Here is a 144,179-nt window from a genome sequence, read left to right on the forward strand (position 1 = left end):
ATTTTGTTATGTCCTTTTTTTTAATTCAGTTTGAGCATGAACATAAAGTCGGCACTAAGGACTTGTCTCTTTTTGCAACTTAAGAATCTTGTGTATCGATTTTCTTGTAAAATTATTTTATTCCTTGTTTGGTTTTTCATAATACACCAACAATATTACAAAGTTATGAGTTTTCGAATAAAAAATGATATAACACAAAGTTGCAATTAATTGTATTGTTTTGCATAATGAGCAACTCAGATCATTAACATAAATATTTAGTGCCGTTTTAGATTAAACAAAAAACAAACGTATAATACAGAGAGAGAGAGAAACTCAATCTTAGGTATTCTTTGGAATATAACAATATGATGAGAGTATTGCATTACAGAATATAAAACAAAAATAAAGACAACAAACAAAATATTATTATTATATTATTGAACTTATACACTTATTATAATGAATAATGTAAATAAATTGAATAAAACTAAAAGCATTTTTTTATAATAATTTCGTTAAGATATTTTTGTTGAGAAGATGTTATGCTTATTTTCTGTTCCTGTTCTAAGTACATAAAGTATTAACATTAAAAAAATCAATCGGGTACCTGCTTATTTGGAAAAAGTCAAACAGCCAACGGCAAATAGCTGCAATGTGGCTGAAATTTCCCCCAAAATTATCCGCGTTTTTTTAAAATCTACGTACTTAAGGTGGCGCTACAGTTCTGTGTAAACTAGAGCCTCACTTAAGAAACTTCTCCATCTAGCTCGCTCCCTAGCTAGATGTCTCCAGTTTCGCGTTCGAATATTGGGTGAGGTCACTTTCCACTTGCGCGAGCCACCTGATCCTCGGTCTTCCTCTACTGCGCTGTTCTGTGGATGTGGATTCGAAGACCTTCCGGGCCGAAGCATTGGTTTCCATGAGATCTACGTGACCCAGCCATCTTAGTCGTTGGACTTTTACCCTTCTGGCTACGTCTAAGTCGCTGTACAGCCCGTACAGCGCGTCGTTCCTTCTTCTCCTCCACTCCCCTTAGATGCATACAGGACCGTAGATCACACGAAGAACTTTTCTCTCGAACCGACCCAAGGTGCTTTCATCCTCTTTTGTCAAAGTCCATGCTTCTTCACCGTATAGCAGGACGGGGATGATAATTGTCTTATATAGCAACACTTTAGTCCCTCGAGAGAGGACTTTACAACTCAATTGCTTTCTTAGTCCAAAGAAACAGCGGTTAGCAAGAGTTATTCTGCGTTTGATCTCAGTGCTGGTGTTGTTTACAGCGGAGCCTAGGTAGACGAAGTCCTTGACTACCTCAAAGTAACGTCTGTCGATGGTGACGTTTTGACCAAGACGTCGGTGTTGTAGGCCTTTCTTGACGACAGTATGTACTTTGTTTTACCCTCATTAACCGTTAAACCCATTTTGCCGCCTCTGCTTTAATACTCACATGCTGAGTTCTTCCGATTATGTCAATGTCTTCAGCATATGCTAGTAATTGGACAGACTTTTGAAAGATAGTGCCTCTAGTGTTGAGGTGTGAGCTCGGCACTATTCTTTCAAGCACGATGTTAAATAAATCGCATGACAGCGCATCACCTTGTCTAAAACCTTTTTCGATATCGAAAGGTTTTGTTAAGTTGTTTCCAACCTTTATGGAGCAGCGTGAATTCTCCATTTAAATTCATCCAGATAAGTTGGTGCATGCTCCTAACAAACTTATCTCCAGCTGCTTTAAAGATCTCGGCAATCAAGCCATCCGCTCCAGCGGCTTTATAAGACTTCAGCTTAGATATAACAATCTTAACGTCGTCTAAGTCGGGAGGACGGGATTGTTGTGCTTCCGTCGTCTATGTTGAATGGATCATCCTGCTGACAGCGGAATTCGGTTCGTCGTCGCCGTTATACAGTCTGCAGAAGTGGTCCTTCCAAATACTCAGCATTGACTGCGGTTCCACTATGATGTTATAACTTTCGTCTTTGTAGCCTTCGGTTCTAGGCTTATTTACCTGTGAATTTCGTTTCACCTTCATTCCTGCTTCTAAACCTCTCAACATCTTCGAACGCACGCTTCTCATGCCCTCTCTTTTTACTTCTGAGAAGTCGGTGTTCCTCTCGCCTCTTCTGCTCATGAGCAGCTCTCGTCTTTTATGCAGCGCCGTTTTGCGTGCCTGTTGTTTGACTGCATTTACCTGACAACATTCCTCATCAAACCAGGGGTTCCTGGCGACTTCTCTGATTGCATCTTGGCAATGTTGCCACTGGTTTTCGATACATTGTGTTGGCGGCAGAGAAGTTCGAGAGAGGTTACGTGTAACTCGGACGGAAAAGGATTTGGCGATCTCTTGCGATTGTCGCCGTTGTACCTTCTCCCATCATCTCCCGTTTTTGCCTTGGGTCTGGAAACCCGAAGTGCTCAGAAAGTTCGTACATCTATGATGCTGGAAGCGTGCCTGGCGTCGATCGCAATACGGTCAGTCTGGTTGACGGTAGATTCATCTGGAGAACTCCAAGTTCTTTTGTGGATGTTGAGGTGTGGAAAACGCTTACTGGCTACCATGACGTTTCGCCAAGCAGCAAAATCTATGAGCCTGAATCCGTTGTCGTGCAGGCTGTTTTCCCCGATTATTCCACCAGGACAATTTTGATATCGTAGCTAGGACACTGCTCATATATTTGGCTAAGAGCTCGAAGAACAAATTATATTTGGTGTTGTCATCTTTCTCTTCTGTGGGGGGGTGCGCGCATATCAGGCTAATGTTGCCGAATTAAGCCTTGATGCGTATGGTCAAGAGGCGCTCGTTGATGCACCTATAGCTCAACACTTCCTTCCTAAGTCTGGCTCCAATGACAAAGCAGCATCCAAATAAGAGGTGCTGGTTTGCGCGGTAGCAGTCACCATAGTAAATATCGCAGTTTTTCATCCTCTTTTTGCCCGGCCCATCCCATTGTATTTCTTGGATGGAGGTGATGTCTGCTTTATAGCAGTCTAGGGCCTCCGCTTATTCTTCGGCCGCATGGGGACTGTTAAGGGACCTAACATTAGCTTGTCCGTCCGTATCCGAGGGTTGTTGGTGCTTTGCAACTATGATGTTTTTGCGTGATCAGGAAATAACCCCGACGGCACAACCCCCAACCTGATAGGCCAGATCTTAAGTATAACTCCAAGGACGAGGAGCCGGATAAAACCGCTCATTATTGGCCTGGGCTCCGAATAAGTCGAAGAAGCCCTATAAGGTGTTCACTAAGTAGTTCAACCTTACTGGAACTGTAGACGCCACCGTTGATTCCATCTCGGGAAAACGCAAACTTGAATTAAGCTTCTAACGGACATTTATTCCCATTTCAATAGAAAGCTTTACGGTTTAAGGAACAGTGGAAACAATCCCTTGCGTCTTTCTTTGAAATTCCACTCATTTTAAAGCGAAGGTCATTTCCAAGTTCTCATTTTAATAAATAACAACAAATTACCCACTATATAAATAATTCACCATTTATTTATTTACACAAATTAATAAAATAAGATGAACACTCTTTTTTTTTAAGGTTCGCCCTTTGATAGAAGAGCTCGCTTCAGTTTATATTTTTTGTTTTATTTTTATTTAGTTTAAAAAAAGTTCCTAGAATAAAAATTACCATAATAGAAAATACCCACGTAAAAAAATATACGCTCTTTTTAAAAAATTCTTACGTATAATTAAGCGGTGGATTGCTGTTGCTCGAACTATCACCAGAACTTAGAGTCTCTGGTGTTTCTTCTTTAGCTTGAATCCGAGTGAAACTGGGATCTTTCTTTTCTTTTTCCTTCTTCTCACGATCTTTATCCTTATTATGCTTATGTTTGTGCTTGTGTTTATGTTTCTTTTTGTCCTTCTTTTTCTTCTTCGTCTAAAAGGTACACGATTTTTAATAGAACAGAAAAAAATCAATTATTTTTTGTTTACCTTTGATGAATTATCAGATTTTGATTTGCTATCATCTTCGTGCTTGAACATTCCTGGTTCAAAGCCAACCGGTCCTGGTGTGGGCAGAGCACCTGGCAGCGATGTTGAATTGTCTGAATAGTATTCTGTTTTGAGTCGTTTTGCTTCGCTACTACTTAAAGCTTCATTGTCTACGGCTACAGATGACGATTTGCCATCAACTTCTACTTCAGCTTCAAATGGTTCCACTTTGACATCATCTTGTTCTTCGACTTTGATAGGTGGCTCATCGAATGCTTCGGATGCTGATCTTTTGATGGGGCCTGCTATCTCAGGTGGATCTCGGGGAGAATCACTTTCAAAAGGCTTGAAATCCTGATTAATGGAACGAGCTTTTGGAGCAGATTCTTTGACAAACTCCTTAAACATGCCTGAAACATCGGACGATTGCAAACTTATTGGTTTCTTGATGCCATACAAAGCGTAATACAAATCGACCATGTCACAACGAAGCTTTGTATCGTGGGATAAGTTGTTGCTGTAGGAGAAAGTGAAGGACATAAGTTTGACATGGGGTGACTTTCTAGCGAAACTTACTTCATATTTTTCCAAATCCTCTCGACCAATTCCGGTTTATCCAGACGACTTCGTTGCATTTTTGTGAATGGTGGATTTTCAATGAGAAGACGTGCCAACGCGTGTCTTGCCGCAGGATCCGGATCTGATTCCAAAAGGTTCACCAAATGATCTAAATCCTCCCAACGACCGTCGACTTTTACAAAATCAACCAGACATTCCATTGCTGCTACACGAACATCAATATATTGACCATAGGCAGCATAGCACCGATAGATTTTTGGCAGCGATGGCAGGTGTCCACATTTCTGGAGTTTCCTAATTACTTTGAGACAAGATACTGAAACGGTGTACTTGTAGGAGGGAAGATGTTTTTCCAGATTCAACAGTCGAGTGACTTCTTCCAATACAACTCTGTAAAATGGAGGTTCCATAAGATTTCAAATCATAAATTATTCTTTGATTTTCAAACCATACTTTGCATCGGCTGATAAATTTTCTGAAGTGATTGGTGCACCTTGTAGAACAACAGACACGACTGGAGTAATTGAATTACCCAATGCGTCAACTAAAGCCGCTCGATAATAGTTGTCAGAGTAATGATTACGGGTGTTGTCGTTATATTTAAATAAGTCCAAGAGAAAACGAATGACTTCCGGTGGGCAAATTCCGTGCGATGTACGAAGACCTGCAGAGCAAAAGATAGGTTTTGAATTTTTAAGAAGGTCAAGAGGTTGAGACGTTCTTCATCACTTAAAGCTACAACAACTAACCAGACATCGCAACTGGAATTGTCTTTTGCAAGAAATAATGCTGGAAGTTAGAAAAGTTATTCTGTTTTATGATATGCGGGGCACTAAACGATCCAAAAAACTTTCGAAATATGTTCAACATTGCTGGCGGACCATTCCATGATGTGACCATAGCATTGGCAACCTTCGAAAAAAAAGCAAATACAAATTGAAAACCACAGATTTTAGAAAGTAACTTCAATCACCTTAGTTAAACAGTGTGCAGCCTCACAGCGCACCTTGTAGAAACACCTCTCATTCTCGATAGTATCGGTGAGGGCTCGTCTCGTTGCAGAGGTGGGATATTTTTCAAGTGCCGCAATCGCTTCGAATTGAGCCATGACGTCCCTTTCGTGCCTCAATTGAAATTGCCATTGGAAATCGGGTTGTTCGATATTCAAATCTCGCAGTAAAATCATTTCCGGATCAAGTCTAATCCATAGAACTGGAGAATCATCCATAGTAGATAAGTCCATATCTACTTCTTCACCTGTGCAAAGAGGGATCTTCTTTTTCTTGTTACGCCGACTTTTCGAATGGCAGGTGATGTCCGATCTCACTACGGTGTTCTCAATCTGTAGGATGTGTTTGAATGTACCATCCAACTCCTGTAACTGCACCAGCAGTGGTCCGTTGTATTTCTTAACACCCTTTTGATTGACCGAATCCTGGCGGACTTCCAATTCAATTGTGTTCCTCTTTCGATTGAATACCGAGGTTAGGGAGAATTTGGCATGACCTGCCGTCCGAACCCACTGATCCATAAATACAGACATATCCTTTCCAGTTACGGTGAAGATGGCTTTGATGAAGATGTTTGTGGAGATCAAGAGATGATGCCAGAGACCATTGCCGATTTTGGTGCCAGCTGCATTTGTTGCCAGAGCCAGTTGTTTATTGAACACCTGGAGGAGCAGTTCCTGCCCGATACGATCTTCCAACATGCGTATCACCAAGTGAGCTTTACGTCGCATCGCTTCGATGTACTTTGGCGATACGGTGTGTAAGTTGATTGGGAAGTAATGAGGAACCTCTTGGGACTTATTGGCGACATTGGCAGGATTAGTTGTTAGCACTGGCAATGGAGCCGGCGGTTGACTACAATCGAGAATGATTCCTCCATATTGCTCTTCGTACCGAACTACCGAGGCCATTTCCTTCTGAACCCACTCCCGGTATTCGTTGTTACCAAAGCATTTTTTCGAATACAATCCACAGAGGTATTCTGCAATGCCCTTTGCCAACCAGGTGTCCGACCACCGCTGAGTGGTTATGAAGCACCCGAAGAACTGTTCAGCAATAGCCTTGGTCATAGCCGTTCGAGTTGCATATGTTTGATCGATTATTGCAATTGAATGAAGCAAATGGGTGGACACAACGCTCAAGGTGGCGTATGCGGCTATATTGACATCAGTCTCGTCTACAAACACTTGTTTGTAGCACGAGAATGGATATCGAGTGGAGAGAGTTTCTTCGAAGAACTCAAACGCCTCGTGCATGTACCGCACAGAGTTTTTCAATAGCGGCATCAATTGGGGCAGACAGAAGTGGGTGACTTCGTGCATGTGTGGGTCAACGTAAATTTCAAAAGGTCCAATAGCCAGAGCTATGTTTGGAGCACTTACCGGAGTCGTAAGGGAATAGTGAAATGTTTTTCTCCTTAAATCCGGAGTCATTACTACCTCCACCAGTTCTCCACAGGATACCGCGGTCAGTAGCTTATCCACGGTAAATTCTAGCTTCCAAGTGCATGGATCAGCGAAACTATCGACACAAGGAAACCACAGTCGTGTGGAGTTCTCATGGCCATAAGTGAACATGTGAGCAGAGTTGGGTGCAGGTGGCTGGCCTTCGATTTCAGGAGGTATAACAAAGTGTATGCCTCCCTTGGGGTTCTCTATCGAGAACTCAATTCCAATGCGAAGACCCCGACCTTCTTGGATCATGTGGAAGCCCTCTGGTGGGACTTCGATTATAAGTTCTCCGGCGTTGATATCTGGATTGGTTTTTTGAGCAGCGGTTAAATGGTGTTTCGAAAAAGTCTCCAACGAGCGTCTAGAGGAAGATGGAATTTTAAATGTATCACCATTTACGTGTTGGAAAACTTACGTTTTTGTGTCTGTCTGACAGACATTCATGAAAGGGTCGAAGTAGACGAATTTGGCTTCGCAAACATCGTTCAATACCACACGATAGATTCGGCATTGCTGGGCATTCAAACGAATTATGTGGAGGTCTTCCTTGGCCGGGACGATCGTTAATTCAACAAATCCCTATAAAACAAATGATTGTTTGTCTTTTTTCAAATTAAATTATTAAATTAAACTCACAATAATACTTCTACGCTCGAAACTTATCCCGGTGAGGCTAACAATTTGATGAGCTGTGTTGATAGAAAGGAAAAACATAAGATTAAGGGCTTAAAATAATTTTTGTTTCTACTTATAATTTGAAAGGCCGTGTGATTTCGGGTTTTGCAGGTTTTTCAGTTTTCATTTTAGCGAATTTTATTTATTTTTTAAAGATTTATTGACGAGAAAATAGAAAAGTTTTCTTCATTTTGCTTGTTTAATGTTTACTAGCAGAAAATGCATTTTCCACGTTTGACGTTTTTGACAAGTTAGGGTTCTACAGTAGAGGTCGGAAAAAGTGAATTCTTTTGTGATTTTCTGATGGGCCGAACACAGTGGTCGCGTCGCGAAGAGTAGTGCCTCATGATTCATTAAATGCTATAAGACGGATTTTAAGAGACGGATTGTTTTATTCTTATCTCAAAATATTAATAAAGACCTATAACACAAAACTATAACTGCTTTTCAATAAATCGGTTAAATCAAATATTTATAAGATAGGTTAGGTTCGGTTAGGTTAAAGTGGCTGCGGATTCAGAATCCACACACATAAGCAGCATTCACATGAGCGCGACCAACGTACGACGAATGACTTACAAAATGTGAGTTTATATACGTTTGAAGACATATTTCCACATAAATTACTAACAAAACGATAGCAACATAGTATCTATTTGATTTATAATGCATACTTTTACTTTTCAATATCATATATTAATAAATGTAAGAAAACAAATTTATTCATAGCGAAAAAAATTGAAGTTGATACGAACTGTCAAACTTTATTCGCGTTCCACACTATCCACACTCCCAACGAATAAAATAATCGCGCGTACTTAACTTAAAAAATCATTCTTGTTTTGGTCTCGGTGGTCAAAGTTGAACTTTACTCGCGACGAATTAAAAACTCTCATGTGAAAGAAATGTCAAAATCGACGAATATTCGTTCATTCGTTGGTCGTTGGTCGTGCTCATGTGAATAATGCTTTAGGCCAAAAGAAAAGGCCCATTGTGATACCACATGAATCTAGAGAATTACTTCTTACTAGTCGAACCATTTTGAGCTTTTTTAAAGCGAAGAAGACATTTGAAAGCCTTTTTAGCTAGTTCACTGGGATTATCAAAAGAGTAGTCTCCCAGATGAAGTTAGCGTCTTAGTGAAAATGCAGGGCAAGTGCAGAGGAGGTGAGAGATTGTTTCCTCTAGTTCCTTGTCCATACAGCTCCTGCAGAAGTCATTTGAGGCTACACCAAGTCGTATTGCGTGTCTGCCTATAAGACAGTGTCCCGTAAGGACACCTATTAGGGAGTTAATATGAAGTCAGTTTTGAGATAACAAGTCTTTAAAGCGCTTTAGTCTAGTGAAGGCCATATTATTGTGCCACCTAGAGTTTGCTATCGCAAAAGCTGTTTCTTTTAGCAGAAGTTTACATGTAGCTATCGATATACCTATCTTCTTCCTTTCAGGTGAAATAGGTATGACGGTTCCATTTTTAGCGAGTTCATCTGCTCTACAATTTCCTGTGATGTCTATGTGGCCCGGCACCTAACATAGGTAAATGTTAAAATGCTGCGCCATCTCCATAAGAGACGATCGACAATCGAGGACCGTTTGAGATTTGATTGAGACACTGTGAAGAGATTTAATAGCAGCCTGACTGTCAGAGAAGATGCGGATATCAGAAGTTGATATCACGTTTTCTCTTAGTCAGGAGAAAACCTCTTTGATCGCTAAAATTTCCACTTGGAGGACGCTATAATGATTAGGGAGGCGCAATGAGATGCTGAGATTAAGCTTTTCTGAGTACACACCACTACCAACTCCCTCAATTGCTTTTGTTATCCAGGAGTTTTTTGTCTTCCCATTCATCTCTGGATGAAATGGATACCTGGAAGTTCTTACCAAATTATGGTTTAGGAATAGTGCAGTCTATGTACTTTGGTATAGAACCAAAGAGGTTCAAAATGATGGAGTGCCCCACATTGTTGTTGTTCCATTGAGATAAGGCGTTGAGTCTTATAGCTGTACTCGCTGCTATTTGTTTGCTGAATATGGCGAGGGGTTTCAGATGGAGAAGAGTGCACAACGCTTCTGAGGGTGTGGTTCTTTATGCTCCGCTTATGCAGAGACATGCAGTGCGTTGGACTCTGCTGAGTTTCTCTCAGTATTTGACTTTCTCTAATGCAGTCCACCATACATAAGTATTGGTCGGATGACCGATGTGTATAGCCTGTAGGTTATGCGATCTTGTGTTTTCGTGTAAAAAGGACGAGATCTGTTTTTTGAGGATTAATACTAAGTCCGCAGTGATCAGCCCATCTAGCGAGCATATTGAGTGCGTTTTGGAGGGGGTCTCTCAGTGTATTAGGATGTTCTCCTGTGACAGCGATAACAACATCATCGGCATACGTAACCACTCTGTAGCCTTCCCTCTCAAGGGATATTAGTAGTTCGTTAACCACTATGTTCCTCAGGAGAGGGGACAGAACACTGTGGAGTGCCTCTACCAACAGACCTTTTCGTACAAAAATCGCCCATCTTAGAGTTGATGATCCTGCTATTTAGCATTAGATTAATCAACTCACAGATTGAGTATTCGACGTTTAGGGTCGTCATAGCAGAAGTGATAGCGGATGTGTCAACGTTGTTGAAAGCGCCCTCAATATCCAGGAAATATATTCCAATTGCTCTAGGGAGTATTCGGTAGTTCTTACCAGCGTGTGCAAGGCTGTTTCTTCTGATTTTTCTTTGCAGTAAGCAAGCTGAGACATCGATAGTCTCTTATCAATGCTATTACGTACATGGACATCAATCAATCGTTCCAGAGTTTTGAGAATGAATGATAGGCTAATAGGTCTCAGAGCAAACATTTGCCCGCCTTGAAAACTACCTTTACATCTCTCCATCGCTGAGGTATATAGACCAGATTCAGGCAACTTTTGAAGATCATCTCAATGATGGGCAAAGTTATATCAATGGTAAGTTGTAGCTCAGCTGGTACGATTTGATCTGGACCTGGAGATTTTTTAAGGTTTGAAACTATTCAGAGCCCATGTCAATTTTTCTTTTGTAACCAGACCTTGAGGAATAGTAAAGTTAATACCCGACCCAGGACGGTTTGTTATATTAACGGATTTGGAGCTACCCGTTTTGCGTTTCTTCGCAAGAGTTAGTCCATGTACCATCTGAGTTTTAAAGACAACTAGGCGGCATGGTTGGATTTGTCGAGAGAATCTTCCTTATCCTTGATGCCTCCGAGGATTCTTCTATTGAGCTACAGAAGGATCTCCATGAGGATTTTTAGGCTATTCTCAATTATTGTTTATACTTTTTGAGGGATTCTTTATAGGAGTAAAAATCTTTGGGATGTCTAGTCTTTTTTGCTAGATTGAAATGCCTTCTATAACCTTTCCTGAGTATTTCTAGTTCAGCAGCCCACCAATGTGGTTTATTCTTTCTCCGCATTGTAGTGAGTAGGGGTACGCAGTTTCCATGGCTTTATTGAGGGCTGCTGTAAGCTCATCGACTTTTTGATCAAGCTCAAGAGAGCACAAGGGCGTATCATAAAGTTCTGGTTTAATCAGACTTTTCAGAGTCGCCCTATATTTTGGCCAATCTGTTTTCCTATAATTCCGGGATTGCATCGGTTTTGGGGAATCTTCAATAAGTGTGAATTGGATGTATCTATGATCGGAAAACGAGTGTTCCTTTGATACTCTCCAATTCAGTATTTTATTTGAGAGATGTTACGAGACAAGAGTCATATCTAATACCTCTTGTCGATTTTTAGTAACGAAGATTGGTTCACTACCTACATTACTTACTTATAATATATTTATAACATAGTCGGGACTTTTCTCTGACAGGAAACTGTCATTTTAATTAAACAAAAGTCAAATACAAATCGAACTTAAAATTTAATGATTCGATCAATTTTGATTTGTGTTTCAATTTTATACAATTCCAATGACGAATTTCTATAAAAAAAATATCCGGTGAATTAAGGATCACGTTACACCTTGGCATTTTTTTGACAGGACGTTTATAGCGACCATTGAACATTTCTGCCGTTGAATCAAATTTCCTAATTGAAGTCCACTAGAAATTTTTTTCTGACAAATCTTTTATCTGTGTGATATCGAAACACAATTTTGGATATAAAAGAAAATGGGGCATTATCATAGATGTTTGCTTAGCTCTTGCTAAGTTGTCCAGAGTTTAGGCTATTCATAAATAAATTTAAACCTAAGTTTAGGACTTAATCTATGGTTTAACTATAAACATAGCAATTGGTGTGTTTAAGTTGTTATTATTACATCCAAATGTCATATTTAATTTTTGTTTGTGAATTGAAAAGCTGAAATTATATCAAATATCAAATAAAAATGTCGATTGATACCGCAATTGAAAAGATATGGATTTCTTAGAGGGTTTTAAGTAATTTGGTGTACTGCAAAAGAAAAAGAAAAATATACAAAACACATTTTCAATTAATTTGAATTAAGCGACAAGAATTTTTAAGAATGATATCGTTTGGATAAAGAAACAGTCACATTTTTTTAATATTATTATATTATTCATCCCATTTTAGGAATGACAGCACAAAACAACAAGTTTTGAAATATAACTGTATTTTTTTGCTTTGACCTGTCATTTGAAGTATAATTGTAGTAGAATAAAACCTTAAACTGGGGTTTTACTAAATACATCAGGAAAATAGACAATGATATTCCTTAAGATATATGTATGTAGATCAAGAAATCAGGACTTTAGTAATTCTCTATGAACACATCCAAATGAATTTTCGCTCGGTAAATTGAAAAATACATTTTTAGCTCAAAATACAAATAATAAGCAATTTTCTATAAGTGGGGGATTATCATTGAAACCAATCATTGGAATTTTTTTGACAGGTTAATTATTGCTTTCACTGTAAATTTATGGCATTTAATAAATATTTTCTGATTCAAGCATTTGAGGTTAGAGTTGATTATTGAGTTAAACTAATAGGTGGGAATACAATGAACATGGAACGCTTTCAGTGGAACGATTTTGTTCTGAAATATGAAAACAGCCATCAGCTGTTCATTGAAAGTTCTGGCTTATTTAATGTATTTTTTCTAGTAGAAAAAAGCTACAACTGATCAGATTCGTTTTGACACCAAAAATTACAAATTTTAATGCAATGTTTAGTGATAAAAATAAATGATATCTATAATTGGTTCCCTATGATTGTTTTTTTTTGTATAAAAGAACATCGTGAAAAGAAATCTTTTCATCAATTATATCTTAAAAAAAAACTCGAAAATTATTTTGAATGAAAATAAAACTATCAAAATGTCAATATCGTTTTAAGTTTAAAAAAAATTATTTTGATTTTAAAATTAAATAAGAATGGCTGAAGATGAAAATATTCCCCTTCCAAAAACTTTTGAAGAACTCTTTAAAATTTATTCAAATTATAAAACAAATCCACTTGACGGTGATAATGAAGTCTATGATGAAATTTTACTGTCGCAAATTGATTTTTGGTTAGCAAAATCAAATCTTTTAAGGATAGTTTTTTCTACAACCGATACGGGAATGACATGGATGAAATTTAAGTTGTTAATTAAAATTTATAATTTTTAATAAAATCCATTGCTATAGCTATTTTTTTTTATTTCAGAAAGTGGCGATTAGATTTTGAAGAATTTGAAAAATTTTTAAAAGAAATTTGTGATGCAAAGGAAGTAGATTTTGAAGAAATCAAAACCAAAATGACGGAAACTGGTCCACCAGGTCCTGATATTGAGCAGCAAGTGGCTGTCAAGTAAAATTGACAATGAAATAAATTAACACCCTAAAGAGGCTGTCCAAAAAATCTGTTTCTCTTTTATTGTTATAAGTAGGGTTTTCATGTAATTAATAAATTTATCTTGGAATAACAATCTGGCCAAATGTGTACAAGAAATTTTCACTACATAGTAAAAAAATAAAAAGGTAGACCCGATAAACTCAGAAATGGGACAGCATTAAATGGATGAACAAATCGATACCAAAAATTAAAAATGAAATAGAAATTAGTTTTACTGACAGCTGATTCTATTATGAAACGAATCGTTCCACTGATTTGTGTTTCAATTTTACACAATTCCCATGACAGATTTCTGTCAACAAAAATGTACAGTGCATTTTCATTCACGTGTAAAAAAACAGCTCATGATGTTCAAATGGTATCAAGAGGACACAATCGTCCACAGGTTTTTCTCAAAACCCACCTCTGTCTATTAACTCCTACTCTCACATTCCCGTGGTGAATATTGGGTGCCTAGTACCTCAACTGGAGATTGGGTTCCAACCCCAGTGGAAAGTTGTTGGGGTCATCAAAAGAGAGAGGGGGGAGAGGTGTTTCCACTAAGGCACCTTATCCAGACGGCAACGGTGGAATTCCCGAGATGGAATCATCGGTGGCATCTACAGTTCCAGTAAGGTTCAACTACTTAGTGAACACCTTATAGGGCTTCTACGACTTATCCGGAGCCCAGGCCTATAAAATGTGGTTTTATCCGGCTCCCCGTCCTTGGAGTTATACTAAGGATCTGGCCCTCCAGGTTGGGGGTTGTGACGTCGGGGTGACTTTCTGGCAACGTAAGAACCTCATAGTTGCGAAGCACCAACAAGCCTCGAATACGGACGGATTTACTTTTGACAACGTACGCAAACGAATTAAGGACAACGAATTTCGGATATGCACGTGGAATGTTAGGTCCCTTAACAGTCCACATGCGGCCGAAGAATTAGCGGAGGCCCTAGACTGCTATAAAGCAGACATCACCGCCATCCAGAAATACGATGGGAAGGGCCGGGCCGAGGATGAAAAATTGCGATATTTACTATGGTGACTGGAAGGCAGGAAGCCTTGAGCTAAAGGTGCATCAACGAGCAACTAATGACCATACGCATCAAGGCAAATTTCGGCAACATTAGCCTGATATGCGCGCACGCCCCCACAGGAGAGAAAAATGACAACACCAAAGATATGTTCTTCGAGCTCTTAGACAAAACATATGAGTATTGTCCTAGCTACGATATTAAAATTGTCCTGGGCGATTTTAATGCCAAGCTAGGAAGGGAAGACATCGTTGGTGGAATAATTGGGAAAAACAGCCTGCACGACAACACTTGCTACAACGGATTCAGGCTCATAGATTATAGTGCGGGGCGAAACATCATGGTAGCCAGTACGCGTTTTCCACACCTCAACATCCACAAAGGAACTTGGAGTTCTCCGGATCAATCTACCGTGAACAAGATTGAACATATTGCGATCGACGCCAGACACGCTTCCAGCATCATGGATGTACGAACTTTCCGAGGAACTAACATCGACCAGACTCAAGGCAAAACAGGGAGGTGCAACGCCGAACGCCGAACGGCTACAATCGCAAGAGATCGCCAAGTCCGTCCTTCCGATTTAGACGAAGTAAAGATTGCCATATCTTAGTTGGAAGTTAATAAAGCCGCTGGAACGGATGGCTTGAATGCCGAGATCTTTAAAGCATCTAGAGATAAGTTGGTTAGGAGCATGCACCACCACCAACTTATCTGTAAGATATGGTCGGAAGAAAGCATTCCTGATGAATGGAATCTCAGTACTGTTTGCCCGATCCTGAACAAAGTAGACCCTCTAAACAGCAGATCCTGGAAAAAAACACCAAATCGACACCCACCATCTTTTCATCGATTTCAAGGCCGCATATGACAGCAACTACAGGGAAGAGCTGCCAAACTCGTCCAATTGTAAAAGATGACCATGGAGAATTCACGCTTCTCCATAAAGGTTGGAAACCACAACAATAACAGAATCTTTCGATGTCAAAAAAGGTTTTAGTCAAGGTGATTTGCTGTCATGCGATTTTTTTAACATCGTGCTTGAAATAATAATGCAGAGCTCACACGTCAACACTAGAGGCACTATCTTTCAAAAGTCTGTCCAATTACTAGCATATGCTGATAAGGATGACATTGACATAATCGGAAGAACTCAAACATGGGTTAAATGGGTTTACCTAGGCTCCTCTGTAAACGCAGAAAACAACATCAGCGCTGAGATCAAACGCAGAATAACTCTTGCTAACCACTGTTTCTTTGGACTAAGAAAGCAATTGAGAGGTAAAGTCCTCTTTCGAGGGATCAAAGTGTCGCTATATAAAACCCTTATCATCCCCGCCCTGCTATTCGGTACTATGACAAAAGAGGATGAAAGCACCTTGGGTCGGTTCGATAGAAAAGTTTTTTCGTGTGATCTACGATCCCGTATGCATCGAAGGGGATTGGAGAAGAAGATGGAACGACGAGCTGTACAGCGACGTAGACCTAGCCAGAAGGGTAAAAGTCCAACGACTAAGATAGTTTGGTCACGTAGAGCACATGGAAGCCAATGTTTCGGCCTGGAAAGTCTTCGAATCCACACACACAGGACAGCGCAGTAGAGGAAGACCGCGGATCAGGTGGCGCGCACAAGTGGAAAGTGACCTCACCCAAATTGGAGCTATATGGAGAAGTTTGTTGACTGTATCGCCACCTTAAGTAAGACTAAGCAATCTTCCTGCGGAAAATTATAACTTTAAGCAAAGTGGACATTTATCACGTTCCAAGAATTCCCCTAATGTGTTGTTTCATGTTCGAACTGCTGGATATGTGTACTTCTCAACATTGTAAACAGCTTTTATGAAAAATCAACATTGACGAATTTGACGCAAAATCAGATATCCGTTCTTTACTGATTTCATACTAAATTTAGAGCACTTTATACAAGGGTGGATTGAAAAGTTTCGGGCCTGACCAAGAAAAACAACGTTTTAAAGAATTTCTTTTTTATTTCTCAACATAATCTCCTCCAAGGCATTTCTCATAGCGGTGTTCTAGTCTAGTAATGCCATCTCTATAGACTGATTCATCAAGATCCTCAAAATACCCATTTACAGCTTCGATTACTTCTTCATTGTCCGCAAATCTCTTACCACCAAGCCATTTTTTGAGGTAAGGAAACAGATAATAGTCACTCGGGGCTAGGTCTGGAGAGTAGGGAGGATGCGGCATCAATTCAAACTTTAGATCGTTGATCAAATTGGCGGTAGAAATGTTTTTTCCAATCAATTTTTAGTCGGCTGTTAGCAAACGCGGCACCCATCTTGCAGCTTTTGCATATGCAAATGTTGGTGCAAAATATTTTACACACGTTCATTTGACATCTTACAGGTCTTAGCTATCTCATGCACTTTCAATCTGCGGTCTTCCAGCACTATTTGATGGACTTTTTCGATCATATCTGGAGTTGTGACCTCAACAGGGCGTCCTGAGCGAGGCTCATCAGAGGTGCTCAAACGACCCTTTTTAAACTCGGAAACCCACAGCTTAATGGTTGAATATGATGGGCAGGATGTCCCCAGTGTTGAGTCCATCTCTTCTTTGATTTCCTTCGGCTTTAACCCCTTCAAATAGAAGTATTTGATGACAGCACGATTTTCCAACTTTTCCATTTAAAAAAAAAAACACAGATGCGCCTTGATCAGTGTGATCTCAAAACTAAACTAACATGGCGATCGGGCGGAAACTATAGCTACAAGCTATCTAAAGATGGTACTATAGAACGCAACCTCAAGGTAGGCCTAGTGGCGCCATCTCTTGGTCAGGCCAGAAACTTTTCAATCCACCCTCGTAAAACCTTTGTTCTTTACTTATATTTTTATTTGTGAGTAAAAACTAGACAGATTTATGCAGTTGCAAAGTTGTCAACATGTGTCGATAAAAACAAAACATAATATTTTTAAAAATTTATTTTAGTTAAATTTTCAGCTAATACAAATTTTTGCTCTCCACTTCTTAGAATAAATCGTAAAAATTGGTGTCTCAATAAGGCTTATCTCCTAAAGGATATTTTTTAACACCAATGTGCACAAAATTACTCTTCAAAATTCGATGTAATGTACCTACAAACTATACATACGTCGGTCATAGGTATTTTATATATAAATGGTAATATGAATAATATAAATAACAATTTAAATTTAAACTGGTAAACTAAGTACAGCACAAGGAACAAAGTGCATGTGCACCACTTGTCGGTAATATTATGAAGACTCGTTCTTTCCGGGAGTTATTTCTTCCTTCTGTTCTCGCGGATGACGTGACTGCTGTTGATGTTGTCTTTCGCTGGATATGGGCCTCAAATATGTCACGGCTCCTCCTTCACCACCACTTGGAGCACCACGTTGTGAATGACGATGAGGGATGTCAATTTGTTCGCCTGTATATTCAGGATGGTCCTTGATGTATTGCTCATATGGAACTGGGACTGGTACGGGAACAGCTTGCACTGGGTATCCGGCGTCGATAAGAGCCTGGAACTCAGCCTGAGTGATTGGCTTACCATCTGGAGGCGGCAGTTCTAATTGTTTTGTGTTGCTTTGTGTCTTTACTTTTTGGGATGGCTGCAATCCGGTGCTTTGTGACACATAGATGCTCGACTGTGACGGAGCCGCCGATGACGGGACCACGTATTGTTGATAATCTTGAGCCTGGGCTTGTTGCTGTTGTTGTTGGTGTTGCTGCTGTTGTTGCTGCTGTTGTTGTTGTTGACTGGATTCTCCATAATAAAACTGAACTGGACCCAGGTTTTGTTTTCCCTGAGGCTTAGACTTGTGACTGTGAAGCTTAACTCGATATTGTCCATTGGACGTAGATGATTTGCTTGGTTTTGAAGGTTGAGGGGATGATTCAATGGCATATTGGGGTTGAGATGTAGAAAAGGCTGTTGGGACATATTTTTTGTGCTGTTGATGATCATGACTTACAGTTGGAGCAGTCGGCGACGGTTGGAATCCACTATACTGGACGACCGATGGAGAGTAGTATTGACTAGCCTGACCCACTGTTGTAGGTGGTGAAGCTGTTGTTGAATATGACTTTGGCTGCAAGAAAGGGGAGCGACTCGCGAGGAGAGCTGGTGGACTGGAGTGACGGTATCCGGATGGTCTATTAGACTCAAGCAGCTTTTCGATTTCTTTCTCTAGAGATGACTCCGCCAATGGATGGTTGGGAAGTGTTCTGTAGCTGATTGCCGAAGGCCCGTGGTAAAAGTTCACTTGACTTGGAGTTTGCTGTTGGGCATGAGCTCTGATTTGCTGTTGTTGATGTGGAAAGTATTGTGGTCCTTGATTAGGGCCAGCTCGTGGAGCCTGGCTATATCCTGAGTAATCGGGAGTTTCTTCAGGCTTAGAACGATAATTAACAAGACCTTGTCGCTCCGCTGGTCTTCCTTGTGGCCCTGCTTGAGAATACGAAGCTCGGGCTTGAGCTTCTTGCAATGCTCTGGCTTGAAGCTCCTCCTCGATCAACTTCAACAAGTGTTCCTCCTGAAGTGACTGGTATTGCGCCTGTTGCTGTTGTTCTTGCTGCTGTGGCTGAGGTATGTATTCAGATGGTCGGAATTGTCCGTGGGCAGGTGTGAATCTAACTTGTGCTTGTGCTTGCGATTGCAATTGCTGTTGAGCGTATTGTTCTTCAGCTGCATATTGTTGTAGCTGAGCCGCAGTTGAAGGCTTCTTAACGAGCGTTTGTGATTTACCCTCTGCAACAGCCTTGGCTTGATGACCGCGACTTGTATCTTGCAGATAGGCAAAGTGCTGAATCTATAATAGAAAAAAATAATGTTAAATCAAAAAGCAAACACAATAGATACAAATACGTGGGAAGAAAGTACCTGAAAAAAGGCTAAAGAAACAAAATAATTATACACTCCATACACCATCATACCTAATGTCTTAAAGTTACATATGGATGGAGTCTTTCTTCAGCCATTCTGACAAATGAACTGTATGGGAATTTCTTTCCATCGATTCACACACAAAACATAAAATGTGTGGCAATATAATTGCAGTCCAAAAGTATTACAATGTGACTCCATTTCCACCTTATGACAGTCATGGCCTGATGGATGTGAGTTTATGCCATTCGCAAAAATATTTCACAATCAAGGCAGGGAAAAGGAAAAGGTGCTGCCTTCATGTTTGTAATTAATTACTGAAACGATGTGAAACGAAAATAAATTGTCACAGTTCTTTTGCAACCGAGATGATGGAAGAAAAGTCTTTTGTAAAACAATTTACTTATAGACAGACTTAATAAACTTAACTATCAAAAGGTTTTCGTGCTATGAATGTGGTCTTAAATTTTCGTTTGAATATGGTAAACGAAGAGACTTATTCATAACTATCAAAACACACTTAGCAATAGGAATTCATAGACGATAAATGGTTATGTAAACGGCTATTAAATAATTTATAGCTCATCAAAATTAATTAGATTATGCGTTTTGGTCGTTTGATAATGATAAAATAATAAAGACAAAAGGTGATTTGTATGCGAGACTTGTTAAAATATTTGTATCAAGAGAATTTCGAAATTAACCGCAATTGATATAATTGATTCGTTTTGGTAACGTATAATGCGTTTTAATGGTTTAAAGTAAAGTTTTTATTGATCCTGTGCTTAACTGAAAATTGGTATTATTATTATACCGAACAACAATTTACAACAAAAAAAAAAACACCTGTAGCTAAATGAATGCAACGAATTCCTAAATTTTGCTGACACAATTTTATTTGATGTGATGTAAGATAAGTTAGGCTGCAGTAATTTGCACTTAATTGGCAAAAATAGTATACCTCTCTCTTAATTACAAGAATTAAAGATTGTAAGAAAATAAACATTATTTATAAAAAAAAACAGTAGTTAGATGGACACTGGGGTGTTATTTATTTCTTAGAAAAAAAAAACATTTTTTTGATAGTGTAAAAGTTGTTGGAAGGTCACTTATCTTTGCTTCTAAGCTATATCCATGCTTTTTTCACCTAAAAATATTATTTGCTTTTTAGATAATAACTCAATAACTTATTTTGCACATTGTACCAGAATTAAAATATGGATTTAAAATAATTAAATTGAAGTATTTTTGAAATAAATACCTAAAAAAATGTGGGACAGAATGTCACCTCAAAAATCTTAAGAACAAAATAATATTAACCTCAGAAGAATGTCGATTTTGTCATTTTTTTGTGAGAAAAATTCAATTAATCTGCATCGTTCTAGAAAATTGTTTTTTTCACTTGTTTTTTTAGACTTCAGGAATTTTATTTTTATATTATATTTATTTTTGTGAAAAGTAAAATGATTATGTTTTTAAGAATACGCATTTATCATTATTTTAAAAGAAAAAAAAAATACTAAAAAGTATCTAAAACTGTAAAAAAAGTTTTTTTATTTTGAAATAACTTGACAACGAAAAAAAAGGTTCACTTTGGTAAAGATTTATGAAATGAAAGATTTTTTAAACAAGAAATAAAATGGTTTAAGACCTTAAATATCACGATACCCACAAGTAGCTTAAACTTCAATTATTGATTTTTTGGTAGGTAGGTAGAAATGGCGATCTCAAGGCAACCTAGCCTGAGATCCAATTAGCGCTGTAGTGCGCCGTTTTCATACCAAAAACTCGTTTGACCTTTGATTGAAAGGGATAGATTGATAGAGAAGCATCATAGCGATTATGTTAGAGCCATTTTGTCGCATTGAGAAAAAAGATTAGGTCTCTAATCTTTGTCTCAGATAGCTCATCGAGTTCGTGAAAGAATGCTTTTCCAAAGCATTTCATTCTGGTGTTTGCTAGAGCAGGATATTTGCAAAGGAAATGGATTATGGTTTCAATTTCTCTTTGGTCACTACAGCTACGGCAAAAGGTGTTGTAAGAGGTACCCAACTTCTCTGCATGAACTCCTATAGGCCAATGTCCGGTACAAACCGCAATAATCCTAGCTATGTCTTGCCTTGGCCTGCATAGAAGATCGTTTGTACGGGTTTTGTTATAGGTGGTCCATATCTTCCTAGATAAAATGCAGTTGGGTAAATTGCTCCACCTTCGGTTTGTTTCAGTTTGGTAGATAGAAAAGACTTTACCCTTCATAGCACCAAGAGGAATGTTAACCATTTCCGCAAGTGATCTATGAAGGGCCGATCCTTGCCTGGCTAGCTCGTCAGCCTGTTCATTTCCCACGATACCACTATGGCCCGGAACCCAGATCAGGGTGACACTGAGGTTAACATTCAGGTTCGCAAACTCATCGCGACATTGCTGGACCAATTTAGATGAGGATATGACCGATTTAATGGCTTTGACAGCTGCCTGACTGTCTGTAAAGATAGCCGCATTTCGGTTTTGGTTTGGGTTTTGTTTGAGTATCTTACATGCCTCCCTTATTGCCAGCAGTTCAGCCCGAAAAACGCTAGCAAAGTCAGGAAGCCTAAAGGATTTGGCTACATTTAAGGACTCAGAAAAGATCCCAGAACCAACTCCACACTCCATCTTTGAGCCGTCAGTAAAGATGGTTGTGTCGAAACCTATTGACACTATTTATTTCTTACTTTTTGCAATTCTTAAGAAAACAATTTACCAGCTTCTAGCTTTAACGGTCACCAATAAGTACAGTCCCTGTAGATTATTTCAATATTTTGTTGAACCTTCTTTTGCTTTAATAAGAGCTTTAATTCTACGCGGCTTACTGTCAATGCATGATTTGTCTGTTTCCTGTATTTGTGGGTTGCGATTCCACACGTGAATTACTCTTTCAATAAGTGACCGCATCTTTAGCTACTTCCTTCTTCATCAGCACAGTTTTTATGGACCGGGATGTGTGGCATTGAGCTCCATCTTGCATACAAATGTAACCATACATCCTTTCTTGACGTTAAAAACATAGCGTATACTCTAATAAATTATAAAAATTCTGAAGGGCGTCTAATAATATGGCCAGGGACTGTAGGTGATATGGTGATACGTCTCTTGAAAGTTTAAGATATGTATTATACACACCTTAACTTTAGAGCAAATAACGCAAACCAAATGAAAACAGCGTTTTTGTTTTATAATATTTTACTAAAAGTTAAACTTCAAAGCTTCAAGTCAAGTAAAAAAGTAGTTTGACACTGATAACTTTCCATCCCGTCTGTCTATTTGTCTTGCTTAAAAGTTTGTAGGTTTTCGTGTTGGGTTAAAAAAGTTTCCAGTTGAATTATTCTTAAAAATTCAAAAATTACCAACAATATTTTTTATATAAAGAAATAATTTAGTTTGAAAATCTAGTTTTGTTAAATAGATTTTCAGTCGAAAACAAATTTTTAACAATTCTTAAATTTTTACAAATTGGATGAATATAATTAATTTGAGAGATATCAAGAACCGAACATCAATTTTCACCAAATTTGCGTACTATTTCTTGTAGTTTTTATTTTTTTTTTAATGAAAAAAACGGACTGTTTTTTTTAAATAACTACTGATTAACGAAAACAATATTTTTAATTTTTGAAAAGCTATTTGAGTCGAAATTCAATGTTTACCAAATTTGATAATGTCTTTTTTTTAGTTTTTATTTTCTATAAAAAAAACTGTCACATAGATTTTTTTTCAAAATCATACCAGATGTTAAAAACGTTATTTTTCGTTTACCACATTTTTTTGGAGATAAAATCATTTTTTATTCGTAAAATTTTCGAGGTGAATTTTTTTTTTCTTAAGTTTTTTTCTACTTCTTTGGTATCACGTTACAATATATTATATTTAATTTAATTCAAGTCTCAAGCGTTTTTGATTCATAAGATATTTAGGGTTAACCAACATTTCTAAATTTGTTTAACCCTAGAAAGATAATCTACGTCTGCGGGACGTATGGCGCGGGGAAAAATTGTTATATCTTTTCAATTATAAGCCGTATATCATTAGTTTTTTATATTTGCTCAGGACTAGGTTAGAGCTTGCATGGTGCATCTTAAAATTCACGCTGAAGATGCATTAGGGCCAGTAATGACTATATTATACGTCTGGGAGACGTATGATTATCTTTTATGAAACTTTTGTGCACTGAACAAAAGTATATGGGGAAAAAACTTTTTTTCTCAAAAATTACTAAAACTATTTTTTATAGTTAGCTTACCCCTCAATGAACTAATTTACCAAATTTTAAGACTCAAAGTCAACTCAAAGGTTTCTTTAAAAAATAAAGAATTTTGTTCGTTCTGTTTTCAAAGGTGGTTCAGATTTTTTATAAATTTTGCTCAAATTTTACTTCTTTTGTACTTAATTATTGATTCATTTTACTTAAAATAACCCAAATAAAATAAATTAAAATACAAAATAATGATAAAAAATCAATTGTCATTTTTAAACGCTCTTAATAAGTGCCATACGTCTCTAAGACGTATGATTATCTTTCACGCACTAAAAAATATGATTATCTTTCTAGGGTTAAACTGCTATGGTATAAAAACCACCCACGCAATTTCTCTAAGAGCCCTTTCAGCATCTTTCTGCATTATTATCTACATAACAAAATTTATTTGAAGTTGATATCTCTTCTGGTTCTTGAGCTATGGTCGACGAAAAAAACTTCGCGAACGTACGTACACACGCAAACACACACATCTAGGACCTTGAAACGTCGAGAAATGTAAAAATTTTCAATTCGACAAATCGGACCTATTACAATAACTTCCTAAGTGAAGTTAATAACCACCTTAGCTGTAATACCAGCCCTTAAACGTTTTGGCCATCGACTTAAAAGTTTAAATTGAATAGTTCCTATGAGAAGTCTTTTAGGTACGCTCTGCAATACTGCCCTTAAAAAAATAATTTTAAGGAATAATATACGGACTCCCGCAAAACAAACTTAAGCCTCTCTAAGGAGCTAGTTATTGCTATCATTAATATCGATCCGGAAAAATGTTTGAATGGATATGTGACTATATTTTCCTTTGATTAGGTACAAATACTGAATGATTAGAAATTTACTCGAAGAATTAAAAATATGTATTTATTTATCTCTAAAAATGTATTTTTCTATTTCCCGGACGGAAATTCATTTTCCTGAACAGCTTTTATGTTCAAATTGAAACGAATCGTTCCACTGATTTGTGTTCCAATTTCACACAATTCCATTGACAGTTTTCTGTCAATAAACAATGTTCAGTGGATTTCAATCAGGAAATTATTTTCAATGACAGACTTTTTTTGATAGTTATAAGCGACCTGCCAAACAAATTCCAATGATGAAAACCAATGATAGCTATAACTGGCGCCTTAAGTCTACAAAATGACCCTAAAGGCACTTCTTGTTGATTTGCCTTTATTTGTTTCATAATAATCCTGTAGTAGAATCCTTCTATCTTTATTGAAAAGGGTATTTCTTAACACTTTTACCAAACTGTCTACCACATCTTTATGATACAATTTAACAACCGTGTTCACATATATCTCAAAAATGGTGGTATGGAACACTCTGGAGTGAGACTTTCAATCAAAACTTTACAGAAGCGTGGTAATGGTTTAGTTTGACCCTTAGTAGTTGTAAGTTTGATATAAAGATGTACAATTAAAGGTCTTTGACTCTTTGTACAATAACTTTTTAAAGTCGAGGTGTTCAAAAATGTAGAATGTAAAATCTGTAGATCGAAAGCCCTTTATATATAGATGCCCCTAATCAGCAATAAAATTAATCTGGTGACTATATCCAATTATTTGCAGATTATCTCTCATTTCCAAAGGGGTTTTATTAGTACTGCTTTCATGTGGACAGCAAGCAAACGAGTACTTTTTCGGCTTTTATTCTTAAAGACATAGCAAACTGGCGGAAATCCAGTTCCCGAAAGTTATACCGGTTTCCAATGATTTTCAAAACTATATAATACATCGCCAGAATTCATTATTTACCTTAACCCATTTGGACCCAAATACAAAGAAACAGTCAATTTTGTTTTATTAATGTGCCTATTGGAGGCTAAACGAATATTTCATGAAACAAAAATGGTGGTTTTGTATTAATATATGTAAAAAAAACTCCGTCCTCAAATGGGGCCAATGGGCTTAAGTGTGGTATTTCTTGAAACATCCCTTTTCGATGCATAATGTTTTCAAACATCTTTTGCATTGCAACTGATTACTCAACTTTTGGGAGAAGTGTCCATGTCCATCTTGAACAATTTTTAGTACCACTGAAGAAGGCTTACGGAGTCTTCCATCGATTTCGGAGGCTAGTTTCCTTAAATATACACGGATAATACTGCGAAGAAATTGGAGTTGATCTAGTTTCTCATCAGCGGTCAGTAAATGTAAACTCCAAACATTAGCTGCTGCCAAATTGAGCATATAGGTGAATAAAACCCACCACTACTTTTTACCACGTATATCTGTTCTATATACTGCAACTGACTGATAAGCTTGATCGACGCCACCCATTTCTTTAATGTAGTTTTGAAAGGCAAAAGGGATTTCAATGTCTGTCTTCCTTCCTTCTGTAGTGCACCATCTTTTTATCTTGCCAAGTGGATGAGCAAAGTGGTAGTTTGTTCCCATAGTAAAAATACTGTAGAAACGATATTTTATTTGCTGTATCAAGCCGATAGTCAAATTCTGCTAGTTTTTTTTCTTCATGACCCTGATGGAAAGCAGTGAGCTTCTTTTCGTTCTGTTTTTCCTCACAGTGCCTGTTGCACGATAGCCAGCATCACACAGATCTCGCAGCAAGGTGTGGCTGGTAAGGAAATTGTCAAAGAAAACAATATGCGGAATTCGGAATAGCATTCACTTTGTTCAAGAGGCCTTTTACAATACGTGTTTCTAAAGGCTTATTACTTTGTACCGCTTTTCCACAATACATATCGAAAGCGAAACAATAACCGTCAGAACTTACAATCACCCAGTTTTTGTAACCGATTCGCACTTGTCTCTTATAAACTGCTTCGATAAGTCATCGTCCATAATATTTTATCATAGATTAATCTATAGATACATTTTCATGAAAAACACCCCACTGGAGAAATTTTTTGATAAGCAAATCAGCAAGTGGATGTCGTTTGAACAGCTTATCGGTGGACCGAGAACCATGAATCTGTTCTTTGACATAACTGTAGAGAAACTGGGGACATGTATGCAAGTCTTAATCCAAGGACCAGTATAACCTTTCTCGCGGAAGTGAGTGATAACCTTTCAATAGTAGAATGCCAAAAAACAATTTCAGGTCATTTGTAATTATTTGAAATTCGTGATTATTTTTCTGTGCAGCATATAACTTTGTGTTCAAAACGATCATGTCAAAGATTTCCGTGTCAAATATTTTTTCAAATTGTGTTTGATCCTTCAGCTCGTTTTTCAAAAAATCTATTCGGGTCTGTGCATTATTTGTTGTTGAGGTAGAAGGCATAACATCGTACAAACCGTCGCATTTGAGCCACCACGGTTCCAAGGCCTCGACCCTTCTATACCTCGTCCGCGTCATCATCACTGCTATCCCATTCTTCATCTAATTTATCATTATTATTTCGAATACCTCCACGTTTCCAGGGATATCCAAAGGAGGAATATTTTCCAAACCATTGTCTTCGTCGCCCTCCTAATTGTCCGTTAGAACTCTTGGTTCTGGTTATCTTCTTCATTGAAAATGTTTTCAATTGCTTCTTCCAGTCGTCCATTCTCATTTACAACTTCTAATGGTCGCTTAGCCATTGTACTTATCTCAAAAAAATCTGCAAATATTATGCGTGTTGTATTACTAATAAGCCCATTGGATCATTTGAGGACACCACAGAAAAATACGGGCCTAAATGCGTTGTAATATGCATGTTTTGAGTAACTTACTTACTTACTTAAGGTGGCGCTACAGTCCGGGGCGGACCTGGGCCTCAACCAACAAGCGTCTCCAGTTTCGCACGCCAAGTTGGTTGAGGTCCTCTCCCACCTGGGTGCGCCACCTGAGTCGCGGTCTTCCTCTACTGCGCTGTCTCTCGGGATTGGATTCGAAGACATTCCGGGCTGGAGCGTTGATGTCCATCCGCTCTACAAGACCTAGCCATCTAAGCCGTTGGACTTTAATTCTGCTAACTAGGTCAGTGTCGCTGTACAGCCCGTACAGTTCGTCGTTATATCTTCTCTTCCATTCTCCATCTATGCGTACGGGACCAAAAATCACCCGAAAAATTTTTCTCTCGAAGCATCCTAAGATGCTCTCATCTTTCTTTTACAGGGTCCAGGCCTCAGCGCCATAAATGAGAACCGGGATGATAAGTGTTTTATAGATGGTGATTTTACATGCTCGAGAGAGGACTTTACTTCTCAATTGCCTTTTAAGTCCAAAGAAGCAGCGATTTGGAAGAGTTATTCTTCGTTTGATTTCAGCTTTGGTGTCGTTGTCTGCATTAATAGCGGTGCCAAGGTAGACAAAGTCCTTAACTACCTCAAAGTTATAGCTGTCTATGGTGACGTTTTGTCCAAGACGTCGTCGTTCAGTGTCCTTTTTTGATGACAGCATATACTTGGTCTTGCCCTCATTGACCACTAAACCCATCTTCTTCGCTTCCGTCGCAATGCTCAAAAACGCTGCACTGACATCACGCTTTGATCTTCCAAATATGTCAATATCATCTGCGTATTCAAGTAATTGGATGGACCTTTGGAAGATTGTGCCTCTAGTGTTGACGGTTGAGTTTTGCACAATTCTTTCCAGAACGATGTTGAAGAAGTCGCATGACAGTGCATCGCCTTGTCTTAAACCTTTTTTGACATCAAATGCATCGGTAAGATCTTTTCCGACCTTGATAGAGCAGCGTGCATTCTCCATCGTCATTCTGCACAAACGGATAAGTTTGACAGGGATGTCAAAACTAGACATTGCTCGGTAGAGCTCTTTTCTATAGATGCTGTCATACGCGGCTTTAAAATCGATAAAGAGATGGTGGGTATCGATTTGAAGCTCCTGGGTTTTTTCCAAGATCTGCCGTAGTGTGAATATTTGGTCGATAGTGGACTTTCCTGGTCTGAAGCCACACTGATAAGGACCAATCAGGTTGTTGACGAATGGCTTCAGACATTCACATGATACGGCAGAGAGGATCTTATAAGCAATGTTAAGGAGACTGATGCCTCTGTAGTTGGCGGAGTTTAGAGGGTCTCCTTTCTTATGTATCGGGCACACTATGCTGAGATTCCACTCATCGGGCATGCTTTCTTCCGACCATATTTTGCAGATGAGTTGGTGCATGCTCCGTACCAAGTCATCGCCTGCTGCTTTGAATAGTTCGGCAGCGATGCCGTCAGCTCAAGCAGCTTTGTTTGACTTAAGTTTAGATATAGCTATCTTCACTTCGTCAAAGTCGGGTAGGCGGAATTGTTGATCTGCGTCGCCGATGTTGAGTAGTTCTATCTCCCTTACAGCGGAATTCGGTTCGTCGTCGCCGTTATATAATTTGGAGAAGTGATCTTTCCATGTTCTCAGCATCGACTGTGGTTCTTCTATGATGTTCCCTTGATCGTCTTTACAGGCTGGTACCTTTTGGTAAAATTTACGAACCTCATTCCTGTTGTGACATCTCTCTATCTCCTCGATCGCGCGCTTCTCATGCTCTCTTTTTTCCGTCTAAGAAGCCGGTGTTCCTCTCTCCTCTTCTGCTCGTAGAGCTCGCGAGCAGCTCTATTCCTTTTGTGCAGCACCGTTTTGTATGCCTCTTGTTTCGCTGCGTGCGCTTGCCGGCATTCGTCGTCAAACCAGGGGTTTCGCTGTGGTGGCCGTGTAAAACCACTTCAGAGGCGGCATCTCTGATGGCTGCAAGGCAATATTGCCACTGGTTTTCAATGGTTAATGCAGGAAGCATAGGACTCCTTAAGAGGTTATTAGAGACTCGATCGGAAAAGGACATGGCGGTCTCTTGCGATTGTAGCCGTCTAACGTCGAATCTTCTCACAGTACTTCCTTGTTTTGGCTTGGATCGGGATATCCGTAGCCGTACCTTGGCTACAACGAGGTAGTGGTCCGAGTCAATGTTGGGCCCTCGGAAAGCTCGGATATCCTGTATACTGGAGAAGTGTCGTTCGTCGATCGCAATGAAGTCAATCTGGTTGACAGTTTATTAATCAGGAGATTTGCATGTCCATTTGTGGATATCAAGATGTGTGAACTGCGTACTAGCTACCAGAACGTCTAGCCCCACAGCGAAATCGACCAGCCTGAATCCGTTGTCGGAGGTGGTGTTGTGCAGGCTATATCTCCCGATTATGCCACTAAAGATGTCTTCTCTTCCTAGCTTGGCATTTAAATCTTCTAAGACAATTTTAATGTCATAGCCAAGGCACTGCTCATATGTCTTGTCCAAGAGCTCGAAGAATATGTCTTTGGTGTCTTCATCTTTCTCCTCTGTTGGGGCATGCGCGCATATTAGGCTTACTTTGGTGAATTTAGCCTTGTTTTGAGTAACAAGGTGTTGAAATGTTGTAACCGTGTTTATGGTACGACTACGTATAAAATAAAAACTAGAAAAATAGTTAAGGATATTTTCTTTCAATATTTTGAAGACAAATGGAAGCCACCTAACCCTAGGTCAAATAAAAGGACTGTCGCCGCGCCTCAATATGCAAATGTCAATAGTAAAATAAAACGTGAATGTTTACCTACAGATGTTCAAGCCAATACAAGATTTAATATGCAGTAGAAACTAACTTTGTTAAATCATTTGACGAAATCTGTTAATCACCTTGAAAAAAAAAATAAGTATACGCCACAGTGTCATTTGCATGAATGTTTTTATTTTAGATAAATAAACATCTTTAATTGGTTCCTGCCTCAATAACTTCTTCTCACGGTTTAAATTATACTCATGAAAATGCATTAAAAATCAATTTTAAAGATATAAATCTTTACCGATGAATCTATCTGTATATGTCAATAATTTTGCATCTTTCATAGATAAATATGTCTACGGCGGCGCTCGCCACCTCCGCTTAAGTATGTTTATGAATAAACTTTTTTGTTTGTCATAACAGAAAAACGAGTTAATGAGAATCATCGAATGCGAATATGAAAACCACAAAGAAGAAAATGCTTCAAAAAAAAAACATCCGCCAGCAAATTTAAAGTCAGAGTTGCGATGCCAATGGACCGAGAAAAATTCCTCCGCTCTTATACCATTATCGCATCGAACCCCTCAGGTAAGCTTTTGTAATCGAAGAAGAAACGTGAACTTCAAGTCACGACAGAGACCTCTTGAATAATCTATATACAATGTATTTTGTATACATAATATTTACATATATATATGTATGTATTTATTTTCCTTCATGCTTGTGACTTATATATTTTTTAGGAAAACACCACATAAGATTGGCATTGCATTAACCTTTTATCTTTTATTCACTTTCACAATAAAATAAAAACAAAAGACTAGATACATTTTGTGGAGTTGATTTCGTCGCATCATCAACATAATTTGTTCTTCATAATTAGCCACTTTGTAGTACCTACACCTACAGAGTTGTCGTTGTGATGAAATTGGAAAAAATATTCATAGAGGTGTGAAATTCACAACTTGTGAAAATGGGAAATTAAATAAATTTGGTGGCATGACAGATCGTGAGGAGGACCAAGGCCTAGTTGAGAATTACATCTTTCAACTGGTGTCATTTTGTCGGCAGGGAAGAAAAGGGCAACTGTAATTTTCAGTTATAAGTAAATGACTTGGATTGACAACTTCATGAAAAGAGGTAATTTCCACAAACTTGTCATGTCGAAAAATAGTGTAGTCGTTTTAGTAGGACTTGATTTTTAGATCCTCTGCGGCTTTTTTAAATTCTTGGTTAGACATGAAAGAAAGAGACAAAGAAGAACCACCATCTCTTACCTCTTGACTTTGCTCCAGTTGCGGTCCTAACGCTTGTAACTGCTGAACGTGTGGCCTACTTGTCGGTTGATAGTTGCGCAATTGCTGATCATGCGGCGACAATGGACGAATTAGAAAATGGTTTGGTTTTGGTCCATAAATAGTCTCTTGAGGTTGTTCGGGGTCATCTTGTTTTTCATTCGAATATGAAGCAGTATCCCTCGAACCAATCTGTCGTTTATCCTTAGTTTCTGATACTTCAACTTTTATGTTTCCTTCTTTAGGAGCCACCTTAGATTTTTCTTCCGTTTTATCAAGGCCATGTGCACTAAGGATACCTGACACAAAAAAGTAAACAAATCAAAAATATTAAAATTAATGAAGATACATAAATAAAGTTCAAACGAGAAAAAACTGCTTTAGGCTATGTGTCATCTGTTTCTTCATACTTTGCTAAGGGCAACCATTTAATTTGTATTCCATCACGACCCTAATAATAGGGTTATGATTAAATTTATGTTATTTATGTTTTTTTTTTAATTCACAATCCAATTTATTGCTATTTCGCAAATTTACAAGCTTGTTTTTTTAAAGACTTGGAAATATCATAAATCGATGAATATACAAATGAAATAACCAATGGAATAGGCATTGCTTTGTTAGTAAATATTTGCAAAATTAAATATTTCTCAACACTACACAAGATCAGAAAAGACAAAACCTTAAATAGAAAAAAATGATAAGCAATGGCTTTTCCAAAAAGAGGTTTTACTTTGATATTTTATAAAACAAGCATTTGAATATTTATTTCATTGAAAACACTGCGAAGTGAGACTTTAAAGTTGTTACCATTTTTGAAGTGAATTTTGAAAAATTCAATGCTTTGCTTAAGGAAAGATTACAAAACGTCTTAATGCACTTCGTTGTAATCCCTTCTTGATTCTGTGGTGTTCTTAGGAACATAAAGGGTTTTGGAAACGTTGTCAAAATTTTTACTCACATAAAAACATTATAAATATATTTTATAACAATCAAGACAACTGGTGACATTAACCGGTATCTGTCTTACCGAAATGTTATTGGAGGAAGTTACAGGGACACACAATTTTTGAAACCTGAATGCCAAATTAAACTAAAATAAGCTACTTTGGATCATTTTTGAATCCTTAATAAGTCAGTGTCCAAAAAGAAATAAAAGTGATAGTTATAGACCGTTCATAACTAGGAAACCTAAAATTAAAAATTTTAAAATTGGCTAAAGAAGTTTATTCATTTTTTTGACACGAGAGGAGCGTTAATATTTTTTTTCATTAAAATATACAGGGTGTCCATTAATTGATGGTCCAAAGTAAATATGTTAATAGACCAGATCATGACCTTTGAGAATTTTGTAGGGAGCGGGTCGAAATGGTGTATTTTAAAATACTGTATGGTCAAAATTCTGTATGATACTGTACGATACTGTATGGTCATAATGCTCTATAATTAATATTCTGTGTTTCAAAATACTGTACATTTAAAATACTGTGTCTCAAAATGCTGTATTGTCAAAATACTGTATTTCATAATACCGTATAATACTGGAAGTTTTTACAGATCAATTAGTTTCTTGCAATTGTTGATTATGATAGAAACAATTCATGTACAAATGTGAGACGGATGCAAATAACAAAGAAGAAAATGATAAAGAGAAAATAAAAAGAATATACCATTTATATTATTTTTATTTTTATTATTTTAAAGACTTATAAACTACCATAGGTACATCTGTTATTGTTGAAGGGAGTATATTAGAACATTATGCTGATGAAAAATTATAATGATGTTTTCTTAAAAAAAGTATTTTGTTTTCAAAATTCGGTATTTCAAAATGCTGTAAATAAGGCTAAAATATAAAAAGTTTGATAATGTAAAAAATTGCGCACTTTTTTACATTGTCAAAATGATTTTTATTTTTTAGCCTTATTTACAGTATTTTGAAATACAGATTTTTGATATAAAGATTTTTGAAATACAGAATTAAGAGGTACAGCATTTTGATCATGCAGTATTTTGTACATACAGTATTTTTAAATACAGTATGTACAAAATATAAATATATAGATTTTTGAAATACAGAATTTTGAAATACAGCATATTGATCGTGCAGTATTTTGAACATACAGTATTTTAAAATACAGTATTTTTAAATACAGTATTTTTAAATACAGTATTTTTAAATACAGTATTTTGAGATACCCGTGGCATGATGGTTAGTGCGTTGGACTGTCATGCCAGAGGTCTTGGGTTCGATCCCTGCCTATGCCATCTAAAGTCTTTTCACGAGTACTGCCTCTTGCGAGGAATTGACAGATTCTCCAAGAGTAACTCTTGTCATGAAAAAGTGCTCTCTCAAATTAGCCGTTCGGAATCGGCATATAAAATGTAGATCCCCTCCATTCCTGACAACATTACTCGCACACATGAATGGTTGAGAGTTGTAAGTCACTATGCCCTGGTTCTTCATGGACTGTTGTGCCACCCAATTTAATTATTTATTTATTTTGAGATACAGTATTTTAAATACAGTATTTTGATCCTTAAAGTATTTTGACTCCAACCCAATTTTGTAGCTTGTTTATCCCGAATAATAATCCTTTTCTAGTAAAGACTGTTTTACTACTTTAAAATTGAAGCGCAAAGTTATCTTTAATTTCAATTGCTCAGTGTTCACTAATTTTTAGCAAAAAAGGCACATTACTGCCTACAATTTTTTGTTGAAAAAATAAGTTTCCCGAAATTTGATTATTTTAATAAACAAATATTCATACCTAGACAGTGTAAGCAAAAAAACGACTAAGATTAGGTATTTTTCAAAACTTCATTAATATTAGGGATGAAAAAGTTACAAAATTCAAAAAAGACATGAGCTGTTCTATGATCATATTTAGTTTGAATCATCCTTTACGGGGCACCCTGTATATTTAGGACATTTAATCTCAAAGAACTTCGATTTTAATGGCACAGCATTAGAGTTTCAGAATCACGTTTTATGTACTTTTCAAAATACAATCGAGTCAAACAACAAAAATTGCTGCCGTATAAGTGAGAAAAAATGTAAATTAATGATAAGTTTTTGTTTTAAATTTGAAGCTTGTGCCTCTTTTTTTTAAAAGGTCTCTTCTGTTGAAAATTACAAAAATATAATGCAGTAATCTATTTTTGTATCTTGATCACCCTACCTCAGATAACTTTGGTTGACTCGTGACCTGAAAAACTAGACTATTATAGAGCTCAGCCATGCAGTCACAGAAGTACCAAATGAGAGGTCAAAATGCGTTTTTAGAAGACCATATCTGAAGTTAGTTAAGTAATCTCAATCAATGTTCATTTGACTAATGAAATATGAAACTGGTCCCCTTTAACCCACGAATTTTTGGATTAAAAATATAACCAAATTTGTAAATGCTTCCCTTGGTCATATAAATAAAAAAAGAGGCTGGGATGCGACCCACACTGATAACTTCCCATCAAGTTTGTCGATTTGTCTTGCTTAAAAGTTTTTCTATATGTACTCGTATCAATTTTTTATAACATAAAATTAGTTTTAAGCCAATATTTCAAGTTTTTGAAAAGATATTTGAGTCGAAAGTCATATTTACTAACTTTTGTTAATTTTTTTTTTTTTTGGTTTTTAATTTTTTTTACAAAAACTGTCAATTCGATTTTTTTCAAAATTTTACTGAATGTTAACAATAATATTTTTTTATAAGATAAAAGTAGTTTAAAGCCAATATCTACAATTTTTGAAAAGATATTTTTTTGTAGGTTTTTATTTTTTGTAAAAAAAACTGTCAATTCAATTTTTTTCAAAATTTGCCCTAATGGTGAAAAAAATATTTCTTATAAGTAAAAATTAGTAAGAAGCTATTATCTCAAAGTTTTTAAAATATATTCGAGTCAAAAAATCAATTTTTAACAACTTTTAATAATTTTGTTGTTTAGGTTTTTATTTTTTGTAAGAAAAACTGTCAATTCGGTTTTTCTCAAAATTCGACCGAATGTTCAAAACAATATTTCTTATAAGTTAAAATTAGTTGAAAGCCAAAATCTCAAATATTGTAAAGGTATTTGAGCCGAAAATTAATTTTTAACAACTTTTGTTAGTTTTTTTTTTTAGGTTTTTAATTTTTTGTAAAAAAAAACTGTCAATTTGAATTTTCTCAAAATTTTTCAGAATGTAGAAAACAATATTTCTTGTAAGATAAAATAAGTTAGCATCCAAAATCTCTTGTTTTTGAAAAGATATTTGAATCGAAATTCAGTTTTTACAAACTTTGAGTAATGTTTTTTTTAGGGTTTTTTATTTTTTTTTTTAAATAAAACTGTCAATTCGATTTTTCTAAAAATCTTACCAGATGTTAAAAACGTCATTTTTGTTGCACAAAATTGTTTTGAAGATAAAATCATTTTGTTTTCGGAAAATTTTCGGGGTGACACATTTTTTTTCAGTTGTTTTTATAAAAAAAAAACGGTTGGTTGGAAATTTTTCAAAAAAATGTATTTGTAAATTCAAGTCTCTAGCGTTTTTTGTTCGTATGATATTAAGGGTTAACAAACATTTTCACAATTTTTTAAACTGCTATGGTAAAAAACCACCCATGCAATTGTCTTGAGAGCCCTTTCTGCATCTTTCAGCCTTATTATCTGTATAAACAAATTTATTTTAAGTCGATTTCTCTACTGGTTCTTGAGCTATGGACGACGAAAAAAATGTCGCGAATATACGGACACACGCAAGCACAGACATCTTTCTAAAAATCTTTTATTTCGACTCTAGGGACCTTGACACATCGATAAATGTCAAAATTATCAATTTGACAAATTACAATAACTTTCTATGGGAAGTTAAAAAAATCTTTCCTAAACGATGTTACCAATAACTTTGAAGAGACGTGTAACTAAAGGGTGATTTTTTTGAGGTTAGGATTTTCATGCATTAGTATTTGACAGATCACGCGGGATTTCAGACATGGTGTCAAAGAGAAAGATGCTCAGTATGCTTTGACATTTTATCATGAATAGACTTACTAACGAGCAACGCTTGCAAATCATTGAATTTTATTACCAAAATCAGTGTTCGGTTCGAAATGTGTTTCGCGCTTTACGTCCGATTTATGGTCTACATAATCGACCAAGTGAGCAAACAATTAATGCGATTGTGACCAAGTTTCGCACTCAGTTTACTTTATTGGACATTAAACCAACCACACGAATGCGTACAGTGCGTACAGAAGAGAATATTGCGTCTGTTTCTGAGAGTGTTGCTGAAGACCGTGAAATGTCGATTCGTCGCCGTTCGCAGCAATTGGGTTTGTTTTATTCGACCACATGGAAGATTTTACGCAAAGATCTTGGTGTAAAACCGTATAAAATACAGCTCGTGCAAGAACTGAAGCCGAACGATCTGCCACAACGTCGAATTTTCAGTGAATGGGCCCTAGAAAAGTTGGCAGCCGCTTTTTTATCGACAAATTTTGTTCAGCGATGAGGCTCATTTCTGGTTGAATGGCTACGTAAATAAGAAAAATTGCCGCATTTGGATTGAAGAGGAACCAGAAGCCGTTCAAGAACTGCCCATGCATCCCGAAAAATGCACTGTTTGGTGTGGTTTGTACGCTGGTGGAATCATTGGACCGTATTTTTTCAAAGATGCTGTTGGACGCAACGTTACGGTGAATGGCGATCGCTATCGTTCAATGCTAACAAACTTTTTGTTGTTTAAAATGGAAGAACTGAACTTGGTTGACATGTGGTTTCAACAAGATGGCGCTACATGCCACACAGCTCCCGATTCTATGGCCATTTTGAGGGAAAACTTCGGAGAACAATTCATCTCAAGGAATGGACCGGTAAGTTGGCCACCAAGATCATGCGATTTGACGCCTTTAGACTATTTTTTGTGGGGCTACGTCAAGTTTAAAGTCTACACAAATAAGCCAGCAACTATTCCAGCTTTGGAAGACAACATTTCCGAAGAAATTCGGGCTATTCCGGCCGAAATGCTCGAAAAAGTTACCCAAAATTGGACTTTCCGAATGGACCACCTAAGACGCAGCCGCGGTCAACATTTAAATGAAATTATCTTCAAAAAGTAAATGTCATGGACCAATCTAACGTTTCAAATAAAGAATCGATGAGATTTTGCAAATTTTATGCGTTTTTTTAAAAAAAGTTCTCAAGCTCTTATAAAATCACAGTTTATTTTCTTTTCGACTTTTAATTAAAAGACTGGAAATGTCCTTGAACGAAAACACTACCACTTCAATATTTGTAAGTGAGTGCATTAATTTCGTTCCTATTGGATTTATACTCGTATGGAAGGATTTTTTGAAAATAAACAAAGATTTGAAAAACTAATATTTAATGGGTCAATATTTACAGCTTATTAAATTTTCTAATTCTTTTGTAAAATTGTCTAGCCTATTATTTTACTACGAATGTCCTTTAATTTTAAATAAAAATAAGGTATACCGTTACGTTAAAATTTGAAACAAAATCCTTTTCACTTGAATTTGAAATGTTCTTAATGACAAGATATGTATTTTTTTGAATTGTGAACTCACCAATTAGTAGCCAGCAAACTAGTAACGTAGTTTTAAAGCTGCCCATTTTATTCCGCACTCTTATTATAAATGTTAGATGTTTTACCACGATTTAAATTAAAATGCAATTATTGGATATTTTATTTCTTATTGTTTAAAATTATTTAACACATTTTATAGGGTTTGATAATCCTTAACGAAGATGTGTGATGTATCCTTTACTTTTACGTATATCCTTGGGTGTATATTTTTTGTTCTAATCCACACTAATTAATAATTTAAATTAATAAGCAAGATAAAAAAAAAGTTCTTCACTCAATAATTTATTATGATGTTACAACAATTAAAAATTTCAACAATTCACGGTACGACGACAATCTAAATGGAATAAATTTTCCGGACATAAGACAACATGCCAAAAGAGACGACGGATACTCTATAAGCGGCTCCAAACACGATTCTGTGGTATGAATCTATGTTGCACTGGCATTTATAAAAACTCCACTTCGATGAGACCTTTTGGTTAGATTGAGCTTGTGTTTTTCCTGGCTTCTTTTTTCTTCTTTTATTTTATACCTATACTATTTTTCCATCTATTTCTCATACTGAAAGAGAAAGGCCATCATCCATTTGGCATGGCTCTGGCTCTGGCTCTAGCTTTGGCTCTATGGTGCAGTGTTGTTGCTTGCTTCTGCTGATGTAGCTGTAGCTGTAGTTGAAGCTGAAACTGAAGCTGATGAAGTTCCATCTATCTCTCTATCCAACTAACAGCCAGCAGTTGATCCACGGAAGTGAGGAGGTGGTGGGCATATGGGCATTGTCTTTGATGGTCTTGTGATGTTTTTATTTTAAATTTCCATTATTTTTTGTCGATGGTTTTCGTCTAATATAAATCTACAGTCGAGTCACAAAGCCAAGTAGCTACCGCACCGCAAGCTCACAGCTCATACATAATAGGTGCCTATAATCCGACCACCGACCGAAGACGATAGATTTTCCAATGAAGATTCCGTAAATGAAGATTAATGTGACCAGGTCGAGAAGTGCCTCGAATTTCGGCTTCGCAATAACGTAGCTAACTGGACATAATTTTTGGCCTTTTTGAACATATATTCTCTTAGACTCGATGTACCTACACAATATGCTCTGAGTTTACTTCTTAGCTTTTAGATACATGCAGAGTCCATGATTAGAGCTTTAGTATATCATAGTTGTCATGGCTATTTGATGAAGCCACATATCTATATAATAGGTGTTTAATTGGGAATATATGGCAAAGGAGAAGTAGAAACAACACGAACTCTTGTACGTGTTTTATTGTCTGATCTTGTTATTTCTTGAAGAAATACTAAAATCTTCTTATATTTAGTTGTTGTAAAAAGACGAATACTAAGCGCCAGGGACGGCGGTGGCGACAACGACGATGACGCTGCCAATGGACGACACGTAATTCATCGCGTGTTGGTATGTTCCCTATAAGCTCGGAGTCTTATTCAAGTTGTAAATTACCATGTCGAATAATAATACTGTGTGACTTCGAATTTGTGTAACCCCATAGTGCATGTGACAGGTTAGTTTTAGGCTAGGATAGGATAGGAGATCTGAATTGCTATGATTCGATGGTGGAAAAAGAATTTATTTGGCAATTGACAGGCAGTTAAACTAGTCGACCTTAACATTTAGGTTTAACACTTAACTAGGTCTTTGTATATGGAATGCTCTTTGCATCATACTACTCGTTTGAAGTTTGTGGTCCCTGTATATAGTTTATATTGCAATTGATGGATGGAGGCTTAGATATTTTTAGATCAACATTGAACTGGTTTTAAAGCTCTATCTTAAAAAGTATGTAACGGTATTTTCTAAAATAGTGAAAAAACTATTCGAAAAAAATAGCGGTACGTAATCTTTTTATCAACATAAAAAAGGGCTTTTTTAAACAATACATTTTTTCGTAAAAACTAAAGCCATATTTTTGATACAAATTTCTGATGATTGTTATACAACCTAGGTAAAAGGTTTACAGATCTTCTAAACGAATTAATGGCTAATTGATTTATTTTATCCACATCTTATCCACCAATCAACCAAGACATGTGTTAAATGGAGTTTAAAACTTGTTTAAATCTTAAATTTGTATATTTTGTGTTACACAAAACGGTTTTAATATATTCCATCGATATTAACAATTTTTATAAAATTTAAATAATTCATTTCCCTCAAGTAGTAGAGTAAAATTTAATTTTATTCATTAAAGTTGTTCGTAAACTTATTGAAAGATGCAGTTTAGAAGATTTTAGACAAACTTCACATTCTGCCCAAGCCTCCCATTTATGATTTCCGGCTAACAATGAAATAAAAATCTTCAACTTAATGTCAAAACCTTAATTATAAAATTTCTTATAATACTCTCCAATTTATTCACTTTCTAAACAAACTTTCATAATACTGATTTACAATTTTTACTTTCGACATATACACTTAGTCCAAAAAGTCTCCGTACAGCAGCATAATTTGTGTGTTTTTTTGAAAATAAGTACTACGAATAAATTTTTCCACCTTCACCTTTTTACCAAATTAAAAAAAAAAAGAGGTTGGGATGCGACCCACTCTGATAACTTTCCATCCCGTCTGTCGATTTGTCTTGTTTAAAAGTTTGTCTATATGAACTCATATCAATTTTTACCAAATTTGCGCACTATTTTTGATTTTATTTTTTATGAAAAAACGGACCGCTGGATTTTTATATAAAAATTACTGAATATTGAAAACAATATTTTCTCTGAAATAAAATAACTTTGAAGACAATATTTCAAATTTTTGAAAAGCTATTTGAGTCGAAAATCAATTTTTACCAACTTTTGTTAAATTTTTTTAGGTTTTTAATTTTTTTTACAAAAACTGTCAATTCGATTTTTTTAAAAAATTTTATTGAATGTTGACAACAATATTTTTTAAAAGATAAAAGTTGTTGCAAATTTTTCCACCGTAATACCGACCAGACGGACTGAATATAATTTGCGATCGTTTTAAACAATATTGGATTTCCGAATCCAATATTATCGAAGATCGAACGCGAAATTAAATTCCTTTTTTTTTTTTAAATGATTTAAAATTAAACAAAATCGAAATTGCACACCGCCGATGTGCGGCGAGAGTTATTATGACACTTTACGAGAAATGTCAGTCGATATAACAAACAGGTGAAAGAATTCACCACAGGTAGCAATAAAAGTATTGCCAGCACGGTGATTAATAAAATTGAAATGAAATTTATATCAAAATGATATCGAAATACGAAGAGGTGAATTTCTCCAAGTAGTATTGATTATAGTGGGAGCCAGGAAACTTTTTACTGGAAGTTTACCAAAAGCAGTAGTTGAAAAATTTGTCTTCGAATAAACTCACGAAATAAAAGAAAGGTTTTATTTTCCCGAAAGGAAATTTAAATTATGTTTTATTGCCTGGAAAACCTTGGCCAAAGCCGGGATTAAAAACCAGGATCTTTTATAAAAGAGAAAGATACAAATTGAATTATTGAGATGGACAGAAGGTCAATTCTCGATAAATGTTTTGCAAAAAAATAATAATAAAAACCGATAAAAGAAATCACTCGAAGAAAATTATTTCGATAAGAAAAAAAAAATTAAAAAAAGCGGTAAACGCGTCCCGTAATATCAGGAAATTAATACTTCGACCCGAAGGTCAAAAGGACGAATTTGACTCCACGGCAGAACAAAACAAAATCTTTAACTCAATAGAAACTTAAAGAAAAAATAAAAACTATAGTAGGAAAATTACTTTATGTAGGTCTTTTCAAAAAAAATTCCTTCACACAATTTTTCTATCGTGAAAAGGCTTTGGGCGCAATTCAAATAGTGGCCATCATCACGACGAGCTTGACCCATCCTGCTACTTGCCCTCAGGCAATCCTCTCGGACCTTTTGTGTGGTGATCGATCTGGCTCGGTCTCGCAACTTCCTCCATCCATAAGATTGGCGTGTGCGACCGAGAAGCCAGATATCTTTCATCGCAACGCGATTTCTTTAAAGAGGTGATGCGATCACCCAGTAGATCAATGAGTGAGTTCAGCTCTTCACTTTCGAACACATTCCAGTCAAGACTTTCTGGAAAAATCGTGTGGAATTCCTCGCATTACCGAGTACCTACACGCGCTAGATTTTGGTAGAGAAAAAACTACTTATGTCGTATTGAAGGAAGTCGGTAGCCAAGCCTATAATTAAAATAAAAGTTGTCAAGATATTCTTGGAGTGATTTTTTTTTATCAGTAATACTTTATGATGGGCCCTCGGCCATACTAAGTTAATGTTGGTGTGACTTTACTACACACATTGTTCTACATGGGTATCGTCTTCGTGCCTTGATGAACTTGTTCAACCAATATGTGGGTCAACCGTCGCACGGTTCGTTGGTGTGGAATCCTTTCGCACAGTTTGGTGGGACCTGTTAAATTTACTTTCCCAAAATGCTAGGAAAGTAGGTCACTGGCTGATGGTTCAGGTTTCTACTAAACTCTTCTAGAATTTTGGGGCCGCAGTAAGAATTCGTTAAGGGTGGTTAGCAACAAGGGAGGTGAAACTTGTTGTGGTAATATTTACCGCCACAAAGTAAATTAAAGCCAATATCTCAAAGTTTTAAAAGATATTTAATTCGAAAATCAATTTTTACCAACTTTTATTAACTTTTTTTTAGGTTTTTGTTTTTAATAAAAAAATGTCAATTTGGTTTTTTAAAATGTTGAAAACAATATTTCTTATTAGATAAAATAAGTTAGAAGCCTAAATTTCAAGTTTTTGAAAATACATTTGAATCGATATTTAATTTTTACCAACTTCGAGTACTGTTTTTTCTTAGATTTTTATTTTTTATAAAAAAAACTGTCAATTCGATTTTTCTCAAAATTTTATCAGATGTTAAAAACATTATTCTTCGTTGTACTAAATTGTTTTGGAGATGAAATCATATTTAAGTCGTAAAATTTTAGAGGTGACACTTTTTTTCAGTTTTTTTGATTTATAAAAAAACCGTTACATGGATTTTTTTCAAAAATAAACTTCTTTGTTATAACGTTACAATTAATTATATAATATTGAATTCAAGTCTCTAACGTTTTTGGTTCGTAAGATATTTAGGGTTAACCAAAATGTTCACCTTTTTTTCAAACTGCTATGGTAAAAAAACCAGCCACGTAATTTTCTTGAGAGCCCTTTCTGCATCTTTCTGCCTTATTATCTGTGTAACAAAATTTATTTGAAATCAATATCTCTTCTGGTTCTTGAGCTATGGAAGACGAAAAAAACGTCGCGAACGTACGTAGACACGCACGCACAGACATCTTTCTAAAAATCTTTTATTTCGACTCTAGGCACCTTGAAACGTCGAGAAATGTCAAAATTTTCAATTTGACAAATCAGACCCATTACAATAACTTTCTATGGGAAGTTGAGTTTTTCAATAAATATTTAATTATGAAACCAAGTAGATTCCTTTAGTATTGAACAAACACATATAAATATAAACGGAACATAAATTATCTGAAATTAAAATTTAGGCTTCACGAACGGATCCTTTCGATCTTTTTTCGCCGAAAAATCGTTGATGATATCGTTGAAGTCCAGTTCTCAGAGCAAATCGCTTTAAACGCACAGGAGAGAAAACTTCGATTGACTGTTTTGTCCCATCCTATTTTTTATAATTTCCATTTTTGTGAATCAGCGCTCTCTAGTACAATTTGTTACCATCAAAACCAAATACATTCACAATGCAATTTTAAGGTTTGGGAATGTAGCTCTAAAATTTCGATTTTCGATAATTTGGTTGTAAAATAGTTTCGGCGATTGATCTGTTCCATAGTCCTTTTCCTTTTTGTATGAGTCAATCAAAGACACAAATTGAACCAAATCATTACCAAGACTAGGCTCTAAATCATCCGGATACACTTTCACCAATGCCCCTACTGCAGAGTGCTAATTTTCAGCATCCATCTTATCGATGTGATTCAGGAATCTCGAACGTACAGCTTCATAGGCATGCAATCTTTCATTTAGAGCAACGGATAGCTGTTCAATCACTGGGATGAAGGCGGATAGTTTATATTTTTCTTTGGGTGACAAATTTGCGTCTTGTGCTTTCCCGTAATCGAGCGAATTCAACATCACATTTCTCGTTCTAGTGCTGGTCCCTGATTGTACACATTCATCAGTATGGTATACTTTTTTGGCTGCTTTCTCGTATTTATTTATCATTTCGTTTATGGACTCCACGAATGATTTCAATGAATCTAGTGCACGCATTGCCGATTAAAGAATCTTTTCGGGTCTTGCAACTTCTTGCTTGTAGCGTTGAATTGCTTTAAGATGTCGTTCCAACATGTTGCAAACAAAGCGGTTTCGAGACCACTCATCTTCTGTGGAAGGTGCGTTGCTTCATTCCTCATGATGACTTTTTACTCTTTATTGGAAGATAAAAAAATACATATCAAAGGAAAATATGTTTACTAGTATTTACTAGTTCGAATTTGAAACAAAATGTTCCGAAGTCTCTATTGTGGAGGCTCCCCACTTGTGGAGACGCCATGTCCGTAGCAAACGATCTAAATAAGCCAATTACCTTCATTCTCATATATTTTGCGTAAGAATCTAGGTAAACACCCTTGTAAGTTCAAGCTGACTCAAATATTCAAGCCGATGGACCATTTGAAGCGATTTCCGATTGGACGAAGTCCTTTTTGGAAAATCATTACTATGAATTTTATGAGTCTGAGCTAACATATCTTAAAATCGATGTGCATGATTATTTTTGGTATGATTTAAGTAAGAAACATGATAAAAGCTATGTATGCACATAATTATGATTAATGTCTTCATTTAAACTTGATATCTAGAATACCTTCGGCTTTTCCTCCTGGAAAAAAATAACAATAGTTAACATTTGAAACATTATGTCTCCATCATAATATAAAGGGTGATTTTTCTGAGGTTCGGATTTTCATGCATTAGTTTTTGACAGATCACGCGGGATTTCAGACATGGTGTCAAAGAGAAAGATGCTCAGTATGCTTTGACATTTCATCATAAATAGACTTACTAACGAGCAACGCTTGCAAATCATTGAATTTTATTACCAAAATCAGTGTTCGGTTCGAAATGTGTTTCGCGCTTTACGTCCGATTTATAGTCTACATAAACGATCAAGTGAGCAAACAATTAATGCGGTTGTGACCAAGTTTCGCACTCAGTTTACTTTATTGGACATTAAACCAACCACACGATTGCGTACAGTGCGTACAGAAGAGAATATTGCGTCTATTTCTGAGAGTGTTGCTGAAGACCGTGAAATGTCGATTCGTCGCCGTTCGCAGCAATTGGGTTTGTGTTATTCGACCACATGAAAGATTTTACGCAAAGATCTTGGTGTAAAACCGTATAAAATACAGCTCGTGCAAGAACTGAAGCCGAACGATCTGCCACAACGTCGAATTTTCAGTGAATGGGCCCTAGAAAAGTTGGCAGAAAATCCGGTTTTTTATCGACAAATTTTGTTCAGCGATGAGGCTCATTTCTGGTTGAATGGCTACGTAAATAAGCAAAATTGCCGCATTTGGAGTGAAGAGCAACCAGAAGCCGTTCAAGAATTGCCCATGCATTCCGAAAAATGCACTGTTTGATGTGGTTTGTACGCTGGTGGAATCATTGGACCGTATTTTTTCAAAGATGCTGTTGGACGCAACGTTACGGTGAATGGCGATCGCTATCGTTCAATGCTAACAAACTTTTTTTTGCCAAAAATGGAAGAACTGAACTTGGTTGACATGTGGTTTCAACAAGATGGCGCTACATGCCACACAGCTCGCGATTCTATGGCCATTTTGAGGGAAAACTTCGGAGAACAATTCATCTCAAGGAATGGACCGGTAAGTTGGCCACCAAGATCATGCGATTTGACGCCTTTAGACTATTTTTTGTGGGGCTACGTCAAGTCTAAAGTCTACACAAATAAGCCAGCAACTATCCCAGCTTTGGAAGACAACATTTCCGAAGAAATAAGGGCTATTCCGGCCGAAATGCTCGAAAAAGTTACCCAAAATTGGACTTTCCGAATGGACCACCTAAGACGCAGCCGTGGTCAACGTTTAAATGAAATTATCTTCAAAAAGTAAATGTCATGGACCAATCTAACGTTTCAAATAAAGAATCGATGAGATTTTGCAAATTTTATGCGTTTTTTTTTTAAAAAAAGTTCTCAAGCTCTTTAAAAACCACCGTTTACATAGCTGATTGATGACAATAAAACATAAAAAAAAACACAGTCATTTCTATCAAAACAACCAAAAGTTTAAAACAAATCTATTTTACGCACTTAACGTTGAAAACATAATGTCGGGAACATTTATAACCATAAATAAGTCACGGAATTTGTTTTGCTCTTATAAAATTAATAGCTCTAGTACCATTGTTTTGTTAGCGATTGCAAAACACATACAAAAAGTCAGTAGATCTATTTATTTCCGTACGTAAACCTCAACACGTAAACGAATTACGAATTAAGGACAACAAGAAAAAACCATCATCTAAAACTACTTATACAAATAACTTATGTTTCCCTTCATCAAGCTCGACTTTAAACCATTTAACATGAGAAAACTAACTCAAAAACTACATAAACCAACAATAAATCATTTAGTTTTTTCCGCTTACTGAATTCCGCCACCCAATTTGTGCTGAGCATGCAACATACATAAATATCTACCTGCTATCATTACCGTCATTTGCTTTATACGATAAAATGTATCTTTTTTACTAACCAACTTATGGTAAGTACAAATATCCGCCACCTGGTGGTTTTTTTTTGCTCCGGCAAAATACATAATTTTATCTAACTCACGAAAGACCTTCAGAATCTCCCATTGCTTGAAGCTTATTGTATCTAGCTCGCTTAGTAGGAAATTAAAAGATACATTCACAGAGTGGAGGAATATACCATCAGTGAAAAAAAGTATCATTGGACAAAAATAATAATAAGAGCTCTAGATTGAATTGATTGAGATACATCAGAATTTGTTTGGAAGCGGATTTCACGAAAAAAAGATCGTCTAACACAATTAATTAAGTTTTATACAAATGCATGCCATTAATTTATAAAGATATCAGAGATATAAAAAAAGACCGTGCGCGGTGTGTCACTGTAGTTTAATTTTATTAACTTATTGTTATTTTATTGAATAAATATTTTTTTCTAGTAAATAAATAGTAGTAGGATTAAATGCGTGATTGTCTCAGATACTTTTTGAAGCTGATTTGCTGTAACGAAGCCCAAATTCAAAAGTTCAAAGTTTGTAACAAAAACTTAAATGGCTCTTGTTGACGAGGAAAATATAGACATAAGCTGTTAACGTTTTAATTTAATTGGGTTTCCATTGCTATAAATTGGAATTTTAATAAAATATAAACTAATTTTGAATTATGAATGTTTTTGTAAAAAATTGTGTTCAAAATATTAAATTAAACTTAACGAATTCACTCAGCTTTTCGATGAGCCAACTCGAATCCCTGAGGTTGCAGGTCAATCGGCCAACATCCTAGACTTGTTTCTTACCTCTGACCCTAATAAATACACAGTTAGTGTATTACCGCCTCTAGGCACATCAGACCATTGTATCGTATCTGCAAAATTCTCATGTCTTAAAAGTCAGTTAAAGAAAAAACTCCTATGAGAACCGTTTGGCAATATGAGAAAGCCAACTGGGACGGTCTCAATGAATTATTCAGGAACTTTAACTGGTCACTATGCTTCCTCGATAGTGACGTGGTTTCCAGTGCAGATATGGTTACAAATTTAATTCTTTGTGGAATGAGAAATTTTATCCCGAACAGGGTAAAATCTATCAAACCCAAAGAGAACTCATGGTTTGATTCGAGCTGTAAAGAGGTTATTAGGTTCAAAGATGTAAGTTTCCGTTGTTATAAAGCCAACCGGACTGAGGAAAACCGGAATAAGTTCAAACAAGCTAGAAAGACATGTAATGGTCATATTCGTCGAACCAAATTGTTGCATGATCAGAAATTAAGGCAAAGATACTACAATGTCCCAAAGGTAGTAAAAATTTCTAGTCATTTGTAAAAGACGTACGAAACACCACGTCATCCTCGGTTCCAACGCTCGTCCACAATGACACTCCCTATGTAAGCTCGATTGATAAAGCCAATTTGCTTGCAGCACAGTTTGCTGTTAATTTGACGCTACCGGAAAGTGTCATTAGTCCTCCTGTTCTTGAGAGCGTAAATGATTCAATGGGACGAATCTTCTTTCGCACTCCTGCAGTTGCAAGAGTACTGAAAGACCTTGACATACACAAATCCGCTGGCCCGAATAGTAACTCCCCAATTGTTCTGAAGAAGTGTTCTTCATCGCTGGCAAAACCACTGCGTAAACTTTTCCATCTTTCCTGATCTACAGGTCTCTTTCCGAGCAGATGGAAAATAGCATTTGTCCAGCCTGTCCCTAAAAAAGTCGAATCCTCCTCTCCCTCTAACTATCGTCCAATAGCACTCACGTCCCTTCTTTCCAAGGTCATGGAAACGCTGATTAATTATCAGCATTTGATAGAGTTTGGCACCAAGCTCTCTTATCGAAAATGCGTGCTTTTGGTATTGATGAATCTCTTCTTCGTTGGATTAGAAATTACCTTTCTAACCGTTCAATATAAGTTGTATTGGATGGTTACAAGTCTGAAATTCATAAAATAAATGCTGGTGTTCCACAGGGCTCCGTTTTGTTTCCGACACTCTTTCTTATATTCATAAATGATCTTATGTCTGCCACTTCTAATCCATTAACCTGTTCCGCTGACGATAGTACTTTCAGCTTCTCATACTCGTTTATAGATTCATATCCTTGTCCTTCGGATGTGGAACTTCAACGGCAGCGTATGATAAGCTCATTAAATTCTGTTCTTGACAGCATTGTACAATGGGGAATCAAAAACCGTGTAGAATTTAATGCTTCGAAAACTCAATGCTGTCTCCTGTCGTTAAAGCGTAACACACACCCGATGCCACTATCAATGAGTGGCACTTGCATCCAAGAAACTAATCAACTGTTAGTACTTGGTATGTGTATCACAGATCACCTTTTATGGAACGCACATATACTTGATATTGCCAAAAATGCTGCCAGGTGCTTAGGATTTCTCCGACGCCGACGGTGCAAGAAATTTTTCACCCCTTCTGATCTGGTTGTAATTTACAAAGCCTTCATCCGTCCAAAGCTTGAATATAATTCGCATATCTGGGCAGGTGCCCCTAAAACAAGTTTAAGTCTCTTGGATAGAATTCAAAAAAGGGCTTTAAAATGATGAACTGAATGAACTATAACCGAAACATTCACATCGCTAGAACACCACCGCAATGTTTCATGCCTTTCGTTGTTTTATCGATATTTTTACAAAAAATGTTCTGTTGAACTAGCCAGTTGCATTCCACCCCTTAAACAATTCAGCCGTAATACTCGCACTTCCAGGAATGCTCATCAGTTTACCCTTGAGCTCCATTTCGGGCGTACTGTCAAGTATAGAGATTATTTCTTAAATCGCACATCGAGAATGTGGAATGCTTTAGCCAACTCTGTTTTTCTCTGCACCGGTTTCTTCTTTTAAATCCTTCCCTATTTTCCTAATGCTCGCACTGTGTTTAAATATAAACATATAAAGGGTACTAATAACCCCTTGAGTGCATGCAAATAATAAAAAATAACAATCATAAATATAATTCATAAAAATGGTGTATGAAAAAAGTAATGTTGGTTGGTGCAAGGAGAAAATGAGCAGGTTCAGACAATATAAGAAGCTTCATTTACAGTCAACTTCATGCTTTGAATGTAAATATTGACCAAGGCAACTAGTTAGTTCTTTAAGTGTCATAAATTTCAAATGCAGTACTTTACTTCACAAACCTCTACTTAAAGATCATAGTAAAAAACACTAACGAAACTATTATTCCCTACAGAACACTCCTCAGACAAGCTACAAGTCTGCAACGATTTGTATTTTGTATTGTAAAGAAATGTTACTTATTTCTTTTCCAAATTTACAAGGAAGCTTTTTACAGAAAGCATTAAATAAAGGTGTGCAGAAAATAAATAAGTCATAGAGAAATAAATTCAGCTTTCGGTTCCAATAAAGTTGCCTTAATTGGAAGGCAATTTTTGACAGCTGCCCAATCAGATGCTAGAAACTTGCCTTACTTTCAAGTGCCTCATGTCGTCTGAACCTGCCCAATGTCTTCAAAAATATATGTTTGGTGTTTGTATGATACGATTTTTTTTTGCCCAATTTTGGAAGGTTTTAAATGAAAATAAGTCGATTTATTATCAATGCGAAGCTTCTTAGGTGTTTAGGTAGTACCAGCAAATAACTCTTAGTAGATTTCATTGATTCACATTGTGACAGTGACACGTCCCTCGTGGCAAATAACACACTGTTCTGATTTGCAGACTTGCAACTTTCATGTAAATTGATTGAATATTGTAATAATTTGAAAACCTTTGTGTTTCTGCAAAATTTTCACAAATTGCGGTAGAAAAATTAAACGTTTTACAGTTATTAATAAAATTTTGTCTTTTCCTTGGTTAAAGATTTAAACTTTTCTGACAAGAACTTAGAACTTTTTTTTTTAAATCGAGAAACAAAATGTATGACGTTTGAGCCTTTTCACAGATTTTTTGTACATTGAGCAATGGAACTCACTTAATCTCAACCAGCGTTACCACTTCTCAAAAAAAGTGTAAGTAGATCTGAGAAAAAAGCGAAGTAGATTGAGAAAAATGGATATAGATTCGAACATCAAAAACGAATTACATATGTATTTCATATTATTCTACACATTTTTAAATTACATTTTTTGATTTTAAAAATATCTGAGGGATATTTTGATCCTACAATTTTTCTGGCTGTTTGCAAAGTGTGTTGAAAAAGTTTCCAAAAATAAAGACTCAGACTCTAAGAAAACTTACCTCATTTTTTCGCAAACTTTAAACGAAACTGTCTGGCAATATTGATTTTAAATTTGTAATGAAATTGTGTAAAATAAATACAAAAAATATCACTCAGACTTTAAGAAAAGTAAGACATTTTTTTATTTACCTTTAGTACCTGCTACAGGTAAATTGGCCACCGGCCCAAGCTAACAGGTATGTATACCTTAAGAGCATTCACTAGCACTATTCTGTACGATACATTTAGTTACTCAGAAAATAAGTAACGTCTGGCGGCCCTGGGCTCTTGGACTTTATTTCCTATATTTTAAAATTTAAAATGTACCTGGAAATATTTTTTATAATTTTTTTTTTCGTTTTAGTTTAAAAAAAAACTTAATAGAAGTTGTTCTTAAACGTCTTGTATTTCAATTTTTTAAAGCAACGATGGCCCATTTTCTTGAGAAAAGTTAAAAAGAAAAAAGGTTCTATGGGGGAAACCCTTGTGAGCAATACAAAAATATTTTCTTATTTTGAAAGAAGCCAAACTAAGAGTACAAGTTTTAGGGAAGATTAAAAAAGAAATCTATCGGTTTTGAAAAAAATTCGAATTATCGATTTTTGACCGTACAAATTTGTACTGGGACTATTGCTATTTTTAGTTTAAAAAAAATCAGGAACCAAACTTCCTTACCATCGAAATGTCATGTTTGATTAAAATCTCGAGTTCGAATTTTTTTTACGAATGCAAAACTGGCCACATAGTTCCTTTATGTAGCAAGTAAGAATGACAAAAGGGTAAATAGATTCAGTCTATTTTAAAAAAAATTGAATCAGGTAGAAACACAGACCTTAAAAGTAAAATAGATTTCAATATTTTGGTGATGGTGGGAAATAGGAAGTGGATTTGAATTTGTTTTGAAAAAAGAAGTGGATCTACTTTAAGTAAAGTGGTAACGCTGTCTCAACCACTTTTCTCGGAGCAGTTATAAATAAAATGCACGATTGGATGGCAAATTTTTGTATCCAAAAAGTCTGTTAAAAAATAGTGCCTACGTTTTTAAATTAAAAAATATACCTACTGAAGAAGTTCATCTTAAAAAATTAAATGCCATCTTATTTCCTAAAAACTCAATTTATTAAATTTTCAAATTTAGGTTTTCTCCGACGATGCAAGAAGTTTCTTACTTCTTCTGATGTGGCTATAATTTACAAAGCTTTTATTCGTCCTAAACTCGAGTATAACTCTCATATTTGGGCTGGAGCCCCAATAACGTACTTTAGTCTTCTGGATAATATTGAATTGAAAAGAGCTCTAAAAATGATAGGAGATCGTTCTCATTGCCACAAGGTCTCATGCCTGTCATTGTTTTATCGTTATTTTTATAAACAATGCTCTAGCGAAATAGCCAGTTGCATTCCTCACCTTAAACAATTCAACCGTAATACCCGTCTTGCTAGGAATACCAATCAATTTTCACTTGAGCCCAATTTTGGACATACTGTTATGTACATAGATTCTTTCTTTAGCCGCACTGCAAGAATGTGAAATGCTTCACCTGACTCAATTATTCCCACTCATTCCAATGTGCAGAAATTCAAAACCAATGTGCATCGGTTTCTCCTTTCTTATCCTATCCTCCTTTCCTAATTGTTCGCATTGTGTTTAATCATTATAAGGGTAGTCATAACCCCTTAAGTCGTTAGATTTTTTTTATTTTTTGTAATTAAAAAAATTTAGACATTTTTGATCATCAATAATATTATTTACACAATTTGAGGGCTTTTTTAAAACCTTTTCGGAGCAGTACAAGATTATATTTTTTATGTCAAAGAAGCCAAGTTCAAAAGAACAAAAAAGGTTAAAGAAAGGTTCATATAAATCTGCCTAACCACTTTGTAAGAAATTCAAATTTTCGATTTTTTTCCAAGATTTTTATGGGGACTATTTTTATTTTTTGTATTAAAAAAATTAAAAACATAAATGTGATTGATCTCATTTTTCAAGTATAAACTCAGTCTACAAAATGGTTTAAGTTGTAGACGCGAAGACAGAAAACATACTTTTTTCGACTTTTTTACCAAAATGTCATGTTTCATTGAATTTGCGAGTTCAATTTTTTTTACAAATGCAATATTTGCATTTAGTTCCACATGGATAGGGACAAGCTTTTTTTCGTTTGGATTAAGTTGATAAATACAAGTTTTAAGGCGGTTATTCAGAAGAAGGTCATAAAAAGTAGGGAAAAGATCTTAATTTATCTATTAGCGTGTTTTAAATCAGATAAAAGGATAACTTGATTGTTTGGCCGGCCGGCAATAGGGAGAGCTGCTTAAATTTCAAGGCTTTCTATTAGTTAAATCAATGCATAAGCTAAGGTAAATGCTAATAGATCGACTGTTGCTCTGTGATACAGAAGGCAATAGGCAGACTATGTACGACCACAACAATAGAAGAAAAAAGAGGCATTTAATCCTGCACGTTGAGCCAACGCTTTAATTTTGCAACAAATCACATCAGGTGGGACCGAGCTTATCATAACTTAGTCTTTTACGATGAAAAAAAATTAATTTGTACGGACCTGATCGATATAGCTGCTATTTTCATGATTTAAGAAAGGTAGAATCTATTTATCTTGAAAAGGGCACAGCAAAGGAGGTGTTATAATGGATATTGGATGCAATCACCTATTACGGGACAGTGAAGCAGGATTTTCAAAGCTCTAAAATAACTGCAATAACTTACAAATAGATTCTGGAACGAGCTTTTCCCTAGTTTTCTGAATTGTTTGGTAGACAACGATGGACTTTCCAACAATATAATGCACCAATACATATCGCACGGACAACAAAATCCTGGATTCAGGGGCAAAATGTGAACCTATTACCATGGCCCCCATATTCTCCTGAGCTGAACGGAGGACAGCAATACCAACAAACCGAAGAGATTATTAAAGCCATAAAACGGCCCTGGGCCAAAATTTTCAATCTTCGGAAAAACTGCCAAGGGTTTATGCAATATCGGCAAATAAAAACGTAAAAAGCTTGTAAAAATCTGACAAAGCTTTTTGGTGGGTTATCCAAAAAATTTGACGTAATTTTCGTGAACCAAGTTATTTAATAAAGTGCAATAAAAAACTTGACATTTTGAAACCAATTGTAGCCTAATTGTCGTTAGAATAATAAACCCTAATTCTTTCAAGTCTATATAAATATAATAAGGCACAATATTGACTTGGAAGTGCCTACATAAATGACTTCAGACTTGAGAAAAAACAAAAATTTATGCAGTTGTGACTCTTAACGATTTTATAACTTGAAAAATCATCTTGGACTTGACTTTATAACTATAACTACTCTTATTCATAGAATTGAATCGCGTTTTCAACTCGTGCAAGAAGAACCTTTGCGGAAATGGGAAACCACGCATACCTTCTATGGAAATATGATTGCAACAATTTTTAGCAATTTTTACTTTAGGTAGTCTTGATGCAATCAACAATAGCAAAAGGCAAAAAAAGTGATACGGTCTATAGGAAAAGTGAGATCTTTAAAAATAACTACATCAGGAAAAGAAAATATGATTTCTGCACTAATGGGTTTACTATGCATATTTTAATGGAATAAAAAGGCGAATCTCCTCAACAACAACAAAAAAAAGATGATAAACCAACCTTCAACTAAACTACCTGCTAAAGTGCATATGCAAATCATTCATACATATATAAAAGTCTTGAACTTCACTTTCCCTATATATCTGCATATGAATTATTTGTTTTTATAAACTTGTCTATCATTGTTCAGAGCTACAAAAACAAAAAAAAGACAACAAATGCATATTTTTACATCTTTATATAAAGCTTGATACTATAAACTACAATAAGAAGAAGCAGCAGAAGAAGCGCAACGTCCAACAAAATATAATAGCAGGTAATATGCTAACGATGATGCAGAGATGAACCACCTTGGCATTTAGGATTCCAACAAAAAGTATAAAACTTACAATAGAGCGACAACTTTAGTACTTTAAGTATATTTGTATATATATATAAAAGATGAAACATTCAAGTTGCAAAAACGAAAATGCATACAAATATGTGCAACAGCACCACCGTCAAAAGCTAATCGCTTGCAATGGCATCTATTAGTAAACAATGTAACAATAAATCCGAAGGAAAATATCTTTGAGATGTAAATCAGAGTTTTTGCAGTAAACTTGATGTATGTATGTAACTCTCAGGTATCTCAAGTCCACATCCAACTCCACATGTCACATGCTGCTTTAATATGCTATAATCATAACAAAATGAATGATGAGTGGAAAATATTATGATTATAATGATGCGTGCAAAAGTGAAAGTCTTTCCTCAAATGTCCCGATGACAGACCAAAGCGTTTCTATTGTGATGCGTCCTCTAAGGAATTATTTAATAAAATTAATAATGTTACAAGAAAAAAAACTACTTATTTTATTTAAGTTTAAAACTTTAAACTTTCATGTTATAACATATTTTTGATGAAAAATATTCACTTTCCTTTGAATAGGACGTGATTATATCTGTAATGGGTTTTGTGGTAGAAAAGAAAAAAATATTATAAGCTGGAAAACGACAATTCTAAAGGCCAAAACCACAGCAAGTCAGTAAGTTGCTATAAGCTATATATGATGGGTACATGGAAACCATCACCATACCTCTTCTATAACTAACAATCTAAACTCTTAAGCCACAACATAATGTCCAGAGTGGAGTCAAATGCAGAAACCAGAAATGTTGTTTCGAAGCTTCATCTTTTGCGGTCTGTCGGTCGGTCGGTTGGTTGGGCGGTCTGGCGGTGCTATATGTCTCCACGCCAGGTTGCATAATGGCATTAGTAACAAGAATGGAAGGGAAGAGGCATGATTGTTGAATGCATCAATGGTATCTCGGAACAATATGTATTGGTAGGTACTCATTCGTAGACAACGACTCCTATGAGGTGGGATATAGACTTCTCGTGTTTTCAATTTGTTCTTTATACAAGGATGACCTACCTACCTATAGAAAGAAGTCTACTGATGGTCGGAAGAAAAAACAACAACAAATAAATTATGGGTTGAGTACATTTTTTAATTAGAAGGTGGAATTTACATTGTACAACTGATGGGAAAATAGCACATGGTCAAATGTTTAAATTTACCGCTCATTTCCATTGTAAGGTTTCCCGATTCATATTGTTAAGGTTTATTAACATTGTCTCATGTGAGAATATATTTTTTTAAGAAAGGTCGCTACACTTTTAACGCAAATATTAATTTATATTTTATAAAAAAAAAACGAGGCTGGGATGCGACCCACACTGATAACTTCCCATTCCGTCTGTCGATTTGTCTTGCTTAAAAGTTTGTCTATATGTTCTCGTATCAATTTTTACCAAATTTGCGTACCATTTTTTGTAGATTTTATTTTTTATGAAAAAACGGACTGTTGGATTTTTATATAAAAATTACTGAATATCGAAAACAATATTTTCTGTGAAATAAAATAAGTTTGAAGCCAATATTTTTAATTTTTTAAAAGCTATTTGAGTCGAAAGTAAATTTTTACCAAGTTTTATACATTTTTTTTTAGGTTTTTATTTTTTGTAAGACAACTGTCAATTCGATTTTTCTCAAAATTTGTCCTAATGTGGAAACAATATTTTTTATAAATAAAAATTAGTAAGAAGCTATTATCTCAAATTTTTGAAAAGATATTTGAGTCGAAAATAATTTTCTACCAACTTTTGTTAATTTTTTTTAGGTTTTTATTTTTTGTAAAAAAACTGTCCTTTCGATTTTTCTGAACATTTTTCAGAATGTTGAAAACAATATTTCTTGTACGATAAAATAAGTTTGAAGAATAATATTCAAGTTTTTGAAAAGATATTTAAATCGATATTCAAATTTTACCAACTTTGAGTAATGTTTTTTTTAGATTTTTATTTTTTTTTTATAAAAAAAACTGTTAATTCGATTTTTCTCAAAATTTTATCAGATGTCAAAAACATTATTTTTCGTTGCACACAATTTTTTTTGAGATGAAATCATATTTTTGATTTATAAAAAAACCGTTAAATGATTTTTTTTTTAAAATATACTTCTTTGATATCACGTTACAATATATTATATACAACTAGCTGCTCGGTACGTGCTTCGCTACGTATAAGGCATAGTAATAAAAAAAAAAGATTATTAAGTTCATTTATTCAAACAAAAAATATTTTAAATTGCTAGCTATTTATCAAATAATACATTGTTTATATTATATTTATCAGCAAAAAGTAAAAACTAAAAAATAAAACGAATTGGGCACTCTTACTATAGTGGGTCTATATGGGTTAGTCTAAAACAGCTGGAACAGGCATGTGAAAAACATGATTCCTCCAAATCGACAGAACAAACGTGAAGTGTTTGAACTTGGGCCTCATTTTTGAACATCGCAAATGGTAAACACACATATATTGTAATCATTTGAGTTCCAATGGCATGTCAGTTCGAATCATAGGGATACTCGGTATCAAACACACTTCTCCTTTTGATTTATCAGTTCAGCTTCAATCAAATTTTGCAATAACTTTTTCACTGCTAATCTGGTGCCATTACACAGTTTTGGTCGATTAATGTTTCGCAATATTGTCAATTGATTTCTATGTCGTGACTACACCTGGCAGTTTCGCTTGAATTTGAAAATTAATGGCATTGATATGACTGTTTTTCGGCGCTAAAATGGTGCGTTTTCTCAACCAATCAAGATTTCACTAATTCTGAAGAATATTTGGAAAAACACATTCTATCAACTCATCTATAGATTGCGTAATTGTACAAAAGTTGTTCTGTAAAGTGATCAATCCGTTGGTCCTGTCGATTTGTATTTTTCCATGACCAATTTCTAACAATTGTTATGATAACTCAAGCATCATTTTGAAGGTGAATACGCATATTAAAGTTCAGTGTAAATTTTCGTTAATATCTCCAAAGAACTGATAACTTCAAACAGGCGTTTATTTCATCAGTAGAAGTTGATCGAGGAATGACAGCCAATGTTTGACGAAAGTCCCCGGACAGTAATATCAGAGCACAACCAAAACAGCTGTTGATTCATGCGTAAATCTTGCATTGTTCGATTAAATGCTTCTATTGGTTTTTTATTTGCCATTGTGCACTCATCCCATAAAATAATTGACGTTAATCGCAGAACTTTTGCCATAGCAGAATTTCTCGACCACCTTCTAATAATGTAGCAGCAATTCCCGAAGATGCAAGTGCCAATTAAATATTCTGTTCCGATGGAATAGTCGGAATTGTTGAATATTTAATTTGGTTATATTCGATTCTACAAATAAACGTAAATCATTAGAATTGAACTCCTGCTCACATTGCAATTTACAATAAAAAAATCATGTATCTCACGATTTAGTGCGGTCTTACCTAATTGTTCTAATGCTTTATTTATAATCGTTAGACACATATCTTCAATTATTATTACAGCTTCTTTCTACATTTCCAAGTTAATCAACAAATCTGGATTTCTTTAAGTATTAGTACAAATTGATTCTATATGGGAGTATAGAAAGATGTTAATTTTACACCTTTTCAAGATTTTTTTTTTAATTTTCTATACGTACAAACCTTCTCTGTAATTCCACGAATAATTTAAGATCAAAATTAGACAAATCGGTAAAGCCATTGTTGAGTTATAACATTAAAACGAAAAGTGGCATTGATTTTTATATATTTAGATTTAATTCAAGTCTCCAGCGTTTTTGGTTCGTAAGATATTTAGGGTTAACCAAGATGTTCACCTTTTTTTCAAACTGCGATGGTAAAAAAATCACCCACGCAATTTTCTTGAGAGCCCTTTCTGCATCTTTCTGCCTTATAATCTGTATAACAAAATTTATTTGAAGTAGATATCTCAACTTGTTCTTGAGCTATGGTCGACGAAAAAAACTTCGCGAACGTACGTACACACGAAAGCACAGCCATCTATCTAAAAATCTTTTATTTCGACTCTAGGGACCTTGAAACGCCGAGAAATGTCCAAATTTTCAATTTGACAAATCGGACCCATTACAATAACTTCCTATGGGAAGTTAAAAATATTTGTTGGTCCTTAGTGAGATGGCAGGTTCAGACAACTAAAGGGACTTCATATGCAATCAACTGCATTCTTCGAACGGATAAAATAAGACCAAGGCAGCTAGTTCATGTTTGTGATGTCATTAATTTTAGACTTGAAACTTTACTTCTATTCTCTATCTATTACTTGCAGAAAGTACCAACAACCGTATTATTGACAAAAAGTTTTATACATGCCAAGTAACCATTTTACATAATAGTTTTAATAAAGTTATTCACTTAATAAATTCATAATACACAGAGTATGAAGTTCAACTTTCAGTTGAATGAAAAAACATTATCAGCTGACATTTTGACAGTAAGTCTAGAGGTTTTTCTTGCCTAAATCTCTAGTCAACTTTCCAATAAAACTTTTCCTTAATTGGAAGACAATGGTCAGTCAACATTCTTTGAATGTACATTTTGACCAAGGCAACTAGTTATTTAGTTTGTCATAAGTGTCATGAATTTAAGGGCCGTATTATCAATCGCGAGTCGTCTAAAAAAATAAGCGAATGTGACTTTTTCGCATTACTGTTTGCGATTCGCCAAGTTGACGTTCGACTTAAATTTCAAAAATTTGGCGAATTGAAATGTTGTTCTATTACAATTGCTCGCCCTTATATTTCATAATCGATCAAACTGTAGTTCTTGGTGACTTTAAAGTTTTGGTTGCGACATAAAAAAATGAATGAAAATGGACAAAGGTAAGAACAAATTAAATAATTATTAAATAAATTACAATTGCAACTTTTATTGGTATGGGGCATTGCTGACCTGAATGTACCTTTTAAAATGCTAACTGTTCTCTCAATAATGTTTCTTGCCTTCGCATGTTTTTTATTGAATATTCCTTCTCTAGACCCTGAGGAGGGATTTCTAAATGGAGCGATTAAATACGGCAGTAGACGATATAATGAATCTCCCAGAATTTTTAAAAACAAAAAATTGTTTAAACATATGAGAGTATGATTCGCATACCAAGATATCTTGACCGCTTTGCATTTATCCACCACCTTTCCAACAAATCCTTTAACGCACTATGATTCCACACAAACGAGCTATGCGTAGAACCAGGATATCTAGCATTAATAAATCTTATTACTCCATTATTGTCACAAGGCTTAAAAAGAAAAAGCTTTACCTAAACATCAAGATTCAATTTTGAAGTACTTACCACCATCGCATTTAAGCTGTAAAAACCTTTTCCTATTTAAATATTGGTGTTATAACTGAGCAGGAGCTATGATACCAACGTGAGTTCCGTCTACACATCCAACTATCCCTGGTAAGACTGCTCTTTAAAAAAAATAGTTTCTCGCTTTTTGGTTTTCATTAGTGGACATATCCGCATTGATCCAAACTGGGCAGATTCTTGCATCAAGCAAATTAAGAACTTCGCTTAAGACTAATGAAACTGTAGGTTGGGAGAAACTAAGCTCAAAGTCATTTCCTACACTATTTTGATAACTTCCACATTTGAGAAATCGAAGTACAGAAAATAAAAAAATTACAGAATTATAAAATTCAGCTATCGGTGGAATAAAAATTACAATTAACTGTCATTTTGAGATAAGTTTAATATTATTGGGCTAGTTCAGGCGACAAGGGCCTTAAAAGTTAGGCAAGTTACTAGTATCTGATTGGCCAGCTGCCTTAAAATTACCTTCCAATTAAGGCAACTGTAATGTAAGTTGACTGGAAAGTTAGTCAAGAAAAATCTCCCTAACTATCAAGTCAAGTCTACTTCTGTCAATATGAGTACAAATGAGTAAATGTCCTGTGTGCAAGTACTATTGTCAGGGATGGAGGGCACCTAAATAACTTTATTATTTGTTTATTTATTTTCTGCACAACTTTTTTTGGAAAGGAAATAAGTAATATTTATTTACAATACAAAATACAAATCCGTGATTTACTTGTTAGTTGCCTGAGAAGTGTTTTGTAGAAAATAATGTTTTTAGTAGTTTTTGCACTATTAACTTAAAGTAAAGCTTTGTCAAGTTTGTGAAATTTATGACACTTGAAAAACTTTTGTACATGTTCGAAAGGGTATCTTGGTAGGTGGATTTTTAGATACCTTGTTAAACGAGTTGGATAGCTGTATTAAGATAGCTGTCAAAAAATGAAAACAACTTTCAGCTGTTCATAAAAAGCAGAGAAACTTTTAAGCTTCGAAGTCAAAATTGTTGTAAGATAAAACATTTAATTGATAATTCAACTAATTCGTTGGACGATGATGAATTGATAGGTGCGTAACAATTTAATAAATAAGAGATAACCTTAATCTGTAATCTATGTATGTTAAATTTCCTATTAGCTTAATTGGAATTCTATAAGATTTATACAAATAATCCTCAAATACGACTTCAACTAACATTTTGTATCTTTTTGTTTATCAACAAATACAAAAAACTGAAATCAATTATCAAGTTTCTTGAAATTCAACCATGTGTTGAATCAGCTGTTCTGTCAGATACCTACATACCCTAGAAAATCTTGGATAGCTTTCGATTCCTCATTTGACATCTCATCTGTTTTTGATCAGCTGTTATTTTACACGTAAAACACTAACAAAAAGGTATCCGGGTACCCTATTATTGAGATTGAACGCAGCCAATGAAGTCCTTTATGTTGTCTGAACCTCCATTTTGACAGTTAGGGAGATTTTTCCTCTCTAACTCTCTGTGTGAATCCAATTTATGGCACTTGGCCATAGATACTAGAAAAAAATTCCCTAGGAATTACTGGGTATGGTGAAAAAATTTCTAGTTAAATTAAGCTGTTTAAACAGAATTTTTAGTCAATTGATATATATTTCTAGAGGCATTCGAGGGTAACAAAATTTCGAAGTGGATTCAATTTTTAAAAATTCTGATATTGATAAAATTATTAAAAGATATGAAAAGCAATTTTTTTCGTAAACAAGCCAGCTAAGTAGGCATCTTGCATTCAAAATAAAAGTTTGCTGTCTTCACTTTTTTACCAGGTAAAAGGAATCTTTTCTCTTGTTTTTTGTTTTAACTATACAAATTAATCACTCGCTTTGGCTACTTTTTGAAGTTTTTAGAGCCGTACCAATGAATGCTCATACTACCTTTCGATGGATGTTTTGAGGTGTTAAAAGAAAACCGTTCTAAAAATATTACCCTAGTAAACTTCAAAACTTTTTGGTAACTTTCCTGTTTGATATAGGGTAAGTTAATTAATACCCTAGTTTTGTTGGAAAATCTATTCATAGTATAGTAGGATCTTACACGAATAACAAAAACAATATCCATAGTATGAAAAACACCGATAAAAGTTAGAGTAGAATCTTACTATGGATGGGTTTCTGACATTTATTGGATTCTCGAATGAATCTTATGTGATTTCGTTCTCAAATGTTGGTACAATTGATATTGCATTTGGATCTCGATGGCTGTCTTCGTTGAGTAGTTGTGCATTTGGAAACATGTGTTTTCAATAGGGGACAAAAATCAATCTTTACTGTTAATATTATTTAGTTTTGTTAGTGAACAGGGACTATTTGGGCTTATTTTGCAAGAGAAAACAATAGATTTATATTAAATGAATATTTTTGGTCTTTCTACCGCACAAGAAGATTTAAAAATGATTAAGTTTGACAGCACTTTCTAAAATGTAAATGGTGTTACTTATGAAGTGCAAGTGAGATAGTTTAAATCGTGTTAAACAATGAAGAACTTAATAGTTCAGCACCATATAAGAATATGCTACCTACTCCATGAGCAATTTTTTTTTAAATTTGATTAAACCAAAACTATATTATTTGTACACAAACAAGCAAATAAACAGACCATAATTCATTTTTCTTCACAAATTTTCATTCGACTCCATTTCAACTTGACTTAGGTATATAAAGAATTGAGACAAGCTTCAAGCTCGCTTCAACACCACATGTTAATGTAGTAGTCTACGAACAAACCCCCTCCTTGAAGGATTTGTTAAATTAACTTTTTTTTATAGAATCTCAATTTCCAGATGTTTTTTTACCATTTCCTTTTGAAAATTGTCCATTTTATTAGTTTTAGTTATTTTTATTTTTGCTGAAGTTAATTTTAACTTTTGTTTTTCACAAAACTTTCTTCTATTTGTGTTTTTTTATTATTATTCTGACAGGTCTTTTTTCAGTTGTACCAATTTTTAAATACAAAAATCTGGCTACTGCCGATGCGATTTCTTGGGAATTTTCTTGTATACTATTTATAGAATGCCAAAAAAACACGGGTATTAAAATCGGTACATAACTTTATAAGGAAATTGAAAAATAAAATAATGGATTTACTACAATTAGAAGAAAGCTAAGTTAACAATACAAATTTTGGAGAAGGTTAAATACATACAAGTTTTCTGAATATTCGAATTCAGAAAATTCGAATTTTTCTTAAACCCTTAATTTCTAAGATTTAAATCAATCGACCAAGGTTTCCTTCCATTAAAACTGAGCTGTTTGCACTGAATTTTAAATCGAGGGATACGAGATTCCAGGCACATTCCTGTTAAATTAAGAAAATCCGCTGGAACAAAAAATTTCAAGGAAAACTAAATTTCCAGGGAGATTCAATGTTACAAGACATATCAATCTTAATCTTTAAATATACTTACTTCTGAAGTGACAATTTTTGTTGGTAAAAAAAGGTCAGGTGGCATTTAAAACACAGGTTTGCGGTCTTAACTTTTTTACTAGGTGAACAAAAAGGAATTTGTTCTCTGTTCAGGTGGCATTTAAAACACAGGTTTGCGGTCTTAACTTTTTTACTAGGTGAACAAAAAGGAACTTGTTCTCTTGTTTTTTTTTTAACCATACAAATTGATCACTCTCGTTGGCTACTGTTTGAAGTTTTAAGGACCGAACTAAAGCTTATACTAATTTGCGATGGGTGTTTTTAGCCGTTTTCAAAATACTACCCTAGTAAACTTTAAGGCTTCTTGGTAGCTTTGCTGTTTGATATAATCTTTACATACTACCCTAGTAAACTTCAAGGCTTCTTGGTAGCTTTGCTGTTTGATATAATCATTTACTTCACTAGTCCCATGAAGAAAACAAATTACGTATTTATAGTGGTGTGTCCAGGGGACATAAGCGTATACTAATACTTTTTGGCTTTATAAAAGGTACTGAAGGTAGAAAGAGCTAAGACCTTAACATCGTTTTTTACAGGCGGCGATGGCGCACAGTGGCCCGTTGTGCCTTTTTTGGTTGTAAAAACCATATTTCCTAAACGAATAAACATATTGCTTAATTTTTTTTATCTTCAAAGAAATTTCCAAGGCTATAAAAGTGTGACTTTAAAAAACAGTGTGTTTCAGAAATGTATGCTAAAATAAGAAGTTTTAACAAAGGTGATAAACATAGCGGTATTTTAATATGCAATCTTCAAAATCAATTTTTTAAGTAATCTAAGTGGGTTGAAACAGTAGAACAAAAAGAAAAAGCACCAATTCGAGTGAAAAAGTGGGAAAAAAGTTTTTTTTTGTAATTTGAAGGCATTTTTTTTATTTTCCAGTATTCAAGAATACATAATGTATTTTGGTGATCCTTGAAATTTTACACATATTCTGATATCGATATTTCTTGTAGTCTTTAATTTTGCATTCCTGGGCTTCTTCTGACAGTTCTCCAAGTGGTAGTGAACCAATATTTTGTGTAGTCTATGTGTGAGTAGTTTTTCAGGATACATTTGTATTAAAAGCTCTGCCGTTTTCTTAGTATACTCCCCTGCATTCACTACTTCTCTACAATTCTAAACGTTCAATATTACTTTGAGCCTCATTATAACTTCTCCATTGACTCCAGTTATTCGAGCAGTTGCATGTGACTGCGAAGCTCATCGCGAAATCCCTTTGGATCTCTTGTTTTCTTTTTTTTTCCGCCACCTTGCTCCCAATCGATTCATCAGCACCTTCTCCTTTTTTTCGAAGAATATACGCAAGCTTCAAAATAAATTACACGGCGTTTCAAGTGCGAATGGGGTCCATTGGACCCACTTTTATTTTCTTGTCTACGGTCAGTAATTTGCAGGTGTCTATGTTTTCAATCGATATTGCAGCTCTAAATTAGCATGACACTCTAAGTCCCATAATTTTTGCATTGTTTGTTGTTTTAAAGCACCACCACATATTTTGAGAGAAAAGAAAAAACAATTAATTGACTAAACATACACATTTTTTTTATGAACAACTTCAACAGTTTTAAAACACCACTAATAGGCTTTATATTGATCCAACAAATTCAATTAAATCAATTTAATTTGGTAAGGACATGGTTCAGTGTGCATTTACAACTTCCTTTTTTTCTTTTTTCACACTTTTGATTGTTACAGATAAAAATAATGATCACACAACACCCCACCTCTGCTTGGTGTTTAACACTTTGCAGAGATTTGGTTCGTTGATTTTTATAATCGGCTCAAAGCCTAAAGGCACACACCTTAAATTGGTATGAAAATAATTGAGCAGTAAAGAGCCTTGCAAAGAAAAAAAAAAAAAAAAACAAGATAAAAATGGTACTCAACTGGTTGGAAATTAAATGGTGCGGTTATCTTTGTTGGCCGTGAACACAATAGCACTTGAACTTGTTTAAAAAAATATATAAATGTATATATAATATATGTATTTAAACAGTTTTAACAATATAAAAACAAAATCTACTTTCTTTGCCAATGATAAGTGTGCTGCTGCTTTTTTTTTACCAGAAGCTCCATCAACCTGATGTATACTCGTATATAAACAAAGATCAATGGCACATAGACTATTTTAAGTTAAAATTAATTACTAATTAATATGAGCACAAGAGCAGTCATTTATAATAGTTATATTATATCCTGAAATAAATAATACAACAAAAAGTATTTTATTTTTCTTGCTTTTTAACTGGATTGGCAGACAATGCGGAAGGGGCATAATAATTGAATAACACTCGAAACTTCAAATCAACGAACAATCGAGAGAGTGATGCAGTAGTTCCCTTTCGTGCCATTTCACATCGCTTCTTGGGAGAAAATTATTACATATCTTTCAACTTTAAATTGAAGTAAAGTTAAACAAAACAAAAAACAGAAGATGCACGGTTTGGATATCCATTCATATTTGTTGTTGTTGTTGTTGATTTTGTTTCCCATCCGTGTGGTGCAATTTATTTTCCGTCTTTTGATGATGAATACGATGCTGATGATTTTTTAGAGGAATTATAGAGGATCCTTTTTTAAAATGTATGATATATTTATGTCTCTTACTTACCTAATTTGAATATGATGCGATGACATGAAATATGAACCAAAAGACAGGCAAATAAATCAGAAAATTGTGATTGTGAAATAGAGAGATGAAAATGAAAGAAGAAAATCTCGTTTTCCTATCGTTTGTAATACCAAATATTTAAATTTGCATTTGTGGAATCACACGGCGCATAAATTCGTTCTTAAGTTTATTGTCAAATGTTGAGGTGAATACTCCATGACTAACCACAGCTGTTTTATTGATGATTTACGATTATATGGAAAGGCCTAAAACTGCTAGGTTACCAACAAGCCTGTCCATTAAAACTGAATCCAGATTGGTCTTTTCATTGTTTCTATGCACAGTTTGCCATTCAATATCTCAAATTTGCATCCCAAGTAGGTATCCGTACATATATTACTTTCAATAGATTTACCTACATACAAATTAATATATCAAGTCTTATAATTATTATTGACTCTTTTATAACAAACAAACAAAAAAACCTAACAAAAAGTTGTTGTTGTTGCTCCAGTTATTCTCAAGAGTTACAAGGTGATCTTGTTGATTTAGCTATTGTTCTTGCGTATGTATAGTAAAATATAATCACTCAAAAAATGCATTGTCTCTTTGAAATGAATAAATTCGATACGGAGTCACACGCACACATTACTTCATCATTCACACATTTTCTTGGTGGCTTTTGGCTTATTTATTGTCACATTGTTATGTTAAATTTAGAAAAAAATATTTTAATTAATTTTTATATTTGTTTGTGAATACACAAACCTTCAACCTTGTCCTTTAAAGTTCTATTTTTAAGCGAGTTTCCTATAAAATTAAAAAAAAAAGGTTTGTACCTCAGCTCTTTCGTTTATTTTTAAATTTGTTTGAATTTTGAGAGTAAAAAACTATATTAGCACAACTATGCCATGCATAGCACCTGCGTATGTTAGATAAATTGAAGTCTGTCTTGTATGACATCGATTGAATAGAACCATACTATAAACTAAGTAGATGAGTAGATTTAACTTTACTCCGGTTTGTGAATTTCAAGCTAGGGATTCCCGTAAGCCATTTCGATGCTGATTTGGACGCTTCAATTTGGCCTAAACATATCCAATTATAGAAATTTGTAAATTTTCTGAAAGTGGATGGCAACACCAAGATGAAATAGCTGATCCAAAGTTTAAAGCGAATTTATCTGAAACTGCGTATATTTTCAAAATGCTGGTGGTTTACGTATACGAAAACTAACGAGCTTTTTGTTTCATCATATCTTCATTAATTCGATATCATTATAATTGTTGAAACATGTCTGAATTCAAATTTTACATCGTGTGAGCTCTTTGATTCTTCGTACAATGTTTATCGTAAAGATAGTTCAACTAAGACAGGATGGGATCGAAGAGGTGGTGTTTTTATTACCGTCCGAACAACTTTCAACAGTACTCAACACAAATTAAAGAATGACGCAGGTGGTATTGAGCAGCTTTGTGTTTTTTTATAAGTTCCGAAGGTTCTGCTTAAAATAAAGATTTATTTTTTATTGTAAGTTATATCCGCCTAAGGGGCGGAAGGATTTATTGGATTACCACCTCACAATTTGCAGTTAAAAGTAGGATCAGTTGTCATCATGCTGCGTAACATTAATCAACCTCGACTATGCAATGTAACAAGACTGGCTGTGAAAAAGCTGATGAATAACGTCATTTAGGCAACAATCACAAAAGGAAAATACAGAGGAGAGGATGTCTTGATCCCTCGAATACCGATGATTCTAAAGGATTTATCATTCGATTTTAAACGCTTACAATTTCCAGTACGTCTGGCCTTTTCTATGACAGTAAATAAATCACTAGGACAGTCTTTAGAAGTTTGGGCAATCAACTTGGAGTTTCCCTGTTTCGCGTATGGATTATTATGTATATATCACGTGTTCGCGCGTCGGAAAACCGTCTTCTTTGTTTATTTACGCACCACAAAACAAAAAATGTAGTTTATGAGAAAGCTTTAAATTGATTAACAAAATGTATCATAACACTGTGTGTCTGTTAATAAAAATGTAAACCTTATAAATAGCCAGTATTTCAGGAAAACTCTGTTTTTGTTTTAAGTAACCAACATGATGTGTCGAAAATAATAATAAATCTCCTTGCTTCATTAAAAAAATGCTTTTTTATTCAATACGTTTTGTTTGTTTTGAAATTAATTTATACAAAAGTTTAGGTATTTTATTAATCGATTGAGGCAGTACGAAGTCTACCAGGTCAGCTAGTTTTTAATAAATCTTTACAAACTGGTATTTTTCTTAATGAATGGAAAATATCTTATATACTTAATTACTTGCTTAAGGTGGCGCTACAGTCCTGTGTGAACTAGGGACTCACCCAACAAACTTCTCCATCTAGCTCGGTCCCTAGCTAGATGTCTCCAGTTTCATAAGCTCCGTCCGAATTTTTAATATCCCACAGCCAATAATACAAATTTTGTTTTCTTTTCTTTCTTTCAGAAACTTCTTCGTAGAAATATATAGTTGCAAGTCAACTATTAGAGACGTAAAGGCCGGAGTCGCCCAAGGAGAAGCACACATAAGCAGACTTTACGTGTACTACCAGAAGTGGGGAATACGGATAAATACCTCCAAATCGGAACTGGTAAGCTTCCGGAGGCCCGTCACCAACAACAGCCGCTGTAGATCGGCGGCAGTGGCTCGAAACCTTGTTCTGACGTTCCCGGATGGATCAAGGATTAGAGCCAAGAAGAACGCCAAATACCTGGAAATACACTTCAATGATCTGTTGTGCTTCAACCCACACTCTAAGGCTGTGATAACGAAAGCAAACATCGCACTCTATCGAGTTCATCCTCTCTTGAAGAAGAAAACTGGATTAAGTAAACCAACAAAATTGTTGATATACAAACAACTGCTAAGACCGGTTATCACCTACAGTTTTCCGATATGGTTCACCATATCAAAAAATGCAATGGAAAAATTTAAAGTCTTCGAGAAGAAGATACTAAGGATATGCACTAATCTACAATTCGACCGTAAACGACCAAAGCACTATAGCAATCGTAGAGTCTACGAAGAAGCTGAAATCAAGCCACTCGACCAGTTCCTTGCACAGGCAGCAAGTAAGATAATCACCAAAGTCGCTAGCCACCCTAATCAATTAATGAGAAGGATGACCAATTAGGAACTACACCCGGACCCGAGATACCTTTGTGGTATGGATATCTTGGACAAATTCCCCACTGACGACGAAGATGAAGTCTCCTTCTATGCTGGCCTGGAGTCAGCATACTACCGCGGTTGAACGCCGCCACACCCAACCAACCTCCATCAGGACAACTGAACAACCCGAGATGAACCTCGCCAATGATACTCTTTTTTTAGCCATGTTGATTACATGGTATCTAAAGGTAATTCACTTTTAGGTTTCTTGAAGGGGAACTCCAAAGATTTTAAGGATCCCTATATGTACTTTGAAGATCTTATTTTTGTCTATTGCTCTACCTGTTTTAGAATATTGTTGTGTCATCTGGTCTCCTTTTTATAAAAATAATATTTTGAGAACAGAAAGAGTTCAGAAAAAAATCACTCGCTATGCACTTCGAAAACTTAACTGGGTTGGGCCTTTACAAGATTATAAACCAAGGTGTGCTCTTATTGCCTTAAAAACGCTTAAATGTCGAAGACAAGTCCAAAGTTTTTCGTTTATTAAAGACATTATTGATAACAGAATAACTTCTTGTGATTTGCTTTCACTAATTTTCATTAATTCCATTCCATGTTCCATCACGAATTTTTCGCAACATAAATGTACTATTTTATCCTCCTCTCCATAGGACTAATTACGGTCTAAATGAACCTATAACGCGTTCTCTGCATCTAGTATGGTTTATAATGAAATTGACCTAGCTATGTATGAATAGAGATTGTTTTAAGAAAAAAATTCTTGAAACATGTAATTGATTGTAAATAATGTATATATCTTATTAGCTTTATTATTTTGTATTAATTTTATAATCAGCACATCTTCGATCAATCGATGAAATAAATAAATAAATATTTGATTAATTGATCTCATAAAGCACACGACCAAACGAGGCCTAACTTAGTTTCGATGAAACTAAATGCAAAATACTTCCGAGAAGAGACTTTCATTTCTTTCCCAATATACAATAAATCTATTAAAGTATATTTAAACCACAAAAATTAAACCCAAAACATTTCATGCTACTATGGATTTTAATTTTAAAACAAAACAACTCTGATTATAATCATGAACTATGAACCGCAAACCAAAAATTTAAAATAACAAAACGATTTAAACTAATCAAACCCAAACAAAAGAGTAATAAATAAAACAACAAACAAAAATGTAAAATAAATAATTATGTAAACAAATGATAAATTCGACGACGGCGACGACGATGGTGATGGCTTAAGGAGATATATCTTATTTTAACCTCATTTGTGTTAATCTCATTATGCAGAATTACGTGTTTAGCTGCAATTAAGATTTTTTTCTTAAAATTTTCTTTTATTGTGATTGTGAGTGGTTTAACTACTTCCGTAGTTTTCTATAAACACGACCACCAAAAGAAATAGACAAATTAAGCCCTTCCTTGTAGATATAACAATCTTTGTGATTGACCTCTTCTAATGTATCTATCTATCAGCTACCATCATAAACTTCCAAGTCCACAAGTGAATGCTGCTGCTAAACTCCATCGAATCAAATCTAGGTGAAGTCACGGTTTATTAAGTAATTACCAGCAATTTTATAATTACCATTTAATATTTGTTCGTGAAGATTGACGGTTGATTAGTTAAGACGAAAACTTTAAGTAGGCTTGACCGGCGGCAGCCGGCTAAGCGTAGCGTTACACTTATGTTGTCCATAAACTTTATCAACCAAGTTTCCCAATCTTACAATATATAGTTAATGGCAATTAAAGTTTAAAAAAAAAAACTGTTATAATTACAATAATTCTATGGCACGTTACATAAGTGATTATTATTTGCAGTGTCTCTTACGTCATCATCATCGTCGTCGTCGTCACATTTACCTTTGGTTCGTTAGGCAGCACAGCACATCGGCCGGATGGTATATAACCCGCCCAGGTGAGATAATTGACCCGCGTCGCAATCTACTGTTCAGTGTGTTTTTTGGTTTGGTATATTTTTATCACTTTGTATCTTATTTTTGTTCAGATGCTAATAGATCGGTTGTAGTTCATGAGAATAATCTATACAACTCCATGGGTTTGTCAGACCTGAACTAGGTATATGTTAAAAGGTGGATTGCGAAAAAAAAAACAAAACAAAAATTGTATAAATACGGCTTATTTACGGTGTGACTTTGTTCGATAGTGCAACAGAAAATATTTTTGTCTCACGTTGGTTTTCCCTTAAACAGCCGAAGATGTTTGCAATCAATTTGGCTGTGGAGAAATAGTTTTAATGGTAACAATATGGTAACCAGTTTAGAATGTTGACCTGGGAAAGGTAGGTTTAAGTTTTGTACGAAGCTTTTTTTGGTTATACGTAACGTAACGAAAGTAGGTAGTGTAACTTCCCTTCGAAAATAAGGTTGATGCACTCTGAATATTTTTTGTGAGTTGGGCAAAGGGAATCTTTGAATCATTTCATCATTGAACAAAGTTTTTTATTTGTGTTGAGAAGAAAATATATGGGTATAATTTATTATTATGTGATGGATTTGGAGAGCTATAGGAAATTAAGAGAAATCGATATGTTAACATCGTTTTGATATCAATCGATTGGAATATGTTAGATTTGGAGGTAAAACAATTCATTCAACAGTAAGCTCACTGTTCCAAGATGAAGAAAAATGCTATACTTATTTTAATTCTGCAATAGAGATCCTATTTATATTTTTTGTATACGAAGATACACATCGTTAAGCTTTTGATATTTATTTTGTATTGTAATAAAGAAAAAAAAAAACAATCAAATCATGAATTAGAAAACCTAAAGGAAAGTCATATCCACTTAAACCGGATGATGCAATCAAATTTTACTCACATTACAAATTTGAAGGTACATATATACTCTTGAGCACACACAAAAAAAAATAAAAGCTACACTCCCAATTGGCAAGATGCCCTTTACTTGCCAGATTTTATAAGCGGCACAAGTCAATGTATGACTTGACTCTTGTGGTGAATGGAAAATGTATAAATGATAAAATTGCAAATTGTTAAATGGTTTGTTCACGTACAAGTAGGTAGGTATAGCATATCACAAAACTCAAACTTCACATGAAATAATGAAAAGTGAGAGGATAATAAAAAGTCAAGCCAGTGCACAACAGCTGGACATCAGCATTAGTGCATAGGTTTAATGCATTTATCCGGTGTGCACGGAAGAGAAAATAATATTGCTCACTTTTATTCTACATTGTCTTGGCAAAAGTACAAAAAATAAAACAAAGAAATTGTTTATGCAATCTCGTGGAATATGAGTCAAGTTGTTGTTCATTACAAGAATAATAAATACGTCCATAGTTGTTTCTAAGCTGAGCACCCACAGCTTAATTACAAAAAAAAGAAAAAACAGTAGTAGTTTGTTAACCTTCTTATTTATTTATCTAGAAGGGCTTTTATTTATTTTTTTTGTTCAGTTTTGTATTTTTTTCACATAGATTAATGTTTTTTTTGTTTTACCTAGCGTAAAGATTAAGTTAAGTTATTTAATTAAAAAAAAGACTACTATATTAAGTCATTATGCTTTTTCTGTTGCTACTTCGACTGTCTTTTTTTCTTTAGCTGCAGCAGTCATTTTCTTGGACGAGGCTGGACCTGCCTTTGTTGTTGAATTTATTTTTGCCGACGCAGGACCTGCTTTAACTGGAGTATTCTTGGCTTCGACCTTTTCTTTTCTAAGCTTTACTACTGGCGTGGATTGTACTTCCTTTTTGGGTTTTTCTTCTTCAACAACTGGCTCAGCTGGAGCAACAGTCGGCGGCGGTGTGGGTTCTTCCTTTTTGCCGTTTACTTCTTTGTTCGGTTTTGACTTTTCACTGTAAATGGCGAATTTGTTTACTTGTTTAATTTGTAATTCGATTGTGTATATCTTACCTTTCAATATCTATATTAAGGACTGATTCATCTTCCTCCTCTTCTTCGCCATCATGATCTTCAGGACCGACTTCACGCAGCAGATCGCCCAAATCCTTGTCAACATCTTCCCATAGCTTATCCTCACCAACTTCTTCAGTTTCTTCTGCTTCTTCGTGATCTTCAACTTCCTCTACTTCTGCTTCTTCAACCACCTCTTTTTCGCCCTCCTCTTCCTCCTCATCTTCATTTTTCACAGTTTCGGTGGTATCTGCTGCTTCTTTCTTCGTACTTTTGTCCTTTTTCTCAGCGCGCTCAGCCTTTGCCTGCAGATTTTCATCCTCACGATGACGCAAGAACGACTTCAAATGGCTACGAGAACTACAATGCTGTTTGATGTAGGCTTCTTGATCTTCTTTGATACTGTTGTATGTGCGACACAGTTCGCAATAGAATGCTTCAACTTTCTTAATGAAATGCGATCCAACTGGAACCTTTTCTTTGCTTGGGGTAGAGGGATCTTCATCCAAGTGCTTTTCCAAGTCTTCATCGTCTAGATCATCAATTTCTCCAATAGAGTCGACTGTCATGAAGTTCTTGAGATCGACTTCCTTCTCTTCACCTCCACTTGCTTCGCTCTGATTGTCATTGCTGTTAGCCTTACGCTGTAAATAACAAAATTCTCTTCTTAGTTAGAACTGGAAACAACAAAAATAAGAGTCTTCAATATACCCGAATATGTTCCAAGGAACAACGATGTGCTTCGTAAATCATAGGGCTCTTGAATGCGACATGGCAAGTCGAACAGTATGGCATCAAGAATTTCTTCATATCCTTATGATGCTCGGACAATTGATGCTTGGCCTTAGGTTGTCGATAGTTCAATCGACAGAGCATACAGAACTGTGGTTCGGTTGTCTCTGAATGGTCCTTGTATTTCTCATCAATGGCGCGCTGTGCATGTCGCTGTTGAGTACGCATACGGGCGAGGGTCACACGCTGGCGTATTGCCACTCGACGCATAGCCATCTTGTGAGTCCTCGAATACAAATGACTGTGATACTCCTACAAAATTAATTATTTAACGATAATTTTTTAGAACTATTTTTGAGTGAGTTTATTATTACCTTAAAAGTAAGACAATTCATACGACAATGAACACAAGTCAGCTTGATGAATGAAGCCCACTTGTGCGCCGGTGAACGGCTCCGTTTATTGCGACTCTTATCCTTGCCACTCTCATCCTTGCGGTCTTTTTCTTTCTTATCCTTCGAGCTGGATTCTTTTTCCTTACCACCTTCTTCATCAACTCCATCGGCATTTTTAGCCGATGACGTTTTCTTACCTTCCTTGGTTTCATCCTCGTCACCATCTTCTTCATCAACCGCATCCGATGTATCCTTTTTAGCCGACTTATCAGCATCTTCCTCTTTATCTGATGCACCCTCGGCGTCGTCGTCAGCATCTTTATCCTTTGCATCTTCGTCGTCAGCAACATCCTCCCCTTCGGCAGATTCTTTCTTTGCCGAAGAAGACGATGATTTTTTCTTTTTGACTCGCTTTTCTTTTGGTGGACCATCTTCTCCTTCGATCGCATCCTCATCTAATAACTGTTCATCCCTTTCCTCCTCTTCGTTGTCTGATTTCTTGTCGGCACCACGCGACTTGCTACGGCCACTTGGACTCTCAGATGAACGAGGACCTTTACGCTTGCGCAATGAACTAAGTAATAGGATACAACACAATATTGAAATGGTAAGAAACCAGAGAAATTCATCAATCAAAATCAGCTAGAGACAGATCTAGAAGAGAGCACACTATATAAATGCACAAAGACATAAACAATAGTTGATCATTTTTGTATGCGCCTTTTCGCTGCACATGCAACCAACCAACGACCATCGTTTGGACCATCAACCATAAACCATTTTGAAAAGTTTACTTTTCCAACCAACGGTAACGGTAAAGGTTTTGGTTTATTATTATATTTTTTAGATAGATAATGTGTTTGGCCATTGTTTAGTTTTGAGAATTTCTCATGAGTGTGGCTAGAAATGTTTTTTGATAAATTTTCGGAATTTTGTTATTATTTTACCTCGTTAATCGGGCGATTTTAATCAATCGCGCACGATCTCTTTGACGTGCTAAAAGCAGTTGTCGTCGCATGATTCTCATGTCCGATGCTTCTTTGCGGATTACACGCATTCCGCCGCGGCTGGCTCCAGTGCCTCTAAGGCGACTGATTGCGCCGCTGCCGCGGGGACGCACTACATAGCTGCTGCGTACGGGTCGTTTTGGGGGTCCCATCGAATCATTTGCTCCGTGTCGTCTGCTGGCAGAGTCTTCTCTCGTGCCCCGACGGTAGGACGACGAGGAACCACCACGTCCTGTGTAGCCGCTGGGCGAACTGGCGCGATTACGACTTGATTCGTTGCGACTGCGGTAAGATGATGAGCCGCCGGCATAGTTTGAACTTAGCCTTGAGTCCTGTGTAACAAAGGGGAGGAGGAAATTTTTGTTTGTTTGTTTTTCATTCAGTTTCGCATTTTTGGTTTTATTTTTTAGTTTTTATTTCTATAGAGAGGATGCAACATATTCTCCAATCGGCTAAGAATATTAAGAATTTTATTCCTAAATGTGTTGGACAAAAGAGTCTCAGCAAAGAATGATGCTTAACATTTCACATAGAGAGGTTTTTAAGCTCAGTAGACGTTGTGTTATCGAAGTTGAATTATTTATACATATATTTGAAATGTAAAAAGACATGTATGACTTGAAAAAATGCTTTTTCAAAAAAACGCACGCTTTTTGGGGCATTTGTTGCATTTACATTTTAGGACTGATATGATTGATATTCTGTGTTCTTATCAGTTCTTCAGTCTCAGTTTGTTTTGATGTTTGATGTTTAATGTTTTTGCTTACACTCTTTTTCGCTAGATAAAGTTCACTTAGTCAAAGTCAAGGATTCGTTTTATTTTTTTATAGTCGATCCTTTTTCACTTTTTTTTACTGTGCTCAATCGAAGACTTTCACATAGCATATTTATATTTTTCGCTAATTATACTTTTTCTATATTCTATTTTTGTAAACATCAAAATATAAAGGTATTTATAAAAATAATTGTAAAGTAATTTGTTTATTTAATTGAAACTAATAAAAAAGATTTTTTTTTGTTTTAATAAAGATTATTGTGAAAAGTATTTTTTTAAAATTGCATTTAAGAAAATAGGATCAATATTTGAGAAAAAAAAGATTTTGCAAAGCTTACCTCTTGACGTGGACGTTTGCGATCATCGGACCTGTCGCGGGAGCTTTCCTGAAATAAATAATGAAACATTTATATTTTGGCATTTATGTATAGCTATGTCCAATAATAATAGGAACAAAACTTCATGTTTGGTAATATTGTCTTTAGTAAAAGTGTTGGCCAAAAAGTGTTTTTCTTTGTATTTATGATTTTCAAAAAGTTAAATTTTGTATCAAGGTTGTGGAGTCTGTTCGCTGCGTGATAGCTAAAAGGCTAATCCTAAAAAATAGGAACACTTGATTTAAACTTCAAAAAACAATAATTTATTTTTATCAGTTTAGATTATATTCAATATAAAGTTAAACTACTTCAATTTTTTTAATCCTTTTGTTACAGATGGAAATTAAAGTTAAAAAATTTTTTAAAGCTAGTAATGTCTTGAATAAAGGGGAGTATCATGACAAGAATAACGTACTTTAGGGGATTTGCCCATTCATCGCAAGAGATAGTTCTGAAAAAATATTTTAAACTTTTTCAGACCTCTTGCATGACAGTCCTAAGCACTAGCCATCTAGCCAGACTACATCATAGCGTCAATAAGGTACATTTCTTAAAGAGTTCAGTACCAAATTTTATTGACATTTCACAAAATGTTCTTTTTGTTTGAAGGCTCATGCTGTATCATGTCTGTTTAACCATTTACTCCACTAAAAGTTTAACATTTTTAATTATTTATTATTATTCAATCTATTTCAAATAAATGAACTTGTATTTCATCGAAATAAAGTGCATTCCGAGCCTCTCTAATGCCTAAGAGGTAACAGGTTCATGTTCTTGGTATTTGCAAAATGTATCACATTCACATTAATCGGTAACAACCTTCCATAAAACAGCTTTTTCGTTCATCCTTGAATAAATACAGCAGATGCAAAAGTAGGAATATTTCTACTTTTTGTTTATATGGATTCTCAAAAGGGTCTATTTCCTTTTGTGTAGATATTTTCATTTTCATAAATATAACTTTTTTATATATTATTCACAAGCATCCTTTATATGTTTATATTTAAACACAGTGCGAACGTTAGGAAAATAGGGAAGGATTTAAAAGGAGATACCGGTGCACATTGGCCTTAAAGTTCTGAACATCAAAATGGGAGGGAAAATCAGAGTTGGCCAAAGCATTCCACATTTTCGATGTGCGATTTAAGAAAGAATCTCTATACAGTATGCCCGAAATTGAGCTCAAGGGTAAACTGATGAACATTCCTGGAAGTGCGAGTATTACGGCTGAATCGTTTAAGGGGTGGAATGCAACTGTCTAATTCGACAGAACATTGTTTGTAAAAATATCGATAAAACAACGAAGGCATGAGACATTGCGGTGGTGTTCTAGCAATGTGAATGTTTCGGTTATAGTTCTGTCGCCTATCATTTTAAAGCCCTTTTTTGAATTCTATCCAAGAGATTTAAACTTATTTTAGGGGCACCTGCCCAGATATGCGATTATATTCAAGAATTGGACGGATGAAAGCTTTGTAGATTATAGCCAGATCAGAAGGAGTAAAAAAAGTCTTGCATCGTCGAAGAAATCCAAAGCACCTGGCAACATTTTTGGCGATATCGAATATGTGATCATTTCATAAGAGGTGATCTGTAATACACATACCGAGTACTGATTGTTGATTGGTTTCCTGGATGCAAGTGCCACTCATAGATATCATCGCATCGGGGATGCGATACGTTTTAACGACAGGAGACAGCATTGAGTTTTCGAAGCATTAAATTCTACACGGTTTTTGATTCCCTATTGTACAATTCTGTCAAGATCAGAATTTAATGAGCTTATCATACGCTGCCGTTGAAGTTCCCCATAAGAAGGACAATGATGCGAATCTAGAAACGAATATGAAGGCTGAGGGTACTGTCGTCGTCGAAACAGTTTAATGGATTAGAAGTGACAGACATAAGATCATTTATGAATAAAAGGAAGAGAGTCGGAGACAAAACGGAGCCCTGGGGGCTGACTTGAAACCATTTAATACAACTTATATTGAACAGTTAGAATGGTAATTTCTACAACAGCACTCATTCACACAAGCTCTCCTGCTGCCAAACTCTATCAAATGCTTTTGAAATATCAAGTGCAAAAATCTCACTTCATCCAAAACGACGTAAAGATTTGTTCCGCTGCTCGGTAAGGTGAAACATGAGATCACCAGTGGACCTATTCTTCCGTTCTTCAAGATGTTTCTGAATATAATTTCTCGGGAAGAGACCTGTAGAATAGGACAGATGGAAAAGCTTACGCAGTGATTTTGCCAGCGTTGAAGAACAGCTCTTCAGAATAATAGGGTGAATACTATCCTTCCCGCGGATTTGTGTATGTCAAGGCCTTTCAGTACTCTTGCGACTGCATGAGTGCGAAAGAAGATTCATCCCATATAATCATTTACGCTCTCAAGAACAGGAGGACTCATGACACTTTCCTGTAGCGTCAAATTCACAGCAAACTGTGTTGCAAGCAAATTGGCTTTATCAATAGAGCTTACATAGGGAGTGTCATTGTGGACGAGCGTTGGAACCGAGGATGACCAGACATTTTTAATACCTTTAAGACATTGTAGTATTTTTTGCCTTAACTATCTGCGGCGTGCAAAAAACTTGTCGTAAACCTAAACAAACCAAATCACTTCGTACAAAAATATCATAACAAGGCGCAAAGCAAAATTCCACAAATGTAGGAAGGATAAGAATAATCGTTCCAAAAATGACTTACATGTCAAAATTTCGTTGCAATTCATTTGATGGTGTACAAAGCTTAGCTTAAGTTTTTCTTATTAAATTAGAGTTAATTCAATAGCATCCGGACACTTAACATATTCCTTAACTTTTACTTAGAATCATTTTCGTTATATGAATGTTATCGCAGTATATATCGATACCTTTCCGTAAGAATGTATTTATCGACATTTTTAAATGGGTTCACTAAAAAAGAAAAACCTCTCATTTAGTTATTTTTTTGTGTATTGTGATTGAAGAAACAGATTTGGAGAGGTATTTTCAGAATACAAAACTCGACATCATTGCAAACCCAAAATTTTAATCACATAAGAAGTTTTTGTCGCTTAGTACATTTTCGTGGTCAAGACATTGGTGCTTGATACAATGGTAAATGGCGCTTAAGACACTGTAATGGTCACAAAAAATAAAGGTTTGAAATAAATTGTGTCGTTTAATTTATCTTTTATTTTTTTTATTAAGTAACATAACATTGATTTCAAAAAAAGCTCAAAAAGGATTACTAAATTAATTTTAGGGATAAAAACGGAAAACTTTAAGATTAATGGCTATAATTTTGATTTTTAGACAAATCATCTTCTTCGTCTGTCTCTGCTAATTCGTCTTTTTTCTCACCGACTGTATTTATTATATCCTTGTATTCTTGAATGTATCTTTCGGGTCTGATATTAACAGTTTGGAATAATAAAGAATGTCAGGTTGATTGAATTCTTCAAAGCATTTCATTTTGTTGCGCATTCGACAAAAACCCAGGGTATACAAAGTAGAAGGTGTTTTGAAATTGCGAATATTTTATTCCAGGGGATGATTTAGAAAAAATCAAAATATTAGTTTCCGTAATCTTGAAATTAATTTCCTACTTGGTTTTTATTCCTTTCATTGGAAAATATTTCAGCGCTTCTTTTTTCCAATCACGGAAATCTTTGTATGTCAACACTACCACCTCATAAGGTTTGGGATTTATCCTTATTCGAAATCAGAGTAACCCATTCTGATGGTGTCCGAATTGTAGTGTCTTTTAACAAATCGTTCTATAGTAGCATGCACAGTGTCAACAGGCATGTAAGTATGGCCAAGAAGCAGAAATGTTAATTTAATTTCGTTAATGTGTTGAGCTTGTTTTTGTAAAAACAAAAAATCATTGTTATAATTTGTAGAGTTTTATTTTGTGCAGCTATCACAGTATAAGGAAATGGACGTAACAGTTTTTCTCTCATCGACGATTTTCAAGTACTGATTGAGGATTGAACAAATTTCATTTGCTCCTCGCATTCCATTAACTTCGCCCCAAACAAGAGCATAAGCATTATGGTTGCACTCTCATAAATTGTCTCGTTATAAAACGAATATTTTCTCGAATAATAAAATAGCATACTCTGCGTATGTGGAACGTTTAGAACTTTTTGCAGGTCAAAACTTGCACAAACAAATGAATGTAAATTTTTGGCTTTTTCCTAGTCTTCCTTAAACAGTTTATGGCTCGTTTCATTCTATTTTGAATATTTTAACACTTTTTTTCTGTCTCAAAAGGTACACTTATCTTTTTTGGGAACATGGATGCCAATATTGTACTTTTTCAGAGACAAAATTCAAATCTTGTTCCTCTTAGTTTTCTTTGAATTTATTGTAAACATCAGAAACACTAAAATACTCGGTGGACAAATAAGTTCTATTAGTCCTAGAACGGCAATAATGGGATGGAACCCTTGGTAAGCTTTTAAATCATTGGATGTAGCATTTGACGTAGGTGCTGCACCCCTGTTGTCTGTTTCCGATGCATTTAAAACTGTTGTTTTTTCAAGGGCATGTGTGACAACTCTACTGGAAATGTTAAGGGTTTTCAGCAAAAACTGCATAAATATTTGTATTCTCTTCACTTCAAAATTTATAGAAATTTCCTTCTTTCTCTCTTCTTTTCAATTTCTTTGCTTCGTCTCCTTTTGATAGGAGCACGATGAACACAAGATAACCAATCTATTATCTGTGTATGTCGCAGTTTCCAATAAAAGTCAAAAACTGCTTGCCTTTGTGACTTACAAAATCTAGTAGAACATTTGTTTTGGCAGCTCTTGCATGGATTCCTTTGCACAGATTTATGTTTTTTCTCAACACGAGCTCTTTTTAAGTCTACCCCCAAACCCCTGGTTACATACCTCAATGGCCATGACTTTCGGCTTTGGATTCTCGGTAACTTTTCGATGATCTATTATTTCATCGCAACTTGAATTTTCGACGGAATCATTATGGCAAGACCCAGATACATACAAACTCCTTTCACCCGAAGTACTTTTAGTTTTTTTTTCAAAATGATGAATTTTTCCAACTAATCGCTTAGCAACGTGTCGTTTAGTAAATGCCCACCCATCGCTCAGATTTGTCGCTCAGCGATTCGTCGTTCTATCGGTACAATAAGGTTTTTAAAAATGTCGCTTAGCATAATTTCAATGGCGGATAGTACAAATTTTAAGGAGCTTTTTCTCTAGCTCTGTGCATTCGTTTAAGACGTACATTTTTATGCTTCTTTAATTTTGTTGATGGAAACAATTCTGAGGGAAGGTTTACTCTTTCTCTCTATAGCCCCAACTATAAACCGAATGCACTTATAAATTCCTAATTGAATGGTTTTCAAATTTATTGATCTTAAGTATCATACAGATTTTCCTGGGTAGAGGACGATAGCTTATACCCAAAAAACGAATAACAGATTTTAATAGAAGAGCAAAAAAGAAACAATTAATTTGTACTTAAAGGAGGGGGATTCCATATCAATCTGCAGTCAACTTATTTTTGTATTTTGCCCATAAATATTAAACGGGAGCAATTTATTTCCTGAAATATCGAAAAAATGCATATATTTGCATAAGTAACGTATTCTCGACCTTTTTCCGGACGAGATAGCTTTACTGAGTTGAAAAAAAAGAACATTCCAACTCAGAAGTAAGGAATTTTTATTTTATATCAATATCTTTATTACAATAAGAGATAAGGAAATTGTTGCTCTACAAAAGGAGACCTTTTGGAGACTATTTATGATTCCTTTTTTTCTAAAAATATTTTGGAATATAAAAGAATGTAGTTATTTTCGCTCTCTCATTGGACTATTTTGAAAAATAGGTCATTCAATTTTATGGAAACTTAAATAGTCTGTATTCAACTTGACACGCATTTTTCCGATACCCACCCTTATGATTCAGATCAAAACCGCGCTCTCTATGTACATCCACTTTCTGCATTCAGGTTTGGTAAATTGGGTGTTTTGCATTAAATGCAGTGCGCATATTTGTTGCCCCCCAATACAACAAAAATAAAACAAGACTGTACTTTTTCTTTTCTACTTTTAAACTAGGAATTGAGGTATGTAGAATTCGCGAACGAACTTAACCTCAAAAAATGTTCATTAAAAACCAGCTCTTGTTTCATAAATCGAGAATAAAATAATAATAATTAACTTACCCTGTAAGATCTCTTTGCTTCATTTCGATTTTCATAACGGGATGAGAACTTATCACGACTCCTTGATTCGTAGCTGTTGTAGTTGCCCGAATTGTATCTAGAGCTCCCGCCTCTATAGCTACTGTCACTGAAGTCTTTACGCGAGCCTCCGCGATACGAAGAGCCAGATGACCGGTATGAATTACCACGTCCTCCTCCACGACTGCTATATCCTCTTCCGCGAACCATTCTGTTGTTTTTTGTTTTGTTTAAATCTTTAAAAGAAAAACTTAATTTGTAATCTCATTTTTAATTAAATTAAGGGAAAGAAAATCGATTTTTGCGGCAACAGACAAGTGGTATGTACTCCATTTTGTATCTACCCCGTGTGAAAATTTGTAATTTTTCAGAAATTTTAAGTTACTCGATAAACTTACTTGTTTTTCGATTGAAAAATATAAGATTATTTTCAATCAACTTATGCTTGATATTTATTTGAGTAATTTAAAATTATTAATTACTGATTTTCTTTGAAAAAAAGTTATTGCAAAATTGTGAAAATATCTTAAGCGAAGCGGCGTTTTTCCTTTTTCACTCTACCCTTCACACAATTTCAAAAATACTCACATTTATTTCACACACAAATATTACAAATGGTGTCGAGCCGTTGGGGCACATTTGAAGATAATACGCTAGCGGCTATCGGCTGTTAATTACTCCGTCAACGAAATTTATGTCTGTTTGGTGGTTGAAGATCTAGCGAATAACAAATACCTAAGTTGCCGGCAACTTCCAGTAGCTTTGAGTTACGTGTGAAACTTTTTTGCTAGTAAATCTAAGCTACTTTTGGTTGTTACAGTTGACTTATTTATATTTATATGATTTCTGCTGGATTGGCAGAACAGGAAAGTGAAATATAATCACAATTATTCTCATCTAGCAATTAAATTAGTGTTGCATTTCTTTTCATACTTTGTGAATTGAGCGATAGAGAATTCTTCTTTGATATCAGATTTCTGGCAGCAAAATTTAGAAATATGAAAATATCCGAGATATTTCAAATACAAACTGATCGAGTAACTCCGTATTTAACAAAATGTGTTAGAATAACGTTCTAGTAGGTTGCTAATTGGCTATTTTATTGATGTGCATTTTTTCTTGAAATTATGGATTATGAAACTTAAAGTTGCTTGGAGTTACCCCAATTTGTGTTATTTTTATTAACTTTTAGTAGATTTTTCAATAAATATTCTTGTTATTGCATTAAGAGAATTTTCATTTGTCAAATTGATAAGAATTAAATTCATACTTTAATTGCCAAATTAATAAATGTGGAATAACGAAGGGTTATAAGCTTTTTACACCAAGTCTAAAACCCGGTTTTCGTGAAATTATCGGTTTTTCGCTGAAAACCTACATCTAAAACTCAAGTTTTCCCATACATTTTTGGTAAACCACAAGTTTTCGTAAACCACAAGTTTTATATAAAACCACTCGAAAACTAGTAGCAATTCAAAGTTGAACTAAACGAACACACCTTTCGAAACATTCAGCCCTGAAATTAATGTAAACAAAACAGCTGATGGCTGCTGTCAAAGCAAATATTTCATTTTGAAATAAACTTGGTCGTGGTTAGTAATATTATTTATACAATTTCCCTACAAAATAAAAATTATTTCTTTTTGTTTTTTATTTACAGAATATATAAAAGAAAAAAACAAAAAAGGATACTTTGGGGGAGCTGCGTGGCAACAGAAAAAATTGCGGGAAATTTGCTAACGTCGAGAATAAAATCACAGGTGACTATTTGCGGCACTGGTGGTTCTTTTATGGCTGAATCACAAACACGCTTCAGCTTCGGCTTCGTCTGCGTTACTATGAGTCTGCTCCGAGGTTGCTTTGAATGAAATTTCTATTATTTCATTCCTCCAAAGAGCAAATATTTAGTGTGTTGATATTTTTTTACAGCTGTTGAGCTGTCAGACAAAGCAAATGTTCAGATTATTGAACTCGAGCTTCTGTCTGGAGTCATATTACATTACGTTACGTTCTTGTCCTTACGATTGTCAAACGAAACGTGAGGTCGAAGCCTTACAATGGAGCTTCGACCTCACGTTTCGTTTGACAATCGTAAGCATGCATTGAATTCCTATGGTTGAACTTGTAAACGTGAGCTGAAGCTGAAGCGTGTTTGTGATTCAGCCATTTTGATTCTCCAGAGTTTCCAACGCTCTTTGTTAAGCAAGGAACCGGAATTCACTCTGTCTACTAGCGTGACGACCTCAAGGACGAGGAAGACTTGCTCATAGTTCGTAATGACGTTTCCAAGGGATGCGTCTTCGAACTCGTCGCCAGTGAATTAAATTACTACAGTGGGTTATAGCAACTTGATGAACAGCCTGCCAACATCAAGAAGATCCTCAGTGCATTGGACAAACCAGGCGAGTCCTCAAAGGAAGAAGCCAAAGAGATAGTCATGGAGAAATTGCAGCCCATCATAACAGCTTCATTGATCGCTTTGGATGAGTGTGATTTTGATACTAATCTGGAACTAGGAATTAATCTTTTCTGCTCCGGCCATAAGGACCTACACGAAATTGGTCAGAATCTTCTCAACCCCGCCTATAAGATGCTCGGGCGGCCGATTCTGTAGGCACATTTGGCCAACAGAAGCAATAGCCATAAGCTCAGTATTTTTGATTGAATTTCTTGTGAAAGAAAAAGAAAATGTTTTAAATAAAATTAATTTGTATTGTAACAGTTTTGTTTGTTTTTGATTCTATGATACACAATGAGCTTCTCCTTAGTGAATTGTTTGGACCAGTTGAAGTGAACCAAGAGGATAGCTGCAGCCAAGCAAGCTTGTAGTTCCTGTTGGTTCATGTCGTGAGCGCATTCAACCCGTCCCCAGAACTTCAGTTGAAACTCTTTTTCTAGACGAGCTAGTGTTACGTTAAAATCAATTTGAATTGGTTAGAATTCATTTTATTTTCACAAATAGTTTGACAAGAACAAAACTTTTTACTCACAAATTTTTGTCATCAATATAAAATTTGACAGCCGGTGTTAAACAAATTTACATGTCAAATGAACGATTTTCAGGTTTTCGAAAACTTTTTGGGGAAAACCCGGTTATGGGGTTGGTGTGAAAAGGCTATATCATGGAAACAAATCCCGAAACAGATATTTAATTGTGTTTCCTTTTGATAATAAATGCAAACTACTCATCGATTGAACAGCTGATTCTATTATGTCATAAAACTAGCCACCATTATTTTGGTCGTTTTATTGAGAGCTCGTAAAGCGCCCTCCGAGCTTGTTTTGATTGAAACAAAGAAACGCAACCCAAACGCTTCATTCCTGTCCTCTGAGTGTAAAAATCGATTCCACAGGTCAATGAACACGTCTTAAATTTGACACTTCTTGTCGGCTCAACTCGAACCGATTTTGGACATCGGACTATTGAACCTCCATGATTTATTTGTTTTTCTCATAAAGAGTAAAGAAATGTATGTTATGTGTCATTTTTATTTTCAAAGTCATATTATCGTCATAAACTAAACACGTCTGTCATAATTCTTTTATATTTATTTCACAGACAAAATGGACAAAAATAAAACACACCCCACCCTCAAAAAGATACTCGACTACGATGTTAAGCTAACAAAGTCGTTTGTGTCCTTCCTTCTGAATTTCGTGGCGTTTCGTTCGGTGAAAAATCACTGCAGACTTCTGGAAATATCATGCCATGGAATCGCTTGGCTGGCCAGTTGGATGGCATTCTGCTGGCTAATCAACAGTCCCTCACTCTACAACATGCAAATCAACATGCTCATGGGTTTGCTGGTTGATATTGTAATTGTTGCAGTCATCAAAGCAGCAACAAGACGTCGAAGACCAACAGCAGACGTTGAGACCATTGGCATTGGTCCGGATAAATTCAGTTTTCCATCGGGACACGCATCAAGAGCCTTCTTTATAGTTGGCTTCTTCACTGTACTCTATCCATTGCCGGTGTTTATGTGGCCAGCTCTAATAGCTTGGGCTTCGAGTGTTGCTGTTTCTCGTTTGCTTATGTATCGTCATCATTGTCTCGATGTCTGCGCTGGAATAATTCTGGGACTATTCGAAACTCTGATAATGTATGTCTTGTGGCTTGGACCTGAACTAACTAAGTCCATCATGCTGAGCATATCTGAAGATTACGTTCCTGGAGGACCCGAATGATTAAATTACTTCTTACCTCAAATTGTGTAATTTAAGTGTTGATAAAAAATGTTTACTAATACTATATTTTATTAGCCTGCGAACAGATTAAAGTGAGACCAAAGTTTGGCCCCCAAATGTATGTAAATACTTAATAAAAATGTTTATTCCAAACTTTTGTTTCATTGTTTTCTTCATCTTAAAAGAATTTTATAGAATTTCCAGTCAGTCTATGGAATCATCAAAATTTAACATTAAAACGAGATAAAATTTTAAGTAATAATAATAATTTATTCCAATTCAACTTTTCTTTAGTTTATTTCTTTTTTGTTTGTTTAACGTGTTTCGAGAAATCATTTCCCCATCTCTATCTATCCAGTTCCTCGAACAAAGGAGGAAAAATTAACATAGTCTCTGACAAGAGTCATCTGATTCCAGTACATGTTCACCCAACGATGGTAAGCCTGCTGGTACTCTCTGGTCGCGCCCTCATCATAATTTTCGGTATCATCTCCTTCTGATTCTTCTTCCTCCAACTCCTCCTCCTCTTCGTAGTAAGGAGATCCAATATTAAACTCATTGTCGTCCTGGTAGTTCCAGTTGTACCTTTCGTCATCATCGTCATAGTCAGTAAAATACGAGGCTGACTCATCGCCATACGACGACTCATCATCCATCCCACTGGTAACAATACCCGAAGTACCGCCGGATATTATGTTCTCATCGAAGCCGCTGCTGCCGCGTTCGGTGTCATCGGAGTAAACACTGTTGGATCTTTCACTCAGAGTCGGAGATCGATCTGCAGGCGGTGCTGGTATGGGGACGATTGGTATTGCTTGTGGTGGATTGATGTTCGCCGGAGATGGGAAGTGTTTGACCTCTGGATCGGGATCTTCTGTGACGTCACACTGCTGACTGGTGTTGAGATCTTGGCTGGATGCGTCTAGCGCCGACGGGGTTGCAACAGAGAGAATAAATGTGGCCTTGTCTATGTCGACATCAGCGCAAGTGGCTTGGCTTACCGAGGGACTCTCCTCGTTGAAGTTCTCGTAGTCTGAATAGATGTCTTTTTTGATTCGAGCGGGTTCCTTTGAATTTATAAGCAGATTCTTAATATCCATCAGTTTCTGGGGGCTTCGCATGACATCCTCGACAGATTCTGTTCGGCTGCTGTCCAGAACCTTTTTGTATTCTTCGAAAGGATCAATTTTTTTCTTCTCCCTCCGATCCACAAGGAAGTCTGTGATATTTGGGATGGAGACCTTTTCACACAACACCGACTGGATGGGCTTTGGAGCAGCTTGTTGGATATCCTGTTGGCTACTTCGCAGGATATCGCTATCAGCTGCAATGCTACTAGCATCGTCAATTGTATTCGACGACGGCAACTTCTGTGAGGAACTCTGCTTTGATTCGGGGGTAAGTTTGTGTAGGTGTTCGGGTTTTTGAGGAACTAACTCGAGCAAGCCCATAGCTGCCTCTCGCAACTCAACCTGGAATGTCTTGGTGTCTATGGAATGGGTGAAATTGTTATCGACAACGTTCTCTTTGTCTCCACCTTCGTCGGCTCCCCACCGCACTTCGGGGTCACCAAAACAACCATATTGAGCGAAATCTCTATCGAAGTTCGTAAAATCCCAGAAATCACGATCGATATCCAACTCAGGGAAGCGTAGAATGTTCATGCCAGTACCTATTTTGTCCCGAATATTTGTGAATAACTCGCGATCCTTGTCCGAGGCAACAAAACTGATGGCAATGCCGTGGGAACCAAAGCGTCCGGCGCGCCCAATGCGATGCAGATAGGTGACCACATCTGTGGGTAGTTCCAAATTTATGACGAGGTTCGCGTTCTCCGAATCAATGCCACGAGCCATCAAATCCGTGCACACCATGATGCGTGTCTTGAATTCTCGGAATTTCTTAAACATCTCCAGACGAGTTTTCTGGTCTTGAGCGCCCGAGATCAACTCACAGGGCCAACCCTCTCGTTCAAGACAGTTTTTGTAGGATTCGGCACGAGATTGTGATCCGGTGAAGAGCAAGCACTGCTTGAAGGGAATCATTCCAAAGATCTTTCTCAATGCGTCCAGTTTGCGGTTCATCTCGAGGATACTCGTCTTTTGTTCGGGGATCTCATAGACAAACTGTTTTATACCGACTAGAAGGGTGGCTCGGTTTTCGGTGGAGACGAGCAGAGGATTCTTCATCATTTTTGCCAGTTCCTTGTCCAGATCATTACAGAATGTTGCACTGCAGGCGACAGTTTGTTTTCTGGAGGGAAGGAACTGGCGGATGACTGCAAGATCTTGTCGGAAAGACTGTGAGTACATTTTATCGGCCTCGTCAATGACAAGTAGACGGATTTTCGATGTGTTTAGGATTTCATTTTGGATGAGGTGAAGGACGCGTCCAGGAGTGCCGACTATTGCCTTGGCTCCTTGGAGATTTTTGCGGTCTTCTGTCACTACCATGCCACCGATTACACTTATGGCACGGAAACCTATAAATCCAAAGTCTGTTTAGGACATAGTCTATTTGAATAAATGTCCAACTTACCATGACAATACTTTCCAATTTGGTTGAGCACATATTCTATTTGTACGGCGATTTCTCGCGTTGGAACCAATACCAATGATTGTGGTTCCCGAATTTCTGTCTGATATGCGTCCAAGATGATTGTGCAAAATATCAGAGTTTTGCCGGTTCCAGACTTCGATTGCACAAGGAGGTCTGGTACAATTTTTGAATGAGATAAATAAGAACTTTCAAAAATGCATGGTCTCTCGCTAATGAATCCACTTACCCATTCCAGATTTTCCAATTGGTATGGCTGCTGCTTGAATAACAGTTGGATAAACGAATCCAGCAGCTTCTAGGCCTTTGCGAATGGGATCGGCTAATAGCATTTTGCTAAATGGCGAAACGTTTTTCAGACGAACATCGTCTGTACGCTCCTTGGCGTCAATGTTATGTGCCACAGATTCCATCTGGGTGTTGGTTTCTAAGTTCTATTTGGTTTGCACAAAGTCGGATTGTGATTTTGGGTTTCTTAAATTATTCGAGTGAGATTTTCTTTTCCTGCAATGTTTGTTAACTCAGAGAAATAGAAGGAGAAAACAGAAAATGCAAATTTCTTTGAAAAGTAAAATGCGACTAATGTTTATGCTTGACAGTTATTTTTGGCAAGTTAACTAAAAAGTGACAGTAGGCTGTGCAAAAAAAGGGTGGTTCAAAATATTTGAGTGAATTTGAGGAATTTAATTGAATAGAAGGGTTTTGGTTGAGTTGTCTTACAGATCTGTTTGTTTTCTCTGAGTTTCAAGATTGTTGCTTTTATTAAATAGATAATTTTAAATAAATGATATTCAGCTCTATTTTGGTTCATTTTAATTTTTCTGTTTTACATATAAATCACTTAAAAATGGTTTTTCTTTGAAATTTTTTCTCTGTTTTTTCGTTTCAGTCATGTCAAATAGGTCTTTTGTTGGGGATTCTACCGAAAATGTTTCAATTGTTTAAATTGCTTCTGGAAAGTAACTCTTAAATTTTAGAGATGTTCTTTTTGAGTAGAACTAAGAAAATTATTGTATACCTTGCTGTCTTCAAAAGAAACATATAGTTGAAGGTGCAGCAATACCTTGTATCCGTTCTACGAAAAATTACACGCGTGCTTTAATAACGGAAAGTTGCCTCATTTTTATTTTAATGGTCTTATTGATAATTTTATGGCATTTATTTTTTAAATACCTATGACTTCTGGAATTTGTTCGCCGAAGTCCATTCAATGTGCGCATTCATAAATCTAGTGATTAACTGGTCAAAATTTAACTTGCTTTGTGAATTCAAAATTGCACTACAAACATAACCAATCCGAAAATGTCAGATTACTGACAAATGCAAATATTTAAAATAAGAAATATTTCTGATTTGATAACTTTAACTTATCTTTTGTGTTTTTAAATTCAATAAAATCAAATTCAAGACACAATTTGAGCAATTATATATTTGTATTTAAATATTAAACGTTATATTTCATTTTGAATTCTTGTGTCTTTACCGAGCAGCTGATTGTGAAACGTCAAAATCATTCTCCACTAATTTTGTAGCTGACATTTTTACACTACGTTGGAGGGAAATTTCAACTACTTTTGTAGTTGCACTAAGCCAATCATAATCCCTTGACTACGTAGCCACTAGCTTAGTGAATGCCCAATAACTCCAATTTGTCAATATATTCTATAAATCTAGCAGTATTGTGTCAAAGGAGATTGAATATTGGCTTCCTATGCTTGAAGAGTTCCTGGTTTACGAAGAAAAACCAATAAACATAAAACCATGGAAAGTATTATGTAGACGTTAGGTCTCACGAACGAGGAGTCTGTTAATAGGAGATCTTCTGAAAATAAAGTTTTCACCACATTAATTTCGTAATAAATGTATGGTTAAGTGCACTGTATGAAAAGTTGCGTGGTCTTATTGAAACAAATTGTTCGAAGGGTGTTTTTAAAGGAATACAACTTTGAATATATATATATAGGTATTCAATCAATATAATCTTCTAACATCATAATTAAAATATGATTTTGTGCATAACACCGCCACGTCCAGACTATCCATTAGCGAAAATAGTAAATTTTTGAGGCCAAATTACGGTCCGTAACGTAAAACTTTGCGGTTACCAAACTTTTCCTTTAAAAAATCTGTGCCACTAGGTGTATGACATTTTAAGCTGTCTTGTAGAATCCCCATCTCCTGCAAATCATGGTTGTTTAATTGATAATATAAAAAGCCAGTAATCATAGTGATTTATTGGTCACTATTGACTGCAACGTTCTTGTCAACATCTTTTTTAAAGAACAACAATTCAAAAAGCACATCAAACTGTCAGTTTTTGTAGATGTTACGGTGTCTCAAAATACACTTGATAGTTATCCTGACTCGAAATACGGCCGTATATTAATATTGACGTCTCCATTTAATCAAAATTAAACTCCATCGCTAAACAAATGTAGCTTGTGATTGGGATCAACGGCAATCTTGTTTTGGGCCTATTCACTAAATCAACGACTTTCAAAGTGACTCAGGGGCTTCAATTCTTGAAATGCCAAACTAAACTAAATATAATTTACTTGACAGATGAGAAAATGGCTGACAACTTCTCTATTCGTGTAGGCATTGTCCAGAAACAGGAGTTTTTGGCAAGTTCATAACTACCTATTTCACATCACATTATGAGTTGGTATTATTATTAAAAATATATATAAATATAAATATATAAAAATATAAAGACGTAATAAAGCATTGTTATAATAAGTTAAATAAATAAATTAGCTGGAGGTTTAAAATTTTAAGAATTATTAGGCTTAATAATTATATTTTTCAAAGTTCATGCCTACTGATATGGTAAGTTCTAATTTCAATTACAAATAGCATGAAATAGGTTGGAATGAACGGAAACAAACATTTTTTATTTGCAAAGTGAACTGAAAAAAGTGTTAATCATCAAACCGGAAACGTGATCTTGTGATGAGCACGAACGAAGGAAATTGTTTGTTCTGGTAAGGACGCTAAATGAACGTTCGGTACTAACTACGGATACAGGTATGGTTGAAAACACATGGAGAACAACACAAATGTTGGTGGAAATCGTCTCCAAGCTCTGGGAATAAATAGCATTGATCAAACTCAATGGCGGAAGTTTTGCTTCAAAATTAGCTCCATAAATGTGTTTCAGATAAATTATAACAAATGCTAGTTACACTTTTGGTATCTAACCTTTTTTTAATTTTAAAATAGAATCAACTATGACGTAAAAGGTGTTTCTCTTGAAATTCATTTCTTCGTCTGTTTAAACCGAAATAAAAATTTATTTGTGTTTTGTTTTAAGTTTCCAAATACAAATTTACAAATTACAAATTTTCAAAATAAAATAAATTTGAAATTTACCTTAAATAAAATAAGAAAGCAAAACAATTTAATACAACTTTCTTTCAATAGTTCAGAGTTGCAAAATTTGTCATTAAATATTACCAAAAATGTAAGCCAATAATAATCAGGTGCCCAGATCGGCAAGCTAGTGACAAATAGATTGATAGATAACGTGCAAACAGGGGCCCAATTGAGAAATAAGTGGGAATAGCAACATATCTATGATGAATATAGAGTATATTTAAAAAAACACTCTAATCATTGCTTTCAATTTTACGGGCCCGAGGGAAACACCCCGGGCCCGCGATTTTTTAGAATATTAATGAATAATAATAATAATATTAATTTGGAAATATTAATGAACATTCCTTCATCAATTACATTGTTTAATTTATACAGCTTAAGCCAAAACTATTTTGAATCTTCAAGAACGCTTTCGGCTAGCCCAATCTCAATTTTTGTCTTATTTCCCCAAAAAGAACATCCTCGCGCTCTAATAGATGAGAAAATTCTGATACCAAAAATTGAAGTGTTTCAAAATACTTTGTGTGTTGGGATTATTTTTTTAAAAATATTGGATCAATTATCTTAAACACATTTAAAACATTATCCTTTAAATTAAGTTTTCTTTCAAATTTTTGTGAAAGTTTTTTATAGAATATTTGACAATCTTTTAAAACGTTAAATTTTTCGTTAGTCTCTAAATTTTGAAGCTCTTCTGTGCATTCAATTCCCAAAAAAATATCATCTACGGGGTTACAGTTTTCTATTTCATAGGAAATATCAAATTTTAAACAAATTTTAAGGATAATTTTGTGAAAAACAGATATATCTGGTTTCGCTTTGAAAAGACACATTAAGTTTGTCTGTAGAAGGTAGACCGTAATCCAAAAACTTGAAATATGATTTTATTCTGTTATCATTTAGTAGGTCAAAAAGTCTTTTTGCCTTTTCACTGTTTTCTTCTGAAACGAAACCATCCATTTTTTAACAAGCACTATACTACTGCCCCAAATGAAAGCCAGTGAGTTGAAATCATTTTTGTAATTTTGTTTTGTTTTATATTGAAATATTATTGAAAAACTGCCATTTCACTTTGTCGTTTAGGACTGTTTTTTAAAAAGCTATATACACCTTTGGCTAGTTTATGTATTTCTTTCGGAAGAGTAGAGCGCGCATTTGAACGAATGTGAATGTTGCAGAATACATTTTGTTATTTTTCATCTTGAGCAAAGATTGAACTCCCCCTTTTTTACCTTGCATCACACTGACGCCATCTAAACAAAAACCAATTAAGTTTGATATGGGAATATTATTAGTTTCTTAAAAATTAACTATAGTTCTTGATAAACTGATCTTTTGATGAATATTGACACTGCGTTTATACTATGAGTTTAAATTTATGTAAAAAAAAAAATAAAAAAAACGTGCCATATTTAAACTTTTCGTGCCACGAGAAAATTTCCGTGTCAAAATTGCACGACCGTGCCACGTCAGCAACGCTGAACATAATGGCTGAATCACAAACACGCTTCAGCTTCGGCTTTACCTGACGTTTACGAGTTCAGCCATAGGAATTCAATGCATGCTATCACAATGGTTCTTCGACCTCACGTTTCGTTCGACAATCGTAAGGAAAAGAACGTAACGTAACGTAATGTGACTCCAAATGGAAGCTCTAGTTCAATTATGGCTGAAACACATACACGCTTCAGCTTCGGCTTCCTCTGCGTTACGTTAGGCCTGCTTCGAGGTTACTTTGAATGACATTTCTATTATTTCATCCCTCCAAAGAGTAAATATTTTGTTTGTTGACATTTTTTTACAGCTGATGAGCGGTCAGCCAAAGCAAATGTTCAGATAATTGAACTAGAGCTTCCGTTTGGAGTCACATTACGTTCTTTTCCTTACGATTGTCAAACGAAACGTGAGGTCGAAGCTTCATTGTGATAGCATGCATTGAATTCCTATGGCTGAATTCGTAAACGTCAGGCGAAGCCGAAGCTAAAGCGTGTATGTGTTTCAGCCATTATCTGAACATTTGCTTTGTCTGACAGCTTAACAGCTTTAAAAAATGCCAACAAACAAAATATTTGCTCTTTGCAGGGATGAAGTAATAGAAATGTCATTCAAAGCAACCTCGAAGAAGACCCACCGTAACGCAGACGAAGCTGAAGCGTGTTTGTGATTCAGCCATTAAGTAGCATGTATGTAGCATCAACATCCATACAGCATTTATAAATACGATTAGTTGTGGACCAATATTTTTCAATATGGTCCGTTTGTCAAAAATGTCACTTTACTGATTTTAAGGTTCAACTCCAGTTGTAGAATTTTGGCTTAAATGACATAGGAGTAGGTACGTTTGCTTTGTGGCTTAAATAATGTTATAACTTAGACGACAATTTTGATAAGATCTTTTTCAAAAACTTGAATTGAATTGAAAATTCCAACCCTCGCTTTTTATTATAAACACAATTTTCAAGTTTTAAGCGTCCTTCGCCATAATCATTTATTTTATTTTATTTTATTTACAAACAAAATTAATACACTCTACAAAATACAATCGAAATAAATAAACTATACTTTTAACACTAACTTTGATTTTAATGTTTGCTTTGCAAAACCCGTTCGCATCGTTCGCAAATTGAATCTTCAGAATTGACCAAAAATCGTCGACAACGTGAGCATAAAACTGATGCATCTTCACTTATTGAAAGACTGTAATCCGTCAAAGAAGAATCTTCTTCTAAATGAACACTTGAAACTTGCAAAAGTTCACAGAGTTCAGATGTTGTAGAATCAATTGTGGGCTGTAAATTCTATATAAAAAAAAAAACAAAAACATGAAAATAATTTTTAAAAAATTCATTAAATAATTCAAAATCAATTAGAACCTTTAGAAGTGCAAACTTATCAGAACCACAAGAGATTTTAACTTTGAGCAACCAAGTATTGGCATCCTGAGAAGACTTATTCAACAACCGTTTCACTTCAAAGGCAGTATCCATTATTTCTTCAACTTTAGGATCATTCCACGAAGGATTTGAGTGAACTTTAGCTTCGTGAAATGGTTGACCATCTAATAAAAATAAACTTCATTAAAATTTCAAAATTTTCAATAATCTTTTACCGTAATAACTCCAACTTTCTTCCACCAAAAAAGGTACAATGGGCCAAAGAGATTTACACAGTACTTCGTAGGAATTACTTAGAACCTTTTTAACTCCTTCTATTTGATCGGCTTTGCCACAATAGAGACGATCTTTGACTAAATGCACATAAACCGATGAAATTTGATTTGTGACGAAATTGAGAATATTCGCTGTGACCCTATTGTACTCATATAAGTCATAACTTTTTTGAACCTGTGGAAAATCTTCATATTAAGTAGATTTTATGTTTTTTGCAGTTTTAAAAATATTTACTTCTTTTTCAAAATTGTGCACGCAACTCAAAAGATATCGATCCAAATGGGTAAGACATTTGTTTTCACAATCGATTTTGTTGGTACTTCTTGAATTGTCACCAATGGCTCCATTCAAGTATCGCAAGGTCGATCGGATTTTGCTAAGACTTTCAGCACAATGTTGGAGCAATTTGTCACTGACTGTGATCGACATATGCTGGGTACCATGGGACGCTACCCACCACCTACAAGAATTGGACATATGTAAACATTTTTTTTCATTCAAGGACTTTTACCTTAGTGTATCGGTTCCATATTTCTTTGTGATATCCTTGGGTGAAATGATGTTGCCAAGCGACTTCGACATTTTATGACCCTTCTCATCAACTGTAAACCCATGAACAAAAAGAGATCTGGAAAAATTCCATAAACAAAAAAGAGACAAGCATTGAAAATGAGCATTACTTATATGGAGAGCAGCCTCTTGCTGCTATACTGGTCAACAACGACGACTGAAACCAACCAGTGAATTGATCATAACCCTCTAAATATAATTCCGCAACTTTGTCGCCATCCAAAACACTCGACCATGAGCTGCCAGAGTCAAACCAAATATCAAAAATGTCTGATCCTTTTACAAGGTTTTCAGCTTTAAGATTCATTTCGGTCAGTAGTTCGGCTGGCAGGATTTCCTCAACTGATTTTGTCCACCAAAAATCAATATTACCCTCCTTTTCAAGGAGTCCCGAAATGTGTGCAATGATTTTCCTAAAAAAAAACCAATGTCATTGAAGCTCATCAAAAGATGCAATCCTAATGTTTACTCATTTACAATCTCCTTGCCAGATTCCTTATTATAAAATACCGGTATTGGAACACCCCAGGCTCGTTGTCTCGATATACACCAATATGGACGTTTTTTCACTTGAGTTATGAGAGCCTTTTTATTAGCTTCAGAGTTGACTCGAGGGAAGACATTAATTTTTTCGATCTAAGTTATTGAAGCTAATGAAAAAAGTTTCAAGATAGAGATAACCTACGGTTCTCACCTCTTCCACAGCTTTGTCCCTGATTTGTTCGGTATTAATGAACCATTGTTCACTAGCACGAATGATTACAGGTTGTTTTGTTCGCCAGTCAATCGGATAAGAGTGACTAATTGTGCCAGAAAATATAACGTCCTGAGAGATATGCTCCAAAACAAGTTTATCTCCTTCGCCTAGAGCTTCTTTCCCAATCAAAAATGATGGTGCTTCTTCGGTGTAGACGCCATTTTCGTTTACAAAGCATTTCTACGTATTTAAGTTATGGGGCTTATAGGAACGTTCATCTTTTCAAGAAATAGTGCAAATAAAGACAAACTTACCACCGGTAACTTGTGATCCAGACTAACGAGAAAATCTTCTGGACCATGAGCTGGGGCCGTGTGAACTAATCCTGTTCCTTTAGTGTCTTGGACATGAGAGCCAGGCAAAAAAGGCAGTTTCTGTGTATTGTCAATAGGATGAGCATATGAAAAACTTTTGAGTGACTCCCCTGGAAGTGGACAGAAAAAAAAGAGAATCGTTACCAAAACAATTTCTTTCGTAGGTTCACTTTATTATTTACCTGATACACTCGCGACTTGAGTTACTTCCAACCCTGTAAGTTTTTGAAACTCTTCAATTAAATTACTTGCTAGCAAGTAGAGATTCTCCAAATCTCCATTGAGATTAACCAAAGAATATTGCAGTTCTGAGTTGTAGCAAACAGCTTGATTGCTAGGAAGTGTCCATGGTGTTGTTGTCCATACCAAGGCGTAGATGTTCTTCGACTTATCAACATTCAATGGCATATCTGTTAGCTTAAGCCGAAATACAACAGAGGGACTGACAAAGTTTGGATCGTATTCGAGTTCAGCTTCTGCTAGAGCTGTTTTTGACGATGGAGACCAATAGACGGGCTTGAGAGCTCGGTAGACAATTTTCTTGTTGAAAAAATCCAAGAACATTTTAAGTTGATTTGATATAAATGCTGGACTAAAAGTTAGATAGACATTGGAAGGATCAACCCAGTCGGAGAGAATACCCCAAGAACGGAATTCTTCCTTCTGTTTTTCCACAGTTTGCTTAGCAAAGTTTCGAGCTTAAATGAGAGAGTTATGGTTTGAAATTGGGGGAGTGCATTATTATTGGTTGACTTACATTTCTGTCGAATTGTCAAAGGGTCTGATTTTGACTTTGAAGATGCCATCGCCTTCAGTTCGATGGGAAGGCCATGACAATCCCATCCGGGCTTATAACTAACTTGTCTACCCTGAGCGACATTCTGTCGTAGGGTTATGTCTTTAAGAATCTAAGGATACACGTTTGTAAATTTATTTTAAAAATGTGCACTTTTTTCAAACCTTATTGACAGAATGTCCCATGTGTAGATCTCCATTAGCATACGGTGGTCCATCGTGCAAAACAAATTCCGGTTTATGGTTATTGTCTTTTTGGTATTTATATGAATTTGAAAATGGTCCCTTGTTTAAGAAAATGAAAGCTGAATTAACTACAAAATAACAAATAACATTAAACAAAAAAACTTACTGCAATTAGAGACTTTTCGATGTCAACTCTTTTTGCTGCTGATAATCGTGTTGGGAATTTAGTTTTTGGTAAATTTATTGTACTGGTATATTTGATGGGTGTTTCGGCTGCTTGTTTAATTGAATAATAACGCAGACAATGTGTAAAATTAAATAAATCTGGTTTTAAAATGCGATTCATTATGCAAAAGCAAATTATTGTATTTTGCAACACTTTTAAAGTAAGAAATTCTAAAAATCAGCTGTTGATGACAGTTGGTTGATATTTGCCGGAATGTAATAGATTATTTGTAATCTTTTAACACTAAGCGCGTTCATATATCTGAGATTTTTAAAATTTCTTCATTTCCCTACTTTTTAAGGCTCTGTATTGAAAATTTAGTATTAAATAATAGTTAGATCTTTAAAAAACAAAAATTAAGATGAGTTTTATTACCGTTGAATATTCAGAAATGTATTTTTCTGCTTAAAAATTGCCTTTTTTTGAAATTTAAATTTTCTTAAAAAGTCTCAACCCGCAGAGCTGTGGGTTTAGGATTGTCTTGGATGGTTTTTGACGTTTCATTTTCTTGCCTTTCTTTGTTTCTTGGCGTTGCTTTATTATTGTTTCTAGTGTTTCCGAGTAAGCAAGAAATATGCCACTGGACAATTTCAAGTGGAGGAAAGACCTTATAACCGAATTAATTTAAATGAAGGAATGGTTGAGAGAGTCTTTCATACTACTCGTTCACTCCTTGAAACAAAGTTGAGGCCATCTTATCACCTGGCGAAATTGCGTCTCTCAATTAAAAGTTTGAAGTTTCTTAATTCACCCTTATATAATTTTAAAACGATGGTTTATCATTCGATATTAGTTCTTTTGTCAAGAAAGTGAGGGTTCCGAAGTCAGATTTATTTTCTTTACAGATTTTAATCCAAATCTCTTTTTTCTTTTGCTTGGTCTTACACATCTTACAACATTTTTTCATCGGATGAGATGAAAACAACAAAAGAAAGAGAAGTGTCAAAAAAACACGCAACCGAAAAACATCCGAGTGTAATACGAGATTGACGGGAAGAATGTTCAAAATAAAATATGCGAAACACGCAGCATACAGAAAGTCTGAGTGTAATAACACACATACGAATTTTTGGCACACTATATAGGGCAATTGTAGCTATCATTGAAACCAAAAGTTGAAATATTTTTGACAGGTGTCATTCATAGTAATCAATAAAAATGTATGTCTATTAAAAAAATTGTATGACATAAATCAGTTTGTCATGGAAAAAAATTCCCTACAGAAATTTGTCCTTTGAAATTGCGTAAAATTGGAACACAAATCGTGTCATTTTCCGCTATTTTGGAAACTGTACTACCGTCAGGAAAACAACAAAGTGTATTTTTTAGTAAAAAAATAGTTCACTCAAAAAAAATATTTGACTGATGTCCAATCGATCAGTACATAATTTATGTATGTCTTTAATCGAAATGAAAAACAGTTACATATTCATTAAAAAATGCTTGAAACAATGTTTCATTGTGTTTTTATTTGATTAAAAATTAATGGCTGAATCAGAAACACGCTTCAGCTTCGGCTTCGTCTGCGTTACGTTGGGCCTGCTTCGAGGTTGCTTTGAATGACATATCTATTATTTCATCCTTCCAAAGAGCAAATATTTTGTTCGTTGACATTTTTTTTACAGCTGTTGAGCTGTCAGACAAAGCAAATGTTCAGATAATTGAACTAGAGCTTCCGTTTGGAGTCACATTACGTTCTTTTCCTAACGATTGTCAAACAAAACGTAAGGTCAAAGCTCCATTGTGATACTGTGCATTGAATTCCTATGACTGAACTCGTAAAGATCAGGTGAAGCCGAAGATGAAGCGTGTTTGTGATTCAGCCATTATATTCATCAAATTTTCCTGGGAAAATTTATTTACGTAATTCTGTTATGTTAAAATGAATTCAAACATTTTATTTATTTGTGTGTTTGTTTCAAACAATTAAAATTACAGACTTTTATCAGACAAATTTTGGTGTGGAACCATTTTCTTTCATAGATCGCGAAAACCGACCTGTCATGGAAAATTAAAATTATTGGTTTCAACCAATTATAGCTATAACTGACAAATTTCTCTCTAAAATTTCAATTCCACTGTTTAAATGCTTTAAAGTCTTAATATAATAAAATAATAATGAGAAAAGTTTGCAATTTTTGAAATTTATTAATTATTCCAATTTGATCGACGTCATTTCATTTGGTAATCGTGGTACAAAAATTATTAAAATTATTAATATTATCATTTCCACTGTTACCTAAAATATAATAAGAAACTGTACAAAAATTAAAAAAGAAAAGCGTTAATGAAAAAGGTACTTCAAATCAGTTTCTTAAGTAGTATTCACATGAGCGCGACCAACGAACGACGAATGAATTACAAAATGTGAGTTTATATACGTTTGAAGACATATTTCCACACAAATTCTTAACAAAACGATAGCAATTTAGTGTCTATTTGATTTATGATACATACTTTTACTTTTCAATATCGTTTATTAATAAATTTGAGAAAACAAACTTATTCGTCGCGAAAAAAATTATAGTTGATACGAACTGTCAAACTTTATTCGCGTTCCACATCATCCACACTTGCAACGAATAAAATAATCGCGCGTACTTAACCTAAAAAAATCATTCTTGTTTTTGTTTCAGTAGTGAATGGTGTTTGGCTGTGGCTCCTTGTCAAACTTTATTCGCGACGAATTAAAAACTCTCATGTGAAAGAAATGTCAAAATCGACGAATATTCGTTCATTCGTTGGTCGTTGGTCGTGCTCATGTGAATTGTGCTTTAGGTTGTTAGTTGTTACACTATTTGTCTACTTTGCTTTCACTTTGAGTATGTTAAAGCGCAGCCTAACGATTTTGTTAAGACCTTAAATTTTACCAAGTGTCACTTTTGACAGTAAATCATTTGCCGCTAGTTTTTGAGAGATTCTGTTTTGGAATTGTGTGCATTGAAAAGTATCAACAAACATGAAACTTGTAAGTAAACAACAAAAAACTAAACGTTTATATTTATTAATCCTTTCTAATACATTATAACTTTCTCAACAGTACTGCTTAAGCAACGATTTGGCCAAACCATGTTATGTGGTTACATTCAAGGGTCTCCGCATAATGCTCGATTGTGGATTGACCGAACAAACTGTCCTCAACTTCCTTCCGCTTCCGTTCGTCCAAAGTTTCAAACTATCCAATTTGGCCAATTGGATTCCCAATCGAGAACATGACCAACAAATGGATGGTGAATTAAAAGAATGCTGTGGTCGCGTCTTTGTCGACTCAGCTCCAGAATTCACTCTTCCCATGGACAAGCTAATTGATTTCAGTGAAATTGATGTAATCCTGATTTCAAATTACCTCAATATGCTTGCCATGCCCTATATCACCGAGAGGACGGGTTTCAAGGGGAAAGTCTATGCTACAGAGCCAACTCTTCAGATTGGACGATTCTTTCTTGAAGAACTCGTTGAATACATTGAAGTGGCTCCAAAAGCGAATAATGCAAATCTCTGGAAGGAAATGTTGCACTTGTTGCCAGCTCCTCTATGTGATGCGTTCAGACCAAAGAAGTGGAAACAAATTTTCAGTATTAAGGACGTTCAGAGTAGTTTAGCCAGAGTCACCATAACTGGATATGATGAGAAATTGGTTTGCATGCTTTTAAATATTACCCATAAATCAAATATAGTTGATTCTTCTCTTAAGGATATCTATGGAGCATTCATTGCAACACCAGTTAGTTCTGGATATTGTTTGGGTTCAAGCAACTGGGTTCTAAACACCGCACATGAAAAGGTTTGCTATGTAAGTGGCTCGTCGACTCTTACAACTCACCCACGTCCTATCAATCAAGCTGCTTTGAAACACGCCGATGTTCTTATCATGACAGGTCTTACTCAGGCTCCAACAGTTAACCCCGATACCAAACTAGGGGAACTCTGCATGAATGTTGGTAAGAAATGGGTCTTTTTGCCTAATAGCCATAAAACTTACCTCAAAATCATTCATATGAATCCTTTGGCTCTTTTAAGCTGTGACCATTAGAAACAACGGTTCTGCTCTTATTCCTTGCTATCCATCTGGAGTAGTTTACGATTTGTTCGAGTGTCTGACGCAGAATCTTGAAAATGCTGGTCTTAATAATGTTCCAATGTTTTTCATATCCCCCGTAGCCGATAGTTCTTTAGCATATTCGAATATTCTCGCAGAATGGTTAAGTTCGGCAAAGCAAAATAAGGTCTACCTTCCCGATGATCCTTTCCCGCATGCTTTTTATGTTCGAAATTCAAAATTGAAGCACTATAAGCATGTTTATTCGGAAGGATTCAGCAAGGATTTCCGACAGGTACAAACAAACATTTTACAATATAAAATAAAACCAAGACGTAACTTAATCTTTTCTAGCCATGTGTGGTATTTTGTGGACATCCGAGTTTAAGATTTGGCGATGCGGTTCACTTCATTGAAATGTGGGGTTCAAACCCAAACAATTCCATCATTTTCACAGGTTTCATGGCATAACATTTGAATCTTCCATATTTTTACATCATGCTTTACTTTTTAATAGAACCCGACTTCCCATATCTGCAAGTTTTGGCTCCCTTCCAACCATTGGCCATGAAAGCATTTTACTGTCCCATCGACACGTCACTGAATTATCAACAGGCGAACAAGTTAATTAAGGAATTGAAGCCAAGTGTCTTGGTCATTCCCGAAAACTACACAAAACCCCACCCAGCTGCACCACAACTTTATATTGAACAACCAGTAATATCCTTTTCATTCCTTGAGTGTGTATGTTTTTTTTTATTCATACATCCCCTCAACTTTCAGGACAAAAAAATCATTACATTCAAATGCGGAGAAATCATTCGATTGCCTCTCAAAAGAAAAATGGATCGAGTCTATCTTACCTCTGAACTTGCATCGAAACTTGTACCTCGTGAAATAAGTCCCGGTGTGACAATGTCTACCCTAACCGGAGTGCTAGAAGTCAAAGATAAAGTACATAACATTGCTCCTTGTGAAGATGGATCAGATGATAAACCGAGCGTAAGTGCAGGCACAACTCTACAGCCACCCAAACGAGAAGAAGTTCTCAAGAAAGTGAAATATGAATATGGAGGCGTTGATATTGATTTGTTTATGAAGAAATTGGCGCAAGATGGAATCACAGACATTAAGACAGAACGAAGTGGAGGTGTTCTCACAATAAGTATTCCAAGTGAAGATACGACGATAAAAATCGAAGAGAATTCAACACATATTGTGTGTGGGGGGAAACAATCGTTGCGACTCAAATTGAGAGATTCCCTGATGCAGTGTGTACAGAGTTTTTAAAAATAAAAAAAAAAACATATAAATATAAGTAAGTGGTTTTAATGTCGAAGTACGAATTATGCATTTGATAGTTTTATACATTTCTTTTAAGTTTGAACATTAAACAATACAAGTGAAGGGCCTTATAATTGTCAGGAAACTATTTTTTCAAAATTAATTAAACATACAACTTTACTTGCCATTATTTGAGGTAAGTTACGCCAATTTTTATTAGAGATTCGGAAATCACAATAGAGCAAACAATTATTAAGGGATAGGAGTGTGCCTGCCGGTCATAAGGTTAGAAGCAGGAATTCTCGAAAAGTAAAATTTATATATCTCCCGTTACATGATAGATTAGAAAAAACAACTATGGTTGGTAAATGAGGGACTAGTATGTTGAAAATAAATCGGGTCATTAGATTAGAAGCAGTGAATAAATCAACGTTGTTTTGGGAAGATGTTCATATGGTAGACATGTGCATTCAAGAGGACACAAGCGTAAACAGGTTTTTTCTCAAATTTGGATGTGGATTTGTTGTTTGAACTAGACACAGGCAAAAAGTCTTGAGTTTCGACAGTGTGAGCGAGCGCATCACGACAATCCGCATCAAGGTTAAATTCGCCAACATAATCCTAATATGCGCGCATGCCCCAACAGAGGAGAAAGATGAAAACACCAAAGACATATTCTTCGAGCTCTTGGACAAGACATATGAGCAGTGCCCTGGCTATAACATTAAAATTGTCTTAGGAGATTTTAATGCCAAGCTAGGAAGAGAAGACATCTTTGGTGGCACAATTAGGATATACAGGCTCCACGACACCACCTCCGACAACGGATTCAGGCTGATCGATTTCGCTGTGGGCGAGACGTTCTGGTAGCTAGTACGCAGTTCACACATCTTGATATCCACTGTCAACCAGATTGACTACATTGCGATCGACGCACGACACTTCTCCAGTATACAGGATATCCGAACTTTCCGAGGGGCCAACATTGATTCGGACCACTACCTCGTTGTAGCCAAGGTACGGCTACGGATATCCCGGTCCAAGCCAAAACAAGGAAGTACTTTGAGAAGTTTCGACGTTAGACGGCTAAAATCGCAAGAGACTGCCATGTCCTTTTCCGATCGAGTCTGTAGTAACCTCATAAGGAGTCCTATGCTGGCTGCATTAAGCATTGAAAACCAGTGGCAACATTGCCTTGCAGCAATCAGAGATGCCGCCTCTGAAGTGCGAAATCACTGTTTTGACGACGAAATTACTGTTGACGACGAATGCCAACAAGGGCACGCAGCGAAACAACAGGAATACAAAACGGAGCTGTACAGGAGGACCAGAGCTGCTCGCGAGCTCTACTTGCAGAAGAGGAGACCGGCTTCTTAGATGGAAAAAAAGAGGGCATGAGAAGCGAGCGATCGAAGAGATAGAGGGATGTCACAACAGGAATGAGGTTCCTAAATTTTACCAAAAGGGTACAAGCCTCGAACCGAAGCCTGTAAAGACGATCAGGGGGACATCGAAGTGGAACCGCAGTCAACGTTGAGAACATGAAAAGACCACTTCTCCAAATTATATAACGGCGATGGCGAACCGAATTCCGCTGTAAGGGTGATAGAATCACTCCACCTCGGCAACGAAGATTAACAATTCCACCTACCCGACCATGACGAAGTGAAGATCGCTTTATCTAAACTTAAGTCAAACAAAGCTGCTGGAGCTGACGGCATCGCTGCCGAACTATTCAAAACAACAGGCGATGACTTGGTAGGGAGCATGCACCAACTCATCTGCAAAATATGGTCGGAAGAAAGCATGCCCGATGAGTGGAATCTCAGCATAGTTTGCCCGATACATAAAAAAGGAGACTCTAAATTGCGCCACCTACAGAGGCATCAGTCTCGTTAACATTGCATATAAGATCCTCCTCTCTGCCTTATTATGTGAACATCTGAAGCCGTTCGTCAACAACCTGATAGGTCCTTATCAGTGTGGCTTTAGACCAGGAAAGTCCACTATCGACCAAATTTTCACACTACGGCAGATCTTGAAAAAAAAAACAGGATCGTCAAATCGATACCCACCATCTCTTTATCGATTTTAAATTCGCGTATGACAGTATCTATAGGGAAGAGCTCTACAGAGTAATGTCTAGTTTTGGCAGAATGACGATAGAGAATGCACACTGCTCTATCAAGGTGGGAAAAGATCTCACCCATGAATTTGATGTACAAAAAGGTTTAAGGCAAAGCGATGAACTGTCATGCGACTTCTTCAACATTATTCTGGAAAGAACTGTGCAAAACTCAACCGTCAACACTAGAGGCACGATCTTCCAAAGGTCCATGTAATAACTCGTATACGTAGATGATATTGTAATAAAGACCAAGTTTATGCTGTTATCAAAAAAAGACATTGAACAACGACGGCTTGAACAAAACGTCACCATGGACAGCTATAACTTTGAGGTAGTTAAGGACTTTGTCTACCTAGGCACCGCTAATAACACAGACAACGATACCAGCGCTGAAATCAAACGAAGAATAACTCTTGCAAATCGCTGCTTCTTTGGACTTAGAAGTCACTCATCATCTCGTCCTCATTTATGGCGCTGAGGCCTGGACCCTGTCAAAGAAAGATGAGAATGTCTTGGGATGCTTCGAGAGAAAAATTCTTCGGGTGATTTTTGGTCCCGTACGCATAGATGAAGAATGGAGGAGAAGATATAACGACGGGCTGTGCAGCAATACTGACTTAGTTAGCAGAATTAAAATCCAACGGCTTAGATGGCTGGGTCATATAGAGCGGATGGACATCAACGCTCCAGCCCGGAAGTTCTTCGAATCCAATCCTCAGGGACGGCGCAGTAGAGGAAGACGCGACGCAGGTGGTGCACTCAGATGGGTGAAGACCTTAACCAACTTGGCCTGCGAAACTGGAGACAGCTAGCTAGGGTTCGAGCTGGCTGGAGACGCATGTTGGTTGAGGCGCAGGTCCGCCCGGACTGTAGCGCCACTTTAAGTAAGTAAGTCATGTGCTTCTTATCTAATGACCCGATTTATTTTTGCATATTCTTGACTCAATTAACGATTTTCCATGAAAGTTCCGTGAGCTAAATCTATCCTTTATCCATAGTTGTTTTTTTCTAATACATCATGTAACAGGAGTAATTTTGATTTTACTTCTCGAAAACGCCTGCTTCAAACCTTATGACCGGCAGTGTATATTGATGCTACGAATCACATGTTGAAAATGGAGCCAAGGTGAACTTAAAAGATGTAGGTCTTTAGTTTTATTTAACTTCAAATCAGATGACATGTTTTAAAATATTATCAATTTTATAAGTTTTGGGAATGCAAGTAACATGACAATTCCCAACTGAAATAATAATTCTGTTGTTTTTTTATTCTCGAACAATGGAAACTGTTGTTACTACGAGCATTTATTTTATTTATCCTTTGCGCTTCTTCACAGAGGGATGCAGCCCCATTTTGTTGTTGCTAACATTCCTCATAATTCATAAGTCAAGAGAGTGACGATGGTCCTTCTTTTCATAGTAAAATATTACAGTTTTATTTTTTTTGTTTTCTGTTTTTAGATTTTGGAATTTTCAAAATATTTGTTACGAAAATGTCTGTTGTTATTTTTGTTGTCCTTTTAAATTCAATTTATTGTGTTTTCTATGAAAATGTAAATGTTTTGTTTTGCGTTCATATATTTTTGTTATGTTGTAAAAGAGTATTCTAACAATTCCCATTTAAAAATTAGTGATTCTATCTCTGACGCAAAAGTTGTCGTTTTTTGCTCAAGGAATCATTTAACACTTTTCCCGCTTTGTCTTCCCTTTTTTTTGAGTTAAGGATTGCAAGATATGCAGCATCATATTGAAGATTTTTTTGAATTGAAAGTTTAAAATATATTTCAATTACGGAGTGAGACAGGGAATATGCTTTGTTCGTATTTGATCTAAAAATTAGAATTGTTTTTAAATGTTTTGTTTGAATTTATAGAGAGCTTTACTAAAGGCAAATTTCTTGAAAAAGTTCTTACATCTAAAACTTGATTTATAGACAAATAAGGACTCGATTGGGTTCTCACTTATTTCTTCATCAAGTTCTCAAGAACTCTGAACTTCGATATTTTAGATGTTGATAAATAACACGTTTCCTCAAATGGTCAATATTTCCATGGAATTAAGTTATTACCAGATAAAAGTCTAGATAGTCCTTATATCTTAGACAACTTCAAATTCGTGTCAAGATATCATTATTTCTAAAAGTTTTAAGAAACATTAATAACAACATTTTGTGTAAGAAAGAAAAAGTTTGAAGTCAATGGGATGGGCAGATCTGGTCGATGCGGAATGTTATTTAAATTTAATAGTTCGCCTCTAACTTTAAATATAACATTTATCATATTTATGGGGAAACGGTTAAGGAGGTATGCTCGTTCTTGAAGATCTAAATTTAGTTGACTGTAAATCATTTGTAGCAGCTATACATATATTAACATTATCATTCATTTATTTAACTATTTAAAATTTTCATTTCACTCAGTTTCAAAGCAATGTATTCGAATCACTCTATTTAAATTAACGATCGTAGTAACCTTTGAAATTTCATTTTATTATTGAGAATTTTACTTTTGTGATTCGTTCTTAGATTTTCATAGAATAATCTTGTGTTTTCTAAAATTAATAAATAATTTGTTTTAGTTTTCTAATACGCTTTCGTCTTTTAATTTTTTAATTTTTTAATTTAAATTTTATTGAATGGGTGTTGGTCAAGTTTGATACAAGACCATGATCCATATTGGTGACTTGGATCTATCTAAGCTTCTGAAAAAAATGAAAGAACTTGCGAAAAACCAACTTTCCAATGAGGTGCTCAAAACATTGTGGTTGGAAAGACTTCCGGACAACATTAGAGCTGTTATTTGCATTGGCTCAGGCGACTTAACGACGCTTTCAAAGCAAGCTGACACGATGGCCGAAATGCAGAGCATCTCAAACATATCAGCAGTTGGAAGCCAATCTGAAATTTTATCAAGAATCGATGCGCTTCAAAAACAAGTCGAAGAACTAAGAACATCAAGACCAGGTGGAAGCAGAAAGCATGACTCTCATAAGAGAGATTTAAGCAAAAGCCGCAGTAAGTCTAAACCACGTCTTCCACTTTGTCGCTATCATTTCAGGTTCGGCAAGGATGCAAAAAAATGCGTTGAACCTTTCCAATTCAAAAAATTCGACCTCTCGGAAAACTAAAGGAGGCTCTGTCATCGGAAGCGACACTGCACAGAGCTGACACAAATGAAAGCCGTCGCTTATTTATCCGAGATCGAAAAACAAACCAAGGATATCTCGTAGATACAGGTGCAGACTTTTCCGTCTTACCTCCCACCAAACATGACAAACCAGACAACAGATATTCCTTATTTGCTGCCAATGGAACTCCAATCAAAACTTACGGGACAAAAATCATTCAAATCGACTTCGGACTTAGAAGAAAAATGGATTGGATGTTTATTGTTGCGGATGTCACTCGACCAATAATCGGAGCAGATTTCATTCACGAATTTGGACTGCTTGTTGATCTACGAAGAAAAAAGCTCATCGACACAACAACAAGACTTGGGGTAAGTGCAATTGCATGTAATAAAAAAATCGAACAAATTTTTACCTTTGCACAAAATTTGCCACGAAATATCAAGTCGTTGTTAGAACAATACAAAGAGTTAACACAACCATTCAAAGCATCAATTTCTCCGTCAGAAACAACAGTAAGGCATCACATAATAACAACAGGTCCACCAATTTTTTCGAAACCTCGCCGATTAAATCCTGAAATGTACAAAATAGCGAAAGCGGAATTCGATTACATGTTGAAACAAAACATCTGCCAACCAAGTAGTAGTCAATGGGCTACACCCCTTCACATGGCTCCCAAAAAAGAAAAGGGTAAATGGCGACCATGTGGTGATTATCGCCGCCTTAATGCAGTTACCGTACCTGACCGGTATCCTATTCCACATATTCAGGATTACACCCATAAAATGTGCGGCAAGTCCATTTTTTCAATAATCGATTTGGAACGTGCATATAATCAGATACCAATCGCCAAAGAAGATCGCGAAAAAACGGCCATTACAACCCCATTTGGTCTGTTTGAATTTAATGTCATGGTTTTTGGACTACGTAACGCTAGTCAAACCTTTCAAAGATTCATGAATCAAATTTTTCAAGACTTAGATTTCGTAATTGTCTACATTGATGACATTTGCATCGCTTCATCGACTCCAGAAGACCATTTGGAACATATTCGTATTGTTCTCCAGCGTTTACGCGAAAATAATTTGAGAATTAATATATCAAAATGCAAATTCGCCCAATCTGAAGTAAACTTTTTGGGACATAGAGTCTCAAAAGATGGTATTGCCCCTACAAAAGAAAAAATCGAAGCTTTGTCATCGTTCAAAAAACCTACTTTAGCTTTTGAACTCAAACGATTTATCGCAATGTTGAATTTCTATCGTAGATCTCTTCCACATGCAGCTTTTGTTCAGGGAAAATTGCAAAAACTCATTAAGGGCAACAAGAAAAACGACAAATCCGTCATTCAATGGAACGCAGAAGCTGAACAAGCATTCGAAAAATGCAAACATGATTTGGCAAACGCAGTTCTCTTAGCCCATCCTAGCCCAAACGCAAAACTAGTGCTTCATGTCGATGCAAGTAATTATTGCATTGGTGCTGCAATTCACGAGCTGGTAAATGATGAACTTAGACCATTAGGATTCTATTCGAAGAAAATGACTGAGTCCCAAAAAGTCAAAAGCACATACGATAGAGAGTTACTTGCAGCGTACAAAGCTGTCCAATATTTCCATCATCTTATTGAAGGCAGAAGTTGTACAATCTTAACAGACCACAAACCGTTAACTTTTGCCTTTACACAAAAACCAGATGTCAAAATTCCTCAGCGAATCAATCAATTGAATTACATCAGCCTTTTCACCACAGATTTTCGTCATATTAAAGGCAAAGATAATATTGTAGCTGATTTGCTATCTCGAGTCGAATCGATTTTCAATGGCGAACAAATTGATTTTGAAAAATTAGCTGATGATCAAAAAATCGACGAAGACCTCGCAAGTTTGAAAGATGACACTTCATTGCAACTTAAACGAATCGAAATACCTGGTACAAATGTTACACTATTATGCGATGTTTCAACGTCTCGTGTTCGTCCATATATTACTAAAAACTACCGCAAACAAGCATTCGACTCGACCCATAACATCGCTCATCCAGGCATAAGATCCACGGTCAAATTGATGACCGAACGATTTGTATGGCCAAATATGAAAAGTGATATCAAGCAGATGGTAGAAAAATGCGTTAACTGTCAAAAAGCCAAGATAAATCAACACAATCGAGCAGCGTTAGAAGAATTCAAAGTACCAAGTCGTAGATTCAAGCACATCAATATTGATCTCATCGGGCCATTACCATTGTCAAGAGAATGCAAATACTGTTTGACATGTATCGACCGATATTCAAGATGGCCAGCAACAATTCCGATCCCAGACATAGCAGCAGAAACTGTTGCAAGAGCTCTTGTTAGTGGATGGATAGCTTATTTTGGTGTACCTCAAGCAATTACAACCGATCAGGGTAAGCAATTTGAGTCTAAGTTATTTAAAGAATTGTCAATTTTAATAGGCGCAAAGCATTTTCGAACAACCGCATACCACCCGCAAGCAAATGGTATGATTGAGCGCATGCATCGAACTTTGAAAACTGCTATTAAATGCCACACAGACAGCAATTGGACTGAAATCTTACCTATCGTACTTCTCGGACTTCGAACAACTTTCAAAGAAGACCTGAAAGCAACACCTGCTGAAATGGTTTATGGCGAAACACTCGCATTACCAGGAGAATTCTTCAATAATCCGACAGATGAATACATTGAAAGCGACTTTGTTCAGAATCTCCGAAAAGCAATTCAAAATATTAAACCTGTTCCAGCTTCTAGTCATTCTTCGAAAAACTCCTTCATTCAACATGATCTCAAATCTTGTACCCATGTTTTTGTTAGAGATGATACAGTCAAACCACCTTTAAAGACACCTTACGATGGTCCTTTCAGAGTCATAAATCGCAATGATAAAAATTTTGATGTTGAAATGGGCAAGAGGGTGGTGAAAATCAGCATAGATAGACTAAAGGCAGCTCACTTATCCAAACAAGACGAACAAGCTATACCAAAGTTATCTTCATCATCAAAAGTTAATTTTCCTCAACAAAAATCTTCGATCATGCAAAAAGACACTAAGTCATCAGTCGGAGGTCAAAATCAAAACCCATGCACAAGTCGTATCGGAAGACATGTGCATTTTCCAAAAAAATACACCGACTTCATCTAACGATCATTCTGGAGGGGGAGTGTATGTAGCAGCTATACATATATTAACATTATCATTCATTTATTTAACTATTTAAAATTTTCATTTCACTCAGTTTCAAAGCAATGTATTCGAATCACTCTATTTAAATTAACGATCGTAGTAACCTTTGAAATTTCATTTTATTATTGAGAATTTTACTTTTGTGATTCGTTCTTAGATTTTCATAGAATAATCTTGTGTTTTCTAAAATTAATAAATAATTTGTTTTAGTTTTCTAATACGCTTTCGTCTTTTAATTTTTTAATTTTTTAATTTAAATTTTATTGAATGGGTGTTGGTCAAGTTTGATACAAGACCATGATCCATACATTCTATGTTGCGAAGATTGAGGTTCCTCTTTAAAACTTCTATACGCGACATGGCTTAACTTCACTATTATTGTTTTAAGATTGTCTTTTAGATCTGAAAGGCTTATACCGGGTAAAAATTCGATACTTTCACCTAAGCTAAGAGCCAACTCCTCTCACTTATTGAATAAATTACCCCTGGATGACAAAATCCTTTTAAGTACTTGTCTCGACAATCTTTCTTCGTCCATTTCCATCACCTTAATAATGTAGTCAAAATGCAGCTTTAAGGTCCTTAAGAACAATGGAGGTTCAGTTGTTTCCAAATGTAGCATATAAATTGGAGTGCGAATTGGTAACCAAAAATTGCTCTTTAAGAAATACTTGTGGAACCTTTCCACCGCCTCGTATTGGCTATATCCCCAAACTTGCGCGCCATTTTTAGCTTTGAACTATGCTCGACAGCTTTATTATCGATGCAACGTTTCCACACAGAAGAAACAGCTCTTTTCGATGCCTCTAGCTTGGACTCAAAATGCTTTTTTATGTCGATGTAAGATGATATTAAAACTTCTAAGTATTTGTACTCTCGAACAATTGCAACATATTCACCTTTGTACATCCACTTTTCATTATTTGCATGTCTTCCTCCTCCGCCCGAAATATCATAATTTTAGACTTCTGTAAATTAACAGACAGATTCCAATTTTCACAGTCTGTCTCCAGTCTGTTCAGCATACGCTGCATTCCTTCCACCGATTCAGATAAAAAAAACAATGTCATCCGCAAATATCAGACCTGGTATCCTAGTACTTCCGCACTGAACGACCTATTCCAAGATATCCTTAATAAACAAAACAAATAGTAGTGTGCTCAACGCACAGCCTTGCTAAACTCCCATTTCTGTTGAAAACACTTCAGATACCTATGTATATACTCCCCATCCTATACGTAGGCCACATTATTTTCTTACATCGCTCTGAGAAGGGTAACGACTTTACTTGATACTTAAAGCTTATAAAGCTTATAAAAAAGCGCTTAACGGGCGATTGAATCAAACGCAGCTCAAAAATCCACAAAAAGGCGTACAGTTTTCTTCTTTTGGAGTCCTCTGCAATGTTTATCAAACTGAATACTTGGTCTATAGTCTAATAGCTCTTTCTAAATCCAATGCATTCAGAATTTGCTTTTCTTAGGTCCAATGTGTAAGCCTATTAAAAATAAGATTACTGAAAAGCTTTACGGAAGAATTCAAGAAGGAGATGCCCCTATAATTTTACAGACCCTTTTTTGTGTGAGGAGGATATTATTGACCTCTTGAAGCTTTCAGCGATGTCTGCGCTCTCAAAAATCCTGTTGAACTCCTCTGTCAATACAAGTAAGAATTCTACTGAAAAATTCTTAATTTTTAAAAAACTCTACTAGAATTCGGTCTTCACCTGCAGACTTACCCATTTTGGCATTTTCAATTACATTTTTAACATTCGAATACTGAAGTCGAGAATGGTGCATCAAGAAATTCATCTTTGAAATACGGAGCTGAGTATTGTGGAAGCGGTGCAAATTGCGGCGCGTTGAGTAATTTCGTGAAATAAATACGGAGTTCAGACTCTTTCAGTGATGCAGCAATTAAATTGATTCTTCCGTTGATAGATTTGTCGGCTTTCCAAAACTGAGGATAATTGAGGTGAAAACCATTAAAAAAAAAGTTTTTATTTAGATTATCTCAAAAAAATAAAAAAACAGCTACCAACAATATTTTGAACTTTTTAAAATAAGTTTGATTTCAATATCTTCTTTCCCCCAGATAATTTAGTGGAAAACCGATCTTTGGCCGAATGAAATTTTGTTAGAAAATTACTTTAAGTGAAAAACATTTTTTTGAATAGAATGAAATAATTCTGAATTGTCTTTATTTTTTTACGAGATATTTGATTCGAAAACCTTTTTCTAATATTTGTCTAGAAAAACTCAACTGCATTTGTTTAAAAAATATGCTGTTTTTTGTATAATAAACTTTTTTAAGGTTTTTATTTTTTTTGTCATTTCGATTCTTTAAAAATTGTACCAAATGTCAAAAACTTTATATTTGATGCATACAATTATTTTGGAGGTAATATCAATATTTGCTAACAGTTAGTTGATTTTGTTTGAATTAATACTCATTTAGGATCAAGCCACAATGCATAATACAAACTTTATTTGAAGTCAACGGAGTTATTGGTTCGAAAGGTATTTCAGGTCTACCAAATATTTTACTGCATTTTATTGTTTTACTGTTATTATACAGGGTTATTCATTTTGCAGCAGCCTTTTGAAATTTTTAAGGAATTAAAAATCTTGGTTGAGGAAAAAAACAATCGAAAGATAATGTGTGATGGTCTGGGTCGACATTCTGTAATTTTAGCTTTTGACGAATTTTTTTCCGAAACGAGGGCTCGCAAAACTGCTTTTGGTTTGCAATTGGGGGTAGAGCATTAAAATACTTTTCTTTCGACGTGTATCTCGATTGGTTGGGAAATTGTTTTGAAAATAGAACTTTTTTTCGGCAAGGCGTTAGCCCAAGATTTTCTCGAAAAACTGAAATAAAATCACTTTTGAGATTTACGCATCAATTGATAGGTGGGTCAATGCTCTGTAGTATGGTGAAAAGCGCATCTTTTTTGGTTGATTTCTGCTAACGTTGGCTTTAATAACCATGTTTATTATAAGAGTAAAAAAGCTAAAGAAGCTTACAATATAAAGTCGCCAATTTTCTTTTCAAATACATTTTGCGGTTTCAAAAGTAAAACAGCAACATATAAATATTTTTTTTCACGATGCTTCTTCTTTAAAAAACTTGGTCTTTAAACGATGTTTGGTCTTCCAACGCGTCTATTACCCTGGGGATTCTATTGGACAGATTGTTTTGCTATATTGTCGTCAGGTTTCCTCAGTGTATGGCCTATCCAATGCCACTTCCGGTGCATGATGTCTACGTCTAATTTTTTCTTTACGGTCCTATTCCACAGCTCAACGTAAGATATTGTTTGGGGCCACCGGATCTTCAGAATAGATGGCAGAGCATTTCCGTGTTTCAGAAGCATATAACAGCACTGCTTTGGCGTTGTATTCGAAGAGTTTTTACTTGGTGCGTAGCGAGATTTTACTAGAGTTCCACACAGGAGAACAAATTCCAAATGTACTAGGGGTGTGTCTATTCTACTGTAAACATCCATCCGCCATCGAGAGCTATAAAACTTCCCAGATAATTAAACTGCTCGACATCTTCTATAGTCCCTTGCCCTCGAATAACTTCTATGCTTTGGCCCGTGGTCATTACTTTGGTCTCATTTGTGTCAATCCTTAAGCCAGCCACCTTTCCATTCAATTGCAGCGAATAACACATCTGATTTAAGCCTGCCGTGTTGTTTGCCATGAGATAAGCTTGTCAAATAGACTTCATTGGATACCGTTACTTTCATTTTTACCCACCGTGGCGGTCATAACATCGTCGCTTGGTGCCTATTAAGGGTAGACTTCATCCTGGACTTAATCCTCTCCAGAATAATAGTTGCCATTAACTTCGGAAAAACTGACAGAACTGAGATACCGCGTCAGTTATTATAGTTTTTGAGGTTTCCTTTCTTTGGTAACCTTACAATAACTCCATCTTTCCAGTCCCTTGGGTAAGTTTCACTCTCCCAGACAGCCTGCACGAGTTTAAGCAAAATACGGGAAGCTGCCTCAAGGTCTGCTTTAAGGAACTCTGTAGGAATACCATCAAGTCCATCTGCTTTGTTTTTCTTTAGAAGATGTATCGCATTACTTATCTCTGCACTTGTTGGGGGACTGGTGTCAATACCCCTAGAAGATCTGAGCATGTAGTTCAATTGTGGATTCAATTCTGCATTGTGGTCATCATTTATTTCCATCTTTGTAGCTGATCTTATATCGCCACTAAAAGGTTTCCGTTAAAATCTAACACGGGATGGTTAGTGTTAGTGCTACTACGCTGTCCGACAATGTCCTTAGTGATTTTATACAGCTCCCTTGCGTACCCTCTTCCTGCAGCATGTTCCGCAAGTTTGTCTATCCTTGCCCTTTTGTCACGTCTCAAACACCGCTGCATCGTCTTAAGAGATGCTCTATACTCGTTTCGTAGAATCAATTTCGGCTTTCTGAATTGATTCTAATTTAAAGTGTTCTTCGATATGTGATTTTGTCCCAGGTGTCTTGAGATTCCCAGGAATCTCTATCTCTTGTCTGTCTGGGTATAGTTTTAGTTCCATCTTCCATGTAAGCGCTCTTAATTTGGCCCCAGAAAGCATCTACCACTAAGTCAACATTTTTTATGTTCGATGCTTTGTCGCCGAGTGTGGTGACGAAATTACGACGTACATACGTTAGGGTCATTTAGAATGATTGTGTTGAATCTTGGTCTCTTTCTATACCCTCTTAGCGACGCAGTATAGCAGATGTTCGTAAGCGAAGCAAATCCAGTAGCAAGTAATGGTCACTGCCTGCATCAGCCTTACTTTCGTTACGAACATCGCACAGTGACTTCCTCCATTTCTGCTGTATAATGAAGTGATCGCTTTGATTTTTGGTTCGACCAACAGGAGATTCCCAGGTGATTTTGTGGCAGGTCTTGTGCGGAAATAAAGAACCCCTAATCACAAGTTGCAGATGTCGATAAGCATATCACTATTTTTGTTACGTTGACCTAAGCCATGCTTACCCTTAACTCTTTTAAGGCCTACGTTATCATAACCAATTTTGGCATTAAAGTCCCTCATGATGATAATGATATCGCCCCCTGGAACACCGTTGTACACCGAATTCAGATGAGTATAAAAAGAGGTCTTTTCGTCCGCTGAAACCTCATTGATTGGAGCGTAGCATTAAATAATGGGGACTTTTCTGATTTTTGAGCTAAACCTCGCCGGAATAAGCCTCGCCGAAATCGGTTTCTAGGTTATAAGACTTTTGGTAGCTTCTTTAGTCAGCATGATGCCCACACCGTTGAGTCTTGGACCTCTGTCTGCCTACTCGCCAGAGTACAACATTCTCGTTTGGCCCGATTCTGTATTATATTCAGCTCTTCCTCTTCATTTGGTTTGGTATCTGGATAAACACGGCATTTCGCGTAGCCCAACAAAAAAAGTCCAGACACTTGATAGGACGAGAAATTCGGGAAAATCGGTTATCATATGACCATAACGCTCCGAAATGACAGTGACAGTCGTTTCGTCATCGTTTTCAAAGAAGCAAGGTTCATTTACATCTCCGAAACAAAGATGTGCTGTAAGACAGTTTTTATTTCCTAAGAACGACGAGGAATCGACACATTCGGATCTTCGCAACCATAATCTTCTCTTAAGGCACGATGTGTGGTTGTGGCAAAATTACCATTTTTGAAGTAGGTTTAAACAATTTGTGTGCGTTGTGCGATACTTAAGCGATCCATTTTCGTAAATGTCAAACTTTCAACAAAAAAAAAATCATTTAACAACTTAGTTAATCGATATCTCTGGCAGTTTCTAAGATATGGTAGACGAAAAACGGACAAACGGACATGCGACGACCGATAACAATAACTTCTTATGAAAAAAAAAGACAATACTTCACGACGTCAGGAAGTTTAACTGCTCCTATGATTTTTTTTTAATCTGGGTGATTCGAGTTTTCAAGAAACAGTGCATAAAAATTGAAACAGTGCAACCAAAAAAGGACAATTTAAAAATATTCTGAAAAGAAAGCCAATAAAGCATAATTTTTATTTTGAAAAAATTAATCGTATATGTAATTGTATTAATCTATGAGCTAAAGGCTTGTTCTGGAAGGAAATTGGTTGATATTAAAGTTCCAAGCAGTGTTAGGGAAAGAAACCACTATCTGCCCCAAAAACATGTTTTTTTTTTAAACATTTTTATACCCTTATAAAAAAAAGTTGTCGAACATGTTAAACACGTATATGGCATTCTTTCTAATGCTGTTTTGAAAGTGTTAATGAGGCCGTTGTAATTGTGCAGCATTTTTGAATTTACAAAACTGTATCCCTTACAACTCCTTCAATGTTTTGGCACCAGCGGTTGACCTCACAATTTTCATCACCCATGAAATCTGCAAGAATTTTGCCTGGTCATTTGTAGGCAATAGAGAGCCAACCCTATGATAAATCTGTCCTTGAATTGTAAAAGTAAAGGTGAAAATCCATGCATAACAACTCCATTGACTAATCCGAGAGATGTCATTTGGAAACAAGAATTATATTTTTATATTTTCTTATACGTCTCAAAAATCACCGTGATTCATTGTTTATAAAAACAGAGATTTAAGAGGTTCTTCTGGCTCGCCAAGTAATGAGAGCGAAACTGTACCACCAGAACGACACATGCCCGGGGTTTCGTTTTACCATTTTAGTGCTTCACAATGTGTGCACTTTTTATCCATCCGACCAATAAGAACTAATCGATGATTAATTTAATCAATCATAGGGTCTTAATCAAAAGCTGTGCCTTGAAATGCATCCCGTGTATTAAGTGTAAAAGCAGTTCTTCTTTGTGTCTGATGTTCAGCGTTCAAAGTACGCCGTCTTTGTGATTTATCATGGGACTCTGACGCAATTAGTGTGCATGTCGCTTAGCCAGATAAACGAACAAATTATGTTGGACGTGGAGGGAGATATCGTCGAGTACCTCTCAGTAGACAACGTTATGGACACGGAGCAAGTAACATCATACCCCATAGAGTTTCTTAATTCTTTGGAATTATCAAGGGTGCCGTCTCATAAGTTGAGATTGAAGGTTGGTGTTCCAGTCTTGTTAATGAGAAATCTTGACGCACCAAAGTTATGTAATGGTACATGGCTACAGATTACTCACTTAGGATGAAATATTATAAAAGCTATAATCATGACTGGAATAGCAAAAGGAAAAAATGTTTTAATTCTCCGCATTCCGATAATTCCAACCGATTTGCCATTTCAGTTTAAAAGAGTGCAGTTTCCTCTAAAAGCAGTATTTGCAATAAAAATAAATAAAGCTCAGAGGCAAATGCTGAAAGCTATGACAACCACGCTTAGTATGGCCTCATCCAATCTCGGCACAATTCAAACATTTGTACAAAAAAGTACAGATCAAGTTTTTTAATACTACTATCCTAGAACTCAAAAACTATTTTAAGTCGAGATATTAGCGGAAAAGTAAGAATTTAATAAAAAAGTATACTCGTATTAAGCGGCCTGAACTCCCTCTTTTATAAGATTTGGAAATAAAGTGGAATGGAGATCTCAAAATATCGTGATCGAGTACTAAATATTAATGCTAAGGCCTATTGTAGACACTTGGGCGTATACGCATTTTTCTATTTTAATTTAAAAAAAAATGTTAGCCTTTTTATTTCCGTTTGAATAAACTTGAACTCTTGCTTCAGTCGCAAGACATCCGGTTCTTAACCTATTCCAATATATTGGGCCATGATAATTTTAAGAAATTGAGATCAATTTCCTTCTGTTTTACTAATTTTAGACCTCAAGTTTGTTTAAAAATGTATTTTTCATTGTTACCAAAGCTTCAATAGAGAACTTTATCATTGATAAGGACTTTAAGGTAAATAATAAATTACTTACTCTTGAAGGATTTATTACTTCTTCGCTGTATTAGTTTCTGTTTCTTGGACTAACAAATTTTGAATGGGTAATTTAAGGGGTTTGGGAAGCAACACTGAAAATCACACAAACAAAATAATTTCTCAAAAAATATAACATGGTCTCCTTCTTTAACTCCTTGGTGTATTATAAAATAGAGAAGGTAGTTACCTAGTTAAGGAAAAAGTATTTGTAGGTAATAAAACGAAATAGTCACGACTCACAAAGTATTTGGTTCAATAAATATTCTTCATGGGATTACGTGTACACTTAAACATTGAATTGAATCTCTTAATCTCGGAGCAAAATGGTCGCCGTGTGTCCTTTTTTTATATCATTTCAATTAATTTAAGAACTCATATCCAATGCTTAAGTCTTTCAAATGTTTTTGTTCATTTGTTTGTGTATCACAACGAGGCTACCGCTGCTGGCTGTAAGGTATACCCTAAGACAGTATGTATTTCCGACGTTTGAAGAAAAACTAACTGCATTGCAGTCCTTGAAGGGTTTCTTTTTTCTGCTGATTCTATTTTATTGTATTGTTATACCAAAAGCATCAACAAAACCTTACCTTACCTTACCTTTACCGCCCAACTTAAGTACCATCAGTACTTGTTCTTGTTTAAAACTCTCAAATAGGTATAACCATTGTTTCAGGAGCATTGTCAGATAGTATGGATATACTCATTCTCATTGGGACACACAATGAGGACATTAACTGCTAAAGCAGAAAACCAGCAGTACCATCAGTTAGCGGCAACATCAGCAATACCCTAGTTCCCATACGTTACAATAAACCGTTGTACATTAAGTATCTGCAGTTTCTTTTCTTCATCCTCTGTCGTTTCTTCATTTCATTCTCCCGCGTTATATCACATTCATTTTTTTTTATTCGGCTCATTCCATAATTAAATAGCTTTTGAAAGTGTCTCATAATTTTGTAACCCAGTTTCGGGGGCCATATTCAACTGTCTTTATGTAATTTTTCTTCTCAACCTATCTACCGAACTATACCTACTTTACCTACTTCTTCCTACATACCCCCTCCTCCTCCCCCTTATTCAACTATCTCTCATTAAATTAACTCTTCCCTAACGGTAACGAAATTTTCCGCGAAGGACAATGCTTGAGAAAAAATAATAAAGCGAAACACAACACAGTCTAGAAAAAAAAATAGTAGAAAATGAAACTTTTAACTCCGAAGGTGCATCACCAGGTAGCAAGACTTCTCATTGTCTATTCTGATATCTCTCTACAGTGCAATGCTGTGAGCAGCTTCCTTCTCGTCCTTTTCATGCTCCGCGTCCCGCTGCTGCAGCTACTGCTGAATTGCTTGGATGTGCAGAGTGCACGCGATTGCGATGATGTCCTTGCCAGTATTCTATCTCCTGTTTTTCTTTCTTTAATGCTTTTTTGTTTAAACATAGAAAGGGCACAAAAAAGTTAATAAAAGAAATGAGTTGTAAAGTTGATTTAACTAGTGCAGTTAAATTTTAAGCTTGACATAATTAAGGTGAATTGCTGAAGGAGAAAACAGAGAAGTTGAGAATTGGCGGTTCTCGTCCGAAAAAGGGCTCGAATGAGGTCAGGCAGCTTGGGATAGCTGTGAGGATTCTTACATCGCATCGCATTGGTTTGGCCGCTTCTCGATGCTTGTTCTTGGTCCATGTTCGGAGGTTTGTTCATCTTTCATTTCTCATCTGAGCCTCTACTTTTTCTCTTCTGTTTGCATATCCTTGTACCTTGTACATAAACGCCACCGTTGCTTGCTGTCATGCTTTACCAGCTCTAGTTCCAGCTTCAGCTCTATAGGCCGCCCGACCATCGTTATACCTTTTAGTTACTTACAAAGTATTCTCTGAGGGATTCTATTAATAATTGAGCAAGGTAATTGATATCAATGGGCCGGTAGCTGTATAAGTTGCTTCGGTAAAGTTCTGTTCTGTGTTTGGTTAATGGAAGCATACCTTTGTGGCATAGTGTTTCGTATTTTGTCTGAATCCTTCGATTAATTATATCATTTGTCATTCTTCGTGTTGTACTATATAATATAAGCTTTTGCGAAGAGTAGGAATGATATAGTCTCTCTTGCCTACCTATGCATAAAATTAATTTTAATCTTCAAAGAATTTATCCAAGTGTTCCTTTGATCTGAAGGGAAAGGTTGTTAATAAAAGGTATAACAAAATGGGGTGTAAGGTATAAGGTTTGAGGTCAAAAAATTTGCTTAAATATTTATTGGGCAACAAAATTGATTTTACAAAAAGTTTTGGGATTCCTCGCAAATAAGATTGAAATGAAAACAATGAGTTTTATTTATTAACTTAAAATAAACATAAATGTACTTAACTACTTATAATGGACCACCGGTATGAACTTTAGGAAGTTTAGACATCAAGACTTTTTGAAAAGATCAACACAGACTTTTAAACACATTAATTTAATTTTGTCTAGAATCACTTCTTTTCAGTATATATTTTGCAATTGTCAAGTGATAGCTTGTCAAAAAACCTTTTACCATCACTTTCAAGTTTGAATCTGTTGTCAATTTTTTTCCAAGACAATGTTCAAGTTAGAGCCTTTTAATAAAGAAAGATTGATGTCTTTTGAGCAGAATCATTTTGAAGTATCATAACTTTATGGTTTTTAACAGTTTAAGTGGGAGTGAGACACCAAATTGAGTAGCCTCACCTCAAGAAAATAATGTAAATGATATAAAGAAAAGGTTCAACAGCGAGATGAAAAAATTAATATTTTGACAGTAATATTTTTATTATTTTTAGGATAGTGACATCGACTGGTGCGTTCAGGTTCAGAAAAATAGGAGATCGAGAAATAAAGTTTCGGCTGGATTTCAGTTAGGGGTCAGTTGTCCAACATTAAAACCAAATATTGGAATTTGTTTGACATGTCGTTTATAGTGGTCATTGAAAGTGCCTGCCATTGCAGAAAAAATACTGATTAAAATCCACCAGAATAGCTATCACTATCGTTCAAATCAATCCGGAAAAAATTGTAAATGGCTAGTTGACTGTATTTCCCTTTTATTAAAAATACAAATTTTCCTGAACAGCTGAGACTTTTATGTTCCAAAGTGAAACAAATCATTCCACTGATTTGTGTTCCAATTTCCCATATTTCCAATGACAGATTGCTGTCAGTAAAATTTTGTCGATGGATTTCCATCATTTCCATGACAGACATTTTAAATGATAGCTGCAAACGACCTGTCAAAATATAGCTACAACTGACACATTACAGAAATCTTCCTTTAGAATCGAAACAAAAATCAGTGGAACGATTCGTTTTGCTTTTGCACATAAAAAAATCAGCTGTTTAGGAAGATGAATTTCTGTCTGAAAAGTAGGAAAATAAACTTTTAGCGTAAAATAACAAAACAATTTCACTTTTTTTCGCAAACTACAAAAATACTTTGAGTGATTTCCAATCAGTCAAAACTTAATGTGCATTTGTAACCAAAAAACGCTGTCAAATACCCATTCTATTTCCATGTCCAACATGTCCCTAAGCCAATGATACGTATTACTTTCTCCTTAAAGGGCAATATGCACATTTATCAGTTTCGCTTCAAATGATCAAATCTAACCTTAAATACTTGATTTCAATGAAAACTTTATTTTTTCAACGATGACAAACATTTTCACAGATATATAACCAAACTGTCAAATAAATTCCAATAATTATTTTCAATGATGAAAATGAACTAATCCTTTCATCAAAAACGGAACGAATCATTTCACTGATTTACTTTCCAATATTTGTTTCTTCCACACCTGATTATTTTAGCCTGAAATTATTAAAAACAAACTCAGTGGGTTCAAGTGTGTTTTCCTTAAACAACTATCGGACGAAAATTTTAGGATGGATTCGTCTGATCGTTAATTGGCTCTAACGAATTTTTTTTTTATTTTTGTTAACAGATTAGATTAATTTGTTTTATTTTAATAAAAAGTGGTGATAGTCCTGTTTCTATATTTATCATGTAGTTGGGCGTTGTATTTGGCATATTGAAACATTTTTTGACGTAGTACCTTAGCAGTTTCTCATCGGTTTCGTACTAATAGTACACCCGAGATTGTGCTGCATACAACATCACAGACTTAGATACAGCTTGAAGTACTTTATATTTTACACTCAACTATGTTATTTGAAAAACATCTTTTCCAGGTTGCGGATATGGCACTTTTAACTTTTAATAACTTTTCCTTCAAGTGAGGTTCGTGACTCCAAGATATCTGTATGCGTTTACAATTTTAATGGGCTGTCCATTTAGATACCATTTTTCGTTCCTGCAAGCTCTGCCAAATACCTTTTTAAAAATCATTATTTTTGGCTTCGTAAGATTCACCGTAAGATTCCATAGTTGGCAGTACGAATCAAGACGTTTAATCAAAAGTTGAAGAGAATCTGGTGAGTATGCAAATAAAAATACATCGTCTGCAAATAAAATGGTCTTTATAAGAACTCCATCTATCTGTATGCCACCTGGTAGAAAGTCGGTCAGGTCATCTATGTACAAAGAGATATGGACTTAGAGTGCAACCTTGCCGAACCCCAATTGTTGTCTCAAACCATTCGGAAATCTGAATTCCAATCCACACATCCGACTGATTATCCTGATAGATTTTTTCGATAACCCTTTCAAACTTTTTGCTTATTCCAGCATTATATAGCTTATATATTAAAGCTTTTCGATCGATATTGTCCTTGTTGGAATCAAACATTTCACGTTAGAGTTGATCATTGGAAGGAAAAGTGACAGGCGGGAATACAAAGAAAATGGAACGCTTTCAGTGGAACGATTATGTTCGCAAAAACAATCAGCTGTTCATTGATAACGATTTCATTAACAGAAATAGTATTGTGATAAATAATGTATTTTTTCATTATTTAAATTAAATTTCATTCAGTTTTTACTTGCAAGACATATTATGAACTATGTTTATAGCGATTTTAATCAAACATGACATTGCGGTGGTACAGCAATCGAGAAATTGATGCCCCGATTCCATCCGTCTTTTTGTCATCGCCCTACAGCCCGAACCAATTTGTTGGTTGATTTCAAATTTGGAACACAAGGCTTTAAGCCGATTCACGTTAAGCGTTTATTTCATTTTTTAAAACTTTGTTTTTCTTAATTTGGCTTTCTTCAAATAAAAAAAAATATTTTTGTATTGCTCCAGAAGGGTACCTCAATAAAATCTGATATAATTTTAGTAATATGTGATGATCAAATAAGTCATTGATCTTGTTTTTAATTTAAAAAAAATATTTACCATTTTTTCGAAATGCGATATCTCGAAAATGGGCCAACATTTTTTTTACTATATTTAAATGAAACGCTCTAAAAACTCAAATAAAAAAAAATTGTATACGTTCAAAATTAATTTATAAAGAAAAACTCTTATGGCTGAAACACAAAAACGCTTTAGCTTCGGCTTCGTCTGCGTTACGTTGGGCCTCCTTCGAGGTTGCTTTGAATGAAACTGCCAATCACGGCTGCCACATTGGTCATCTGTGTCCAAATTTGGTCAATATTTGTTCACTTGGTCAAATGGTAATTTTTTATTCCACTAAGTAACGAAAACATTCTTTTAACATACCCACTTGGCTAAACAGAACAACTGTTAAACTCATTTAAGCAACTTTGTGTACATAAAAACTTTATTAAAAATATAAACAATTGATCTGAATTTGACTTACGGAACAGAGAAAATTATCTAATCATTACATAAGCCGTAAAAATTCTCAAAATACCTTACTACTTTTAATACAATTATTGTACAAAACAAATGCTTTACATTTTTATTTATGTATATAGAATTTTTAAAACGGATGCTACTAGTTATTGAAATTAAACGTTAGTAATAATAATTTAAGAAAAGTATCCAAAATTACTCCAAAAAGTTTTTGGTCGGATTTCGAAATTTCAATATCATCTTTAATTGGTTTTTTCTAACTTGGTTCAGGGTGATCCCAAAGATGAAGTAATGGAATGGACGATGCTTATATTTTCAAAAAAAAAAACAATCTACGATAAAATTGACATTATACGATTTTTGGGGAAAAGTCACTTTTTTATTTTTTGGAATAGTTCGTTTAAAAAAAATAAAGGAATAGACTTAAATAAAAAAAATGGTCTTAGTGTCTGGAGAGTAATACATTTTCTTAAATTATGTTTTTGAATTCACATTTTTTAAGCTTATAAACTTTGATCTCATCTTAGAACGCTTTATTTTTGTGTTTCGTTGTATTTATTTGTGTTAATCTAATTTAATTAAGTTTGTTACGGATTTTGTGAGTTTATTTGTACGTAATTAAAAAGTAAATGTCATCTGCATAATATGAAAAATATGTTAAAAAAATGTAAAGAATTCATTAATCTTAGTTTACAAATTTTTCGGACTTGAATTAATTATTTTCGTCATTTTTACCTACAAGAGGTCATTTTTAACTTCCCATATGAAGTTATTACAATGGGTCCGATTTGTCAAATTGAAAATTTTGAAATTTTTTCGACGTTTCAAAGTCCCTAGAGTCGAAATAAAAGATTTTTAGAAAGATGTCTGTGCGTGCGTGTGTGAGTACGTCCATACGTTCGCGACGTTGTTTTCGTCGTCCATAGCTATCGATTTTAAATTAATTTTGTTATAAAGATAAGGCAGAGAGATGCAGAAAGGGCTCTCAAGAAAATTGCGTTGGTGGTTTTTTTACCATAGCAGTTTCAAAAAGGTGAAAATTTTAGTTAACCCTAAATATCTTACGAACCAAAAACGCTAGAGACTTGAATTAAATTTTATATAATATATTGTAACGTGATTCCAAAGAAGTATATTTTTTGAAAAAAATCCATTTAACCTAAAAAATTAAATCAAAAAAACTGAAAAAAATGTGTCACCTTCAAAATTTTACTACTAAAATATGATTTCATCTCCAGAACAATTTTGTGCAACGAAGAATAATGTTTTTGACATCTGATAAAATTTTGAGAAAAATCTAATTGACAGTTTTTTACAAAAAATAAAAACCTAAAAAAAAAAATATAAAAGTTGGTAAAAATGGATTTTCGACTCGAATATCTTTTCAAAACTTTGAGATATTGGCTTTAAGTTATTTTTATCTTTCAAAAAATCTTGTTGTCAACATTCAGTTAAAGTTTGAAAAATAGAATTGACAGTTTTTTTTACAAAAAATAAAAACCTAAAAAAAAATTTATAAAAGTTGGTAAAAATGGATTTTCGACTCGAATATCTTTTCAAAACTTTGAGATATTGGCTTTAATTTATTTTTATCTTTCAAAAAATCTTGTTGTCAACATTCAGTTAAAGTTTGAAAAATAGAATTGACAGTTTTTTTACAAAAAATAAAAACCTAAAAAAAAATTTATAAAAGTTGGTAAAAATGGATTTTCGACTCGAATATCTTTTCAAAACTTTGAGATATTGGCTTTAAGTTATTTTTATCTTTCAAAAAATCTTGTTGTCAACATTCAGTTAAAGTTTGAAAAAAATCGAATTGACAGTTTTTTTACAAAAAATAGAAACCTAAAAAAAAAGTATAAAAGTTGGTAAAAATTGATTTTCGACTCAAATATCTCTTTAAAAATTTTAAATATTGGCTTCAAAGTAATTTTATCTCATAAGAAATATTGTTTTCAACATTTGGTAAATTTGTTAAAAAATCGACTTGACAGTTTTTTTTACAAAAAATAAAACTCTAAAAAAAAAACAATACTAAAACTTCGTAAAAATTTACTTGCGATTAAAATAGCTTTTCAAAACTTAAAAATATCGGCTTGAAACTTATTTTATTTCACAGAAAATATTGTTTTCGATATTCAGTAATTTTAATATAAAAATCCAACAGTCCGTTTTTTCATAAAAAACAAAATCTACAAAAAATTGTACGCAAATTTGTAAAAATTGATACGAGTTTTTTCATAAAAAACAATATCTACAAAAAATAGTACGCAAATTTGTAAAAATTGATACGAGACAAACTTTTAAGCAAGACAAATCGACAGACGGGATGGGAAGTTATGAGTGTGGGTCGCATCCCAGCCTCTTTTTGTTTATAAATTTGGACACAAACTTTTTTTTCAGGTTGGTAACCGTGCTTCCAATATAACATTCTGGCACTTCTGTCATTAGCAGCTGTTATTTTTTCTCAAAATAATAAAAAATATAAGTTTTGAAATCGAAAAAATTTAATTTATCGCGGAAGTAGCTTACACATCCTATAATAATTATTTCCTTACGATTGTCAATGATACGTGTGGTCGAAGCTGCATTGTGATAGAATGCATTGAATTTCTATGGCTGAACTTGTAAACGTCAGGCGAAGCCAAAGCTGAAGCGTGTTTGTGTTTCAGTCATAAACGGTTTTCAAATATCAAAACTAAGTTTTTTTTGGGAAATCAAATGGCATTTAAATTGCAACAAATTTTTCTTGCAGATACGGTTTTTTAATTCTTAAAATACAGGAAATATTTTTAAACAGGCTCTTTGGATAGGTACATGAGCAAATTCGTAAGACTATACGATTAGAACGGCTATTCCAGGGAGTCCAATTTATAAATAAGAAGTAATTTAATTCAACATAAATAAATTAAATAAATGAATTTAACTTCTTTAGATTCTTTAATGTCACGAAGAAAATAGTACTTCACATCTATATGTTTAGTTCGAGGATTTATCTTCTCTGAATCCAGAAGTTTTAAACAACTTTGATTGTCTTTAAAAATTGTAACATCTTCTAAATCAACTTATAGGTCTTGAAATAATGTCCTCAACCAAATAAGTCATTGAGTCGCTTCTGCTAAAGCAACAAGCTCTGCTTCAATTGATGAAAGTACAATCAATCCTTGCTTTTTACTTGCATAACTGATTGTAGCTTCTCCAAATTTAAATAAATATCCGCTTGTGGATTTTCATCCTTTAACGCCTGAAGCCCAATCTGCATCGGCATATCCAACAAGTTTTGAATTTTTATTGCATCCAACACAAAGCTGTAGCTTTTGAGTTCCTTTCAAGTACCTTGAAATGCGTTTAACTTGGTTCCAATCAGGCTGAGTAGGACAGGATACTTAACTGCTAAGAATTGAAACAGCTGCTGCTTTGTCCGGCCTTGTATTTCCTAATAAGTTAAGAAGTGAGCCAATAGCTTTTTGATAAATTTCATGTGGTCTAAAAGCTCATCATCCGTTGTTTAGGTTTTGAAATATCCAGTATCCAAAGGTATTTTGGATGTCATATTGAAGGTACCACGTATTTTCTTTATGTATTTTTCTTGGTGCATATAATACTTTCTATTTCTCTTTTCAATTTGAATTCCAACAAATCTGTTCTCTCTTTTTTTCTTAGAACATATCATTGTTGATTGTTCCAAAATTTATGAATAAGAATCTCACCGTACACTACATTTTCAAGAAGCTTATAGACAAGTCTAGTCCTTTACTGGTAACTTTTTCTTAAAAGCCAATAACTATGATTCATTAATAAATTATACCTTTTATAAAACACTTTTTCAAATAATCTGTTGCGTTGTATTATGTTAATGATAACCTTGGTATACAAACATTTCTCAGACCATCTTTTTTTTCTTGTCTTCGCTCCTTAGTCATTCAAATTTATAAAGTATAGATACCTACACCCCTTCATTATAATAAAGAGGACCCTTCATCCAAAAAGAAATTCGTTTGGCAAAAATTATCATAAATTTCACACATTTTCCATTTCGACACAATTTACTGTATTTTTCTTCTTTTAAACCAAATACATTTTGCAATAAATAATTTTTGCATATCAAATAGATAAAACCGAGTATAGATACGGATCCACAGACAATTGCACAACCTCCACACCGCTTTAAGCCACCACCGTCAGCTCAGCCCCTATGCCTCATCTTCCATTGACTCGCCCCCTTCTCATAGAGGCTGATGACAGAGAATCCAAAATGCAAGGTTATGTGGTTGGCGCTGTGCCATGCATGTCGTCGTCGTCGGGAGCAATTTTGTGTTCTTTGTTTTTTTTTTTTTTTTTGTTCTTTACCACTGAACATTTAAGGAATGCACATACACCAGGAATCGCATATATGCATTGTATAAGGATGAAGCTAGAAGAAGAAAAAAAAGGTTCAAAATTGTCGTCGTCCTCCCAGCTTGACTGCCTTGCAGGAAGAAATTACTGAGGAATTATTTAATCGATTTGAAAAACGACGACTAGAACGATGACGAAGACGTAGACCGAGAGAAGTGAACAAATATACAACAGAACCGGGAACACAGACCTTCTATAGAACAGAAGCCATGGAGGATCTCCTCCTTCAGATTCATAACGATGATGGCGACGCGACGGACATACGACAACGACAACGGCATATACTCCTACTTCATGAAGGCACGCTATTATGTAGTAGATTTCGTACTGTACTATCGTGCACGGCTGTATTATATTATACCTACATAGGTACATAAATACATAGAAAAGAGGCCAAAGGACTATGAAGTGTAGGCACCTATTTGTCATCGGCGACGCGGCAGCAACTGTCAGAATGTGATGTGAATCATAAATAAATTTGTCTATGCAATGCATGGTGATGTATATTATCATAAATGATGTTCACTGTTCATAACTTAGTTTATGTAGATAATATTGACGACGTTAGGTACTTTTTTGTTATTGTTTTATTGTTTTTTTTTAGGTTAGAATATTTGTTTTTAGCTGCAAAAATCAATTTCTTTTTTTTATTGAAAATAAATCAAAAACTGGACAAATCACTTCAACTTTGGTTTTGAAAAGTTAAACCTCTAGGGCCTGATTGAAAAGTGATACAATCCTGTTAATAAAAAGCAACTAATTAATATCTAACTCTACTCTCTAAAATTTGCAAAATATCATCGATTCTTTATTTGAAACGTTAGATTGGTCCATGACATTTACTTTTTGAAGATAATTTCATTTAAATGTTGACCGCGGCTGCGTCTTAGGTGGTCCATTCGGAAAGTCCAATTTTGGGTAACTTTTTCGAGCATTTCGGCCGGAATAGCCCGAATTTCTTCGGAAATGTTGTCTTCCAAAGCTGGAATAGTTGCTGGCTTATTTGTGTAGACTTTAGACTTGACGTAGCCCCACAAAAAATAGTCTAAAGGCGTCAAATCGCATGATCTTGGTGGCCAACTTACCGGTCCATTCCTTGAGATAAATTGTTCTCCGAAGTTTTCCCTCAAAATGGCCATAGAATCGCGAGCTGTGTGGCATGTAGCGCCATCTTGTTGAAACCCCTTGTCAACCAAGTTCAGTTCTTCCATTTTTGGCAACAAAAAGTTTGTTAGAATTGAACGATAGCGATCGCCATTCACCGTAACGTTGCGTCCAACAGCATCTTTGAAAAAATACGGTCCAATGATTCCACCAGCGTACAAACCACACCAAACAGTTCTTGAACGGCTTCTGGTTGCTCTTCACTCCAAATGCGGCAATTTTGCTTATTTACGTAGCCATTCAACCAGAAATGAGCCTCATCGCTGAACAAAATTTGTCAATAAAAAAGCGGATTTTCTGCCAACTTTTCTAGGGCCCATTCACTGAAAATTCGACGTTGTGGCAGATCGTTCGGCTTCAGTTCTTGCACGAGCTGTATTTTATACGGTTTTACACCAAGATCTTTGCGTAAAATCTTTCATGTGGTCGAATAACACAAACCCAATTGCTGCGAACGGCGACGAATCGATATTTCACGGTCTTCAGCAACACTCTCAGAAACAGACGCAATATTCTCTTCTGTACGCACTGTACGCATTCGTGTGGTTGGTTTAATGTCCAATAAAGTAAACTGAGTGCGAAACTTGGTCACAATCGCATTAATTGTTTGCTCACTTGGTCGATTATGTAGACCATAAATCGGACGTAAAGCGCGAAACACATTTCGAACCGAACACTGATTTTGGTAATAAAATTCAATGATTTGCAAGCGTTGCTCGTTAGTAAGTCTATTCATGATGAAATGTCAAAGTATACTGAGCATCTTTTTCTTTGACACCATGTCTGAAATCCCGCGTGATCTGTCAAATACTAATGCATGAAAATCATAACCTCAAAAAAATCACCCTTTACATACAAATTAAAATGCACGTAAAGAGTTTTAATATTTAAGATTTCCGTTTTCTTGATCAAATATGACAGTCTTTTATACCCATAGAAAAGAAATTTTAGAAACAGTCCACAAATAAGGGTCCGCCATCTAAAGGAACAACGCCTAGATAAGATGCCGATTTTGCCAAAAAATAATCTTTTTAGATAAAGTAAACAAACAAAATTGTCGCCTTTGGTGTCACAAAAACCCCTCACGCATATCTTGAAAAGCCGATACACCCAAAACGAGTCACTGTTTGGTGCGGATTTTCGTCCAGAGGCATAATTGGGCCAATTTTATTAGAAAATGAGCAAAGAGTGGCTGTTACAGTCAATGGCGATAGTTATCGGGCCTATTGAACTAATTTTTGTTCACAAAATTGAAGAGGAAGATATTGGCAATATTTGGTTTCAACAGGATTGCGCTAAGGGCGACACAGTCGAAGCTACACTCGACGTAAAAAAAGTCATTTGGCGGACCCTTTATAAAATAACTCATTGCTAACAAATTAAGTTTAATTTTTTCAAGCTTAAGTTCCCCGATGGTGATCATTGCAACAAAAAATAGAGTTTTTCGAAAAAAGAACAAACTTCTTTCATTTGATTATGTCAAAACACCGATTTATTCGCTGTTTAAAAAATTCTTATCCTCTTTTATTAACACACCTTTGTTATCTGTCAGTTTTACACAACTTCTATTTACATATACACTAACATTTTGATAAAAAAAAATTGCAATCAAAATCAAGAGGACACAAGCGTCCACAGGTTTTTCTCATAACCCATCTCTGTCTATCAACTCAACTGGAGATTGGGTTCCAACCCCAGTGGAAAGTTGTTGGGGCAGCAAACGAGAGAGGGGGGAGAGGTGTTTCCACTAAGGCACCTCTCCTTATCCAGGCGGCAGCTGACGAATTCTCGAGATGGAATCAACGGTGGCGTCTACAGTTCCAGTAAGGTTGAACTACTTAGTGAATACGTTATAGGGCTTCTTCGACATATTCGGAGCCCAGGCTTGTAAGGAGCGGTTTATCCGGCTCCCCTTGCTTGGAGTTATACTAAATATCTGGCCCTCCAGGTTGGGGGTTGTGCCGTCGAGGTGACTTCCTGGCCACGTAAAAACATCATAGTTTCGAAGCACCAACAAGCCTCGGATACGGACGGATTCACTGTTGACAACCCACGCAAACGAAATAAGGACAACGAACTTCGGATATGTACGTGGAATGTTAGGTCCCTTAACAGACCACGTGCAGCCGAACAATTAGCGGAAGCCCTAAACTGCTGCAAGGCAGATATTACAGCCATCCAAGAAGTGCGATGGGATGGACCGGGCAAACGCAAACTAAAAAACTGCGACATCTACTACGGCGACTGCTACCGAGAAAAAAGACAGCGTCTATTTGGGTGTGGATTTGTTGTTGGAACTAGGCTCAGGCAAAAAGTCTTGAGTTTCAACAGTGTGAGCGAGCGCATCACAACAATCCGCATCAAGGCTAAATTCGCCAACATAAGCCTAATAATCGAGCATGCCCCAACAGAGGAGAAAGATGAAGACAAAAAAGACATATTCTTCGAGCTCTTGGACAAGATATATGAGCAGGCTATGACATTAAAATTGTCTTAGAAGATTTTAATGCCAATCTAGGAAGAGAAGGCATCTTTAGTGGCATAATCGGGAGATACAGCCTGCACGACACTACCTCCGACAACGGATTCAGGCTGGTCGATTTCGCTGCGGGGCGAGACGTTCTGGTAGATAGTACGCAGTTCACGCATCTCAATATCCACAAGGTTACATGGAAATCTCCTGATCAATCAACCGTCAACCAGACTGACCACATTGCGATCGACGCACGACATTTCTCCAGTATCCAGGATATCTGAGCATTCCGAGAGGCCAACATTGACTCGGACCATTACCTCGTTGTAAGCATTGAAAACCAGTGAAAACATTGCCTTGCAGCTATCAGAGATGCCGCCTCTGAAGTGCTAGGTTTCACACGGCCACCACAGCGAAACCCCTGGTTTGACGACGAATGCCGGCAAGCGCACGCAGCGAAACAAGAGGCATACAAAACGGCGCTGCACAAAAGGACTAGAGCTTCTGGCGAGCTCTACTAGCAGAAGAGGAGAGAGGAACACCGGCTTCTTAGATGGAAAAAAAGAGAGCATGAGAAGCTCGCGATCGAGGAGATAGAGGGCTGTCACAACAGGAATGAGTTTCTTAAATTTTACCAAAAGGTAAAAAAAACCTACCAAGGGTACCAGCCTGTAAAGACGATCAAGGGAACATCAAAGTAGAACCACAGTCGATGCTGAGAATATGTAAAGATCACTTCTCCAAATTATATAACGGCGACGACGAACCGAATTCCGCTGTAAGGGAGATAGAACTAGTCAACCTCGGCGACGCAGATCAACAATTCCGCCTACCCGACCTTGACGAAGTGAAGATAGCTATATCTAAACTTAAGTCAAACAAAGCTGCTGGAGCTGACGGCGTCGCTGCCGAACTATTGAAAGCAGCAGGCGATGACTTGGTACGGAGCATGCACCAACTCATCTGCAAAATATGGTCGGAAGTAAGCATAGTGTGTCCGATACATAAGAAAGGAGACCCTCTTAACTGCGCCAACTACAGAGGCATCATTCTCCTTAACATTGCGTATAAGATCCTCTCTGCCGTCTTATGTGAACGTCTGAAGCTGTTCGTGAACAACCTGATAGTTCCTTATCAGTGTGGTTTCAGATCAGGAAACTATCCGCTATCGACCAAATATTCGTTCTAGGGCAGATCTTGGAAAAAACCCAGGAACTTCAAATCGATACCCACCATCTCTTTATCGATTTTAAAGCCGCGTATGACAGCATCTATAGGGAAGAGCTCTACCGAGCAATGTCTAGTTTTGGCATCCCTGTCAAACTTATCCGTTTGTGCAGAATGACGATGGAGAATGTACGCTGCTCTATCAAGGTCGGAAAAGATCTTACCGATGCATTTGATGTCAAAAAAGGTTTTAGACAAGGCGATGCACTGTCATGCGACTTCTTCAAGATCGTTCTAGAAAGAATTGTGCAAAACTCAACCGTCAACACTAGAGGCACAATCTTCCAAAGGTCCATCCAATTACTCGGATATGCAGATGATATTAACATAATTGGAATATCAAAGCTTGATGTCAGTGGAGCGTTTTTGAACATTGCGACGGAAGCGAAGAAGATGGGTTTAGTGGTCAATGAGGGCAAGACCAAGTATATGCTGTCATCAAAAAAGGACACTGAACGACGACGTCTTGGACAAAACGTCACCATAGACAGCTATAACTTTGAGGTAGTTAAGGACTTTGTCTTTTGGCACCGCTATTAATGCAAACAACGACACCAAAGCTGAAATCAAACGAAGAAAAACTCTTGCAAATCGCTGCTTCTTTCGACTTAGAAAGCAATTGAGAAGTAAAGTCCTCTCTCGAGCATGTAAAATCACCATCTATAAGACACTCATCATCCCGGTTCTCATTTATGGCGCTGAGGCCTGAACCCTGTCAAAGAAAGATGAGAGCGTCTTAGGATGCTTCGAGAGAAAAATTCTTCGGGTGATTTTTGGTCCCGTACGCATAGATGGAGAATGGAGGAGAAGATATAACGACGAAATGTACGGGCTGTACAGCGACACTGACCTAGTTAACAGAATTAAAGTCCAACGGCTTAGATGGCTAGGTCATGTAGAGCGGATGGACATCAACGCTGCAGCCCGGTAGGTCTTGGAAGGTCTTCGAATCTAATCCCGAGGGACGGCGCAGTAGAGGAAGACCGCGACTCAGGTGGCGCACCCAGGTGGGAGAGACCTCAACCAACTTGGCGTGCGAAACTGGAGACAGCTAGATAGGGACCGAGCTGGCTGGAGACGCTTGTTGGTTGAGGCTCCGGTCCGCGCCGGACTGTAGCGCCACCTTAAGTATTTCCATTCAATATGATCGGAATTGACATAGGGTTCAAAGCGTTTTTCAATTCAGACACAAAATAACACGCATTCCATCCCTGCTTGCATTAAAAAATTAGCTAAACAAAAACTTCTAACATAAGGCTATTGATAGAAAACTACAAAATGAAGATCTTGTAGAATGTGTCAGCTAAATTGGTAAAAATCCACAAATGAAAATTTTGAGCATAAATGTCAGAGACGAAATGTAACTAAGACCAACTCTGCGATACTTGAAATGTTTAAGTATAAACAGAACTTTTACTTCATTTCCATTTTTCTTAAGAAAATTAGTTTTAAATTGATTTCTTAGTACTTAATGAATTTGAAAGGAATAAAGTAACTTTTTTTTCTCTTTTAGGCGTGTGTTTTTTAATCTGGCAATACTTTTTTGGAGTTGACCTTTTTGTCAGGTGTGATTTGAGTTATGATCATTCTGATTTGTTGCTCTTTTATAATGAATAGACTTAGGAGCCAATTATAGCTATTATTGTTTTCCATCATTGAAACCAATCATTCGACTTTTTTTAGCGGGTCCTTTATAGCGAATATTAAAAATTTCTATCATTAAAACAAAATTTCCTGATTAAATTCCACCGAAAAAAATTTGCTGACATAAATCTGTTATTGGAATTGTGTGAAATGAAAACACAAATCAGTTTCGTTTCACTTTTGAACAAAAACTATCAAAAAAATTAATTTCCTTTCGTTTCACTTTTGAACAAAAACTATCAAAAAAATGAATTTCCTTTCGGAAAATATAAAAATGAATTTTTAGCAAAAAGTAACTGCGCAATTAAACTTTTTTCAATAACAAATTTCTTTGTTTGATTCCCGATTGATCATTTCTAATCAAAAAAAATCGATCGATCATTTTTAATCAAAAGAAAATCCGCTCTTACATCCATTCAAAAAATTATGGGATTCATTTAAATGATAGCTATAATTTGCCCCTTACTCCTGAAGAAAGTTTGCAAATCGTGCAAATTTATTATCAACATAATGGTTCGAAAGGTAACTTTTGGTGAGCGCATTATCTTGCGGAGTGGGCTTGTAGCTTGATCTATAAGATCTTGCGATCTAACATCGCTAGACAAAACTTACTGGTCCCATACGGACACTCTAAGGTAACTTACTTAATGCTAATGCCTTTCGGCCCTAAGATCTATTTAACTTCAATACCATTTTATTTATTTTTTTATTCATTAGAAAATTTATTAAAAACTAATATCAATATCCTCTTTTTTTTTTACTTTATTTTGTGCCACCATGCCTATTCCACTTAAAACTAAACCCTAAAACTATAAAATAAATATGTAACCGGCCAATTCTTAAACCCCCATCCCGACTACCCACTATCAAGTGCCGGTTGAAGCCACCAAAACTGGTTCTGCCTTACCCTATCAGTTCTGTCCCGTTCGGACACAGCATTACTGAACCGAAGGAGCTCTGCTCCGCCTTGTGTCGTGAACTCCCGATTGTACTGGAGTCGCCTATCCACGGTTCGTCGTCTGACGTGGTAGATTAGCGGAACTGCCAATCTATTCTGTATCAGACCTCATCTTTCTAAAAAGTGCAATGTCTCTGGATGAATTAAGCCGCTCAAGCGTGCACTCTCAAAATACTCGTCGTTCGGATAGAACGCCCCGAAAATTAAATTGTGGTCGAAGACATAGCTCTTGCAATGTGACCTCAAATAAGTTTTATCACGAAATTGTCAATTCTGTTGATTCGAGCCCCCTTGTATAGAATCTAGTTGCAATAGTAATTCATGTAGGAAGATTCGACTGTTCGATATAAGCCTGTACAGCGTCGTAAACACTGCCGCTCGAACACCCGAAACTTCTCCATCTGGGAAGGGGCAAAGTTGAACCACACAGGACAACCATACACGATCATTGGCCGTATGGGGGCCATGTAGCAAATTACCTTTACTCTGGGATCAAGCCGACTGCTAAAAAACAGCCGTTTCGTCAGAGCGAACGCTCCTCTGGCCCTAGTCAGAGCAGCATTTATATGTCTGTCGAAATAAAAATACTGATCTAACCAGATACCGAGGTACTTCACTAAACTTTTGCTCTCTAATAGCTGCCCGTGAAGATCAACGATGACCATCTTGCGCCAATTCTTACACGTATCTCTCGTGTCTCCGACTTCTGGACATTTATTTTTAGTTTCCAGTCGTCGCAATATCACTGAATCTTGTCGAAATCACGCTGCAAGAGAATTCTATTAACCTTAACCTTTCGGGCCGTTCTGTACGCAATTAGATCGTCGGCGTACGCAACTGCCTTTGTAAGACTACCTATCAGATCGCTCGTGTAAATCCTGGAGAGAATCGGGGAACTCACCGCTCCCTGTTGAAGACCATTTTTAATTGAGAATGTTGTGGTTGAAGTTAATTTGCCACTTTTGACAACAAGCTTTCTACCGTTAAGCAAATCATAAAGTATATACAACAATGGCTTGCTTATGCCAAGCCTGCTCAGTTTTAGGTAAAGACCCTCTAACCATACGGTGTCAAAGGCCTTTTCCAAATCATCAGAACAGCATTGTGCATTTTGTTTTGATTTATTCCATTAGATATCAGAAACGAGTTTAGACGCAGCTTGAATTGTGTCATGACCCGCCTTGAACCCGAACTGTTTATCCGGAATTATTGATGATCTTTTCGAAAACTTTGTTGATGCTTGGAAAAAGACTTATCGATCGAAGATTTGAAGGGTTGGAGTTGTCCTTTCCTTTTTTCGGGAGAGGATGAACCACAGCGGTCTTCCAATGTAATATGCATTATTCAGTGCATTATTGAAGAGTGTGGTATAAATGTCAATTGCCTCCATCGGTAAATGTCTTAGTATAACGTTGGATATACCATCGACACCTGCTGACTTTTTGTTTTTTATTGAGTTGAAGATGAGCTGAAGCTCAATCTTCGTTACTAACAATGGACTTGCTCCCGTTTGCTCGGCGATAATGGCATTTGCCAATGAATCGTTATTGAACCGCATGAAACCGCTGTTCTCAGATCGCCATTGTGTCATATCATTTCGAAGGTAAAAGTGATAAAGTATGGCTCTGTTTTCTAGGTCGTGTTGGGGCGAATGGTAACATTCACTTTGCATACACTTGCTGGAAAGCAGCTTACACCGCTTTCACTTTTCCTTCGGATCTTCAATTATGTAAAAGTCATCGTCAAAGATGGCTTCTTCTGGATGTATTTGTACTCTAATGAGTACGTCCCTGTTCTCTTCAGTTCTTTGGAGTTTCAGACACGAAAGGTTACTATCGTTTTTTTTTCTGGATATCTTGTTGATTTTTGAAAACATACTAGGGTCGCTGGAAGTCCTACGCACTAACAATCACGCCACATGTACGATTGATGCCTTGAAAGAGAATATTTGATGGGTTATTGATGACGGTCCCAATCGCTGAAAAAGTGTTCGAAAATTGGGCATTTCGGCTTGAAATTATTCGATACAGTGGGGGTGAATATTTGTCCGAAATAATGGACTTTACCTTTATAAAAATGCTAATATAAAATTATATGCGTCATACGTCTAAAAAAAACCTTTCAAAAAATCCCATTCCCGATACTAGTACTTAAAACTTTCAAGTACTATAAGGTCCTTAAAAATGCCAAGGCCAATTACTGTACTGTGCTGTACTGATCTATTTAAGTATTAAATAAAAACAGGTCCGATTAATTTAACAGAATCATTAAAAATGATAAGAAGTATCCACTCCCTTAAAACTCCAGCTAATGACATAGGTTCTAAGCTTAGAAATGTTAAATAACTCATTATCTTTGGGATATTTTCAGGAATTAAAGCCATGTTCCCTACATTTTTGCGTTAGTACTTTAACTTTGAAACTTCTCTTGTTTCAAAGTCAATGACCTCTTTTTCATATCGTCTCGCGTATTCTGTACTTTATAATCCAAATAAAGTACTTTTTAGAACCGTTTTGGCTGCGCTTTTATTTAACAACAACAAAGACAACTCCTACTTGTCCATGATTTTCCTTAATTTAACGACTTAAAACTATATGAACATTTATAGAACGTTTTCTCTTCGTCGTCTTCGTCTTCGTCTTCGTCGTCGTTGTCGACCATAAAACAAAAGAAACTCAGATTTAAGCAAAACAAACCTATTTTAATAAAATCTTTGGTATAAAAAGACTATATTCAGTATACCTACACAAAGACTGACAATGAACTAAAACTAAAAAGTTTTCTCCTTTAGATGATTTAGTACCAAATTAAATTTTCACGATGCTTTTTAGTGCACTGCCGCCGAACACAAAACACATTGGTTCAAAGATAGATATGTATATATGCATAACCAAAAAGGATTCTCTATTCTATGCGTTTTCTAGTATAAAGTCTATTGACTTTCGAAGTGTATAGGAATAAAGAGAGCGAGCCAGAGACTGAAGAAGCATCCCGAAAACGCATACAGGACTCACAAAAGAAGTCGTTCTTATTAAAATATGCGAAGGACGTGCCAATAAACTTGAAACCTGTGCTAAGTGAGAGTATAGGATAGGAAGGTAGGTGTATCTGATATGTCTTTGGAAAAGAAGAAACTTTTTTTTTCTTTTTGAGCTTCTTTCCTTCAGTCTATACCAAAGACTCTCTGTTTTTTGACTTTTTAACTCAAGTTTCGTTTTTTGTCCCATAAAGAAATTTGTCTTCAATATTACGGTTGACGGCTACCCTCTATGTTCATAGATATAGGAATCCTAGATGTGATTCTTGTTTTCTTCTTTCCTTCGAATTCCAAAATAACTTATACATCAAGGCATCTGCTTCAATAGAAGTCATTCGATATTATTTGTTAAAAGTTTTTTGTTTAATAAACACAAGCAAAAATGCTTCTTTTACTTCAATATCCCATTTATCATTTGAAATTGTCCTTACTCGTATTTGTGGGTGTGTGCGTTTATACATTTTCGCTATATCAAAGGATATGAGAAACAAATTAAGGACTTTGCGTATACTAAATGTAATGTAAGGGAGACATATGCATTTAAGACGGTGAAGCTGGGTCTTATGTTTGAACGTACAAGAGTACACTATAGCCATATATAATATTTGTTCAAACTCAAAGAGTCATAAATTTGCAATTAGTACGCAAACAGCTTAAGAACTTCTCAAAACAAAGATTGATATACATAGCTTGCCATATATAAATGCATGCATAAAAGGACATGGATATAGATATATAGACAATCAACTAAATGAACGTTATACCAAAAGCCCAAGGACATCAGGAAATAGGAAATATCTTAGCATATTGGTCATAATAGTTCATATTTATATATGTATACAATAAACTTACATACATACATGCATAGAAGGAGTAAGTTATAAATATTCCAAGTGCGGCATTGATTTACAAACAAAATGTTAGGACAACTTACATCCCAATGTTTTGAATTCATAATATGACAAAATCCTTTGAATGTGTTTCCCGATAAATATATATTAGTCCTTTAGTCAGGCGAAGAAGTTTCAAAGATAAAGTCGGATACTGCGGTACTTTTGGACAGTTGTGTTAGCTAAAACTGATTATTTCATAAAAAAAAGAATAAAATAATTTTAAAAGAGTGCGGAATGTACTCTTCCTAAATCATTCACTCAAGTGAATCGAAAGATTGCATTCGTTGAATTTATATTCAATTGAATGCAATCGTTTGCGAGTTTATTTTTATAATAAGCGCTTAAAGAATGTTTGTGATCCCAGTTATAACAAATAAACAGTGCGCGTATAAGAAAAGGGAGGGGGTTAAAAGAAGGTGTAAATTAGTTTCGAATTCCTGAACATTTTGAACAGGAATCTCTATAATTGACAGTAGGACCACTGAAGTATAACTCTCATTCGTAATATATCACTAACTCTTAAGATTATTAGTAAAACTGAAAAAGAGTTCAAGAGACACGACAGAGCCCTGAGCCCACCAGCATTAATTATTTTATTGTTTTTAGACTTGAACTCATCGAATACTACTCCTATTGAATGCTTTCGAAATATCAATAATCCGATATATTTCTTGAGCTGATAATTAAATGCCTTTTGAACCATTTTGTTCAAAAGGCATTTAATTATCAGCTCGTTTGACTTACGAGACGAAATCTTTAATAGGCTGTATGTTAACAAAAAGTTTTTTTTACAGAAATGTTAATTTGTATGATTAAAAAAAGTAGATATTAAAATGTTTGTACAATATTGGCAAGTACAACTCTACTCAGATAACAAACATGGAAGGGAAAAGTTAAAATTAAGCGTTATAACAATGAAAAAAATCCCAACAATGAAACTAAAACAAGTACAAGATAAATCATTTAGTATTGAACATTATTGAATTTTTTTTTTTCATATATGCATCTTTTTAAACATCGTTAATAAGGGTAAGTTTTAAAAGAATATCCGTCACGTAATATCTGGTACGTTAGATCAAAGGTCGAAATAAATATTTATTTTTAAATTATGCCGGTGCAGTAATTACATATGTATGTAAATTGCGAATAATAAAAAAATATAACAAATCAAACAAAAATATTTCAACGATCTTAAAATAATATTTAATTATATTGCAGTTTTTAATTTCGTACTGCTGCGCGTTACTCTAAATATCTTCGTAACATTTTTTTTCGTCTGCATCGTGTAATTTTAAACATTTCTCTGTACTTGTTTGCAAGTTTGTTTTGGCTGTTATTCTTTTTTTCGCAAGGTGGATTAACTAAGCAGTTTAAATTTGTACACTAAAGATAACTACAAAATAATGTATCAAACTTATGATTCACAAAAATCAATTGAAAAATTTTGTTAAATTGAGGAGCAGACTTGATATTATGTCTTATCAACAAATCCATAGTTTTAATATCAGCTTCAGTTACATGAAAAATTTAAATTTTTGATTTACTAACAACAACAATTACTAACTGAAGTAACATCTGTTCCATTGACTACAGTTCGGTCACACAATGCTTTAGCAGTTCCTCCAGAACCGTCAGCAAGACTTTTTCCGTGTCCTGGCGTGCTAAAGTTCCAAGTAGCATTATTTAGCTGAAACTTACGACAGTGATATTCAAATAGATCGAAATTTGTTTTATATTTGTACCGAGTTTATGGGCCATCAATTTGAAAATAAATAGCTTTCAGATCTGGTACATGATCTTTTATCAAATTTATAATTGGCTGCGTAAATGCGAAAGATACTATTTCCTCATTTTCTTAATCTTTTTTATGAATGAAAGCTCCAGCATGAAAAGTAAACTGAGCCTTGGATGCT

The 144,179-nt window shown here is 35.5% G+C and overlaps 9 protein-coding genes across 12 annotated transcripts; 4 read left to right on the plus strand and 5 right to left on the minus strand.

Annotated features, from left to right (window-relative positions):
* Positions 1-3,457: 3,457 nt before the first annotated feature.
* On the minus strand, positions 3,458-7,865 carry LOC129946429 (transcription initiation factor TFIID subunit 2). Its single transcript, XM_056056612.1, has 10 exons — positions 7,718-7,865; positions 7,603-7,656; positions 7,382-7,545; positions 5,479-7,327; positions 5,255-5,417; positions 4,959-5,169; positions 4,503-4,895; positions 3,927-4,443; positions 3,674-3,870; positions 3,458-3,602 (listed from the first exon to the last, which is right to left on the minus strand). Exons 1-10 carry the CDS (start codon positions 7,766-7,768, stop codon positions 3,590-3,592), a joined length of 3,612 nt encoding a protein of 1,203 aa, XP_055912587.1. The 5' UTR covers positions 7,769-7,865; the 3' UTR covers positions 3,458-3,589.
* A 5,059-nt stretch (positions 7,866-12,924) lies between these two features.
* Positions 12,925-13,539, plus strand: LOC129948282 (uncharacterized). The gene is made up of 2 exons (XM_056059223.1): positions 12,925-13,229; positions 13,292-13,539. The coding sequence occupies exons 1-2, from the start codon at positions 13,018-13,020 to the stop codon at positions 13,437-13,439; spliced, it is 360 nt and encodes a 119-aa protein (XP_055915198.1). The 5' UTR covers positions 12,925-13,017; the 3' UTR covers positions 13,440-13,539.
* Positions 13,540-17,429: 3,890 nt separating this feature from the next.
* Positions 17,430-38,409, minus strand: LOC129947718 (putative mediator of RNA polymerase II transcription subunit 12). The gene is made up of 3 exons (XM_056058379.1): positions 37,959-38,409; positions 31,375-31,691; positions 17,430-19,298 (listed from the first exon to the last, which is right to left on the minus strand). Exons 1-3 carry the CDS (start codon positions 38,002-38,004, stop codon positions 17,739-17,741), a joined length of 1,923 nt encoding a protein of 640 aa, XP_055914354.1. The 5' UTR covers positions 38,005-38,409; the 3' UTR covers positions 17,430-17,738.
* Positions 38,410-59,751: 21,342 nt separating this feature from the next.
* On the plus strand, positions 59,752-69,503 carry LOC129945204 (uncharacterized). The gene is made up of 2 exons (XM_056054861.1): positions 59,752-59,771; positions 68,816-69,503. The coding sequence occupies exons 1-2, from the start codon at positions 59,752-59,754 to the stop codon at positions 69,501-69,503; spliced, it is 708 nt and encodes a 235-aa protein (XP_055910836.1).
* Positions 69,504-72,898: 3,395 nt separating this feature from the next.
* On the minus strand, positions 72,899-83,499 carry LOC129945627 (zinc finger protein on ecdysone puffs). Of its 2 annotated transcripts, XM_056055468.1 has the most exons (8): positions 83,311-83,499; positions 82,895-83,148; positions 76,664-76,711; positions 75,491-75,882; positions 74,523-75,117; positions 74,128-74,460; positions 73,417-74,060; positions 72,899-73,358 (listed from the first exon to the last, which is right to left on the minus strand). In XM_056055468.1, the coding sequence occupies exons 2-8, from the start codon at positions 83,120-83,122 to the stop codon at positions 73,061-73,063; spliced, it is 2,538 nt and encodes an 845-aa protein (XP_055911443.1). In that variant the 5' UTR covers positions 83,123-83,148; positions 83,311-83,499; the 3' UTR covers positions 72,899-73,060. The 2 variants fall into 2 exon arrangements, with proteins under 2 accessions (XP_055911443.1, XP_055911444.1); XM_056055469.1 differs by lacking the exon at positions 83,311-83,499 and having other exon boundaries at positions 75,491-76,471; positions 82,895-82,986.
* A 2,780-nt stretch (positions 83,500-86,279) lies between these two features.
* Positions 86,280-87,258, plus strand: LOC129944955 (polyisoprenoid diphosphate/phosphate phosphohydrolase PLPP6). 2 transcript variants are annotated; one of them, XM_056054616.1, is made up of 2 exons: positions 86,280-86,382; positions 86,472-87,258. In XM_056054616.1, the coding sequence occupies exon 2, from the start codon at positions 86,477-86,479 to the stop codon at positions 87,098-87,100; it is 624 nt and encodes a 207-aa protein (XP_055910591.1). In that variant the 5' UTR covers positions 86,280-86,382; positions 86,472-86,476; the 3' UTR covers positions 87,101-87,258. The 2 variants fall into 2 exon arrangements, with proteins under 2 accessions (XP_055910591.1, XP_055910592.1); XM_056054617.1 differs by having other exon boundaries at positions 86,354-86,372.
* An 86-nt stretch (positions 87,259-87,344) lies between these two features.
* Positions 87,345-90,250, minus strand: LOC129944954 (DEAD-box ATP-dependent RNA helicase CshA-like). The gene is made up of 3 exons (XM_056054615.1): positions 89,886-90,250; positions 89,639-89,812; positions 87,345-89,582 (listed from the first exon to the last, which is right to left on the minus strand). Exons 1-3 carry the CDS (start codon positions 90,067-90,069, stop codon positions 87,451-87,453), a joined length of 2,490 nt encoding a protein of 829 aa, XP_055910590.1. The 5' UTR covers positions 90,070-90,250; the 3' UTR covers positions 87,345-87,450.
* A 5,244-nt stretch (positions 90,251-95,494) lies between these two features.
* Positions 95,495-99,220, minus strand: LOC129947579 (isoleucine--tRNA ligase, mitochondrial). The gene is made up of 13 exons (XM_056058198.1): positions 98,993-99,220; positions 98,806-98,925; positions 98,603-98,753; positions 98,028-98,543; positions 97,786-97,955; positions 97,469-97,711; positions 97,244-97,410; positions 96,885-97,187; positions 96,716-96,832; positions 96,439-96,664; positions 96,144-96,378; positions 95,908-96,092; positions 95,495-95,832 (listed from the first exon to the last, which is right to left on the minus strand). Exons 1-13 carry the CDS (start codon positions 99,170-99,172, stop codon positions 95,617-95,619), a joined length of 2,829 nt encoding a protein of 942 aa, XP_055914173.1. The 5' UTR covers positions 99,173-99,220; the 3' UTR covers positions 95,495-95,616.
* A 2,727-nt stretch (positions 99,221-101,947) lies between these two features.
* LOC129945395 (integrator complex subunit 9) lies at positions 101,948-104,409 on the plus strand. Of its 2 annotated transcripts, XM_056055128.1 has the most exons (7): positions 101,948-102,020; positions 102,093-102,689; positions 102,747-102,993; positions 103,073-103,386; positions 103,446-103,548; positions 103,609-103,808; positions 103,875-104,409. In XM_056055128.1, the coding sequence occupies exons 1-7, from the start codon at positions 102,012-102,014 to the stop codon at positions 104,379-104,381; spliced, it is 1,977 nt and encodes a 658-aa protein (XP_055911103.1). In that variant the 5' UTR covers positions 101,948-102,011; the 3' UTR covers positions 104,382-104,409. The 2 variants fall into 2 exon arrangements, with proteins under 2 accessions (XP_055911103.1, XP_055911102.1); XM_056055127.1 differs by having other exon boundaries at positions 103,609-104,409.
* Positions 104,410-144,179: the final 39,770 nt, after the last annotated feature.

This window comes from Eupeodes corollae, chromosome 2, assembly GCF_945859685.1.
Source record: "Eupeodes corollae chromosome 2, idEupCoro1.1, whole genome shotgun sequence".
In the NCBI taxonomy this organism is placed as follows: domain Eukaryota; kingdom Metazoa; phylum Arthropoda; class Insecta; order Diptera; family Syrphidae; genus Eupeodes; species Eupeodes corollae.

Bases quoted from the DNA above. Each gene is read 5' to 3' on its own strand.
- LOC129946429 (XM_056056612.1), bottom strand. From the start codon at position 7,768: ATGAAAACTGAAAAACCTGCAAAACCCGAAATCACACGGCCTTTCAAA. The intron at 7,546-7,602 runs GTGAGTTTAATT...TTTGTTTTATAG, and splicing joins TCGAGCGTAGAAGTATTATT to GGATTTGTTGAATTAACGAT. The intron at 5,170-5,254 runs GTTAGTTGTTGT...TTTGCTCTGCAG, and splicing joins AATTCCAGTTGCGATGTCTG to GTCTTCGTACATCGCACGGA.
- LOC129948282 (XM_056059223.1), top strand. From the start codon at position 13,018: ATGGCTGAAGATGAAAATATTCCCCTTCCAAAAACTTTTGAAGAACTC. The intron at 13,230-13,291 runs GTTAATTAAAAT...TTTTTATTTCAG, and splicing joins ACATGGATGAAATTTAAGTT to AAAGTGGCGATTAGATTTTG.
- LOC129947718 (XM_056058379.1), bottom strand. From the start codon at position 38,004: ATGGGCAGCTTTAAAACTACGTTACTAGTTTGCTGGCTACTAATTG. The intron at 31,692-37,958 runs GTGAGTTCACAA...TTTTTGTGTCAG, and splicing joins AGTTTGCTGGCTACTAATTG to GTATCCTTAGTGCACATGGC. The intron at 19,299-31,374 runs GTAAGAGATGGT...TTTCTATTATAG, and splicing joins AACTGGAGCAAAGTCAAGAG to ATTCAGCACTTTGCCTATCT.
- LOC129945204 (XM_056054861.1), top strand. From the start codon at position 59,752: ATGAATGAAAATGGACAAAG. The intron at 59,772-68,815 runs GTAAGAACAAAT...TCTTTCTTTCAG, and splicing joins ATGAATGAAAATGGACAAAG to AAACTTCTTCGTAGAAATAT.
- LOC129945627 (XM_056055468.1), bottom strand. From the start codon at position 83,122: ATGGTTCGCGGAAGAGGATATAGCAGTCGTGGAGGAGGACGTGGTAAT. The intron at 75,118-75,490 runs GTAAAATAATAA...CCTATTACTTAG, and splicing joins AAAATCGCCCGATTAACGAG to TTCATTGCGCAAGCGTAAAG. The intron at 73,359-73,416 runs GTAAGATATACA...CGCCATTTACAG, and splicing joins CTTAATATAGATATTGAAAG to TGAAAAGTCAAAACCGAACA.
- LOC129944955 (XM_056054616.1), top strand. From the start codon at position 86,477: ATGGACAAAAATAAAACACACCCCACCCTCAAAAAGATACTCGACTAC.
- LOC129944954 (XM_056054615.1), bottom strand. From the start codon at position 90,069: ATGGAATCTGTGGCACATAACATTGACGCCAAGGAGCGTACAGACGAT. The intron at 89,813-89,885 runs GTAAGTGGATTC...AAATTGTACCAG, and splicing joins AATTGGAAAATCTGGAATGG to ACCTCCTTGTGCAATCGAAG. The intron at 89,583-89,638 runs GTAAGTTGGACA...TTGGATTTATAG, and splicing joins AATTGGAAAGTATTGTCATG to GTTTCCGTGCCATAAGTGTA.
- LOC129947579 (XM_056058198.1), bottom strand. From the start codon at position 99,172: ATGAATCGCATTTTAAAACCAGATTTATTTAATTTTACACATTGTCTG. The intron at 96,833-96,884 runs GTAATGCTCATT...GAATTTTTCCAG, and splicing joins AGAGGCTGCTCTCCATATAA to ATCTCTTTTTGTTCATGGGT. The intron at 95,833-95,907 runs GTTCTAATTGAT...TTTTTTATATAG, and splicing joins ATAAGTTTGCACTTCTAAAG to AATTTACAGCCCACAATTGA.
- LOC129945395 (XM_056055127.1), top strand. The intron at 102,690-102,746 runs GTTTGCATGCTT...TCTTCTCTTAAG, and splicing joins CTGGATATGATGAGAAATTG to GATATCTATGGAGCATTCAT. The intron at 102,994-103,072 runs GTAAGAAATGGG...GGCTCTTTTAAG, and splicing joins GGAACTCTGCATGAATGTTG to CTGTGACCATTAGAAACAAC.